The following is a 141,817-nucleotide window of genomic DNA, read 5'->3' on the forward strand; positions in this document are numbered from 1 at the left end:
TTCTTGAATATGGGTCGATTATCTGGAGTCCTTATGAGGTTTCCTATAAGCTTATTTTAGAACGCGTCCAGAAGAAATTTCTTCGATGTCTTTATTTTAAAACATTTAACTATTTTCCTTTCGATAATTCGTCAGATGATTATTTTCCGACTGCCTTTCTACAAGGCATGCTTACTTTTCACTCTCTTGAATCTCGTCGGTCTCTTCTGCTGTTGAAACCCTTTTGCCTGTTATCGCGAGGGATGGTTTCCAATCCTGGTGTCCTAATGAATTTGAATTTCCATGCGCCTGTCAATTACCTACGTGGTCGCAGTCATGATTTATTCTGGATTGGAACCGTTTCCTCGTGTCAAGCCTATCAGGCACAATTAGCGAGCGGTGCAAGACTAGTAAATGCGCTCCCTAAAGACATAGACATTTTCAATGATGTACTTTGCATTTTATTTTTGAAACTGTATTTTTCTGTATAAAATTGTATTTTTTTCGTTCTCAAAAATTATATTTTTCTGTATTAAATTGTACTTAAGTATGTTTTGATTATTTTTTTTTTGTTATTATTATTGTTATTATATATATATTTCTTTTTCTATGTTCTCTTCTCTCTTGTGAGGGTAATGTTTGACTTATAATGTAAATCTCATGTTGTGTACGTCTTGAATTTAGATTTGTTATGTCCACAATGTTTTGTATTCTTAAATAAATAAATAAATATTGCTTTGTATTTACTGTAGGTATATATTCAGAAAAAATGCTGATTGAAGATAATTAATTTTGGTTAGGTACTTACCTAGGTACGAGGGTGGGTCAATAAGTCCTTAGAAAAGCCGACAGGTGGCGCGACTAGTACTGTAAGCGGTTTGTTTTCATGCAGCGGCACTACCGATTCAGTATGCTGCGAAGTTTCAATCAGATTGGTCGGGTTGTTGTGTGTTTCTCGTACATTTAAAAAAAAATTTGCTTGTTTACAAAAAATGGAGAAAATTGAGTTTAGAGCTGTTATTAAACATTTTAATATAAAAGGGTTAACAGCAAAGGAAATAAAAAATGAGTTGGATTTAGTTCACGGCACATCTGCTCCTTCACTTGCAACTATTTATAACTGGTTAAATGAATTTAAACGTGGTCGTACATCAACAAAGGATGAACCACGCTCAGGACGTCCTATAGAGGTGACTACACCAGAAATGATCAATAAAATCCACGATATGGTGTTAAGTGACCGAAGATTAAAGTTGAGTGAGATAATTGAGGTTACAGGGATCTCAAAAGGTAGCGTCATTTCTATTTTACATGACAAATTGGGCATGAAAAAAATTTCTGCAAGATGGGTGCCGCGTTTGCTCACAGTCGACAATAAACGCAATAGGGTGGTGGCCTCTAAAGCCCTGTTGTCGCTCATGCAACGCAATTCGGATGAATTTTTTCGTCGCTTTGTGACTGTAGATGAAACATGGATACACCACTATACTCCCGAGACGAAAGAACAGTCAAAGCAGTGGATTGCGAAAGGCGAACCATGTCCAAAGAAGGCGAAAACCGTAAAATCAGCTGGTAAGGTTATGGCTACTGTATTTTGGGATGCACGTCGAATTATTTTCGTTGACTATTTGGAAAAAGGAAAAACAATAACAGGGGATTATTATGCATCTTTATTGGACCAGCTAAAAAACAAAATTGAAGAAAAACGGCCTCATTTAAACAGGAAAAAAATCCTCTTTCATCAGGACAATGCCTGTGTTCAATTGAAGTTTGAATTGGTCGACCACCCACCGTATTCGCCAGATTTAGCCCCCAGTGACTTTTTCCTTTTCCCAAACTTAAAAAAATGGCTAAGTGGACAACGTTTTTTTTTCAAATGAAGAAGTCATCGATCGGACAAATGCTTATTTTGAGGACCTTCCGAAAACTTATTTTTCTGACGGTTTAAAAAAGATTGAGAAACGTCTAACCAAGTGTATTGAGCTCCAAGGAGATTATGTTGAGAAAAAAAAAAAAAAAAAAAACTGTTTTGATGCTTTTTTCTAAGGAATTATTGACCCACCCTCATACTATTAATCTTTATTAGAAGCCATCATTATAATTTATGCATTTCGTAAGTTTTACGTAGCAACTTATTCTACAAAAAAATATTTATTGTTTGTGTGTATATAAAAAAATGTGTTATTATTTAATTAATTAATTGAATCATCTTTATAATATTGTTAATATTAAAATAATAGTAAAGCCACTGAATTAAAAAATATCATATTTATGGGCGTGTACCAATAATAACAATGCATTACTGGATATTATTTTCATAATCAAAAGGAGGTTTACACACTGAGCAGTTACTAATTACATTATTAATACTTTAAATGTTTAAATCTCACGATGGGTAAAATACTAATTTACCGACTCTTCATTTGCACATATTTTATTCAAGGGGCATGTAAGTAACCAATATTATGGTGTTTTTTATAACATTCAGTAGCTAGTGTTTTTTCAAGAGATTCATTGTTCAATTCATGATATTTTTATTAACTTGTTTAGCTCACAGAAAGAAATATTAATAATGAAGATTAGATTAGAAATGTGAAAGCTAGTCACTATGGTTTATGTTTATAACTTTATGACAAACAGGCCATAAAATCCGATAATTATTGAATGCGTGTTCTTCATGCGTAACAAAGTTTAATGTATATTATTACAATACAAACGTAACTATTGAAAATCACGTATTTTTAAGATTATATCATATTTCTCCACACTCGTGAATCATACCTTCTTAAAGCCCAAGGCTGACTATAATATACAGGCCGTGGCACTGGATTGCGAATTACGATGGCAGTATCAGTTATTGATTGTTTTCGAATGCAATGTGGTGACTTCGCAATAAAAGAAGATTTTCAATTACCTACATATTTTGTTCAAATTATTACCAATTATTTCAATATGCAACAATTAACATTTTCAAGACATTAATTACATTGTACAGCCTATGAACAGGTTGACCCTACTCCTCTAGGAATTCTACGACATTCAAGACATATTGTGGCCACAAGACCCTTGACTCATAAATTGGTGCAACTATCTGTGGGCTATGTTTGCTTTAAGGTGACGCATCAGTGAAACGCCAAATAATTTTCAACTGTACGCGCGACGAAATTTTGGACTCGCTGCCATTCACTGAGAGAATGTTGACCCGGGAACACGTCACTTTGCTGTGTGATGGCGACGGGTCAATTAATTCTAAAATCGTGTAAAGATGACTAAAAACGTTACCCATTTACTTTAAAAAGAAAACATGTCAATGAATATATTATTATTGTTACTAATAGAACAATAAACAGAACATAAAATGGACGTATGTTGGATTTATATGACAATTAATATTTCATTGACAGGCGTCATTTTCACCCGCCACCCGCAATCCGCGCATCGCCTAGCGACGATCTTTTTAGACCGTGCCTCAACTAATGCATGGCCTTAATATTCCGATGCGGCATGTCTAAAAGACAAGACAGCGTGGACAACACAAGCGGGCATTAACGATCCTAATAATTATGACCGTGAAGTCACGCGCATTCCATAACCACTAGTGGGTGCGACACCTCGTAATATCTCGTAGGAGAACACCCTTAGTTAGACTCAAAATGTGGAGTGTCTGGGAATGGGGAATGCATTTGGAAAAAGTGTGATATTACGCGGTTGAATTGACGAGAACCTATGAATATATGTAGTAGGCGTTGTAAATGTGGAAGTCAGTGGCACCTGCAAGATTTTCTTAAGAGTATGTATAAGTGAAACGGTAAATAATTTTCAACAATAGGTGGGACGAAATTTCCCATCGTCGCCGAGCGGCATTCGAGGTAGGAGCACGTCGATTTTTTTTGTGATGGCATTGTAAGAATAAATATTCTTATATTGTGTAAAGATGACAAAAAGCGCTATGCCTGTACTCGAAAAAGCAAACATATCAATGAATATATTATTATTACTAATATAACAATAAACATAACACTAAACGGACGCATGTTGAATTTTAATGACAAATTATTTTCCGTTCGGCACGCGTCATTAGCACAATCAACGCGTCGCATAGTTACGATCTTTTTAGACCATGCCTCAACTGAGGTACCTATATAGCCTTAATCCCGCCCCCTCTCGCCGCCTTAATATAAAATATTATGAACATTTTTTTAAATTGACCCTTCTAAACCATTTTTCTGTGTGCGTAGAGTTCCTTCATCATAACTTTGCACTCCCGGCTCTAGGATGAAATTGATGTAACACAGTGTAAAAATATTTTTTTACATACCTACCTACCTACCTACACCTATTACATAATATCTATTTATTTTCTTATTACTACATATTTATTAATACATTGGACGCTAAAGACGCACCTAGCGCGTAACGATTAGGTGGCCTTTCGATATAATTAGCATGCTATTTAAATGTGGTGATTAAAAGTAATTATCTAGTCAGCAGTCAATGTGTTTACAAATGAATATCATTCGATCTAATTTTATGCGAGAGAATCAGTGTAGTAAAAAGTGTAAAAAAAGCGCAATGTTATGAAACGTATACTCTACCTCTATCTGAAGTTTACATTTTCGTGTCACGACCTGACTATTAGTGGGGCTTGTATAGGTAAATCATTCTACAGTGGCACCATGGGTACGGAAAAAGCGACTTGCGGTTGGGGTGGTATTGTTTCAGGCATTGCAGCAGACAATTTATCCCAATACACATGCGAAACGCCTATGGTGCCACTGTAGAATGATTTACCTATAACAGGCCAGAAAGTACCTAAACCACTGACCATTTCCTTCATTTTTGTGTTCCCTGATTTTTACTTTAATTGTATTAGTTTCAGGAGAATGCAAGCCCGGAGACCACATGACTATGGAAAGGAAACTATACGCCAAGCTCATGTGCAATTATAAAAAAGATGTTAGACCTGTTTTAAAGTATGAAACTTCGGTGAATGTTACCACGGAGATATCGATACTCTCGTTGCAAGCTTCATACGCGGTGAGTGACTGTGTCTCTAAATCATTTTGCCCGAACGTGATCCGAACTAGAGTATGTGATTTCTCGAGATTCTCGAGAAATCGATACAATTATGTTTCTTTTTAATATTATTTTTTTTCGATTTACCTGATAATATACACATACAAAATATTTCTTGCCTAGGAATTTAACTAATTACTGAACATACATAATTAACACTTCTGAGAAAATTTATTACAGCCAATAGAAAAAATCTCTTTGAAAAAAGTAAGACCCCGCAGGAATCGTACCTGCATCTCTCGAGTATCACGCCTACGCAAATTGACCACAACGCTAAAGAATCATACTTAAGGCCATTGGACCCGTTTTTTCCTGTCTTCTCGGAATCGCGGAAATGATAAGCATATTTAAAACGAATTGATACACAATAAACTCTTTATTTATTTAAAATCTAATAAATAGTATTCAACTAAAACGTTCTGGGTCATTAAAATTTTTCGAATCGCTTTACTTTTTAAAATAAATGACAAATAGTAAGTCCTGTTTTCGAAATTGGTCAAAACGACTGTCACGCCACAATGAATGTTGAACTTAATAATAGTTTTGCAGGTATATATTGTATGAGAGAAATGGGTAAAACAATACATTTCATTGATTAACCCACGTACTTTTTTTAATTTCAGAAAAATAAAGATTTTAAAGCCATTTTAGTTTGAGTATACATCAGCCAATTTTGAATGATTTTTTCTCACAAAATAATATATACTGCACAATAAAAATATTTTTTTATTATAATATAACATTTCCGTAATACTATAAATAATAATTTATAATAAAAAAATAAATAAAACCCCATAAATTCGGTACAATTAGTGACGCTATATTACCAAAACACGTCGTACATTTTCATGTATTTATCCTGTTTTCAGACAATTTAGAAATATAATTATTTTGCAACATTAACAAAAAGAGACCATTTGATCGATTAATCTATACAGTTTTTCTAATTTCTTATTTCTAACGTTAGTACGATCTGGAATTTCAACGGGTAAGGACGTCTTTTTTTTCCCCAAAATTTAGTCCGAAGCAATATTATTTGACTCATGGAAAAATGACCTCTACTCTCTTTGCAGTAACAATCAAATTGGCAAGTCGCAATTATTTGTATCGTTCTATTCCTAGCACAGGAAGCATGCCAGGTGCTATAATTTGTGTTGACTAAAATATCAAACATCATATAGTACCACTGATTGTCAAACTGAAAAAAATGTAGTTTTATTATATTTATTATATTATTTACTATCTTGTTATTGAAATGGTTGCAGCATGTGAGATATTGTAAGATAATTGAATCTAATAACCACGATGGCTACAAGGAAGTACTGAAGGTATTCGTTCGGTGACCCATTTATAAAAAAAAAAATATTTTGGTCTTGAGCAGTTTAGATAAAATATAGGTGGACTTTAATTGTTTTGATAAATATGTACCTACTTGGTTAGGCTTTAAGCGATTTGAAAAACATTGCATGTACTTAATACAGTTTTTATGTACCTGGGTGGCCATGTTTTGTTATTTTCAAAGGGACGTACGTATCCAGTTGTATGTTTATTGGCATTATCAAAATGCGTTTTCCGCTGTATCCGCTTTAACCGAACAGTACCGAAAATTTAAAGTAAAATACGTTTTCTAATGCTGTCATCGTAATGGCCACTGAAACATGTGTCACAATTTTATTAATCGTTAAAATAATAATAAAAAAGTCTTTTGGGGCACAAAATCACGTATATGTTTTATGATATATGTATTTTTCAGATGGTTTGTGGTAAAATCTTTTTTTTCATACTGCCACAATTCAACTATTCATAATTAATTGTTTGTTAAATTTTTCATAGTGATCTTTGACTTAATAGGTAGGTGATAAAGTTTTTACCTTACTTTATTGTATTAATTTATTGTTAAGTGAGAATTAGCTGCTTTCGTTGTCAGTGTGTATTTGATGAGTGCGCATAGTGCCTGACGATGTCGAAAGGCGAAACCAGGATCGCATAAAACGACTCAAATGAAATAGTACAAAACTTAAATCCATTAGAATTTAATATATTTAATGCCGAGTTGAATTGAATGGAATCACCTTAGGCATTTATTAGTAATTATTTAACACAAGTAAAAAATATATTGAGGTAAGAACCTAGTTCATTGAATAATAAAAACAATATTACTCGTTACATCACAACTGACAAGATGTATATGAATTGTATATTGCCTGAACTCGTTGATCCTAGACTAACACGGTTGATGGATATAAGAAACCCTCAATATAATAATTATATTAGATGCTATCTAATAAAATCTATAAAAAAAATTTAAAAAATAATAATTTATAATAGTTATTCTAATACATTACATACCGTTAAGCCTGTACACTAATTAAAGAACCAATTATTAATTTTATATACACTAATGTTCCGAAATCCTCCGCGGCGACCAAAACGTACTGCCGTCAAATACACGTTATTATAATAATGGTTTCTTAAATCTTGATTGTTGCGTACTAAATTTAAAAAAAAATTGTGCCTCGACAAATATTCATTGAATTGCTTTCTTTTATGGGTCATGTTTTTGTAATTCAATAAAAACGCAATAATAACAGACATCTTTTATGCCATCTTGTGAATGTTTTAAACTTATAATTTGTAATGTTAGCTCATGAAAAAATGAATAACTTTTGTATTCATACACACCGATATATATAACTAATATACCAATTTGAAACACCTCAGAAACATACATAAGTATTAGATTTTTTTTTGAAAAATATTTGGACTGAATTTGAACCTACAATATGATAGGTTCAAGAAAAGGTGTCACTTCACAAATTCAGCATATCAATAATATGAGGTTCTTATTTGGAGGTCTACTATTTTTATTATTATAATTTATTCTACCTACCACAAAAATGTTTATAAAATATGTTAGAAAAAAAATATTATTAATTCAACACTTTTAAAACCTCTGATTTCGTATCTACTCCCGGAGACGCGGAGCGAAGCGATTTTTGTTTTTTTACTTTGATATGCGCTGAAGCTTATGGCTAATTGTTGAGGCGCTTACGTCAAATTTGATTCTTACGAATGAGCCCATAGGCCTTAATTAGGACAAATTTTAACTAAGTACTTAGTACTTAATGGCTTTTTTGATACTCACTGAAGCGCTTTCTAAATTAAGCTACTATTGGTAATCGGCTTTTTTTTTTTTTTTTAAATCAAAGTAGGTATTACTTTAATTACTAACCGACGTCACGGATCACTTCAAGATTTTTTGCTTTGTTTTCAAAATTATGTATGTTCAATAATAATTAAAATGTTACATTCATAAACCTTGTGAACTATTTGTTGAATAAAACAATAGTTAACTAATTACGTTCAGAATTGACGTCAAAACTTTTATTTTTTCTTACCTCTCCAGATAGGCCGAGGCCGGAAAAAAAATACTGGCGAATTTTTAAAAATAAGTCGAAAGTTGCGATAAAATTTGTGGCATTTTTTCGGCACGTTGAAAGCTGTTCGGAGTATTAGAAACGCCATAATATTCTGGATGCGTTTTTACGAGCTGGTCGATCTGCATTAAATTCCGGTTGTAGTCGGCAGTTTAGCGTAGTGACAATTTTTCGAGATTTTCATTGATGATTTCTCAAGAAATGAGAATAATTTTCGAAATTTATAAAAAACATATTAAAATAAATTAATCACAACCCTAATGCGAACGAATAATGATCAATGTAATTTGATCTCGCACGATATTGGAAAAATATCTGGGGTCTCGTGCTGTAATAATATAGTCCAGACTCCAGACATGAAAGAGTTCAGAGATTTTACTCACTTTTTATAATTATCTATATCACCCACATTGTTTGGTAAGTATCTAGTTGGTTCCGGAATTCACTGTGAGAGCCAAGTCTGAATATAACTAGATGAAGTATAATAGTTTGATTTATAAAACTTTCATTGAATTTCTATTAATTTTGAATTCTTCATATTATTGTCTGCCATGATGCAGCCATGCCTTAAAGTCAAATGTTTATAATGATATGTATACGGACACGTTCGTTGACAGTTCAAAAGATTTCAATGGGTAGTTTGAAACTGATTTGTGGTGTGCCCACTAATGTAAAGGTATTTATTCTCCGTGGTAGGCTCAACCCAGGGCTCGAAATGGAACGGAACGCATCGGAGCGCCGTTCCGGCTCGTGAAATTTGTAAAATTATCGCTCCGTCTCGTGGAAAAAATATGTTGACCGTCTGAGCTAGATAGGTCATAGAATAGAAAATCTGACACATTCATTTTTATAAAATACAGATACGATTTTATGACTATGTAAATATCTTCTGAAAATTTGTCGAGCGCTCCGGTTCGTAAACTTTTACATTTAGAGCGCTGGCTCAACCTGGAGGTCAAACTCGCTGTGTATGGCCAGCCATTCGCACACGACCATGTCCATGTCCGATCTTTTATTAACGGATTTCTGTTTTTACAAAAAAAATGGATGTCAGCCACTTGCTTCTGCGTCCAACGCAACTGATGCGTTGCCCATCATGTGGCCATTAGATATAATTAGCATGTTATTTAAATGTGGTAATTAAATATTAATTAAAAGGTCCGCAGCGAATGGGTTTACCTATTAGGTCCATGCCCTGACTCAAACACAAATTGAAACACAATATGTGTATTTATTTGCCAGACCCACGATTCAAACTTGGGACCCACGATGCTGTAGGTCGACGCTTGCCGCGCGGCCATCGTAGGTGTTAAAATTCTCACACGAATGTGTTTTATCTGTAATATTCCTCTTTTTGCAGAAAACAGATGTCGATACAATAACTCTTCAGACGGTTACAGTATTGGTAAGTTCAATTAAGATCAATTTTCTTAGAAAATAACAGAGTATAAGGAACAGGGCTGCGCAGCACCCGGACGACGGTTCAAGAAGCAGAAAAATACCCGAAAAATATTTTACATAACGCATTCAATTAGTGAAGCCTTGTCCAGATTGCGTGATTTGACTCGCGCGTTCTCCAGGTACAAGTGACCTAATTGAGCAGTCCAGATGCATTCGAGAAGTGATATCTGTCGCGCAACTAGCGCAAGCGAACACGAGACTCTCGACAACGCAACGTTTATAGCCATTCCAAAATGAATTACGACCACCTCGCTCGAGCGCGAGAGTTTTTATGGCTATTCCAAAATAAATAACGTCACCTAGCTTGTTCACTACCAAATGAAACGCGCTATGTGGGCGGAGCACACGGAGCCTTGTCCACATGCCGTATTTTGACTCGCGAAAATTTCAGGTACATGTTACCTCATTGAGCCGCGCACACGCACTCAGGTGACTTCAATAGACAAATTTGCTCTAACAATAAGAAAGACGCCTGCAGCGCTATTTTCCTTAAACAATATCAATATTTCAAAATATGTGGTTGTGCAATATTATAATGATTGATATATTTAAATGATAATGTGTATTTATTTTTAGTATTTTTCCTGGCTCTAATAAAAATGGCTAAATATCCAATACGGCGAGGGGTCGTATGTTACTTAACTACCATAAAATGAGTGAAACTCAAGCAGTGGCGCACCCAGGAGGAGGGCCAAGGGGCCCTGGCACCCCAAACATGAAAATTATCAGAATGATTTTACACATTGAAATTGAAAGCCAATAAACTATAGGTACCTTGGGCTTAGACAAATAACACGGCAAAAAAATGATTTGTAATTCTCCAGCACCCTTTTTAGAAAAATTTCTTAGATTTTAATTTCTAACACAAAAATTTCGAAACACTAATGTCGGGTTTTTTTTAGAAACCCGTTCCTTAATGAACTGTCAAAAAATTCTCGGTGTCCACCTGAATTCCGGAGTGATGTAGGTCATGTCTGGGGGCCCGGGCTGTGGGGGGCCCGGCGTGTCGGGTTGACCAGATTAGTGAGATAAACACACATCATAAATTAGCTTTAATATTAAAAAAAAGTCGCCTGCGGCGCTTACATTTTAAATTATACAATTGTGCAATATATTTTCTGATTATTATGTGTCGATACTTGACAGCTCCATTATAAAAGTAGATGTATTGACAATCGCCAATAATTCACTGTATAAGTACCCTCAATTTGAAAAACGTTAATGTAGTGTTTCACACTGCCTTTATTCAAAACGATAGATAGGGGGCCCGCCAAATACCCTAGCCTGAGGGCCCGTTTCAGGATGTGGGGGGCATGGTGTAGGTACACCGAGTGCAATAGACAAAAGACCGATAAACGAGATATTAGGCTGTGTTGAGTAGGTTTATGTATAAGTTAAATGCAATAATACTTTTTTTTGTCCATTTTCAATTAATATTTTGGAACCTCAATATCTACGATAAACATTCGGCGAAAAGAACGACTACACGCACCACAGTCGGTGGTAGTGTAAATCAAAAGAATATTTTTTTTCGGTGGAATCCGGCATAAATATTGTAGCTTTCTAGACCAGTGTTTCCCAAACTTTCGACATCTGTGTACCCCTTCTATAATTTTCCTAACACTGAGTACCCCTCGTTAAAAAATGCATATAAGTACTTTAATAACAATCAAAATATATTTATATTTTCCTTTTGTAGTACATAAACAAAATAATAAAAAACGAAAAATAAAATTCATTCGTAATAAAATATAAATAAAAGTTATATTATAAAAAATAGCATTCATTATAATCAATGAGAAGGATGAAATTGTTTATGTTGAAACGACAGATCATCGTAATTTGGTTCCCTGGTTATTAATTTTAATCTGAGATGCGGTTCCACCCCCAAAGGCTGTTCCTTTTTTTTGACTTAATAAATGTCTACAAATGCTGAAAAAGCAACTTCACATAGATATGAAGTTGGAAAAGGCAAGATGTATTTCAGGAATTTCTCTGTTAAAACTAGATACACATGTTGCATTTGCAACCTGAATGATGTTAAAGAACACTCCTTATATTTATTTTGCAAGAATCCGTCTGAAGCTAATTCCAACAATTGCTCTTCTTCCGCATGCGATGAACCTTCTAGCATGGATGTTGTATTAATGCTTGTTGCACCAGGCGCAGCCATAGCCCGGTGCAGCGCGTATCCCCACCAAACTCTTCCTGTACCCCAGGGGGTACGCGTACCACACTTTTGGAAAACTGGTAAACACTGGTCTAGACCAAGCGGGTAGCACAGCCGATATTATTTGAGTAATGTTTTAGCATACTAGATGCGCATGTCCAGCATGGTCGCTGATGACACGCTCAACGGTTACCGCCACTATGCCTACAATTTAATAAAAACTAGCAGAAACTGTACAAATATATCGCCGTGTATTGTGAAAATATGTAAAAATAATTATATGAAGAAGAAAAAGAGCCTATGGGACTAATTTACATTCTCCTCCTTGCCCCCCCCCAATATTAAATCCTGGGTGCGTCACTGAACTCAAGTGGATTAATATAAAAATACAAAAAAATCACTAAAATAACTAGGGAACTCAGATGTCCTGTGAAAATAACACTGAATACATGGAATACTCTTAATTATTTTACCTTGCGAAACCTTTGGGTTCCGCAGAATACCATTTGGGAAATGCTGCTGTAAAGCGATTTATCGATAGGTAGGGGGACCGAAAAACATCGTGGCATGGGGGCCCGCTTCAGGATGCGGGGGCCATGCACAACAATATAAAAAGTATTGAATGATATGTCAAATGTTAGCAAGTGGTGACCTCACTCAGCGGACAACTTATACTTATTGTAATAAAAATGTTGATATAACCATCACTTCATGGAGAGCCATATGCTACGCCTAGGAACGAAAATAGTAAATTATGCGGTAAAGACATGAGTACAGATTTCCATTACCTAATCACCCTAATTATGACGCTAGATATAATGTATTGTTAACAAAGATGTTTTCAATTTCAGCGATGGAAAGATGAATTCTTAACATGGGACCCTAAACAATATGGGGGAATAAAAGAGTTGGCTATGGAGAGTACCGGAATATGGACTCCAGAAATATCGGTTATTAATGTGTAAGTTTCTACGTTGTTGTCCTACTTTGATTTTACTTGTCTGTTCAGTCTCGTTCAGGCAGGGCATGCGTTGCATATGGGAGACGCATTATAAAGGGCGGCGAATGAAGTATTGGCTACAATTAATATTAGAACTGTTGGTGGCAGTCGTTTAAAAAATAATTGCAGTATCCTGACAACATAACCAATATCGGATTGTAATAACCATTGTAATTCATAAATTCTAATGGCAGTTTATAGCGCAGGCAAAATTTTCACAAGGGTGCCTCCATAGCTGTAATCGCCACAGACCTCCACGTACTCTTTTTTGAGTAGGTTTCGTGGGAATGCTATAATTTATTTTCAGTGCATAGTGTATTTAAATTTTAAAAATAAAACAGGTTATGAGGTTCCTAACGAATTCCTAACGAATTAAAATTAAACGGGGTTGGCATTCTAACTCTGCCTAAGGACGCCAATTTGCCTAAGGATGTCACCATGTCTGTTTGATTACAATTTAGGCTATTTAGAGTAAGGGTTCTTCTTCTTCTTCGATGGCGCTACAGCTCAAGTCGAGCCCTGGCCTCCTCCACCGCCGTCCTCCAGCCGGAACGGTCCTCCGCACGTCTTTTCCAGTTCTTGATTTTTAGCAGCCTGGTTGGCATAGTAAGGATTCAATAGGTTCGATTAAGTTTCAGTTCATTTCGGCTCGCGACCCACACGTGGATCTAAGCGCGTGGCTCTTCAAAAATATTTAATGTAAAAAACCATATTTATTTTCCAAAACATTTCAGAGTAGGTACCGTTTTATTAAAATCGCTCGATACATCAGTGAAACGGCAAACAATTTTCAACTATAGGCGCGACGAAATTTTGGACTCGCTGGCATTCGGAGAGAGAACGTCGAGCTGGGAACACGTCAATTTGTTTTGTGATGGCGACGGGGGTATTAATTCTTAAATCGTGTAAAGATGACTAAAAACGTTACCCATTTACTTGAAAAAGAAAACATGTCAATGAATATATTATTATTGTTACTAATAGAACACTAAACAGAACATTAAATGGACGCATGTTGGATTTATATGACAAATTATATTTCGTTCGGCATACGTCATTTGCACCCGCGACCCGCAATCCGCGCATCGCCTAGCCACGATCTTATTAGACCGTGCCTCTTTTCAATATGTTGATCATACCGAGCAGACATGCTAAAGCTCTTAGTAATTTAGGATCATGTGCCGTAAAGAACAATAATTTATGGAACGATTATAAATATCCAAAATTCCGATTACATATTCTTTCAAACTATTTTATACGAGGCGAACTTTTTAGGACTGTCAGGTTTATGGGTTTGAATTATTTGGTTTTGGTGGTTGGATTTGGGTCGTTAGGTTAATTCAGGGCTCGAAATGGACCGGAACGCCGTTCCGGTTCATACAATCCCCAAAATTATCGCTCCGTCTCGTGTAAATATTAATTTGACCGTCTGAGCGGGATATGTCATATTATCAAAAAAATCTAACACAATCGTTTTTTAAATACATATAGGTATGTATAGAATTAGATAAGTAACAGTGTTAATATTTTCGTAAAATTATCAAGCGCTCCGGTTCGTAAAATTTTCCATTTCGAGCGCTGAATTATTGCAGAGGTTTGTAATGGACCTTTTTTAGTTGCTCTGTTCCGGGACCTAATAATTGCTCCAGCTCCGCTCCGGGTAAAAAAAATATTATATTATAACGTATACAAATGTTAAAAAATAAAAAAAATAAGTAGTAATAAAATCAGGTTTATTATTCGTGATGTGCTTTATTAAAGTTCAATCATTTGATTTTAGTATGAAATTTTGATAATAATAAGAAAAACATCCGGAGCAGTGGAGCACTACAAATTTTCAGTGCTCATGCTCCGGGTAAAACCGTATTGCTCCACTGCTCCGTGCTCCTGCTCCGAGCTTCGCTTCAACGCTCTGAATTACTGTTTTTTTGAAGTTATACTTCTTTAGTCGCGTTTGGAAAATCAGATCAGAGTGTATTTTTGGCGTGTGACATGTAGCACATAATTAATTTTTTCACACAAAAATAATAGCAACTCAATTGGATTCGAACCACCGATTGTTCGATTATCAGCCGAACGCACTACCATTATGCCACAGTATGATACTCCAATCGTGACGATTATACAGTATAATATTATAGTTTAGAATTATTCCGTTGCCTAGGCAGCGAATTTATTATTGTCGGCCATATGCAATTCCTTACGTAAACAAACTATTAAACGTCATAGTGGCAGTTGTTACTTTAAAAAGAAAAACAACAATAAATAATTATATAATTTAGTAATATAAGTTAAGGTGTATATAAATAAACCAACGACGTTTCAATAAGCGGTTCTTTTTCTTGAATGTGTAATTTAACAAGATAATCAGGGCTCGAAATGGACCGGAGCGTCATTCCTGTTCGTGAAATCGGTATAATTATCGCTGCGTCTCGTGGAAAAAATAATTTGACCGTCTGAGCTAGATAGGCCATATAATAGAAAATCTAACACACTTATTTTTATGAAATACACATAAAATTTGATAACTATGTCTTCTAACTATGATAACTATGTATTGTTCATCAGAAAACTGTTGAGCGCTCCGGTTCGTAAACTTTTCCATTTCGAGTGCTGAAGATAATTAAGAGCTAGTCGAAGAATTTAGGTTATCACAAGTTTTGTATTTGTTTTGTTACGCCAAAGAAGTATAACTTCTAACGCGCGTACATAAGTACACACACCGATTTTTTTTTGTTTATATTAAGTTTATAAATTTAATGAATTGAAAAAATATTTTCTATTTCAGCAATAAACATGATCGGCAGTTTATCACAAAACCGTGCATCGTTTATTCATCAGGTAAGGTTTTCTGTACGGAGAAATTCACTTACAGTACAGTCTGTTCGAAGACGTACAAAGACTGGCCTTACGATAAACATAACTGCACCATGGTGTTTGGAATCTGGATGACAAAGGAACACGCCGATATTCGGTTTATCGATTCGGAGGTTTGTGAAATTATAATCATAAGCAACTGTAGTATCAGACGTTATGACACGAGAAACTCATCGATCACACATCAGCCAAAACATATAGCTGAACGACTAAAGTCCTAAGTTTGTTGTTGAAAATGGTTCTAAATTTGGTTTTCTTGTCTCGTTTTAGATAGGTATTGAATACCCCCAGCCGAACAAGTATTGGAAGATATTGGAAGCCACAATCGAATCGGCAGACGAGACCATTAAAAACCTGAGGCATCCAAGAGTTGCTGTCAAACTGGAGATTGAAAGAAATTCCGTTGTTGTTGAAAACAACTATTTGATACCTGTTGTTGGTAAGTAATTTTTTTATTGGCTCTACATCCGATGTGGATTTTAGCCGCCTCAAGAAGAGGTTTCGTAACATTTTTTTTATGAGAAATGGATGTTTACTTAATGGGTGAAAACTATTAATAGTTGTGATCCCTCTGTGTTGTATTAATCGGTTGTTTTTAAGGAGGCAAGGTGATTAGCCCAGCGCTCCCGAGGCCTGAGTCACAAAGGCCCTGAAAGTCGGGTCGACCGGGTTTTAATTTCGGGGATCTCCTTCCCTTAGCCAGGAGGCCAGTTTAATGGCACCGGTCACTCGGCCTTCGCCCCCTGCTGTTAGCTACAGCTTACGCTGTATTGCTCGGAGGTCGCCGCGAGGAGGCCAGCTTGCCTGTTCTTCAAGCCAACCGGATTCCAGCGTCCTGGAAGGCCGCTAAATATCATCTATAGAGTGTATACAGCGGAGCTACGGAATGCTGGTTTGACCTGGAACGATGCAAGAAGGCTGGCGAGTAACAGGGATTCTTGGAGGCGCCTCGTGGTGTTTGCTCAATTGCTCCAACCAAGGATCGGATATGGCTGAAGAAGAAGAAGAAAGAATATCTCTATGTGATTCACTACATCGCTCATTTCGCATGCGTTTATTCTCCACTCTACTGACGCGTGTCCCCGTATAAAATCAGAGGTTGGAGCGGACTCTTTTTTGAGTTGCTCCGCTCCAGGACCTAACACTTACTCCAGCTCCGCTCCAGAGTGTGCTCCGCTCCTTCTGTCAAAAAAGTTAAAGTTATTTATCGCTCGGCAATGTTGCCGTATTTCAAATAACTCCAGTGTTGCAAAGTGTCAAATAGAATATTAATTGGATTTTAGGACGAAAATTTAATAATAAAAAAACATCCGGAGCAGTGGAGTACTACAAATTGTCTGTGCTCCGGTTCCTCTCTTGCTCCGGGTAAAACCCCATTGTTCCAATGCTCCGTGCTCCTGCTCTGACCTACGCTCCAACGCTCTGTAAAGCCGCATTTAGACCAAGCGAGTGAATGTTTGTTCTTCCCCCACTCCAGCGATATTCTTATGCTCATTCAACAAAAAACGGAGAATTTTGCTGGAGTGGGGGAAGAACAAACATTTGCTCGCTTGGTCTAAATACGGCTTAATAAAATAACCATTGCCCAAACCGTCGCTGCAACGGACACATGGCCTGCGACTTCCTGCAACTTGTTGCAACGTTGTCGTATGTGCGTGACCTTACAGTAATTGTTTAAATACCTGTTTCGTATGATGAGAATAATAATATGCCTGAACAAATAATGGTATTTATTTTTTAGTATTTATCTTTATTAATATGTAACTATTGTTGTTGTAGCAATGATAATTATATCTCTGTCTTCCTTGTGCCTGGACATTAACTCAGCGGAAAGGATGGTGATGATGCTTTACAATATATACCTGCATTTCCGCTACCTGGAGGTTATTGGATACTTTGCTCCCACTGTTGAAAATGATGTTCCACATGCAGGTATGAAAACAATTATTGCTTTACCCCCACTATTATAGTGGTGCCAGTGTCTTACCCGTTAAAATCCTACATCACCGATTTCACATGTAGGTTTTTTAATTTGTTTACAAAATAAAATTTTACAGATTTACAAAAATAACACATTGAGGCATACAAACCAGCCGCTGCCACGCGAATGAATTTGCAGGGTCCAAAACTTGACCAAAGTTAATACTTAGCTACTGAATTCGATTGCAAAACAAGATACACATGAAGGAATTTTTACTATGCATACATTTATTTATCAGAAGCTACCACGTTATAATATGATATACAGATATTATCAATTTTGCGTGAATCAGCAAAAAGATATATTGAAAGGCGTACAATATCATTCAGCTAAAAAGATTAGATTAGACGCCTACGATGGGCGTGCGGCTTAAGCGTCGGCCTATAAAGTCGTCGATCATAGGTTCGAATCCTGGATCTCGCAAGTACACTTATTGTTTTTCAATTAGTGTATGAATCAGAGTATGGACCTAATAGGTTGAGCAAGTGGCTAACATCCATTACTTGTACTTAAAAAAATCTGTTAATACAACATATTCACTTTGTGGAGGCTCATATTATGATCTTATTAGGATCGGACATTTAATATAAAGATTCATAATATTATGACATTTTAAAAGTGGGTTTTTTGGGTTCTCCAATCTGTATAACCTAGGTTTATTTCAAGCGTAAATTCGGCCCTGGTTTTCGGTATAACAAAACGTTGCGAACGTTCGTAGTTTTGTAAGATTTTATATGGATTTATAATATATTGTTCTCAAGCTTTTGGACCTTTACCAAATTTGGATGCCTAACGCTATAGGTCCTTTAGCTCTAATAATAATAATACTGTGTATGTACTGTAATATCTCAAGGTGAGAAGAAGTTGAACCTCTAGCGCAATGGGAAAGCCCGTTGGTGTGACTTTTTGCAAGTCATTTTTCACCATCGGGAATATCGCGTTTCTCACGACGTCCTTTGTGAAACGGAACTTTTGCCTAAATTCGATTGCCCCGTATTTGGAGTACGGGTCCTCCATGTCCCGTATGTATCTTTTTGGCAGTCGCGATCGTCTATTTCTTTCCTCTACTAAATCTACAAAATTAACGAGACTACTTGCAGCAACAAATGTCTGCTGCATAGCTGTTAGCCGGCTCGCATATCACAACTCGCCTTGTGTGCCTGACGGCCATAAATCAAAACTTCTGAGACCGCCGACGAATGTTGCATGCTACAACCTCGCACATCTGCCTAGCGGCAAACGTCAAACGGGAAAAAGGAGAAGTCTCTTGTCTGCCATTTTTATTGTGTTGATTGTATGAACAAACGTCAAACGCGGTGACCAGCGATGAGCGAGCAATGACAGTATAGACAGAGACAGAGACAGAAATGGCCGATGGCCGCAGGCTGTGCGCTTGCGCGGAGCCGACATTTTTCGAGATCGACATGCAGGCTTTGGCCAATGCAACTCGAGGCATGTCGCAGGGTCGCAGAGTCGCAGTTGCATCGGCCAATCTGCTTTTCCATTTCTTGATAACGTTTGTTTCTTGGTTTAAGATGACGTCACATCGACGAATTCGTCGTAAAGCCTCAATTACATTGAGCTTCTTTACGGGCTGTTTGTTGGCGAATTTATAATCTGCCTGTAAAGTCACCCAGTGTAATCATCGATCATGTTAGCTTGTTCGATGATTACACTGGGCGACTTTACAGGCAGATTATAAATTCGCCAACACACGGCTCGTAAAGAAGCTCAATGTAATTGAAGCTTAAGACGCATGCGGCGAGTTCTGATGTGCGAGCCCACTTAATATGCGTGCTTGCTGTATGGAATCCATTATTAAAGTGACAGATAAAGCAGCCGTTGGCAGCCATTTTGAATGTCGCGTGACGTCAGATTGCTTACGTCACAAACAGTGTTGTACGTTATTTGATGGAAAATCGGTTATATAGCTTATAAAGAATTGGGGAATCTCATACATACGGCCCTTAGTGGCTGAGCACACTGCAAGAGGCCGAGTGATGCGCGCAGATATATTCAACTGTGGTTATTAATGTATGTGTGTGTTAATTTTTTATTTTGTTTTATTACAAGTTTAGTGGAGAATCCTGAAATGTAATTTTTGTTTTATTTCAGTGATTTACATCCGGGATTCCTTATTTTTGTCTTGCGGCATTCTGATTATCGGAATGTTATTAGTGAATGTTTCCAAGCAAAGTAGTGTATCGCCGCGATGGGTAAAGTCGATCAATGAAATGATGCAAAGTACAGTTGGAAGGATTATCATGTTCGATGATGAAGAACCCGTAAGTAGACGTCATAATCACAATTAATAAATTCACTCCAAGACTAAAAATTATTATTATTTAGCCACTCCCGCACCGATTTATATACGTATTATTCAGTGACGTCCCTAGACAAAATGCCACCCCTAAGCAGAGCCATAATGCCGCCCCATTTTTGTATACTTACAATATTTTTTATCATCCATGTTAGTGTCGTTTCTAGTCACCAAGGACATCCAGGGGCAACGGAAGTAAACGAGACATCGCAAATCCGACAAAAAAATAGAGTCCTGTTAAACATTTTATGTTAATTAATGCATTTTGTTTCCAACCAGTGAGCTGATTTTTTTAAAGGAAAAATATTTTCGTTATTAAGTATTCAGTTTAGGTAGCTATTTCTATATCTACCAAATGATTCTCCTCGATTTTACGCCCTTCGAGTAGCTGCCGCCCCCAAGCGACGCTCAATCTGCCTACCCCTACGGGACGTCACTGGTATTATTCAATGTAGACTATAACTATAATTAACAATTTCTTTTATTCAACGAATAATTCACAAGCTTTTAATAATGTACCATTCTAATTATTGAACATACATAATTCTGAAAACACTCATAAAAAAATATAGCCGATAGAAAAAATCTTCTTTGAAAAGGTATCATCAAAGGAAAGGCAGGATCAAACTTGCGTCTCTTGGGTATCGCGCCATGTGCATTACCACTATGCTACGACTCCCATGCTTTATTGCGACAAATTTTAACTATTGGCCTTTTTATACCTGCTCATAATTGCAGGCCAATATTTAAAATTTAGTTAATAGTTAAAAAGGCCAATAGTTAAAATTTGTCACAATTATTAAGCATGGCAGTCGTAGTATAGTGGTATTGCACAGGGCGCTATACCCAGGAGACGCAGGTTCGATTCCTGCCGGGTGTCTTACTTTTTTCAAAAAATATTTTTTTCTATTGGCTATATTTTCTCATGAGTGTTTTCAGAATTATGTATAAACTATAACTGTTAGTTATTCATGTACAACATAATGTTTTACCTTTGCCTAGAGTTCTCTAAATCAAATGTAATTCTTGAGAAGTCGAGACTGGTTTCTTGATTTCTCAGGATTTAAAGAATTCACTAGAAAAATGAATTTAAGAAGCGAGAAGATTTTTGTGGTTGACATTTCAGATATAATTTTAGCTCTTCTGGAGAAAAAATCACCCGCTCAATTATTCACTAAATTAACGTCGGAGATTCGACCAAAACTGGCTTCTGACGATTTTATAACAAGGACTTGGCTGAAACTTTGACAAGTATCAATATTATCGCAATAGGACTTGCGCCCCACCAATAAAATCAACGGCCAGGGACAGTGATTTCGCCAACCATCCTAATCTCTTACGAATCTGCAACACTAATGCTTGTATCGATCTTGTTGTAATTAAGTACCTATATTAAAAAAAATTTTCGTCAATTTTAGACATCCTCACCGTCCGCAGAGATGGACGATGACGAGGACGAGGACGCATCCAAAACCGAGCTGAAGTCTCTCGCCGACAAAGAGTGGGATAAGTTTGCACGCATTTTGAATCGGGTGTTCCTCATCTGTGTCATTATGATCTACGTTTTTCTAATCTTAAGATTTTTAATTTGAAACATTTACAATGTATTGTGAATAATGCGGTTTCATTTAAATAAATTCTAACCTAACCTAAAAATGTATTAATTTCAAATGATACCCTATAATAAAATTATTCAACCCATAGACATTGAGAAGATATTATTCAAACAGTCAACAATATACCAGATCGGAGGAGGTCAATGCAGGGCTCGAAATGGATCGGAACGCACCGGAGCGCCGTTCCGGTTCATAAAATTATCGCTCCGTCTCGTGGAACTATTAATTTGACCGTCTAAGCTAGATATTTCATATAATAAAAAATAACACACTTTTTTTTATAAATCACTTTTACAATTAATCTATCGTAAAATTATCGAGCGCTTCGGTTCGTAAAATTTTCCATTTCGAGCGCTGGGTCAATGGTAGTCAGATTGTGCGTTGCTGCTTTTCAGGGGAGCTGCGATGAATACTCAATAATAATACTAAAAGAAAGCAGTTTGAAAATAATTACAAGATAAAAATAACTTTTTATATACTTACAATGTTTTTAAATTTTCTGTTGAATCATATAAACTTGACTTGACTAGCTTAAACGATAAAAAAAATTGTACTTGATAGAAATAATACTGAAATGTCAATTTGACATCTCATATTGATTTCCATAGTAACGCACGTATCTATATATTAATAATTTAGTTGCTAGGACCCCAGACCCCTAGCAACAAATAATAGTGGATTGGATTACAGATTTCTTCCGAAATAACTTTTCATACAAAACAGAATTAACTGAAAATAAATTCAATTCTACTTAAAGATGGCTAGAAGTATTAAAAAAATGCATTGGCATCGTGTTCTGATATATTCGAAAAGTTTCAAATGTCTAGCTAGTCGGGAAGTTAGTTATAAATCGATTGGAAGATTTGTACCGGATAAACAACCACCGGACAAATAATAATACGACCTAATAAAAACATTGTAAAATAACAATTACTTACAGACAATTATTTTAACACGGCGTAAACAATCATACTAACATATCTAATTGTTTTGTAAACCAGTTTGTTACCTCGAGCCCTCCGGTTCATAAACTTTTCTATTTTATTGGCTATACTTTGAATGCAATATCGTATACTGTATGTAGAAAATTATGATTAGGACTCGCCATTTTAAGAATTTATTCCGAAATTTAGAGAAAACATAAGAAATTGTCACAAGAGAAATTGATATATCGTTGATATTGGCTGAAAGAGCTAAAGAAGGTCTTAACGATGAACGGAATTTGTCAAATTTCTCAAGAATCTCCAGAATTCTCGAGAAATCAAAAAGTCAAACGCGAATTCTCGAGAAAACAAATATTCTTGATTTTGAAAAAAAATCGAGACATTACAAGCTTTAAGTGGTGTAATTTTAATACTTAATTCAGTTGGCTATGATCTTTGGCGGGTCCTATACCTAGGCTAGAGCCCTGTCAGACCCTCCGCTTGTAGGAGCCATGGCAGAGAGCCTATGTAAACAGATTCAATTCGACAGATGATTACTGCTGCCCATGTGACGTCAAAGCGTTTCAAACAGTGTAGCATGCCATCAACGACTGCCCAATAGTAGAAAAAGAGCTCTGTGCAAACAACATAATCGTGAAATCGACCTCAACAAACCATAGAAATATTAAACAACAAAATAACACAAGACGAAATATCTAATTCTGGCCATAATAAAAAAGAAATACACGGAGGAACATAAATAAATTTCAAAATGCGCTATAACATTTTCTGAAATAATTGGGCTATATAAATGGATTCGTTTTTAAAATATCTACACGAAAATTGTATCGCCTCTTTCAATGTCATTTTGAAACAAAATCAATGTTTCTATCAATTCCCGCTTTCATTCAATACTTTCAACTATTACTACTTACTATTCAACATTCAATAACCTTTTTAGTTCAAAAAGTTTTTAATGATTTTTTCAAAATAATGAAAAAGTGTTGTAGCGGGTTTTGAAATTTAGCGACACCTAACCACTGACTTTTAAAACTCTAAATCTTTTTATATGTACTTATCATAATCTCTCACAAATGTAAATACGTAATTAACAGTATGTAATTGTGTAACAGTGTGTATTATGATATTATTATACACAGAAGAAGTTTACTTACTTTGATCGTCACTTCCAATTATTAATAACACATAACCACTAAATCAGATGAACTCCAAGGTCTCCAAGATATTACGTTAAAATAATCTGAAAGAAATCTCAAACTAAGAATACTCCGACAAGCGAACACGACAGATGCGTCAGTATGAGCACTCTATATATAATGACAGGCAATGACATCCATAGACAACGGGAGGGGCGAAAAGTAGGACCAGGAGCCTTATGTTAGAACTTGCGAGTTGTAGTCGCCGGGTCGACATGACGTCATATGACATCATTGTGACGTACTACCGGAGTGATAATAGCATTCGAGAATATAACGCTACTAAAATAGTGGCGTTATCCATTGTCCCCATACACAAAAATAGGTGTTTCAGCATAATAATATCTATGGTGAGCCGTGTGCGTTGGACGGCTTGCCTCGAGCGTGTATTGGCTGACGTCACAATTACGTCATGTCGTCGGGTGACTTTATATCACTCAATGACATTAATATGGACGAATCATCTGGGAATAAAAATGACACTTACTTTTTTGTCGGGTCTGCCGAATGGCATAATCTGTTCTAACGCCATTACAATAAAGGTGATATTGCTATAAATTCCCGACGCTTTTTGTCGGGTCTGCCGAACGGTTCGGTTCGAACGGGTTCGCTCAAATGAAAATTGACACTAGAAACACCATTCTAACGCCATTACAATAAAGGTGATTTTGCTATAAATTCCCGATGCGTGATATCGCATAATGGAAATTGCGGGACGTCTACCTAACCATGTGCGAATGTCCCTGTGCATGAATTTAATTGCTAGCTACTGTATTGAGTGCGTTGTCCATTAATAATGTCATTGATATCACTAGTTAGAACATAGGGCTGCAGTCGTGTAATGTATCGGCTTCCTTCTTCAGTGGGCAATGAACGTTTCATTTGCGCACAAATAAATACCTAGCTATTTCCTGAAAATAATACCAGTGCAATTTTTTTTATTATCTTTGACGTGATTATGTACAAAATAATTTTGCATTGAATCAAGAATATCAAATTTATAGGCGTATCCCTCAGTGTTTACGAGATAAACACAGTTCGCGTTTGTTACTGTGTAATGAACATAGTATGTTTAAATATCTAAATGCTTATAGTAAAATGAATTTTCATTTATTTAATATATTTATAGTTTTAGTGAGTACCGCGCAATATGTCAGTAAGTATTTTTTACAACGTTTTTATTAGCTCGTATTCTTGTTTGTCCGGTGGTTGTTTGTCCGTTACAAATCTCGCAATCGATTTTTAACTAACTTCCCGACTAGCTAGACATTTGAAACTTTTAGAATATATCAGAACACGATACACATGCATTCTTTTAATACGTTTAGCCATCTTTAAGCAGAATTGAATTCATTTTCAGTTAATTCTGTTTTGTATGAAAAGTTATTTCGGAAGAAAACCGTAATCCAATCCACTATTATTGGTTGCTAAGTGGGTGGTCCTAGCAACTAAATTATTAATATATACGTGCGTTACTATGGAAATCAAAATGACATTTCAGTATTATATATTTGTTTGTTTGTTTATTTTTTATTTACAAGTACAAGTTTGAGCATATTGAGCATAATAATTCAACAGACAATTTAAAAACGTTGTATATATCTTATAATTATTTTATAATTTTATTACCAATACTAGATATCTATATTTGCGTCCATCACGTAGCAGATGCTACAACACTAACCTCTGTGTAGCTATTCTATACACAAAGCGGCTATCGACGGCTAAAGTGATAAATAGTATCACTTTATCATATTTATGTATTGATGCGGTTAATTGTTACAATTAGCTATCCGTCTAAACTATCAAAACTGTCTATCTCGCTCTAAAAGTTAACACAGCCAATAGAGGATTGTTTATATGATACACTACCATCGATAGCCGCCTTGTGTATAGAATAGCTGCACTGGTCTCGTAGAACGCAGGCTTGAATACTAGTGCACAGTAAAAATTCACTTTCAAGTTATTTTTCAATCGTTCTGTTTTTTTACAAATTGATGAACAACGATAAAGTTTTGTTACTTTGTTTACTAGGTACGTTTGTGTTCCGTTGGAGCGGATACTAGATCGGTTTGGTTTTGCAAGATTTGTCTATGTACTACCTAGTATCCGCGTCAACGCGGCGCGAAGGCGAAAACTTGCTATGACGTGTGTATCAGCCCTTAGACGCGCAGATATATTATGTTATTCCATGCAGCAAATAGAAAAAATATAGGGAATATTGCTGATTGTCTAATTTATTTATGTACTTATATCAGCGGCGATAGGTGGAGGTAGGGTGTTAAAATCCGCCGTAAATAGTGCACATTAAACTTTGTTAGTCATACTTATTTGTTTTTATTGAAATAAGACTACAATTTACAGACGGTGTTGGTTAGTTTTTAAAAATCAATTAAACCCAGTCTAAACCAAATCATAATAGTTTTGGTATACCTTGGGCGATACGTCAAAATTATCCACACTTTTTCATATTATTACACATATTGTTGGTTCATTTTTTTTAAATCCACTAAACCCTGCCTAAGGCAAACTATAATAGATAAAAAAATATTATTCTATCCATAAAATATCCAAATTTATGTAAGATTTATTTGAATATTTTTACATATTTTATAGACAGATGAGTAATTTTTGACTACTATCTATTATGGCTTGTTTTCCAGGGTTTAATTGAATTTTAAAAACTAACCAACACGATCTGTAAATTGTAGTCTTATTTCAATGAAATCTAATACGAATGACTGACAAAGTTTAGGGTGCACAATTTATGGCGGATCTTAACAGCCTACCTTTACCCTTCGCCACTGACTTATATTATATAAACATAACAATATACAAGCTGGTAAAATGCGAATACTAGTCGCCACATACTAATACTTTGACGGTAGTTTTGGTTTATAGCTAAGATCATGTCATAAAATATAATAAATACAAATCTCGCTGTGTCCTTAAATATTACCGATATTGAATGCGCGCTGTGTTTACAATACGAGAGAAATGCGAAGTTCAGTTGCTATCGTAGACTATAATGTGGCTATTAACAAATACTTTAAAGTCGGGTTTGGTTTATGACTTAATAACGGCTAGGCTTTTTCTAAATAAATAAAGATACACAGACGTGAATATTGAAGATAACGTTTGGTTTCAAGTTCTTAACACATGAGTGTCATAATAATACTTTATTACTAGATTTGTATTTTTTTTTTTTTAAATATATTTTGTTTCGTACTGTATACCTACCTAACTATAATATTTTATTATTCTTTTCTTGGGTCTTGAAACCAAAACCAATATCTTAATCTGGGTCGGGGGTTAAAGAGTTTAAGAAAGCTTGCCATAAAGGAACAGGAAAATATTTAAAATCGGTGTTTTTTTGTTTTAGTATCCCAAGAATGTAAGCCAGAAGATAATCAGACGACGGAAAGAAAGCTGATTGCCAAACTGATGTGTAATTATGACAAGAAATTTAGACCAGTCTTGGACCATGAAAGTGTTGTCAATGTGACTACTCAGATGTTGATTGTGTCGGCTGGACTTACTGACGATGTAAGTCAATAATTTCAATTAAGACATTTAATTTAACGCTCGCCGACCGCAAAGGGTATAAGTGGCGCGGATGATGTCATTATTCTCTCCTTATACTTTGAAAGTACTGTCCAAAAAAATCTTCTTGGCTACGTGTTAAAACTGTGAACTAACAAGCTCCTCCTACTTTTAACCGCACTAGCGACTTCCGGTTATTGCCTAGTTCTTCTTGTTGGATAGTACTTAATGCTCGAAGCAGAAATAAAGATTTGTACACTGTTTATTTGACTTTTAATTTAACGCACCACATTTCATGAACTAATTTTAAGTCTAAATATAATAATATATGAAGCTGACACTGAAAAAAAACTAATGATTGAGTGCATGGCCCCACAAGGGGGGGAAGGCTGACAGGGCTCAAGCTTGGGGGCCCGGGCTCTGGGGGGCCCCGCGTGGCGCGTCTACACTATCAAGTGAGATAAACACAAATCACAAATTTGCTCTAAAAACCCAACATTAGTGTTTCGAAATTTTGTGTTCGAAATTAAAATCTAAAAAAAAATTCTAAAAAGGGTGCTCGAGAATTACAAATCATTTTTTATAGTTTATTGGGTTTCAATTTCAATGTCTAAAATCATTCTGATAATTTTTATGTTTGGGGGGTGCCAAAGCCCCTTGCCCCCCCCATGGGTGCGCCACTGAGCATGACCGTCTTTCATCTGTATCACCTATCCACCGCCGAAGTAGATACCTACAAAACTAACAAAATAAAATTAATATCACACAGATAAAAACACAAAACTTACACACAGTGAATAACTGGATAACACGCGGATTTAAAACGTGATTAGCTGCAGGATATTAACATTAACAAGGTGTGATCTATATTGTGCTAACAATATGTGTCGGTTTATCACACACAAACGCAAAATCGACCATATTACCGACCGTATTAGTGACCACACAAAAGTATGAGACAACCATTTTTATAAAATTATTTTTCTATTGGGAGCAGTGTTGCCATCTTTTTCTATGCTGATTATAGTACAAAGGCGTAAAAAATATAGTTTTTCTAGTACAGGAACATTTTTCGTCATGAATTCTTTAAAATTATAGTATTTTGGTATATTTGGCGTAAAATTATAGTATTTTAAATTTTTCGCGGAATTATAATTATAGTATTGTACTATAATTATAGTACGGTTGGCATCACTGATTGGGAGTCTAAATTATGTTTTTCATTTTAGAGTGATTACTGATTACACTACCTTTAAGACGTACCTATAATTAGTTGGATTGCAATAACTTGCGATGTTATTTTTTATCTCCGTAAAATACAGAAATTACATCACCAATTTTGATTAGTTTACTATTCTATGGTAATGACGGTGTTGCATACACAACTTAGCTTGACCGTTGATCGGACCTAATAGGATGGGTGAACGACTAACAACTATTCCTCTTTAAAAGTCTGTATATATAATTTCATTTCTGTTGAGGCCCAATATGTAGGGGTGAAAATGGTAATTTCCATTCTTATATACTCGTAGATGTTTATTTATGTATGTCACCCACCGTTGGCTAATAGAGTGTCTGTCTCTGGTAGGACATGGGTTCGATCCCGTGTCTCCGTAAAATACAGAAATTACATCACCAATTTTGATTAGTTTACTATTCTATGGTAATGACGGTGTTACATACACAACTTAGCTTGACCGTTGATCGGACCTAATAGGATGGGTGAACGACTAACAACTATTCCTCTTTAAAAGTCTGTTTATATAATTTCATTTCTGTTGAGGCCCAATGTGTAGGGATGAAAATGGTAATTTCCATTCTTATATACTCGTAGATGTTTATTTATGTATGTCACCCACCGTTGGCTAATAGAGTGTCTGTCTCTGGTAGGACATGGGTTCGATCCCGTGTCTGATACAGCATTATATTTTTTCAATGTTTGATCCAGTGCAAGGATCTAATGCTAATAGTATCTAATGGCCATTTAAGGGTCTAGGACGATTTGGCACCGGGGCAACTGGACGCCACGGAATTCAAAATAAATAGACGTTAGGTACTTATATATAATTAAAAAAATTAATAATATTATTATTTATATTTAAATGATTATTTATATTATGATTTAATAGTTGGTGACAATGTAGACGTAAATAATGATTTAATCGTGCATATGTTTAAGTTCCAACGAAAAAAGAGTTTTTTATTTTATATAAACCATTAGGCATGGTAATTCTCAATCCGCAATAAAGAATACATTATGTTAGGAGTAACATGAATTAAAACTACTAAGTAGTAGATAGAAACTGATTAAAATACCTCGTCTACGACAGTGCGGCGTCCATTTGCCCGGAGTCCAGTCGTCCCATTCCCCCATCTAATGGCCATTCGCCAGTCGCGTTGTCAGGGCTAAATGAGTTAATATTATCTCTACCCTGTAGCGGTTTCTTAGGAGCGAAAATGGCTTTTTTTAAATTTACTTTTATTTCAATAGAGTTTTGTAGAAATTTTTCTTTCTTGTAAATGGACTTTTTCCGGACCGGTTTTCGAAAAAATATACTCCTCATATACATATGTGGTTGGGCCATTTATGTTCCCATTCCACTCCTTATCTCCTTACCCACCTCCTAATCACCAGTGTTATTGTCACCAGACAATCAATAAGCAAGCGGGTCAGGAGAGACAGTGTTACAAAGAACATTGAGTTTCAATTTTCAATTTATTTATTTTTTTAACATATTGTGGACATGACAAATTATAAGTTTAAGACGTTCACAACATGACATTTAGAAACAGAGATATATAAATATAACAGTATTACATAAAAAAAGAGATAGATGAGTAGATAAATTAGATAGGCACAAGGAAGTACACCGGATGAGTTAAGCAGACTCTATTTTAAGAATTTATAAAACAACGTCCACCCAAACTCAGTCTCACGTAGGTGGAATATATCAACACCCGAAGCAATTTCGTTGAACATAGTTATCGCCCTCCCAAGTGGCATCACCAGTGGCAGGTTGGTTCTGCACCTTGGGAGAATAAACAACCGAGTTGCATCTCGATAGCGGACGTGAGCGGGCTTCTAATGTCTTTCCGTCGCTAGAATATATCATCATCATTCACACACCCTCACACATAATCCATGAAACTGTGTCACAAACTGCGTGAGTGTACGATTCGGGTGACCCAAAACAACAATACCGCGCGAGCAAAAGTTGAAACCAGACCACGGAGCCATCATACATCATCACAAAGGTCAGTGTCTGGCATTCTGTTCCATCGCCCCCATCCCTAGATCCAACCTCCTCATCGTCCCTTTAAATAATTACAGTCCACTTAAAAAGCTCAACCAATATCTATGTACTTACTGTTATTTATTTGTTGAATATTTCTTTTCAGGGTGACGAGATTGACACGTTCGATTTGTCTATAGCAGAGTTGCTGGTAACTATTTAATTTCTTTTATTTTGTTAACTGTCAATTCATGGTGGAACTGCATTGTATTGTTGTTTTTATTTAATAAAACGCAATTTTTTTGTAGTACTTATTCCACTTTTAATCAATAGATTAGGTCCGGTTACGTCCGCCTCAGAGGAAATCAGTTGAAAATGTCCCTCTGAGGCGGACGAAACCGGTCCTAATCTATTGATTAAAAGTGGAATAAGTGCTACAAAAAAATGAGTTTTATTAAATAAAAACAACAGGGTAATTATTTAAACAAAAATATTTTATAATTATTATTCTGAACGACGTATTTGAGGTAAATGTGGACACACCGGTCAAAAGTAGTACCTACTTTTCTACATTTTTGCAAGGATGTTGTTTTTGGCTTCAACGCCTCCAATACTGTGTAGACTGTAGACCAGGGGTAAACAAAGTGTGTCTCGCGTGACATTTTGATGTGTCCTGCGAGATTTATGTTAAATCTGTGTTATTTTTTATTCTTCACATAGAATATAAAAAAATGCGCGAAAAAGAACGTGGAAGCTAAAGCATCTTATCGTGATAAGAATTTAATTGAATTCTACAAAGAACTTACGCTTGAGGTATATCCAAATATAGTTAAACATGCTCATCAAATGGATTCTTTGTTTGGAAACACTTACACCTATATTTGTGGAAAAACATTTTCTACAATGAGCATTAATAAATCAAAATTAACAGACAACCATATTATCGCATCCGTTTTACGTATTCACACTACAAAATTTGAGCCTTGAGAGCAGGATTTAGTTTTAAACAAACAATTCCATATATCACATGTTGAAAAATGGTATAAATATTATTTTTTAGTGTATTAATAGGAGTAACAATAATTCATATTTAGTTAAAAATATAAGTGTACACAGTGAAATATTTTTTGCCTTGTCTTTTTTAAAAACAGAAAATGTTTACAAAATAAAGGGCGGCTCAATATTGTCCCATTAACGAAAAAGTTTGTGAACCCTTGCTGTAGAGTGTAGAGCGTAATGCCAAACCCCACTTATGCGACAGCGATGATTTTTGTTCTTAAAACGATCACGGATTCTAAATTATATTGTGTGCTCAGTGGCGCACCCAGGGGGGGGGGGGAAGGGGCCCTGGCACCCCCCAAAAATGAAAATTATCAGAATGGTTTTAAACATTGAAATTGAAAGCCAATAAACCATACCGTTGGGCTTATACAAATAAAGACACGGCAAAAAAATGATTTGTAATAATTCTCCAGCACCCTTTTTAGAAAAATTTCTAAGATTTTAATTTCTAACACAAAAATTTCGAAACACTAATGTCAGGTTTTTTTAGAAACACAATCCCTAATGGGACTGTCAAAAAAATCTCGGTGTCCACCTGATTTCCGGAGTGGCGTATGTCATGGCTGGGGAGGGCTGACAGAGCTCTAGCCTGGAGGCCCGGGCTGTGGGGGGCCCGGCGTGTCGGGTTTACCAGATAAGTGAGATAAACACACATCATAAATTAGCTTTAATAGTAAAAAAAAGTCGCCTGCGGCGCTATTATACTTCATGGCCATGAACATTTTCAATTACTTATATAATTGTGCAATATACTTTTTGATTATTATGTGTCGATACTCGACAGCTCCATTATTTAAGTAGATGTATTAAAAATCGCCAATAATTTACTGTATAAGTACCCTTAATTTGAACTGAAACACAATTTGAAGAACGTTAATGTAGTGTTTCACACTGCCTTTAATCTTAGCGGTAGGTAGGGGGGGCGCCAAATATCGTAGCCTGAGGGCCCGTTTCAGGATGTAGGGACCATGGTGTACAAAAGACCGATAAACGAGAAATTAGGCTGTGAAGAAGAAAAAGATCCTATGGGACTAATTTACATTCTCCTCCTTGGCCCCCCCCAATATTAAATCCTGGGTGCGCCACTGTGTGTGCTCAACCGTATTTCGACTGCTGTGGGTCTGAGCCAGTGAACTTCTATTCTGTGGTCTGAGCCAAAAACAAATGAGTAATTAGCCAACAACGATGTATCGTAGGAAGGCTCCGAAGCCCATTGATAGCCTTCGCATAAAAAAATGGCTGAAACAAAGAGATTGGACTCCTCCCCTTCCAATCTCTTTGGGCTGAAACAATGAATTTATCATTTATTAATAAAATTGATTATTTACTAGGCATGGAAGGATGAGTTTTTAACTTGGGACCCTGATGATTATGAAGGTATTTCTATGGTATTACTGGGACCTTCACATATGTGGACACCACCTATAATTACATTAGAATCGTAAGTAATTTCATACAATCTTATTTCCGCTACTTTATCAATATATTATATTGCTTTGCGACGATTGTAGCATAATACCCCGTTTACACTGCATGGATTTACTGCTGACAGTATGTATTATCGCGGCCATAACAATAAAATGCACTAGTAAACACGTATTGTCACGTAAGTTGCAAGATTGCATGCATGAATCAAACAGTTCGGAAGTTTCTGAATTTTCATGCGACAGTAGAATGATAGTGGCGAACCTGCCGGCAAAAAAAACAAACTGCACCGCGTAGAGACTCATTTTGAGGTTGCCGATTTTTACGACCCGTCAAATAGTACCATACAATGACAACGTCGCGTCTCGCTTACTCTTCAAGAATGAGATTGGAGAGACAGTCAGCACTTTTATGTATAAACAGTTTGGTTAGTTTAAATATTAATCGCGATAGTTTAAAATTCTCACCATTGCTGAAAATAAATCCATGCACGTGTACATGCGCTATAACATTAGCGGATTGTCTGCCGACGTGTTGCGACTTGTCCGCGGGTGCATTTGTTTTCGGACTTTACAAACATATCACACAAGCATGAAGTTCATGCAATTTTTGATGTGACTCGACAATTCAATATCAATTCAGGTGCATGTATTAAAATAATTACAAGATAAAAAAAAACTTTTTATATACTTACAACGTTTTTAAATTTTCTGTTGAATCATATAAACTTCACTTGACTAGCTTAAACGATCAAAAAAATTTGTACTTGATAGAAATACTGAATAATGAAATGTCATTTCATATTGATTTCCATGGTAACGCACGTACTTATATATTAATAATTTAGTTACTAGGACCCCTAGCAACTAACAATAGTATCGAAATAACTTTTCATACAAAATAGAATTAACTGAAAATGAATTAAATTCTACTTAAAGATGGCTAAAAGTATTAGAAAAAATGCATTGGCACCGTGTTCTGATATATTCTAAAAGTTTCAAATGTCTAGCTAGTCGGGAAGTTAGTTAACAATCGATTGCAAGATTTGTACCGGACTAACAACCACCGGACAAATAAGAATACGAGCTAAGAAAAACGTTGTAAAATCGCTAAAAATATACTAAATACATACTCTAAATTTTACCTCGAACACCATTTGGAAAACGTTACTGTGGAGCGCCATAGTGCCTTTAATATTAGTGATAGGTAGGGGGGCCTACCAAAGATCCTGGCCCGAGGGCCCACTTCCATATCATGACCTCTAAACCTGTTATGAACAACGTTCCCTCTAATTTTTCTATTGTGTGTGCGGATCGCCGTCACCCGGTGCGGTAAATTTACACCCCCCCCCCCCAAACACACACATACAGTTTCTCATTCATTCCATTTCTTTCCAGACGTAAAATCTTTCTTGCATAATAAACACATAGGTGGTCATTGATAAACACTACAATACGTATCTTGTTTTCGTATACTTTGACACGCGATAGAACGGGACGGATACAGTGATCGTGCTAGACGTAAAATTTCATTTGCGTGCTCGTGTTAGTCGTACTTGATCTTCACCTTCCGAGAAATGAGTTGTGTGAGGACTGTGCGGGGGATGAAAACATGTGTGCGGACACATTCAGGGAACGTTGGTTATGAGTGTACGAATCTTACACAGAGATAATACCTACTAGCATGTTCTTAAACACGGGACTATTTCAAGTCATCACAATGCTAACTAAATAAAAAGTTTTTCATTTCAGATTCCTCGATAAATCAAGGGTGTTCAAGAGACCGTGCATTGTGGAATCGTCCGGCATCGTGCACTGTATGAATATATTTACATATTATAGTAAGTGCGCGAAGGACTATTCAAAATGGCCGTTTGACGTCCACAACTGTAGTCTGTCATTAGGAGCTTGGATGGCTAAAAATTCGCATATAAACATCCATTTGAATAGATCAGAGGTATGGTAACAAATACAATGAAATAAAACATACATCATTTTGAAAAGCACTTCTGAGAAAATATTATATTATTAGCAATAGATTTTTTTTTTTTTTGAAAAAAGTAAGACACCCGGCAGGAATCGAACCTGGGTCTCTTGGGTTTACGCCCCGTCCGCGCATTGTCCACTATGCTACTAGGTGACGTCATACTAATTACGACAAATTTTAAGTATTGCCATTTCAAAGCTTTTGTAGAACAAAACTTAAAAACATAAAAATTTGCAGATGGTCCCTTCTGCTATATGACTACCGACTGATTCACTATTAATTGCAATTACAATAATTTTTCTTTTATTTTCTATAAACGTTCAGAATTATCATTGAATATGTTTTTAATTTGTGTTGCACTTTGCACTTTGAATCATATTCAAGATTATCTATAAACTGTTTCGAAATGGACCCCCCAAGCCATTTCTATGTGTGCCCGCTGATGCCCCCCCACAAGGGAGGCTGACAAGGCCCGGCGAGGCGGGTCGACTAGCTAAGTAAGATAAACACATATTACAAATTTGCCTAATAGTAAAAAAATCTCCTGTAGTGTTGTTTTACATCACATATTATATAAACTTAATGTAAGAGAAATTAAAAAAAAAAACAATTAAATTTGGGCACAACGAGTAAAGATCATAAAATAAACCAATGAATAAGGAAGCAGACAAGAGTACGCGAAGTGATAGAGGTCGCTAATTAGATGAAATGGCAATTGGCTGGAATGTTGCTTGGTGAGTGGACAACCGCTGTACAAATGCCGTCATACAGTGATACCTAAGGGGCACTAAACGCCCACAGAGATGCCTTAAAACCCGCTGGATAGACGAATTTATAAAGTTCGGTTGATGTCGTGGCAGATAATAACTAGGGACCGAAGGAATCGGAGTGGAGGGACCTAGGGAAGGCTTTCATCTAGTAGTGGATCCACCCCCAGTTGATGATGTTGATGATGATGATATTAACATTTGAAAATAATATGTGGTTGTGCGATGCAATTTATTATGATTTTGTAATGATTTCTATATACTTAACGGCCCACATGCTCAGCGTACGTCAAAATGGAGCTTTTATGCTATTTTCAAAGCATGATCCTGGACATTCCTTAAACGTTGTAGATAATCTATTTACATAATTTTGAAGCCTTATTATCCTTTATATTTATTTTAAACATTTGATGACTGCATAAAGTATTTTTATTACATAAAATAGTATTCTTTTAAACCTCTCGCTCTAATGTTTTAGAATATAGTCATATTTCAGTACGTCCATGTGTGAAGTGGTGTTAAGATTTTTTATATTTATTAATTTTTATAAGCATTTATAAAACCATTAGTAAAATGTATGTCGACATTATTATGGTCAAAATATTTACAATAAAAAATTATATTGATAATCTCTGTGATCCCAAATTTGACAAGAATTAGGCATTTTATTATTCAAAAAATGGGCAAGATTTACACATTTAAAAATACTTTTAAAGATACTGATTATAAGCTATGTCTTTGACCATTTAAATGTGATAAACATTCTACAAATAATGTTTGCTTTATAATAATCATTGACCTAAGAATAAATTTTTTTGAAATACGCTTAATATATAAGGAATGTCCAGGATCATGCTTTGAAAATAGCATAAAAGCTCCATTTTGATGTACGCTGAGCATGTCCCCGTTGTTGTCACGTGTACGCACAAAATACATCAGCCTCACTTGCCCGACTCTGAATGATGACGGGTCATACATTGCCCAGCAACTGGGAAATAGTTACACCATTTTTTTGGTAATTTTATTGGCTCAATTTTTGATGCTCGTTTACGGGCCCCTTTGGGTTTAACGATGTATACGCATATTGATTGTTTTATTAGTGATAGGGGTTTTTTACAAACACTTGAACTATTCATGATTTGTTAACTTACTAGGCGGGTGATAAAATTTGTACCTACTTTATTGTATTACTTTATTATATAAGTTAGAATTAATTGCATTCGTTGTCAATGTGTATTTTTTTTGATGAGTGCACATAGCACATATAAACGACTCAAACGGGATACATAGTATAAAACTTAAATCCATTTGAATTTAAATTCCAATTACATCAAGTAGGTACCTTCGGTCGATGGTATTAATATTAAAGTAGATTTGTTTCAAAATACAAAAAAATCACTATGAATACACAAAATACCTTTAATTTTACCTGGCGGAACCGTTGGGTTCCATAGAATAACTACTATTATTTTGGGAAACGCTGTAGAGTAACACATTCTCCTTAACCTTAATAATACCTAGCCCCCTGCAACTGTGGGACTGTCTACTTATGTGCCCCGAACGGGCGGAGTTGTTTGCCCGGGTCCGACCCCATTCGGGCCCAATAGGACACGCGGACATGGTGACAACCGAGGCCAATTTTGCGGCCTTTATTAAATTCGCCAGAGCGTACGGGGAGCGGGACACTCTCGACTCCCCTTGCGACTCTTCAAATTAAAGTCACTCTGATAGTTGCCATATAAATTAACATCATGCATTCGCACTTCGGTGCAAGGTTGTATCACCAGTCCCGTGCGGCTCTGCTCGGGACAAAATGAGAGCTTAAATTCTTTGATCTGGCACACGTAAGGGTTATGTTAGCCGGCCGCGTATGACGTGGCTGCATATACATGACGGGTGCGGAGGTGGGAGTTTTACACACCATGTAAGCCCCCCTGCAAATACCGCTGCCTGTGGGCGCGCTTCAGGATGTGGGGGTTATATCAGGGTGACACCAGGCTGAATCGCCATTAGTATCCTAAGTTTGTTTTTCAGGTTGACATATTTTCACCCCCGTTGAATAAAAAATGGGAGGTAATAAATGCAGCTATGGGAGAAACAACGACTTTCGTGAAGGCTGCAGATTTTCCAGCTGTGCGGTTAACATTTCTCATACAGCGCATCTCACACACGGCGATTGTCACATATTTAATGCCATCTGTTGGTAAGTATTACGAGCAATCTATTGTATTGAATACCAATATATAAAATATTGATTTCCGTAGTTGGGGTCACAGCCGTTGGGGTTTCTCGTAGCTGTTGGGGGATTATAAATAATTAAATATAAAGTAATTTTGGTTCGTTTGGAAGCAGCACTCGAAATGGATCGGAACGAACCGGAGCGCAGCTCCTGTTCGTGAAATCCCCAAGATTATTGCTCCGATTCGTGAGTTATTAAAAAATAATAAAATTAATTTAAATAGTTTATATTATGAATCATAGTAAAAATAATATTTATTACGTGATCGTCAGCGGCGCCGACAACATTTTGCCCTAAACTGGCATGCCACAAGTTTAAAAACAATTAGTCTTTGGCTGTCTGAAATTAGCAGGTATATTTATATATAATATCTAAACACAATCTTCCATTTCGAGCGCTGTTTTGAAGCAGCAACACCCCACCTTTAGGGAATCCAATCCCGAGCCAAAATTCTGATCCCGGGATTTCGGGATTACAATTTGACAATCCCGGGATTGGCATTTTTTCCATTGTTAATATAAAACTTTTATATTCACAAATAACATTGATAAAATCGGTCAAAAATAAATCTAGAATAATTTATAGTATTTAAGACATTTATTGTTAATATTGTATATCTACGTTAAATCTTGGAAATACATAAGTTTAATGGAGTAAATAATATTGTAATATAAATAATAATGTGAATTTAATATGAGATTGCTGTTTCTAATAGTAAAGGCTTAATGAATGGATTAGCAAGATTTAAAATAGTTAAGCAAATAATCATGGCGTACTTATGGCCTTTCCGCTTCATAAATCTAATTAGTCAGCAAAATATGAAACTGCCGTAAAACGTATGAGATCATAGTGGAATTACTTTGTTCAAAGTGCGAAGCATTGTCTTTTTAAATCTTTCTCATTTTTAATAATTTATGTGAAAAAATAAAATGAATCGGCAACTTACACATGCGTATAAATCAAACTTCATTCAAACTCAGTTTAGTTCTAATGTAGTAATTTTTTATTATAAGTATTTTTTCCGTTATATTTTTGCTTTTATTTTATATTCCATAAAAATTGATAAAAAAATCAATCCCGAAATCCCGGGATTATGTTTATCAATCCCGAGATTCATAGGTATCGAAAATAGCTCGGGATACTGGGATTGGAATCCCTACCCACGTTGATCGCATTAGCGATGTACTGTCGCTGTTTGCATGAGCGGTCTCCTTTTTCTTTCCATGCTATCAAGTCTAGAACGTTGTGCATTAGTGACTGGATCTCTTTTAAATTGCTTACACTATTTACAGTCTGTTATTTTCTAAAAAAAAACTGATCATTTATGAGGTAAATAAGCCACATAAAAAAATCTAACAAACTTATTTTTATAAAATTTACATAAAATTACATAATTACTATTTTCCTTTCGATAATTCGTCAGATGATTATTTTCCGACTGCCTTTCTACAAGGCATGCTTACTTTTCACTCTCTTGAATCTCGTCGGACTCTTCTGCTCTTGAAACACTTTTGCCTGTTATCGCGAGGGATGGTTTCCAATCCTGGTGTCCTAATGAATTTGAATTTACATGCACCTATCAATTACCTACGTGGTAGCAGCCATGATTTATTCTGGATTGGAACCGTTTCGTCGTGTCAAGCCTATCGGGCACCATTAGCGAACGATGCAAGATTAGTAAATGCGCTCCCTAAAGACATAGACATTTTCAATGACGTACCTACTTGGCATTTTGTTTTTGAAACTGTATTTTTCTGTAAAAAATTGTATGTTTTTGTTTTCAAAAATTATATTATTCTGTATTAAATTGTGTGTTATGTTTTGATTTTTTTTTTTGTTATTATTATTATTGTTATTATATATATATTTTTTTCTATATTCTCTTTTTATCTCTTGTGAGGGTAATGTTTGACTTATAATGTAAATTTCATGCTGTGTACGTCTTGAATTGAGATTTGTTATGTCCACAATGTTTTGTATTCTTAAATAAATAAATAAATAACTACATATGTTAATATGTATCGGAAATTATCAAGGCTAGATATATAAATGGAAGTATTTATTAAAGATGTCATCAATTTTGCTTTGGTTTTGTCTCAGTTTAAATATACCTAGGTAAATATTTAAAAAATCTTTTCCAGGTATGATTATAACTGGTGTGTCATCACTGTGCCTGGACATAGCGTCGCTTGAACGCACTATTGTGGCACTGACGAATATATACATGCACATTGCCTTCAGTATGTTACTTGGGATACTTTTACCGCATGATGAATCTACCACTCCAAACGCAAGTACGTCTAATTATGGTTACATGTATGGTAGTATTTAGTTCCAGGCGCTATATCCATCGACAATAATTGGTTGGTATTATCCGACAACAAGATCTCGTCTCTGTTCTGGCAGAACACACTAACTGGAGAATACTAGTTTTGAGTAATTTGACTTTGAAGTTGTTAAAATGTTTGAAATGGTCTATCATGTGAGTTTATTAAGTAATCGTTAAAAGGATGACTTTAAAATAAAAACTGTTAATTTATTAAGAAGGTTTACAGACGATAAAGTTTGAAATAAGGACCATTTTGGTATAACTAACTCAATATGTCATTTTTTCGAATTAGTGTCTTCTGCCAGAACAGTGACGAGTCTCGTCGATAAAATGAAGTCGCTATAGTCGCGTATAGAAGACTTCTCAGTGACGTACCTGTCATGGCGGCAACGCATGTTCAAATATTATAACGGCTCTCTTTTTAGCAATAAGCCAAAAGTTCACCAATAATAATTCTTATATCACTCCTGATGATTTTAGATATATTTTTGTATTATAAATTACGTAAATCGATAAATCCGTACACCACGGAAGTGTAAAATGAAATGATAAATTTGGGGGTGTTCCTCACTTGAAAACGGAAGTGCGATTAACTGTACAGGAGGTGCTTGTTAGTTTAACACGTGGACAATAAGTTCTTGTTCGATACTAGTGCACTGTTTGAGCCTTATAGGCAACATATCTTAAGGGCTGCTACTATTAGTAGCTTAATTATTACTTCTAGAAGAATGATATATTTTCGCGTGTAGCTCTTCTGATAAAATGTGTCAACCCTGAATTTATTAAGAATATTAGTCTGTGTAAGATAGCCGAGAAGAAATAATGAAATATAATAAATGAAAATTATATGTAGAGTCTGTCTTCTATAAGCTGGCGTGCCGGTCCCCCCCCCCACCGTTTCAGCATACATCTCGTTCCCTCCCATTGAAAACTTGCAACAGTTGAACGCGATGACACAATGATTTTCGTGTGACGTGTACGCCAGCTTTTAGAATACAGACTCTACATACAATTTGATTCTAAAATATACTGGACTTTAATCTGCTTAACGGTGACATTTTACCTAGGGACATTACTGTCTACATCCGTCCCCTTCTAAAATATACTGTCTCCAATTCGGTACCACCTACACAAAACGAGTATCCATACCACTGAGTTCCCTGATCCATATACCTATATGTAGTATCTTGAGCTCCGTGGCCTGTACACCTATTTCAGAGTAATTTCATCTACCAAATTTTAGGGATGACATTAATACCTACACTCATGTGCACCCTATTAAGTATCACGGACTGATAAAAATACTAAATTCCAACGATCCGGTAACGCGAAGGAGAAGAACAAAGCCTGAACAAAAACGATCATAAGTGCGAGTGAGAAAGTATTCGGCACCCTTATAATCTCTGCGACACGCGCAAGAGTAAGATAAAAGGTTTACAGGTGTGTGAGATGATTTGTTGTGTCGCCCGCCAAATCTTAGTTTGTTGCATAGCTAAGCGTCAATAACCTGCGAGCGCGTGTTGCTAAATTTTATATTTTTTGTGTTAAACATAAAGTCAGTGGTAAATATTTTTAGTTAATTAAGTAGAAAAGATGGTTCTGTGTGTTGTATTAAAATGTGGTAGCCGTACTGAAAAGAAGAAGATGACGGTATTACGTTTCATTGCTAAATTGATACATGTTCGTGATAATTTATTTGTATATTATTATATATTTTAATATCAGTGACCTAGTGTTTTTTAAAATAACTTAAATTATGGATATCTTTACCTAATGGTTGCATTTTGACCACTTAAAAATACTATATGACGTAAAAAAATAGAAAATTATATTTTAATTCTGAGAGTCTAGTGCGAGCACTTTGGGCGAGCACTAGCGAAATGGTCTATGGTCTCAAACATTTGTGTACGAATGCGTTCGCTCACAAACCAAACGCACGGCACGCAGCTTCATTTAGCAATGCAATGGGTGGCGTCTAGATGTATCTATAGTCTAAGGAAAAGAATCAGGCAAAAAATGAAGGCAAGATAAATGATTCCTTGGGGTCACTGAATTGTAGAGCGAATGTTATTAGTGTCATAAAATTAAATATATGATTTTTTTCTATATTGAATGATACATACTGGTGGAAAACTATATTGATGCGATGTTTACTCATTTAAATGTAGCTCACTTCATAGTATTACCTATCATTTAAATTCTAATTGGTTAAAGTTTTGTACTGTTCTATTTGAGTCAACTTATTTTTGCTTCTCATCTGATTTTACAACGTTTTTATTAGCTCGTATTCTTGTTTGTTCGGTGGTTGTTTGTCCAGTACAAATCTTGCAATCGATTTTTAACTAACTTTCCGACTAGCGACTAGCTATTCCAACATTTGAATCTTTTAGAATATATCAGAACACGATGCCAATATATTCTTTTAATACTTTTAGCCATCTTTAAGTAGAATTGAATTCATTTTCAGTTAATTCTGTTTTGTATGAAAAGTTATTTCGGAAGAAATCCGTAAAAAGTAAAACACTATTATTGGTTGCTAGGGGTCTGGGGTCTTGGCAACTAAATTATTAATATATACGTGCGTTACTATGGAAATCAATATGAAATGTCAAAATGACATTTCAGTATTCTATATTTATTCTGTATTTCTATCAAGTACAAAAACGGCCCACATGCTCAGCGTACGTCAAAATGGAGCTTTAATGCTATTTTCAAAGCATGATCCTGGACATTCCTTAAACGTTGTATATTATCTATTCACATTCGGCTTCAAAATTATGTAAATAGATTATCTACAACGTTTAAAGAATGTCCAGGATCATGCTTTGAAAATAGCATAAAAGCTCCATTTTGACGTACGCTGAGCATGTCCCCCTTTATGCTAGTCAAGTCAAGTTTATATGATTCAACAGAAAATTTAGAAACGTTGTATAAGAAAAGTTCTTTTTATCTTGTAATTATTTCCACTAATGATCGAACCCAGGTAATATAATATATCGTACAAACCCATCTACTGTTTCTAGGAGTGTGATCTTGGAGTGTTAGTGCTTGCAGTGGATAGAAAGTTAACCCTTACTGATAACCGTTAACTTTTGCTTAATTAATTAGTTAATTCCTATTAATTAAATTAAAATGGATTTAAGTTGTGTACTTATTCTATTTGAGTCATTTTTTGCGAGCCGGGTTTCGTCTTTCGGCATGTTCGGGCACTATGTGGACTCACGAATGGCAAATACACACTGACAATGAACAAAGTTTATTCCTGTTTATATAGTATCCTCATGCAGTAGGTAATAGGGGTTTTACATTTTTATTGTATTCAATTAGTATATAAACAAGAATTAATTGTATTAGTTGTCAGTGTGTATTTGCCATTGGTGAGTGCGCATAAAGCCTGAAGATGCTGAAAGGCGAAACCCGGGTCGCAAAAAAATACTCAAATGGAATAGTATAGAAATTTAATCAATTAGAGTTTAAATTCAAATTACATCAAGAACCCTCAGTCGATAGGTGGTATTCATTTTCTATGTTACCGTTTTAATGTATTTAAGAGTGCTGGTCTGTCACGTTTAATTGTTTTGCAATGTAGATATTTATCTTCCTTGTCGTCTGTGGAATTATTAGAATGGGTCTCCATTAATCTAGATTATAATTTTTTTTTCAGTTGTGTATTTCCGCAGCTCCTGTTTCATGGCAATGGCTATTTTGATTCACAACGTGATATTAAAAAATCTCATCAAGAAGTCGAGACCTATCCCGCTTTGGATTGAAAGCATCATCGGACGAATGACGAACAATAAATTCGGAAAAATCTTAATGTTTAATGAAAATGATCTGGTAAGTTTTAACTATAAAGCTGGTTAAGGGATTGAAATAGGAATGGTTTTTTTTCCCTTTCGAAAAGCAGATACACACAGACGTACTCGATTTTTACATTTTTGGGACGTAATTAAGCTCAAATTACATTGGCAGATTCTTAGGCCAACCGTCTGCCATGATTGCCTCCGATTGTAAAAAGTTACTTCTGAGTCGTGAGCGAATTGGAACAATTCTTATTTTCGGGCACGATCGTGTTGAAGATTACCGAGAACGTACGAAAATATCCGAATTAACCATGCGCTTCCAAGAGTGGCCGCATGTGCGTGTTCTGTCTAACGTTTGACGTAACAACACAAATTTGACGTTTACACAACGAATTGCCTGATTTTATTCATTATTTTAACGGACAAAATACTACAACAGATGCACAACATCCGCCACAGGATCAATAACGCAGACATCTATTCCAAACATAAACTCTGCCATCACTCTTGCCAGGAACATAAAAATATCACACGAACTTACACAGATACTAACAGGACACGGAGCAGTGCGTGCATATCTAAAAAGATTTAAATTGAGAGACGATGACTGTTGACCATGTGACGTCTACACATCTCAGACTGTGTAGCATGTCATCAACGACTGCCGTATCTATAATATAAAAAGAGCGATGGACTCTCAGAACTCCATGTAGACGGCATAACCATGAAATTTATCTCCAAAAACCTTACGAAATACTAAACAACAAAACAACACAACATATTTAATTCTGGCCATAAAATAAATTAAAGATATAAATGGAGAAACATAATTACTGCACATCAATGTTACTAACCACCTTGTATGAAAAAGCAAGGGCATGGTTATTTAAAAAAAAAATACTACAAAACATAAATCATATCCTGGTAAATAGCAACTCGTTACTTGTCTAATCGATTTTTATAAAAATATTAATGTGTATAACTTCTTTTTATTTATATCAAATCAAAATAATAAAATAAAAAAATCAAAAGGATTTCAAGTTATACACATTTACATTTTTATAAATATCGATGTTTTTTAAAATAAATATAAAAAATATTAAAACAATGAATTATTAATTATTAATGAATAAGTCAAATATGTAAATGTCAAAACATAGAAAACGTAATAAACTAAATTTTAATAATGAATATGACCATACAATATAATGTAATAATAACGTAATTCTGGACTTACTATATAACAAATTCAGATTTTTTTTTACAATTGTAAGTGTTTAATTTTTGACTTATTTTTCATTTCTTTTTAGTGTTTTCAGATACATACAGTTGAAATTGTAAATTATCAAAAAAATGTCTCAAATTTCAAGCTTCGTATTTTTCCGCTAGGTGTCTCTGGTAGGTACAAGCCTGAGTAATATGTGTATTTGCCAGACCCAGGATTCGAACCTGGGATCCGCGACATTATAATATCCTCGGACATCGTGGGCGTATTTTACATACAGCGTCTTATCTCTGTTTCAGTTTGCGTTGGCATCAGCAATCGAAGAAAATGCAGATGTCGAGTCCAAGAAAAATAGCAAGGCATCCGCTTCGAGAGAATGGAATCGTCTATCTTTAGTTTTAAATCGAATATTTTTAATATGCATTTGCTTTGCATATTTCGTTTGTGTTTTAAGATTCTTTTTTTAGTCCGTTCATACGTAACGCATACTCCATCGGGTTCCATGTAAATTGTTCGTAAAACATTTCACCGTGGCACAGTTCGCCGTGAGCTTTCTTATCGGAAAGAGATGACCGTATAGTGTATACTATAATATCGTCACTGTTCTGGCAGAAGACACTAATTCAAAAAAATTACATATTGAGTTAGTTATACCAAAATGTTCCTTATTTCAAATTTTACCATCTGGAAACCTTCTTAATAAATAAACAGTCTTTATTTTAAAGTCATCCTTTTTACGATTACTTAATAAACTCACATGATAGACCATTTCAAACATTTTAACAACTTCAAAGTCAAATTACTCAAAACTAGTATTCTCAAGTAAGTGTGTTCTGCCAGAACAGAGACGATATGGTCTCCAATTTTATTAGATTCAATATGAACATTAATTCAATTTTCATAGTTGATTTTGGCAAAACTCAGGAATTCTGGAATGAAAACCTATCCTAACATAACCTAACAAATAATTCAGTACCTATATCGGCTATTTTCAAAGCTTGTTTGCTGCTGCCTTCATATACAGTGTAAACCGACAAGAACCGTATTTTATTTAGACATGAGTTTTATGTCAGTACTATATGCCCCAAAGATGTTGGATGGTCTTTAATAAACGGCTATATATATTTCTGATACAACATTTCACGGTGAAGTGTGATACGGGAACTGCATACGTACAAGTTTCCGGACACGACGCAGAATATCTACCGTCCGCTTTTTGTCTCATTTTTAGTTTGAAATTGTGTGCAAAATTGTTAGGTGAACCTACTTATTTTACTATCATAAATTTGCAAATCCAACAAAATCTTAAAAAAAATATATCAGATGGGTTCATGACCCAGGAAACAATCTCCATCCAGAGAGAATAAAAATCAACCAGTCAGTTACTAAATTTAGTTACTACAGTTATTAAATTATAGCAATATCTTAAAAATATGCGTATTTCTTACAAATTGAGTATAACATATTACACAAAACATGACAAAATCCCTGCAACTTATAACGTCATAATGTCACGACTTATAATGTCATTGATGTGGTTTGAGCCCCTTTTCCTGGACGTAAAATTCACACGCCCATCATTTCCAAAAACTGAAAGCTAAATTTTGATAATAATTCGTCATTTGCAGCTTAAATCCTTTGGGCATACGATGTATTGAGTTGAATACTTTGCTAATAACAAATAAAACCCACATTGCAAAAACTGAGGCTTACGCCCCTCTTCCTTTCCACAGTCGATATGAAAGGGGTGTGCCTATAACATAACCACCCAAACAGATATAACGTACCTACTTGTACACACAAAAATAAACCACTAATATAATAGAGTTTAAAATGGTTGAATTCATTTGAAGCTGTGAATAAAATTCAGTGTAATAAATTAGTCGTCCCATTCCTATATTACGAGGTTTAGATCATTCATACATAGTAGGTACTTATATATATATATTATAATACTTAAGTGATTAAGAAAAAATGTAAATATGCTGAGAGGAAATAAAATAATATTAATTTAAATTGTTGAATTTTATTTCTATAAACTTTTGGTCAGTCTGAACATAAATAAATGTATTATTAATTGAATTGGCGTTTACGTGGTAGAAATCCTTTATAATGGTTTTTAAAACAAAGCATGGTCGACTAAAATAACTTATTATTAAGGGTTTAAAGCCCGCCACAGCTGTCAACGTAAATTACTCAATTAAGGTAATAAATTTGTTTTAAAAACCACCATAACGAATAAATACTTCTGAATTATTAATAAGATAATGATAAAATATGCCAACAGATGTCATGTTATAGCAGAGTTCCATATATATTCGTGTTTACTTCCAATCCAACTTACCAATTTTATTTACGTTGAATGCAACTCGAAAAAACGTAAACGTACTGCTGAAAATATCGATGTTCTGAATCAAATTGTGGATGAAAATACAGAACCAATAATTACACGTCGTTCTCAAGAACTTGGACTTTCTTATACTACATGGATTATTCTTCATAAAGATTTTCATTTGAATGCGTATAAAATACAGTTAACACAAAAACTTAAGCCGAATGACCAATTGGTGTGTCTAAATTTTTCTTTGAAGAGAAAGAGAGAAACTTGAAACAGACACATCATTTCATGAAAAAAATCTGCTTTAAATGGCTTCATAAATAAGCACAATGATTGTCGCATTTGGAGTAATGAAAACACCCATGAATCACCTTTACATCCACAAAAATTAACAGTTTGGTGTGGTTTATGGTCTGGAGGTGTAATCGGATCGTATTTTTTGAAAACTAACAAAAATTTCAATATGTGCTGCAATAATGCTGTCACTGGAGAACGGTACAGATACTTGATTACTGATTTTTTCTCGCATGAATTATATTATTGACACCCCGGAAGTCCGGGTAGGAGGGGAGTCGGGACTGCACAGCCCGATCCGACCTCCGCACTCGACTCTCCGGTCGGCCAGGCGTCAATTACGCCCTGGTAGCGTGCCGTCGGTCGGCACGTGAGAGTCACACGACCAGCTTCCACCCTTCGACTAGCTCAGTAATTGAAATTGTTTAGGGCGGTCAATTGAAGCTGGGTTTTGGTGTTTCGGTAGAGCACGTTCAGTGTAAGGTTAGGTTAGGTAAAGATGCAGGATTGACAGTAATTGATTATGTTGGTTCTTCACAATGAAACACACGTGGCTTGTAGCACAGAGTTTTATATTTAACAGTTAGGTTCACAACAAAAAAACATACACAACACAATATCAATACATAACGAACAATACATGATAACAATACAAAACGATAATATATCGGAAGTTAGGGTAAGGGGAGGTAATTTCGTGATAGATTTTACAAACTACTCAATGTAGCTGTGGACTTATAATATATATATAGATATAATATCCGTGGTCAAAAGGAGAAGTGGTATATGTCACAAAAGTGTTATTTTGCAGGAGAATTATTTTAAACTTAAAAGTTGAATATCAAATCAGTTATTTATATTTTTGATGGAATTTTGGTTTTATACATATTATAAAAAAATAATGTCTTAGTAATCTGCATATTTTTTGCATTTTTATTAGTTATTTGTCTAAAAATTGACATATACCTATTCTCCTGAATGAAATTCGAGCACTTATAGCGGAATGCAGAAACATTTGTCTTAACTAAAGTTTCCTCAGTACAAAACACTATGCAGAAATATCGTCCTAAGATCATGTTGTCTATGGTTCACTTCGTCTTAAAGCTTCGTTCGTTTTTTCTATTGAAAATAATACCATATTTAAAAATTCTCTTTCTAATAATTTGGTATGGACTAGGACTTAAATAAATGTGGAATAGATAGTTTATAAGAAGATAATTATGTATCATTAAAGCTTTAATTTATTCGTGAAGTAACAATGCAATATCTTAAGTAAAACAAACAAGTAAGATTATTACATTGTACAGTTACAGTTTTTATCTGACTAAAAATAATGAAACTTGAAATTATATTTTATATTTTACTGTTTTATACATTTGAAATATTCAGAAGTAATATAAAATTGAATACTATAAAGTACCTACATATCCACTTTATAATATCCATCTGTTTTATCTTAATTTTGTCGTAAAATTAAATCTTATTAATCTAGTGGCTTCTTTTCAAAATCTGGATCGAATATAACTAATTTTTCTAAATACAGTTTCCGTATTCTTAATTGTTTTGAAATAAATCATTCCAAATTCTTTTCTGTATTCAAACACATTTGAAATATTTTACAAGAGCAGTTTTTGAAACATCCTATTTGTGTTATTTATTATTTATATAGACACATTATACATCATTATTTTTGTTATACATCATGATGACAGAAAAAATATCAGTAAATACAAATTTAATGTAGAGGTAGGTATAATACTGTTTAAAAAATGAAACAAACAGATGCAATTTACCCTCCATGTAACTCCATGAATGCCCATCATCACAATCGTAGATGGTTAATTTGAATGTACAAAGTAGGCGTTTATAGAAGGCAACATTAGGCACTGCCGGAGATCTAATGAAAAAACCCATTTGGTTGGATCCAAGTTATCTTCCTCTTTATCTTACTTTTTTTGTATCATAAGCAACTTAAGCGGATTCTTGATGTTTTTTTAATTCTGCTAAAAACGATGATTTTATTTTTACTCTTTTGTATATTAATCATTGCAATGATTTACTATTACAAACATCAATAACATGTCAACGTAAAGTAGAATACACGCTTATTATGATACGTTTTCTGTGTTTAAATTTATCACTCATAACAGTCATAACTTATGATTTTACCGGAAAAACATTGACGTCACAAATAAAAAGAATATGTCCAAGTGTACATAATTTCATTGTAATAGAGTTTTGTTTTACAAAAGTGCATCAGACTTGCATTTTTATGCTTTCTTTATATGCACTGTCCAATCTATTTGGGTATATGTCGCTGATTCAAACAGCACTGCAGTATTAATTCACCCTACAGCAAATTGGGAGTAAAGGTATAAGTCACATAACACTGTTTTCAACAGCTTTCTGTATATTTCTTTACATATGTATACCATATTAAAATATCAAAAAAGGGTACCTACAAGCAATTTTTTTCATGACTTGTGTTTGTTCTCCGGCATAGAATGATCGAAATTTTAGACATCTGCATACTTAACCCATTTTCGGATTTTTGATGACATATACCACTTCTCCCGCTTGCCACGGATATTAAGATTGCAATATGTGAGTTAAATGGTTGAGTTTTACCCAATGACATTATTATGGACGAAGCATCTGGAACAAAATGACACTCACTTTTTTGTCGGGTCTGCCGAATGGCATAATCTGTTCTAACGCCATTACAATAAAGGTGATATTGCTATAAATTCTCGATGCTTCTTGTCGGGTCTGCCGAATGGTTCGGCTCGAACGGGTTCGCTTATACGAACATTGACACTGGAAACACGGTTCTAACGCCATTACAATAAAGGTGATATTGCTATAAATTCCCGATGCGTGATATCGCATAATGGATATTGCGTGACGTCTACCTATGCACGTGCGAATGTTACGTTTGAATTTACTTGCTAGCTACTGTACTGAGTGCGTCGTCCATTAATAATGTCATTGGTTTTACCATTATGATAGGCATTAAACAGGATTTGTAATTTAGCATAATATATTAAAAAAATAAATAATTTTGTTTGAACCCGAGGAGTAAGGTAATATCGTGATAAGAGAAATACCAATAAAATGAGAGAACATATTATTTATTGGTAAATAAAACAGAAGTTAACGTTGATGTTGATATAAACCATTTCTTTTATTCAACGAATAATAAATCACAAAATTTGATAATGTAATATTCCATATATTGAACATACATAACTTGAAAACACCTCAGATAAAGCATATTGGCGCGATACCAGTAGATATCGTCGCCCTCTAGGAAGAACTCACCAACCAACAAAAGTAAAATCCTGAGATAATCGACTTTCAAACTTTTTGAAAAATTTTAAATTGCTCTCATTAGAAAACGAAAATACATAGAAGGAAACGGTTTTTTTGTTTGATTGATTATTTTTGTATTTAGGTACATTACATTTAAAACATGTAACCTTCCTTAGAAAAAAATCTAGAAACACTGTTTTTCGTACTTAGTTAGTTTTTCCATACACATTCAATGTATGACATTATTCAAATGGTGAGTTTTTATCTTGAATGATCATATAAATAAAACACATCAAAAAAGAATAATATACTGTATTTAACTGAAATAATCTTGTCCATTTACATATTATACGTCTTATACATAGACCTCGTCCGAAAAACGGAAAAACGTCCGCAAGGTAGACCTAGAGGCCGCTCGATCGATGAAAAAATAATGATGAAGTTCGGCGGAAGTACGTGGCAACGCGATGCACAGGACCGAGAGAAGTGGAAGCAGCTTGAAGAGGCCTTCATCCAGCAGTGGATAGATTCAGGCTGATGATGATGATGATGACATAGACCTCATTCACATTAACAATTATTCTTTTTCTGATTCGTTTTCATCCATCGGAATATCATTCTGAGAAACATTTCTGGACACTGGTAGTTGTGCATACCAGCCGTGGTATTCCTCTGGAATATTGTTTGAAGTGCAAAGTTTCCAAAGGTCATTTTTTTTCTTCACACTTATGGTCAATATTTTATTATATGCCTTTTTTATGGCTGGTGGTACTTCAAAGTTGCCATGTCCAGATACTTGTAAATTTTTATATTCATTCTGGTGGCCATATCTAAACTGAATAATACCCGGTAGTTTTCGATCAAATCTCATACACTAAATTTTCAACCATTTTATGGTCTCACCATTTTCATCCTTCAATCGATTTTTTATTATCTGATTTGACAACCATTGCAAATCCATCATGTCATCAACTTCATCACTTCAACAAGATATGGCTATCGATCGCTGGTTCTTCCTCTCGCATTTTTTAATTTTTTCAACCAACCACTCATTCCACAGACGGACTTCTTCTTTCTTTCCCGCTCTATTGCAGAATGCATGCTGTGAACAAAAATAGAGCAGCAATATTTTTGTTGCGATTCTGGTGCGGTGGCCACCACATGTATCAGAAAACAGTGAGATTTCTTTGACCTCATCTGGAAGATTTTCCATCCATTTTATCAAAGCAGAGACAATTTCAGAGCTGCCCTTTTTTCCATGCATTTCATTCCAACAATAGCAACCAGCTTTACCTGTAGCTTTATCATAAACAGTCAAATTTTAGACGCATACTTTTCTTGAATAGTAAAATTGCGATACTTCGGACTTCGGAATTTGTAGGACACTTTGAAGGTCGAATGTAGCCATTATGAATGAAGGATCTGATTTGGCTCTCTCTTTGTGAGCTGCTTTCGCTGCATTACAGTCTTCTTTCCGCCTTTGATGCTCTTGATAGTCTTCTTCAAGTTTAGCTATTTTTGATTCATCCGTACCGGACCCTAATAATGTTTGCATAGCTCCACTCTATCTTCAGAGTTGTAATGTTGTTGACATTTTGTAAATACATGCGGAGCAATCTAAGTCTTTGAGTAATTTTGCAATCTTTTTGAGACTCTAAGTTATAATATTTTCGTGACATTCTAGTATTTTAACGATACACAACGCAGGGAAACGTTAACCGCCATAATACACAACGCCAAACTGACAAGTGACTCAGTGAAAGATGTGTCACCAAGTGTTACCAATACGAAAAAATACGCATGTAAGAAGTCACCAAGTACCTTGGTGACTTTTTCCATAACACAAAATATCGGCTTTTGTATTTGGTGAAATATTTTAATTTTATATTTTTTGACTTAAAACGTATAGTTAGAATTTTGGTGATTTTTTCTAAGATAGAGCTAAAAATTACAAGATTGCCAGTATAAATAACTCATTTTGAGCAAAAACTGTATTTGGTGAGTTCTTCCTTGAGGGCGACGATATACAGGTTCAAATCCCGGTTTTACAACGTTTTTATTAGGTCGTATTCTTATTTGTCCGGTGGTTGTTTATCCGGTACAAATCTTGCAATCGATTTTTAACTAACTTCCCGACTAACTAGACATTTGCAACTTTTAGAATGTATCAGAACACGATGCCAATGCATTTTTTTAAATACTTTTAGCCATATTTAAGTAGAATTGAATTCATTTTCAGTTAATTCTGTTTTGTATGAAAAGTTAATTCGAAAGAAATCCGTAATCCAATCCACTATTATTGGTTGCTAGGGGTCTGGGGTCCTGGCAACAAAATTATTAATATATGCGTGCGTTACTATGGAAATCAATATGAATGTAAAAATGACATTTCAGTATTATTTCTATCAAGTTCAATTTTTTTGATCGTTTAAGCTAGTCAAGTCAAGTTTATATGATTCAACAGAAAATTTAAAAACGTTGTATATAAAAAAATATTTTTATTATTTTTAAATGTAATTTATTCTAGTAAGTATATATCTGAGGTGTTTTCAAGTTATGCATGTTTAACATTGATATACTCGTAATATCGAGTCCATTATCGCCTGGTGCGATGTTCGCACGATCGCTGTGCTATGGGGTAGTGCAATATAAACACTGCACCAAGATCCAATCTTCGTTAGTACTACATACATAGTTTAGTTTAGTTAGACATATAGTTTAGGGTTTTGGGACCTTATATTTTGAATTTTAAGGTGAGTTGATGTGGGAGCATTATTGATAATTTCTAAATCATTCAGGAACTTTGATGATGAGTCAGACTTTCTTTTTGCTGCTTTGCTTGGTTTCGTAATTGCTTTCGGAGGTAAAAATTAAATCTTCAACCATATTTTTTTGTTTTATTTTGCAGAATCAGCCATTTCTAAAAAAAATAGTTTACATATATCGTGATAAAAAACAACGAAAACCGGATAAAAAACTATTCATAAATAATATTCTTCACCTTATGTACCTACTTATCGTACATACATTAATATATTGGTAAATACATGATACACCACGTAAACGTCTTAAACAATCACTCCAAAAATCACCTGTTAAGATAGTTCACAAATTTGAAAAATAATCGATGTATACATCGCTGAACTTTTTCAGTTAATAAATCCAAATAAATTAAGGCTATACCTCCTACTAGAGGCAACTAGCGGAAAAATAGGAAGCTTGCAATTTGAGACATTTTTGATAATTTACAATAATTTAATCTGTATTAATTAATAATGTATCTAAAAACATTAAAACATTGACAGTCAAACACTGTCTTGCTCACCGTTTCGCAAATGAAAAGTATTCTACCTCTTCACTCTTTTGGCTAGCTTAGAGGTCGGAAAACTGCGCATGTGGCTCTTTGGGCATTGGCGTGCGGCTCTTTGCCGAATTCCCATTTTTTACAAAAACTTTTGCAAAATTAACAATTTTTAATTTTTGTCATTGATTTTTACATTTATTATATTATATAATGACATTATCGCGAGCCTAATTTTTCTTCTGTGATGGTTGATGCAAAAATGTGTGATTGTTGTTGTTTTAAATCCGCCCATTGCAAAAGTCGACTAATTAAAATTTTCCCCATTTGATAATGACACGAGCACTTTTAAAATACAATTTTGTTGGTGGCTTTAACAAGGAAAGAGTTATAGAGCTCCAAATGTGTAGGTCTAGCATTTAGAGAAGCCAAATAACCGATGAGAATAATTTGGATTCGCGCCTAAAATTAAAAACTACAAGTTACCTAAATACCAAACATACAGAAAATCTCCAAAGAAATGCAAGAAAGGACACTGTTCACATTTGTTTTAAGGGATGCGTGAAAATTGTATGTACTTAATTCATATTCTGTAAAAATAATGTTTATAATTTCAACAATAAAAACCGTATATTTACGTTAGTTTTATTCAGGATTTCTTCATCACTTAATAAATTTAATAAACAATAATTATAAAATGTAATTAATTCATTTAAATAAATCATATTTATAAAAAATATACGTATGGCTCTCGATTTTTTTTTAACCGTTGTGCCACTCATATTTGGCTCCTTTGGTCCAAGAGTTTGCCGACCCCTGGGATAGCCGTATGCACTATTTTACACCCGTTACGTCACATAATCTTGATTTGCAAAAGTATCACGATATTACACCTATATTATGATTAATTATATAATGCCATGTAAAATATTAAATTACTGGGTGTATAACCTTCTGTCATTAATTTTTTATCTGTCATGTATCCAGTTGGACTTGTTACTGTTTTTAATGTAGTTTCAAATATGAAATGATGAGTATTTCATCAAAATTTTATATCTTATTTGTTTTCGTGATCATCCTCAACTATGCTGGTACGTAAAAAACTTTTGATTAACCTTTTCATTGTAGTATTTTTACTGGTTATACTATTGTCATCACGAAGTTACGTACAATAGATAGTGGCACTTCTCCTTGCTGGATCCTGGGTGAGAGGATTGTCAGGGAGTTGTCATTTTGGGTCTGGAATGAGGGAGGCTCAGGAACAAGCGAAACAGATTATAATTATTATGGTAGAACATTTTGATTCATAGATCGTCGTGAGTAATCGTCAACTTTAAATGGCAATCACACGGAATGATTAAGCTACCAACTCAATCGTGTTGACACTATGCAGAACTATTAAATTCTAACTCACATTTCAAATATTTCACAGACGTGTTTTTTGAAACATCATTTTTAAGTTATATACATATTTATGCATCATTATTTTCATCAACAGTCCTACTATTATATTATGTACTTATACATTTATCTATAGGTACAGGTAATAAATAATTTAAGTAAGTTGTTTCAAAGAACTGCCTTCTAAAATATTTCAAATGTGAGTTAGCATAGTACTGCATTCAGCTGACGGCTTGATCTGATAATATACGCTCAGTTGTTGGTGTGAACAATAATTATAAGTTAAGAAAAAAAAAAATGAGACAAGTACAGTAAAAACAAAACAATGATTCGGTTGGTCGATGGTGTAGCTCTACTAGTGTTACTAATTACCTGGCAGTCGGTGTGCCCGTAGCGCTGACAACGGTATACGTATTCGTACGCATACAATCCACGAACCGAATCATTGCTTTGTTTTTACTGTGCATAACGAGTTTGTTACTGATTGTATTCATTTGGATAGTATTTTTGTTTCGGTGCCTCTGTAAGTGCGCACGTCAGAAGTTCATTTCGGTGCTTCACGCTCTACAAGAAGTGGTCAATCTGCATACTAGTGCGTCCATCAGGAGACGTCCACGTGTATTTGTGGATATCTTTGTGGGGAAAAATGGTACCTCCGATGGCAAGCTCGTTCAGAGTGGCGAATTTTTCCAGCATTTTTGATATCAATACTGCCACTCCCTTGCGATGAGAGTAAACAATAGAGTAACCCTCAATCAACTTTCTCCCAGTTCCTTTACAGCGCACTTAATTCAGCCCTAGGATGTCCGTACTGTAGGTGTGCATGATGCGTGTAGCGTGCAGGTCCTTTCCGGGGGTACGCAGGGTGAGAACATTAGGTTATGTACCAATGCGCAAGCTCGAGTTGTTAGAGACCTACCGGTTTCGTTATCCATATAGCTGGGTCGTCGGTTTACAGAGCCAGTTGTCGTCCGAGGCTGCTGTGACGATGTTATATTAATTGGTTGTTTTTAAGGAGGAAATGTGATTAGCCCAGCGCACCCGAGGCCTGAGCCACGTGGGCCGGCTCGACCGGGTTTTTCTGTTAGAAATTTTCCTTCCCTTAGTAAAGAGGCCAGTTTTATGACGCCGGTTGTTCGCCCTTCGCCCTCTGCTGTTAGCAGATGGGACTTGCTGGCAGTTTGGCATTTCCCAACTTTTGCTATGGACCAACGCAATCTTCAGTCGTCTTTGTATGGACACATCTACTGGTGTCAATGTTGCCACTTGGTCATTTTTTATTTTTACTTATTGAATTTGTATCGTAGGGTTAATCGTCGGTAATATTAACTTTGTATTTATTTTATATGTGTCTTCAGTTTCACAGGAATGCAAGGCGGAAACAAAACCAGTCACTATGGAGAAACAATTACATAATAAAATTCTGTGTAATTACAACAAAGACTTAAGACCTGTCAAGAATTACAACAATACTATCAATGCTACTCTTCAAATGGTGGTACAAAACCTTCACAATGCATACCAAGTAGGTATTCAATCTATTCAATACAGTTATCTAGACCGTGTACCTAATCGCTCCTATTCACAATGGTCCAAGTCAGGTAAATGTTGGTGATTGGGGCTGCATACATTAATACCAGTATTTTGATATTTCATATTGAATACCAGTACCATTTTAAAAACGTGTCTAGAATTTTCTTTACGGTGCGCTATTTTTTTCTCAATCCCGTCCACTTTATTTATGAAATAAAAAAAAAATTGTCCAAAACCGAAGTCGAGAATTTTTCCGCCCAAAATGAATGTGTAGTGGATTTTTAGTTATTATTTCACTTTTGTCGGTTGATATAATCATTTTAGATCTCGCTTATTTCAATTCCTCCCCTTTTAAATACTTACCTTTTTTAAATTATTAAAACCGGTATTTTTGTATTGATTAATACTGGGATCCCGGTTTCCAGAATAACGGTATTGCTATCCCTACTTTGTGTTGAACTACCGACACTGTGTCGACAGACGGCAATCATTTTCCGTCCAACGCGTATGTCGCCCTCTACACAATGGTGGACACCATGTAACCACAAATATTTGCCTGATTTAGGAAATTGTGAAGAGTTAGCATAAGGTCATGTTCACAGTGAAGCCCACCATAGAGCAGACGTCAGCACACCCGGGCACACGTGGGTTCGAACCTACGGTCGGCTGTAAAATTCACGCGTTGTTTTATAAATCAACATAATATTATGTTCTACTAAAATATAACTACTTATACCAATAGAGTATAGACGAAGGAGGGGGCCTCCTTAAGGGGACGCTCTACATAATTGCCCTTGAGAATTGAAAATATGATTTTTTTTACATGTGGTCCGGAATTGTTGCTCTACTGGTAATATTCAAAGGTCGCTGACAATGCTTTGGTCTAAAGACTCTAAAGTAAACAATGATCTCTTAATTAAATCTAAATCATAAACACTGTCGACGTGAAGAAAGTATGGGTGACCAAAAAATGATATCTTCTAATATACGTAAACGTTACTAAATTCAATTTGTTGATCAGATGTTTGGTGGGAAGTATTGCAACCAATATGATGGATAGCCACGATATAAACTTAATAATAAGTTAATAATATATTTATAACGTTTTAACCTGAAATTAATTGTCCGAGAACTAAACATACGAAGGGTGTTGAAAAACATATCTACCTACATTTTTATTTCATGTGCTATCCAAAAAACATTATAAATGAATAGTATTTATTTTGAATGTGTAAGACCTATTACATAATTATTAAAAAAAATAGCTACATATTGTTTAATTCTAATGCATATGAAAAAGTGGAATATGGTGATGTCTGTTTATTATAAAAAGAAAGTGACTTTTAAAATGGAATTCTACGAAATGCTAACTCAATTAATGACTTTTTATTACTTACCCCATAAGTTTAAATTTAGTCTGACACTTTTACAAGTTTTACAAGTAACGCAACTTTACTTTTACAACAATAGGTAGGTACAATAATTATTGTATTTTGTTGGTAAGTAAAGCCAATGCAAAAAATAATTTATATGAAAAATGATTATTAACGTGGAGCCACCCACAGATAATTTTTTTTATTAAAAGCTAGCGGGTCGCTGAGAACATAACAAGGGTACCGACAAAAGCGTATGTAATCATGCCAGGGCTGTCGAAGACGTATTAGGTACTTATTCATATGATAAGTTGTTTTTAATTGTGTGCAATTTGGCAGAAAAATATAATATATACAGTTGCTTCATGTCTCGAAATGGACCGGAGCGCACCTGAGCGCCTTTCCGGTTGTGAAATCGGTAAAACTATCGCTCCGTCTTGTGGAAACAATAATTTGACCGTATAAGCTAGATAGGCTATAAAATAAAAAAAAACTAACACACTTATCTTTATAAAATACACATAAAATTTGATAAATATCTTAATTACTTCAGAAAATTGTCGAGCGCTCCGGTTAGTAAATTTTTCCATTTCGAGCGCTGATTGCTTACCACTCGGTTATCCAATGAGCTGGGTTTTGTTTAATCTTCTGCAGACATCCTACAGTTTTATTTTTTATCTTGCCCATCTCGCGTAAGGCTATCTGATATTATAAAAGTCACACAGTACAACAGTGTTTAAATTTAATATGTAATTGCACAGGTTTAATTAAAAACTATAACGAAATTAACATTTTAATGATTTACAGATTTTCCTATGTTACATCAACTTAATAGCAATTTTAATGATACAAGATACATATTACGATATACTCAAAATACACATCACAGATAATATGTTAAATATTTTGATAAGCAAAAAAATAAGAACAATACAAAAATAACATAACATAATGAGCTAGTCTTTTCATACTTATTTTAGATGAATGTTGTATGCCGTTTGACGCTTGGAAATATGTAATTATTCCATCTGTACATTGAAGTTAAAGTCCCTCCACCAAACCCGCCCCGTACCACCCTCGGTCTTAATCGAGAGTATCACGGGACCCATCAATTGGTGATGTGAAGCATCTAAGAATTGGCCTGGGAGTGTCCTGGGAGCCAAGACTTAGATTGCTACGCTCAAAGTGAGCTCTGACTGAGTTTACTGAGTTTACTCTAATGCAAAGTGCCAGGGAGAGAAAAAGCACATGGAAATTACTAAAAAGAAAATGAACCTACTTGTTTATTAAATTAAAGAACGAAGCTAATCATACAGGCAGCAAAATTTATGTGAAGAGATCTTCACGCCCGTAGTAAGACGCCGCAAATTTTTTGAAAGCAAGATAATTGGCCTTAGTAGCAATCAGGTCGGACGGGCCGATGGGTCCAACAGCTGGTTGGACCGACCTGAGCATTTCCTCCCGTTCGGAGCACATACTCAGACACTCCCATAGGATGTGGTTGGCATCCTGTATTTCCCCTCCGCATGGACATGTCGGACGGTTTGCAAGTCCAAGCTCGAAGAGCTTGCCAGCGAATCCACCATGACCAGTCACAAATTGACTGGTGTAATGGTCTGGAGTCAGGTATTTGGTTATCTCCATTCGCCACTGTATATCTGGAAAAAACGTATATGTGTGCCAGCCCTTGGTCGATTCGTTCCACTTTCGCTGCCAGGTCTTAAAGGCCGCATCAAGCGACATGATTCTAATTCTGCGCCTCAATAATGCTACTCCTTCGCCAGCTAGCCGAGGGGGGGGGACGAGGTTAAAATCACCAACGTCGGCCTCCTCGCCCTTGAGGAGCAATATTGAAGCGCCGCTGACCTGAATGTGCAGGTCAAGTGGGAGAATGCCGGCCAGGACCGGGAGCGCGTCAGTTGAGGTAGTACGGTAGGCCTTGGTAATGGACAGGAGCGCGATGCGCTGTCCTCTTAAAAGAGAGATTCTAAGTTTGACACTTTTGGGAATGCGCGGGCACCAAGCACTGGCGGCATAAGCCGCGATTCCCATAAAAATGGCGCCATAGGCGATCTTGAGCGCCCTTACTTTTAAGCCCCATCCTTCACCAGCCATACGGCCGATCCTCTGCAAGGCCACCCCAGCCTTGTGGACTTGGGTTTCTGCATGGTGTAGGAAATTTAACATTGTGTCCATTTTGACGCCTAGATAGGTGACGATCTTCGACACTTTCACTCTCGTGTCACCGAATCGGACTGTGGGTAGTCTCGAACAGCTAAGACGTCTCGGTCCTTTGAGGACAATGGCTTCTGTCTTGGAAGGTGCGAATGATAGTCTAGTTAATCTACCCCAAGCCTCAATTGATGCTAAGGCTTCGCCAACGGTGCTCTCAATCTTCGCCCTGCTGTCGGCCTGGACCAGCAGCAGCGCATCGTCTGCGTAAGCGATGACAGTACAGTCGGTTGGAAGCAGAATTCTAAGGAGATCGTCGAAGAGTACGTTCCAGAGAAGTGGCCCGAGGACTGAGCCCTGGGGACATCCCATGCTGGTGTTCCTCTCTATTGTGGTTGATCCAACTCGAAACTCGATCGATCTATTGGTGAAATAACTTTGAATTGACGCGAACAAATTTCCTGGTAGTCTCTTCAGCCGGAGCTTTTGAAGTATAAGAGGCCAGGATGCACTATCAAACGCACCTGCAATGTCCAGGAAAACTCCTAGGACGTATTTACGGCGGGAATTTTCAGCAATGGCAATCACATTCCTTATGGCGTCGACTGTTGATTTGCCTCTTCTGAATCCAAATTGTTTATCGGAAAGCGGCGAGTGTGTCTCCAGGTGGGCTTCAATCCTGCGGCACAGTAGCTTCTCCAGCACTTTGCCCAGAGCGGGCAGAAGTGTTAGAGGGCGGTAGGCTTTGGGACTAGATGGTTCTCGGCTGCCAGCTTTGGGGATTACCTTAAGTAAGCCCCTCTTCCAGCAGTCGGGGAACGTGCCGCTCCTGATGCAGTCACTGAAGAGGGCTGTAATCTCTGGTGCGGCGATGGCCCATGTGCGTTTGACAAGTAAATTGTCAATGCAGTCCGGGCCTGGGGCTTTGCCAACAATCAACGTGCGTACGATGTGGTTGATCTCCTGTTCGGAAGGCAACGATGAGTGATCCGTGTCGATGGGAAGAGAAGCCTCGAAGCGGGCCATCCTCATGGCGTCATCATCCCTGGATACATCATCCAGGGGGATGAGAGCCTCGAGTAGGACCGCAGCCGTTTCAGACTCAGTACTGGTGAATCCGCCACCCGGTCTCTCGATACCGCACAAGAGGCTCGTCGGTCTGAGTCCCAGCCTCAATGCGCGGTATGGAGGACCCCAGGGGTCCGAACCTCCCTCGACGGTGACGAAGTTACGCCAGTAGTCTTTCTTGGCTTGAGTGATTGCTTTCTTGTATTCCATTCGGGTGGATTTGGCCATGGTTGCAAGGGGATCGATGGAGGCAGGTGATTGCTTGCGCAGGCGTGCACGTTGGTGGGCCTTGCGTGCTTTTCTGAAAAGGTCACGCAGGCGCGAAACATGCTGCGTCCACCACGGCGACTGGCTTGGTGGCTTGGGCTTGCAGCGTCCGAGTGAAGCTTCGGCTGATCCGGTGATGTCTGCAGTCAGTCGTGAGGCGGCCGAGTGTAGGTCCGGAAAACGGGTTCTAGATGTCCTGTCAAGCTTTTTGGAAAGCACCTCTTCAAACTTTTCCCAATTCCCGTCACGCGTTCTAAATCGCGTAGGCGGGGGTGGGGATACGTCAGAGACGCCATTGTGCGAGGAGTCAGCGGCCAGCTCAAAAGTGATCAACCGGTGATCACTCATGGAAGCGCTCTCATGGACTCTCCAGCCGCTGATTCGTCTCGCGACGGACTCAGTGGCCAGGGTGATGTCGATGTGGGTGCTTCCGCGGTTTGCGTGCGACACAAAAGTCGGCATGCTGTTGGGGTCGTTGAGGACGACCAGGTTGTGCTGGTGCACCAGCTCCTCGATGACGTCTGCGTCGCACATGGGGATATCCACGGGCGCCCAGAGGGGGGATTGCGAGTTGGCATCCGCACAGATGATGACATCCCTGTCACCAACTGCGCGTAGAATGCCGTCGAGCACTGATGCCACGTGTTCCTTTGTGCTCTTAAAGCTGAAGTAGGCGGAGTTAACCACCACGCTGCCTCCTCCGGGAAAGCTTATATCCGCGCACGCGACTAGCTCAGTTGACAGGTGCAAGAGCGACAGCACGCCAAGGCGGGGGTCAAGAGCGAATACACAGGCCTTTGGCTCTGCACATCTGGCACTGACGACAAGGCCCGCGCACCCAAGTCCCTTTTCAGTGACTTTGGGGCCCTTTTCAGAGCCCCAGTGGTACGGTTCCTGGACCAGCGCCAGAGACATGCCCGCGGACTGCATAGTCTCAATCAACTCCGCCGAGCCGGCGTCGCTCAGGTTGACGTTCAACTGAGCGAAGGTTATCATCGCGTGGCAGTGTAGTCCACCGTCGCCCTCTCGCGCAGCTCAGCGTGTAGCCTTGCTGGGCACTCGAGACTGCCGGTGGGATGGTCTGACGGCTGCTTATGCTTGTGGCAAGCCACGCATTTTGGTGGGTTTCCTTTATTGGGGCAGTCCTCTCGGTCGTGGCTGGAGACGGCGCAGTGGCTGCATGTCGGGGTCTTGTTCGCACACCCTTTGGCCATGTGTCCGTAGAGGTGGCATATATTACATTTGACTACCCCAACGTAGTCCCTCAGAGGGAAGGATTCCCACCCCATGTACAGCCTGTCTTCTGCCAGGAGAGCAGACCAGATGGCCGCCGGGGCGAAAACCACAAAGTGGCATCTGCCTGTTCTAGGCCCAGCTTTGTGGCTCAGCCATCTCTACAGTAAGCTATTTTTAACTTTAAATTTGTAACTCTTTAAAACGTACCATTAGATTGATATTATTTTGACAGCCCTGTATTCCTTCGGCCGGCATCAGGTTACGTCGCTTACATTTTATGTTTGAAGTTAATTATACTAATAATACTAATAATGATTATTCATTTGAACGAGAATTGTAATTAATAATTATTGCGTTTCTTAAAATAAATCCCCGATGGTTAGAGGTTTTTGAGGTTAGACTGAATTAAAATGACGTCCTTTCAACGCTGAGGCTACTTTCCGACTAAACTATGAATGACCTTGTTCCTGTTCAGCTCAGTCTTAACTTCACTTCAGTGAAACGGCAAATAATTTTCAACTATAGGTGCGACGAAATTTCGGATTCGCTGCCAATCGGAGAGCGAAAGTCGAGCTGTGAACACGTCAATTTGTTTTGTGATGGCATTGGGGGAATGAATTCTTAAATTGTGTAAATATGACTAAAAAACGTTACCCATTTACTTGAAAAAGAAAACATGTCAATGGATATATTATTATTATTACTCATAGAAAATAAACATAACATTAAATAGACGCATGTTGAATTTTTAAGACAAATTATGTTTTATTCTGCGCGCGTCGTTTGCACAATCTTCGCGTCGCGTAGTCACGATCGTTTTAGACCGTGCCCCAGCTGAAGTATAGCCTTAAGAAATGTGAAGATAAGTATTGTTGATTTGGATGGAGCGTTGATGGAGCGCATTTGGGCGTCTGAATAGAATCTTCCTCCAATTGTGTCTTAAGCGTAAAATGCCTATGATGCCTGTGAAACATGGACCCTTAATGTAAATACATGAATGCATGTTTCTTTTTTCAGATGAGCCAAACAAATAGTATACATCTAACACTAGTTTTGACAATGGTAAATATAATACTTTTCTTTCATTTTTTACTGTCAAACTGATCAATAATTTTATTGATTATTATTACAATAATTAATTGGTGACAATTCTTAACCCTTAGAATGCTACGCAACAATATATCGTTGTTTTTGATAATGGCCAGAAATGCTAACAACGATCGTCGTTTTGCTTTTGATGCCTGAAATGTTAAGTTAATTTGGGAACATACTACTGCACCAGTGGTACGAAACATTGTTTATCTATTTAGTTTTATTGTTGTGTAATATAACCCGATTCATATATGTTTTGTGACTGAGTAGGTTTAGAACTTATAACTATTGTATTTCTTTCATGGCATCACCCTTTTTACAATAAAAACAATTCAAAATACAAATTTCAGTTTACCATATAAAAATTTGTTTACAGTCAAATTCTTGGTGGAAGGACAATGTTTTATTTTATTTTATGCATTTGAAATAATGTGAAAGACTTTTACTCAACTCAGTGTTTAAAGTAGAGTGGATTTGTGCTATATAAAAACAGTTTCATTTATAAAAAAATAATGAAATAAAATCATTTGCAATACATATTTTAAATGTTACAATAAACAAACACCATGAAGACCTTTTTCACAAATCACGCATATTGTACGCGATCTTTTAACGAGGCCACCATGCAACATTTTTCTTTTCAGCCGGGTAGTTTCCTAATTCCACTACTTCGTATTATCCCTCGTGTGGCATAACCGATTGTTTCCAATAACTGATAAAAATCAAAACTCTGTGCGCGGATCGTGCATTTCGCTCGCTCTTGCGATTGCCCATATGATAGAGCGAGAAAGAGATATGTCAATTACTTGGCTCGTTATCTATTCAAAACGATAAATTATTTACAAAACGTGTTTTCATAATATTCCGATATTGCAGAATCAATTATAGTGGTAAGGTGTCTAAAAATAATACAATACTTTAATTTATCGACAATTATTGGTAGCATTCCTCGACCGGATTTTGCGCAACATCGTAGCAGCCAAAGGGTTAAGGGATAAAAATGAACACCAGGTAAAACAAAATTATAAACAGTTTCAAATACAGTAACACAAAACACCAGTACAAGTTTCGTTATAAACGAACCGATTAAACGTGTGACCCACTATAAATATAACATGGGTCAATGAGAAATGGGACGAGTCTCAGTGAAAAAAAAACTAAAATTGAGATCGCAAGGAGTGCCTTTCTCAAAATGAGTCGCCTCCTTAGCAATCGAGACCTTAACTTGGGTCTGAAACTACGTGTGGTTTGTTATCAGATATGGACGCCTAACACGGAGATAACACGGAGAGTTGAGGCTTTGGGAGAGATTTGGCTGTATAGATGCATACTCAAAATTACTTAAACTGACCCGGTGACATAATATTATAATGACGTTCTGTGTAGGACAGTTTAAACGGTTAACTTACTGAACAATTAACCGTCTGAATACATATGATAAACTACCGTGGACAGCCACCGATAACTGCCTTGTATTTAGAATAGCTTCGCGGGTATCGATATTTTTAAATTCGATATGATGTCTCTAGTCACGGGTTCGAACTCGTGACTGGCAAAGAATGAATTTTGTTTTATTTTTGTATTTAATCCAGTGCCCAATGGGTTGGGTGTATCTAAGCCGGCTCGCACATCTAAACTTGACATCAACCTTCTAGGAACGTTGCACCGATATTTCATATTGAACCGCGCACATCTGCGCCTCGCAACAGTTGCGTGTAACCTCTCGAAACGTTTAAATACACTATAACTACCGACCGGCGAGGTTGGCGTCTGTATAGAAATATTGTAGACGAGACGAGTTTAGATGTGCGAGCCAGTTAACAATGATTTCCTGTAAGGTGTATGCAAAGTCAGTGAATATAACCACCACCCTATGGAGGTATAAATGATCCATTTAGAAGCAAAAATGCTAATTTACTTTTCAATATCCTTTTTATGGTATCAAATTAATGTAATTGTCACTTTCAGGTGTGGCCTGATGAATTTTTGAGATGGGATCCTAAAGATTACGGAAATATAACAGAACTGTACATGTCGAGCTCAAATATTTGGATTCCGCCATTTTGTGTTTTGAATTCGTACGTATAATACCAATGATAAAACAGCATGAGCAGGCGCGCACACAGAAAAAATGGTTGAAGGGGGGGGGGGGGGGGGTAAAAAGGTTTTGCATTTTTTTTTAATATTCTTAAAAATTCTATGACTAAAACAGTGCACAATTTATTATTTTTTATTTTCTTTACTGGGGGGGATCCGGAGTCCGTACCCAAAATCCTCCACTGTGTGCGCGCCTGAGCAGAAGTCTATTATATTCTGTTTTAATCCCTATCGTAATCATAAAAAAAATACTAAGGTTAAATTATATAAATACATCAGTAGCCTGATGCTGAGTAACTCCGCTACATGGAAGTACATTGGAACCTGTATATGTCTGAGAGCGATTGTTTCTCCTAAAGCCGGGGTACGGACGGCTCTCGAAAAAATTCGATCGTTCGCAGTTAATATTTATACCGTAACATTGTTGCTATTGGCGCGGTGACCGTTGGTGCAAAATCAGGGCGTTCAGCTGCTAACCGAAAGTTATTTTTTCATGTGAAAAAATATCCAAAAATATGCCATAAATAAACCATACACAATTTTAGATATTTTATAGATAGAAGAATATTTTTTATTGACAATTATTGTTTAGTCTAAGCAGGTCTTGATGAATTATATCATTGACATATTAATATTAAAATGTCAAAATATTATTTTGCATATTACAAAAGCGGTCACCCGTCCAAGTACTATCCGTCCGCAATGTCGCTTAACTTCGGTGATCGGACGAGAACCGTCAGCCGCTCGGCTGGTAACATTCTGCGTTACAATTGAATTTTGTGCACAGAATTTTATTTTAATGCCAATGTCACGGCGAGCGGTAAAACATATACATGTTAAAAAATAAAACAATAAATACTTATCCCGGCTTTCAAGTCAACGCGGTTATTGATATCAAATAAATTATTTTTTGGTGTTCCAGAGAAGTAACGACAATGGCCAACTTTGTTACACCGTGTGTGGTGCAATCGTCAGGTTACGTTCACTGCACAGACAAGTTCCTCTATCAGGCCATATGTATGAAAGACTTCACCAAGTGGCCCTATGACAGCAGCAACTGCAGCGTTACTTTTGGAACACTTGTCTACGCCAGAGCACATGTCAACATTCATTTAAACCATTCCAAGGTAAGGTTAGATCAAATTCTACAATTAACAACATTTGAAACTTCCATTCTTAAAACAAACTCCGTTGTCGACTCTTCAAGTAAATTAACTATCTTAATAATAGTAAATAATTAATTATTAACGCAACTTCAATAATGCATTTTGTTATATTGTAAAAGATTTAATGTATTAATGTATAGCTAGGGATTGCAATACCGAATGAAAATGTCAATACCGGTATTTCGGTATTTCTTATTGAATAGGTACCGGTATTTCTTAAACATAAAAAACAGAAGTAGGTACTTATCAATAAATATACCTAGCTATTAAAATCTTTTTAAAATATTATTTTATAGCAAAAACCTACATTCCTACATTTATTATGTTGACATTTAAAAATATGACATATTGATCATAATTGTAGAACTAGTGATTTTTTATGAATAATTTGAATATATTGACAATTTTAACTAAAGCCCTCAAAAGTTCATCAAGTGCAAATAAGTCCCGGCTGCAGGAAAAGCTTCTTAAATTCGACGTTTGTCATCAATAATTATAGAATAATTGAACATTTTTGTCACGGATGTTTTCTATTTCGAAATAATATTATGATAATTCATCAAGACAATTACTAACTTATATTAATATATTTGATGAAATTTGTTTTATTATTTTTTCACCTCTGTTGGATTCACTCAATATATTTACATTTTAGCAGCACATAACTTATAATTCATTTTCAAAAACGTAAACGAGTGTGCTTTCTTAATACCGAAAATTCCAGAATTTTGGATTTTTAAAACCCGTATTTCGGTATTGATAAATACTGAAATACCGGTTTTGAAATACCGGCATTGCAATCCCTATGTATACCCCTTCAGATAATATGCTATCTGTTTCAAAGTTGGTTACCTACCTCCATTTTTTTTTGATTCTGGTTTTTGAAATGTATACTAATAAAAACTACAAAATTCAGCTTCATTTGTGTGTATAATAGTAATTAGTATACCGGATGTGGATTGCAAAGTTGGTTATATAATAATATTCAGTATTTTTTTATATTACTGTGTGCGAAACCCGAGAAATGCAGGTACGATTCCTGCTGGGTGTCATACTTTTTTCAAAAAAGATTTTTTCTATTGGTTATACATATTTAATATTATATTTTCTCAGAAGTGTTTTCAAAATTATGTATGTTCAATAATTAGAATGTTACATTCTTAAATCTTATGAATTATTCGTTGAATCAAAAAATAGTTAATATTTATAATTATTGTTTTTTTCCTCAGTTCGTTTTTTTAATTTATTGATTATGTATTATTTACCAACCCCATAAAATATAATACGTAGGTGTTCCGTTAAAATTTCTGGACTTGCGAAGTGTTTCATCGCAGAAAATTTTTGGAAAACCATGGTTTATACAATGTTTATATTATGGTATTTTTGAAACGTTTTCAGGTAACTATAAACAGACCTCTCGCAAGTAAATTTTGGGACCTAGAATCAGCTGAGTTCATACAAGATGAACGTAATTACCCAATGGCTCGACCAACATTCGACGTACTATTTGTTATTAAAAGAAAAGAAGACCGTCATATCAACGTGCTTTTGTTTCCCTTCATCGGTAAGTCAAACTCATTTTTGTATGGCGTCTAATTATTATTTGATTCACTGGTATAGTAGTTACAGTTTATAGATGACAACCAATGACATTAATATGGACGAATCATCTGGGAATAAAAATGACACTCACTTTTTTGTCGGGTCTGCCGAATGGCATAATCTGTTCTAACGCCATTACAATAAAGGTGACATTGCTATAAATTCCCGATGCTTTTAGTCGGGTCTGCCGAACGGTTCGGTTCGAACGGGTTCGCTCAAATGAACACTTACACTAGAAACACTATTCTAACGCCATTATAATAAAGGTGATATTGCTATAAATTACCGATGCGTGATATCGCATAATGGAAATTGCGTGACGTCTACCTATACATGTGCGAATGTTGCTGTGCGTGAATTTTATTGCTAGCTACTGTATTGAGTGCGTTGTCCATTAATAATGTCATTGATGACAACATAGATATCCACACAGGGCCCCGACAAGAGTGGTTGGCACGAGTGCCAACTAGTGCTCGAAATATAACAGTTTATGAACCGGAGCGTGTGCGAGCTTTTTTGGAACATACCTAAAAGTTCTCACTGAACAGTTATATAATAAATTGATATATAAAAACAAAACTATGCGGATAAATCGATCACATGTTTTTTTTTAATATAATATGTTCAGGGCTCGAAATAGACCGAGCGCACCAGAACGCCGTTCCGGTTCATGAAATCCCTAAAATTATCGATCCGTGTCGTGGAAAAAAATATTTGACCATATGTTCTAAATATGCCATATTATAAAAAAAATCTAACACACTTAATAAAATACACATAAAATTGGATAACTGAGTTAATATTTTCGAAAAATGATTGAGCGCTGAATATGTTTGTTTAATAATTTTAAATTAGGAACATTAATTGAAAAGAATATGACATCACGAAACGTAACACGTATTTTGGTAATACAACGTCACATAATTTACCAAATTAATAGGTTTTATTGTAATAAAAAGATGTTAAATAACAATAAAAAATATTTTCTTTGTGTGGTACAGTGGTGAAGGGTGGAGGTAGGCTGTTGAGATCTGACATGAATAGTGCACACTAAACTTTGTCGGTCAAACGTATTTGTTTTCATTGAACTAAAACTACAATGTGTATATAGTGTTTGTTAGTTTTTAAAATTAAATCAAACCTTGCCTAAGCCAAGTCATTGTACACAATAGTTAATAAATATTCGTTTATCCATAAAATATATAAAATTATGTCATCAAACCATACATAATTTTAAATATTTTATAGATAGAGGAATATTTTTTATCGATTATGGTTTCGTGTGGCAGGTCTTAATGAATTTAAAAAAAATACTAGCACTGTCTGTAATATTATTTCGATGAAATCAGTATGACTGAAAAAGTGTGCACTATTTTGTCAGATCGCCTATAGCAGGGGTCGGCAAACTCTTAAATCAAAAGAGCCAAATATGAGTGCAACAACGATGAAAAAAAAATTCGAGAGCCATACGTGTATTTTTATAAATATGATTTATTTAAAAGAATTAATTACATTTTATAATTGTTTATTTATTAAGTGAAGAAGATTTCCCGAATAAAACTAACGTAAATTCTTAATATTATATGTTTTTATTGTTGACATTATTTATATATTTTTTACAGAATATGAATTACATACAATTTTTACGCATTCCTTAAAACTAATGTGAGCAATGACCTTCCTTGCATTTCTTTGGAGAGTGTGTATGTTTGCTATGTAACTTTTTTTTAATTTCAGACGTGACTCCAAAAATTCTCATCGGTTATTTGGCTTCTCTAAATGCTATTTATATTGTTCATGTTTGAAAATGATTGTTCACATACATATTATTATGTAGACTCGAATATGAGTTCGGAAAGCTGTTCCATAATATGTATTAAAAATTGTAGTATCTACTTTAGGTAGATCTTTTAGAGCGCCCACTTGTGTTGTGAAATTAAATTGCATTTTTCTCTCTCCAAATCCTCAATTTTGGTGGCAAAATCTACAAATTTTGAGCTCCATAACTATTTGCTTGTTAAATCTACCAATAAAATTGAATTTCAAAAGTGCTCATGTCAATATCAAATGGAGAAAAATTTGATTTATCGACTTTTGCAATGGGCGGATTTAAAACAACAACAATCATACCTTTTCGCATCAACCATCACTGAGGAAAAATTAGGCTCTCGATAATGTTATAAATAATATAATATAATAAGTGTACAAATCTATGACAAAAAATAAAAATTGGGAATTTTGTAAAAATTGGGAATTCGGCAAAGAGCCGCACGCCAATTCCCAAAAAGCCACATTCGGCTCGTGAGCCGCGGTTTGCCGACCCCTGGCCTATAGCAAACATAAACGATTATGGTTTAGTTTAGACAGGGTTTAAAAACTAACAAGTACCTATCATTTGCAAAATTGTATTCTTCGTTCAATGAAAACAAATAAGTATGACTGGCAAAGTTAAGTTTAATAGCCTACCTCCACCCCTCGCCACTGGTGTGTAAGTATTATATAATATTTTGTACGACAAAAATCATTCACACTGAAATTAATCAATCAATAGGGATATTATTATTATTATACATTATTCATTCTTTCCATATAAATATCTCTATGAATATTAACCGTCGTGCAAGAGCTGTTTTGACCAAATTTGAAAACAGATCGGTCTTTTTGTCGTGTATTTTATAAAGTTAGGTAATTAAAACAAAACATATAAATACTTTGACGAGGAATGAGCTTAAGTTAATACTGAGGCTGAGAACAGGGCACACAATGGGCAAAAGATGTGATGTCCTCATGGGAAGAAGCGAATCGCAACTCTGCGATGAATGTCATATTTTAGAGGATATTGTAGATATAGCACTACAATGCCCTAAATATGAACTTCACAGAGTACAGATGCGAATTGCGGATATCTATGAGAATGTCGACGAATTGAAGGGTGTCCTGGCGGTGAGTAAGACGGAAGAGCTAGGCAAAATTGTAAAGTTATTTAACAGAATAGGAGTGAGGACCTGATCGACGGATCCCCTTCTAGAAGAGAAGAGGCGATATGACAGCGAGTCGCAGTCAAAGCCTCGGTAAAATCACAAAAAAAAAACATATAAATACGTGCAGAAGAATATTAGGTACGTTGTATAAAGCATTAGAAATATTTTTTTAGTACCTAGTAGGTAACTACAGTTGTATGGAAAATAAATGCTTTTGTTCAGAGGGAGGAAAATACGAACCCAATTATTGCCTTAACCATAATTCCTGAACCCGAGAGTAATTCTTCATTTTTCTTCGAGGCTGGTGGTTGACTCAAGTATTTCACGAACCCGTGCGTTTCAGTTCATTTCGACCGCTGGTGCCAACTTAAAATTGCCGCTCCCCCAAATATAAAAACCCGAACGAGACCCTGAACCATTTCCACCTCCCCCTCCTCCTGTGAGCACATGTAGAAATGGGAATATGAGTATTTGTGTCTAGTTTGATAGCAAGATTTGAGAAACTAAGTGAATAACAGGTACACACATCCCACTAATCGATATGTCACAATGGAGACGGGTATCTTTCCGGAATCTTGAAAGATGTCGAAGGTTACTCCAATCCATAAGAGTGGTCACAAGAGTCATCAGTGGAGAATTACAGGCCGATAGCTGTTCTCTCTGCACCAGTAAAAGTTCATGATCATGCACTAGATGATTTCTCAAAAATTGAGCCATTTATAATAAATGAACAGGATGGATTTAGAGCAGGCCCATCAACTGAATCTAACCTGATGGTATTTACCAATTATGTGTCATCAGGTTGACTGTTCTTACAATGACTTCTCGAAAGCATTTTACAGTCGATCATGACATCCTGATGGAAAAACTCCAACTTATTGGATTGTCGGATCGATTCTTGAAGTTATTCGGGAGTTATTTTAGGAACTGTCAACAATAAGTATCGTATGGGTTCTATCAGTCACGAATATTTAAAATATTTTCTGGTGTCCTTCAGGGCTCAAACTTGGGGGCATTGTTGTTCACGATTTTTATAAATGACATAACAATGGTCATTAAAAATGTTATGTTTTTGTTGTTCGCTGATGACGTGAAACGCTTCATGGAGGTTGTCACCGTGGACGATTGACGTCAACTTCAACTTGATATAGCTAGATAATATATTAGATTGGGGCAGTCGTAACCAACTGGACTTCAACATTGATAGATGCAACATTTTATCGTTTACTAGAGCCTCGCGAGTATTATTTTTTCAATATCAGTTGCATTGCAGAGTTTTTTCGCAAATACCATCTATGAGATAAGGGATATTGGCATTGCGTTTGATAGTAAGGTGACATTTAGTGGCCATATCATTTGTAAAAAGGCACAAGAAATGTTGGGCTTCGTCTTGCGTACTTCCCGGGTCTTTTCGGGTATTACGGTATTAAAAATTCTCCATAACTCCTTAGTTAGAAGCCGGCTTGAGAGTGGGTCGATTGTTTAGGGCCCGCATCGGTTGAAATACCTGATCGAGAGAGTTCAAAATAATTTTTTGAGACTCCTTTACTTAACGTTGTATGGATACTATCCGTGGCTTTATCCAACTAGCTTCCTCTTAGGTATGCTTACATACTCTGTTCAACCAAATCACTTCAGATATTGACATATTCCATCTGCATTAGGTGAGTATAGGTGGGCATTGTTTTATAAATTCTTAATATAGGGTCTGCTTAGCTCATTCGGTGTACTTCCTTGTAGCAAATTTATATTTTTTTGTATATTTACACTGTTTCTACTGTTTAACTACTTTTATATAATACTGTTTTAATAATATTTCTTTGTGTCTAAATGTCATGTTGTGAACGCCTTAAATTAATAATTTGTAATGTTCACTATACGCCGCGTTAAGAAACGATCTTTATATAATTTTATGAAGGATGCCGTAAAAAGAAAAAAAATAATAAAACCACTGACTTGTGAAGTTATGACAATGCTCAGTGACGTCACTAGATAAAATGCCGCTCATAGGCAGCGCCAAAATGCCGCCTCATTTCTTTATACATTATTTTTAACATCCTTTCACGAGTCCAGTATCTGGGAAATGTATTGTATGGATACATTACTAACAAAATATCAGACTAATTATTAACAAATCTGCACGTGTCGTTTCTGGTCACCAAGGACGTCGAAGGGGAACGGAAGTAAACTAGATATCGCGAACTCGATAAAACCAGTGAGCTGATTTTTCAATGGATATTTTTGTTATTAGCTTTTTGAATATACCTATACCAAATGATTATCCTCGATTTGCCGCCCTTCGAGTAACTGCCGCTCCCAAGCGACGCTCAATCTGCCTACCCCTACGGGACGTCACTGAAAATGCTCTTTGTGGAGGATGCCATTTTGAATACAAAGTATGTGTTTTTTGTAGGTATGTTGGCTGTGGGGATCTCATCTGTGTTTCTTGATATAGTATCTTTGAAGCGGACACTCTTCAACCTGTTGAATATCCTTTACCATTTTATCCATATTCAGCACGTTGTGTACCTAATACCCAGCATGAGCGACTCTCTTCCATATGCCGGTAAGTTATATTGAGACACTGCCTCTTTGACCAAAATCTAAAAGGTTACATGTAAGTTATACGCATGCAGTTCATCATGGGACACTTATTCGTGCGCCGCAGTACGTGAAACATGAGTTCGTATAACATTTTATCAAATGACGAGTTCTTCGTTGAACATTTCACCGTGGAATACATTTGTACGTATCTTACAAAATGTGGCGATAGTTTGCAAGTAGTACTGTTCCGATTAGATTAACCCTAACCTAACCTAACCTAGTAAAGACATCTCCACGTGTTGTAGCATACGTAAAAATATACTCCACGGTGAAATGTTCAACGAAGAACTCGTCATTTGATTAAATGTTACACGAACTCATGTTTCACGTACTGCAGCGCACGAATAAATGTCCTGCGGTGAACTGTTTACGTACAAATTTCCGGATACAAATCTAAAAACACTAATGTTGAATCGAGAATTGGTACCCAAGACATTTTTTGTCGAAAACAATAAAATTAGTGACCGCATTCAAAACTGACTTTTTTTGTGACCATGTCCGATCTTAATAAGATCATAATGTGAACCTCCTCGGAGTAGAGGTTTGTATTAACATATTTCTGGCTTTACGAAGGATGAATGTTAACTACTTGCTTATTAATTACTTGATAAAAAAAACTTTATTCATAGAATATTGAGAGCAGTTATGTAGAATTTACAATCCCATACGTATTAAAATTTATAGCGCCTGTATACACTGTGCATGGATATACTGCCAACAATAGCATGTTAATTAAACTACTGTGAAAATGACAAATAAAAATTCTGATTGTCGCGACAATCTCCGTTTTCAAGTGTTCAACAAGTTATTCCGTCCATGTTTTGTGCGGTGGAGTTCGTATGATTTGCCGCCAGGGTCACGACCATCATTCTACCGCTCATGCGCATATTTATGATACGTACGATGCGACTATCGCGTGAATATTTATAAGCCGATAAAGTTTTTTGATCCAAGCATGCACATAAATATGGGATCTTGGACGATTTGGCACCGGGACAACTGGCCGCCACGGAATTCAAAAATAAATAGACGTTAGGTACTTATAAGTACTTTAAAAAAAATATTTAACATTATTATTTATATTTAAATGGTTATATTATGATTTAATAGTTGGTGAGAATGTAAATATCGTCGGTGTTTTGTAAAAAGGGCGAATCAACCATTTTGGCGAAATCGAGATTTTAATGAAAATACAATATGTACCTCACTAGCTTTGTTGTGTAAAAACGGCAAATTTTTATCTCCACAGGAAAGTACTTAAAAACGATAATCGACTAAAATTAAATAAAATAAAATTACGAAATAAAAAGCAAATGTGACATATTAGGCCTTTTAAAATATTATATAATAATACCTATTATAATGACAGTATTCTTTCTAAGCTTTATTATAAACTTGATAGATATTTATAATCATCTACAGGTAAAAAACAAATAAATGTCAAAAGTTAAAAACCCTCATCCTGTAAAGTAGCATTTTGGTTAATTCGCCCTTTTTACAAAACACCGACGATATGCAGACGTAAATAATGATTTAATCGTGCATATGTTTAAGTTCCAACGAAAAAAGAGTTTTTTTATTTTATATAAAGCCTTGGGCATGGTAATTCTCAATCCGCAATAAAAAATACATTATGTTAAGAGTAAAATGAATTAAAACTACTAAGTAGTAGATAGAAACTGATTAAAATACCTCGTCTACGTTCTGTATACGTGTCTACGACAGTGCGGCGTCCAATTGTCCGGAGTCCAGTCGTCCCATTCCCTAAATATGATAACCGCTGTGTAGAGAATAGACCCACAGAGCCTCAATTACTGCAGTTTGTGTACACTGCTAACATTATAATCAGTTAAAATGTAATCAATCTTTGACAGTTGCATACTTTCGTGACTCGTATGTATTATCATGGATATTGCTGATGTTCGACGTATTCACCAGAAATATGGTCAGGAAACGTCAAGAAGTGCCGAAATGGATCGACTCCTTCATCAGACTGATGGACAGTAGAGTTGGACGAGTGATCATGTTCCCTGGACTAAAACCTGTAAGTACATAATAGGTACTAATTATCACTAGCCAATTGGCAGCAGGGGTGCGCAAGCCATGCAGGAACAAAAACATAATATACTGCATTTTTTTAATTTTTAATTTTTAATGAAGCATATGATGCGGTTGGCTCGTTAGAAAATACAGAATCATAAAAAACCTTATCAACATTTAACTCTTAGTATACTTACCTTTATTGCGGTTTACCGTACGGGCAACATTTTCACAATCAGGCTTCCAAACGTGTCAACTCCTCAGACCTACGCGTACCTAAAGCCGGAGCTGATTAAGAGTACGTTTAGGTGATGCTTAGAAAACTTAATAAACTAATTTTTAATAATAAATATGACCATAAAATATATGTAATAATAGGGTGCGGTCCGATTTAACAAATTCATATTTTATTACATTTTTTACAATTGTAAGTTTATCTTTGACTTAAAATAAAAAATATTTTTCTTTTTAATGTTTTCAGATACATATTTATTCATTAATATAGTTGAAATTGTAAATTATCAAAAAAATGTCTCAAATTGCAAGCTTCGTATTTTTCCGCTAGGTGCCTCTTTAAAAAAGGCTCAGTGAAGACTTCGCCTTAAACGTTGTAGATAATCTATTTATATTATTTTAAAGCCTTATTATCCTTTATATTTATTTTAAACATTTGATGACTGCATTAAGTATTTTTATTACATAAAATAGTATTCTTTTAAACCTCTCGCTCTAATATTTTAGAATATAGTCATATTTCAGTACATCCATGTGCAGTGGTGTTAAGATTTTTTAAATTTATTAATTTTTAAACGCATTTACAAAACTATTAGTAAAATTAATGTTAACATTATCTAGTGACATATTCACGATAAAAAATTATATTGATATTCTCTGTGATCCCAAATTTGGCAAGAATTAGGCATTTTATTAGTCAAAAATGGGCTCGATTAACACATTTGAAGATAATTCTAAAGATACTGTTTGAACGTGTACCTAACCGAATTTTTATTATTTTTTTTAAAATGGTACATGTTCAAACACGCGCGTTACCATGATATTACTCCCTACTTCATTTATCGTTTGTCAATTTATGGCTACGGCCGTTTATTGTTGCTTAACTACTGGGAAATGCCAATAGAAATGGCGTATTTCAAAAAAATACTACCTTATTCTTAGGTTTAATTAATTATTATAAAGCAATCATTATTTGTAGGATGTTTATCACATTCGAATGGTCAAATACATAGCTTATAATCAATATCTTTAGAATTATCTTCAAATGTGTTAATCGTGCCCGTTTTTTGAATTATAAATGCCTAATTTTTGTCAAATTTGGGATCACAAAGATTATAAAATATAATTTTTTATCGTAAATATGTCACTATAATAATATAATGTTAATATTAATTTTACTAATGGTTTTGTAAATGCGTTTAAAAAATAATAAATCTAAAAAATCTTAACACCACTGCACATGGATGTACTGAAATATGACTATATTAGAAAACATTAGAGCGAGAGGTTTAAAAGAATAATATTTTATGTAATAAAAATACTTTATGCAGTCATCACTTTCTTTCGAAATAACTTTTCATACAAAACAGAATTAACTGAAAATGAATTCAATTCTACTCAAAGATGGCTAAAAGTATTAAAAGAATGCATTGGCATCGTGTTCTGATATATTCTAAAAGTTTCAAATGTCTAGCTAGTCGGGAAGTTAGTTAAGAATCGATTGCAAGATTTGTACTGGATAAACAACCACCGGAGAAACAAGAATACGAGCTAAGAAAAACGTGGTACTTAATAAAATAGATGGATATCTGACGAATTTGCATAGGATGTGAGACTAAAAATGAAAGGGACGACATTATAAAAGTGTGCTTAAGGGCAACACTTTGAATTGGCACACCACTGCTAATGTGCATCATAGTGCCTTAAGAAGTCGACCAGCATATTCCAGGTCGCAAAAATCACTTAAAATAGAATAGTACAAAACCTAAATCAATCGGAATTTTAAAATGTATTTATCATGACAAATAATATAGAACGCATATTGTCGCAATTTCTTCAAAAATTTGAATAAATTCCAGACTTTTACCGAATGCATATTAAAATTATTGAACTAGCGACTATTTCTACTTAAGGGGGAGAGGCATGCCAGCAGAGGCACCTAGCGGAAAAATACGAAGCTTGCAATTTGAGACATTTTTTTGATAATTTACAATTGCAGCTGCATTAATTAATAAACATGTATCTGAAAACATTAAAAAGATTTTTTTAAGTCAAAGATAAACTTACATAATTGTAAAAAAATGTTATAAAATGTGAATTTGTCACAGGACCACATATTATTATTACCTACATTATTTATTATGAAAATTTAGTGTATTAAGTTTTCTATTTTTTCTCGTGTAGATTTTTGACTAATTCACCGTTTTAATATTTTTTATATTTATTTTAAAACACATCGATTTTTATAAAAATATTAAATGTGTATAACTTGAAATCATTACCCTCGGTCGATAGTATTAATATTAAAATAGCTACATTTAAGAAATCATTAATATTTCTTTTCAACCATTCTGTTGTAAAGTTATAGTAGGATTTTAAGAAATATCTATAAAAAAAAACATTTGTACTAAAGACAAGCGGCGCCAAATTGACACCGATTGGCCAGAATCACTTTATCAACAGCGTTGTCAATTGGTGCCGATCGTCTCCAATGGATTAATCAATCTAATATCGTTTCCAAAGTATAAATAAATCATGATCTTCGTACGTTCTAAATATATGCGTTAAAGAAATCATTAAATAAAATTCGTTCCCCATCACTATGTCGTAAAATTACAGGTAGTACGTAGGTATAGATATATTTTTATTTATGGCAATTATTTTCATTATTTTTCAATTCAAATTACAGGCAACCGTTTATTCGACGTATTCAACAATGGCAGAAACCGACGGAGATTTACCAGCTGACAAAATTGACAGTTCTCCGAATGCAGTTTGGATACGATTCGCCTGGATTTTAAACAGACTGTTTTTAATTATCGTTCTGTTCACTTATGCAATTTTACTTTCTAAGTTTTTAATCGTCAGTGATTAAATAATGATGTTAAATATTTATCAGCTGTAAACAACGGTTAAAGAAAATAAACGGGTGTGGAGAAATTTTAGGTTTACAAAAATGGCTGTTCATCATTTTTATATAAAACTCCCTATATACATTCCGATTTGGTTGTACAACATTATACCCTGTACGCACGTTATTCTGGCAGACTTTGACAAGGGCGCACAGGGTTTGGCCGATATGAGCTGCGGGCTCTGTCCTATATCCCTGCTATATGTCCAATTAATTGTTCTCATATGAGATGGAAAATCTCTCTCTAACTGTAACCATTCCGGCCATACGCGTATAATCATGTATCACAGCTTAATCTGCAAATCAGCTAACTGGACTTTTGACCAAACATGAGATTTTATTTTATTATTAAGCATATTTTCTGTGCTCACACAAAATTTCAAAGTCCTAAACCTATAAATAAATGCGTTATCGTTCTTCACAAAAAACAGTCAACTGCAAGTGCCAAATTTCCAATATCGTAAATGGAACAACTCCGCTCTTTATATATATTTTTTTATATATAAAAAAGGGAATCTAAAATAGTGTATTAATAAAAAGTGAAGCTTATTTGTATATGACGACGAAGCAATGCAGAATTACAATAAATTAATGTACATACTGTCCAAGATCACATCGATAGCTGGAAGTTGCTGTAGTCGACTAAACAGGAGGGGCTCGTTAGTTCGCAGTTTTAACACGTGGACAAGAAGTTTGTTGTCTTATTCGACAGTAGTTTTTGATATTATGTTCGAGTGTGAGAGGGAAATAAAGAGAGGTAAGTCTTACAAATGGCTTGAATATGCCAAATTAACATATTCGTATAATTTACTGCGCCCGAAATAGAATATTTCACAAATCGAAGCGAAGTGTGCTCAATTTTTATCGTGTTTTACAAATCTTATGTATTATACAAAATTTGATTACAATATTGTAAACGTCAGACATGAAGATTATGGTAGACAAAATTTGCAATCGCTGCAGGCGAAGAAATCTCATGTACTGTCAAAAATACATGTGTATTTATTTTTGACTTTATATAGGTACCGCACATAAAGAGTGCATGATCTGTCTATCTCATGGGATATCACTACTTTGATAAGCATATATTTATAATTAAGTCACAAAACAGATATAATATGTGTAAAATAAAAAATAAATATTTCTTATCAAGTCTTGGGGAATTCACGAACCGGAGCGCTCCAGAGCTCTCCAGAGGTGGTTCTGGTGTTTGGAGTAATAGGTTGAGAATAATTGGTTAACATCAATTTTTCGTAAAAACAAAAATCTGTTAATACAAACCTCCACCCCGTGGAGGCCCATATCATCTTAGGATCGAAAATATTTTTAGAGTTTGTATTTTTTCGGTCTGAGGGAGTCCGGACCAGAAAAATGTGCCCCCTCCATCCTACTCCTTTGTGTACATGTCTGAGGTGTGACAAACAGGGCTCGAAATGACTGGAGTGCACCGGAGCGCCGTTCCGGGTCGTAAATTGAGCAACATTGTCGTTCCGCTTCGTGGAAAAAATAATTTTATCATTTGAGGTAGAATGGCCATATAACAAAAAATCTTACTCACTTATTTTTATAAAACACACTTAAACTTAGATAACTATTTTAATATTTTCAGAAAATTAACGAGCGCTCCGGTTTGTGAAATTTTCCATTTCGAGCGCTGGACTGACAAATGGGTGTCAAATTACTGGGCGGATCGTGACTTCAATTTCCAGGGGGTGTATGTAACAAAAAAAATAGTTGTGTTTTAGAATTCGTTCAGGACAGATTTAACTAAATGTATGCAATATGTTTAAATTGCTTGCATGTATTATTTTATTAACAATCTTAAGCCATGTTGGTAAGTCACTGATATCTATTTCTCTTTGATAAAAAAATTTCTATTAAATATGACTGATTTCCCAGAAATAATTCAAGACAGAGCATGGAACTAAATCGAAATCGAACTGAGAATTACTGAGAATATCGTAATTATTTTGAAATTGGAACCATTCTACATTATTTCAGAATATTGATAACTGGATCAGTGATGGATTTATGGCGTGAATGGTCGAGACACTGATCGAAGTCGAGACCCCTCATAGACAACATAAAAATAAAATCAAAACCATAAATTATATAAAATATAGCAATGTATCTTAGGCTTAAAATCACATGCAGTATACAGTGATGACTGGATGAGTGATGACTTATTATAATAATATTAACAGTTCATTTTTTTTGTTTACAAGTAAATTTCTTTCATTGTTTATGATATACGCAGGCCCCTTTGATGTAAGTTGCAGGGATTTTCTTACGCTTTGGGTAATATTTTAGGTTACATGTAAATTATACGTATACAGTTCGCCGTATCATTCACCGTGATCTGTTGTAACGGAAACAACACAAACACGCCCTCCAAACCAAACCCGCCCCGCACGACACTCGGTCTTAATCAAGCATATCACGAAGCACTACGTTTTATGTGAAGCATCTGTACAGTTTTTTACGACTGGTGATGTCCCAGGAGCAGTTACCCGAGACTAAGCTCGCCACGCTCTCAAGTGAGCTTTGACTGAGTTTACTGATTTTACTATAATGCAAAGTGCCGGGGAGAGAAAAGGTACAAGGAAATTAACAAAAAAGAAAGGAATTTAATAAATATAACAAAAAACGAAGCTAATCATACGGATAGCAAAAAATATGTGAAGAGATGTTCACGCCCGCAGTAAGACGCCGCAATTTTTTAAAATGCAAGATAGTTGGCCTTTGTGGCGACCAGGCTGGACGGCCCGATGGGCCCAACGGCTGGTTGGGCCAACTCCAGTAACTCTTTCCTCTCGGAGAACATTTTATAGACTTTAATACAAATGATTTAGGTGAAGAAAATAATACTTCTTCTTCGACACGACCTCATAACTTACTGAAGATAGTGACCCGCATTATTTGGCTGTCCAACAGCTTTTCTCAAAGGTTCCCACCAGTCATCTTTGCATTGTATGGCACGCAAGACTCATAGAGTATAATAATATGCTTCATAACTAACATAGCTCTAGTATGAAAATGATTGAAATGAAATGAAATATTCAAAATTTATTTTTTTACATATATTATGTATCTATTTATCTATTACTACATATATTAATACAAGTAAATAATATTTGATCTAATTTTATGCGAGGTAATCAGGCAAAGAGGCGTATCAGTATAGTAAAGAGTGAAAAAAAGTGCAAAGTTATAAAACTATCAGTCGAAGACCCATGGCATGATTCATGGATTGGTGTAAAAATGAGGAACATTCAATGTTTGCTTTAATATTTTGACACGGCATGTCTAAAAGATAAAACAGTGCGGACGACACAAACGGACACTAATAATTATTATAATCGTTTATCACCCGTAGTTATAGCTGTCCGCCAGGTGTTCATCGCTTGACTTAAAGTGCGAAGAGTCTGGTATGGAGTTACCTGGAAAAATGCGTGGATCCTTGGTGTAAATTTGGAAGTCAATGCTACTAGCTAGATTTAGTATCACCTGCCCCCTCCTTCCTCATAAAAAATCAATATTAAAATATTATTATCGATAATTTTTCGATATGGAACCCTTCCATTCCAGTTCCCGTGCGAGTGCCTGATCGACCAAATCAAAAAATGTAAAAAATCAATACGTGTTTTACTGGTGACGTACAAAAGGGATCCAACAAATATAATTTTTGTTGTTTCAGTTGCAGAGGATTGCAAAACGAACAGTCCGGACAATTTTGAAAGGGCACTGCAGAAGAAATTGCTCTGCGATTATAACAAGACCCTGAGACCTGTCAAAGTGCATTCGACAGCTGTCAATGTTACTATGAAGATGAGTCTGAGAACCATAAAATCTTCATCTAATGTAAGTACCTATGTATATTACTTTTTATCATAAATTGGAAAGTCAAACACATCACCAACGCGACTCAATTAATACCTACATCTGGTAAGAGCTTTCGTGTTAAATCGGTGATTTCGGGCGCACCCAGGACCGAAAAAATACAATTTAACTATATAGATACATCTATACCCACTAGAAAAAAATATATTTGAAGAAAATAGTAATTACGAAACTCGACTGGATTTGAACCCGTATAACCATTAGTGTCGCGCCAATCTGTGCATTAACCAATTATGCTACGAGCCTCCTACCTAATGACGACCATTTAAACTAGTAGGACATACATTAAATGCTTATCAAATGGCGTTATTATTGACTATCGATTTTTGTGTATTAAATCAAGGAATATTAATTACCTTAATTACTAACCGACGCTCTCGCCAAATATTTTTAGTTACCTATAACGTCTACTTGAACTTGTTAACAATATTTTTTAATGCACAAATTGGCGCGACACCAATGGTTATACGGGTTCAAATCCCGTTCAAGTTTCGTATTTTTTTCTAGTGGGTATAATATCTGAGGTGTGTTCAAGTTATGTATGTTCATTATATGGAATGTTACATTCTCAAATTCTTGTGAATTCATTTGAATAAAAGAAATGGTTTATTACAAATTATTTAGGTGAATAGAATATTACATCTTCTTCTTCTACTTCGCTGCGGGTCATGTCCCGAATGATTTGTCTCTCGAATAATCTTCTAAACGGTTGAGCCTTCTCCTATTAGCAATCTACGCCATGCAAGGCCTGTGTCAGAGGAACTCATGAACTGGCATCTGAGCCATCAATGTTTGCTTTAAAATTACCATGGCAAGAGACAAGACAGTTCGGACGACACAAATGGACACTAATGTTATTATGACCGTTAGACGACACGCATACGATAACCGCTTGTGGAGGCGACAGGTTGCAATTACTATTAAAGGCGCTAGGTAAAATAGCAGACTCAAAATGCGGAGTATCTGGATATGGGGAATGCACCCGGAAAATCGTAGGGGGGTTGAAATCGTATCGCGGTTGAAGACATTACGAAGATATATGATAAACTACCGTCGATACCGCCTTGTATATAGAATAGACCCACTGGTGGCGAATGTCGAGTGGCTCTCGTACGGCCAGGCAGATAAATGAGTCAGTCATTCGAATAATGCTTATTTATCTCATTTCCACCAGCAATATTGTACCTATCTCATACGTCATAATGGAAAATAATGTTTTTTCAAATATCCAAATATTAAAAAATATAACTAACCCTATAGGTACAATGTGTGTTTATATTAAAATCCTTAATCACTGTTTCTTAAAGAAAAATCTTTTACATGCAACACTATCAAGCAGTGGCGAAGAGGGGAGGTAGGCTCTTAAGATCCGCCATAAATAGTGCCCAATAAGCTTTGTCAGTCATACGTATTTGTTTTACTTGAAATAATACAACAATTTTATTTACAGATGGTGTTGGTTAGTTTTTAAAATTCAACGCTGCGAAAACCAAGCCATAATAGATAATAGTAAAAAAAAAATACTCCTCTATCTATAAAATATCTAAAGTTATTCAATTAAATCGTACATAATTTTGTATATTTTATAGATATAATAATATTTTTATCTATTATAGGTTGTTTTAGTCAAGGCATAATAAATTCTACATTAGGGTATGTTTAATATCGTAATAATATGTATTCTTAATCTAACGAAAACAAATAAGTATGAATGAAAAAGTATAAGTACACAATTTTGTCGTATCGCCCAAAACTATTATGATTTGGTTTAAGCAGGGTTTAATTGATTTTTAAAAACTAACCAACATCATCGGTAAATAATTATTGTAGTCTTAATTCAATAAAAACAAATACGTATGACTACATAAATATTGTGCACTATTTATGGCGGACCTTAACAGTCTAACTCCATCCCTCGCTACTGGTACCAAGATTATAATAAATCTTTTTTTATTTTCAGAGAGCCGCCATTGATACTTTTGAGGTTGGTTCGTGGCTTTTAATCGTAAGTGAAGATATTTATTTCTATATTGTTTCTACTAAGACTAGTATTAAATTTAAGAATGTTAGAGCGGAATGCACAATCTAAGATTTCGATCCTAAGGATATGTCGCCGACTTAACTATAGACAATCCTGAGTATAGAGTTAAGGAATCCTTAACCATAGACTACTTTTGTTATGAACACGCCCCATTCTGTATTACCATTTACCACTGACAGCTGCTGTCAAAATAAATTCGCATGTCTATAAAACAGTCCATACACTCAAATTCATTTAACAATGTATCTCAATATGGATATTGATAGTGTTGATTTGTTTGGCATGTACTTGCAGAATACTATTTTACTTTTATACGCCAGAAATACAAAATGCCAGGTGAAGAATGACACTTGACGCTAGTGTTACCATGTTAAAAAAATATCTTGCAGTGCCTGTGGAATCACGTATAATGACTTATAACGGAAACGTAAGAGTATTATAATTAAATATTAATATGTATTTATAGTTATTGCATTTATAAAATGCAGTTGTCATATTTTTGTCATCGTTTAACAATTATAAAATAATTTACCTAAACTATAGGAAAGAGAATTTTTAAATATGGTATTATTTTCAATAGAAATGATCTTAACTAAGGACAATGTTTCTGCATAGTGTTTTCTGCTAAGGAAATTTTATTTATGGCAAATGTTTCTGCATTCCGCTCTTAGCTATTTTAGGACAATACATTTGCGTAAATGCAGGCTATATTTTCATAGTCACAGCGTGATATCGATCAAAATGTACTGACAGAAACCATACAAAAAATAGAAAATGGTATATTTTACATCAATAAAGGTGTTAGTACCGAGGTGTTAGTACTAAGTACCTAGGTTCTAGCGTATATCGTCGGATCTTGGAACCATGGGCTGGTGGGCCCGAATGGTTGTTGTACCCATACGCTATGGCGTATGACGCGACGTGGACCTCTTCTTCAAATATAAAGTGGCATAAGCCAGATTTACTTCAGACCATTTGACTTCTCCATGGCCCACACATCCTGAAGCGGGCCCCCTGGCCGGGATCTTTGGCGGGCCCCCTCCCTATTATTAATATTGAAGATAGTGTGACGGTTTACAACGTATTTTAACGATTTTTTGTATTTTAAATTAATCCAGAGTACCGACACACGATAATGAAATTGCAAAACCACGTGTTTTAAAATGTTAAAACGCCATGAGTGAAATAGCACCGCAGGCGACTTTTTTACTATTAGAGCATATTTGTTAAGTGTGTTTATTTCACTTATCTTGCGATGTTTTTGGCTCGTCAAATATCAATGCGCTCCAGTGCATGGCCCCCACAAGGGAGGGGCTGACAGGGCTCTAGCCTGGGGGGCCTGGCTTAAGGGGGGCCTAGCGTGGCGGATCAACCAGCAAAGTGAGATAAACACACATCACAAAATTACTCTAATTGTAAAAAATATCTCCTGCGGCGCTATTTAACTTCAAGCATACTAACATGTCAAAATATGTACTTGTGTGATGCAATTTTCGATTATTGTTTGTCAATATTCGACAACTCCATAGTTCAAGTGGATGTACTAAAAATACAAAAAATCGCAATAAAATACCCAAAATTTTACCTTGTACACTATTTGTATTACACAACTGTAGATCGTCACACTGACTTTAGCCTTAGCGATAGGTAGGGGGGGTGCAAGATTCTAGCCTGGGGGCCCGGTCCAAGATGTGGGGGCTATGCTCCAGTGTGTTCAATCGTTTCAGAGGGAGTGTGGCCTTCAATTAGTGTAAATTTAAATTGTAATACTACATGATTACATAATTATTGTAATATTAATTTAAATAAAGAAGTTAAATAAGTCTACGATGAGACTTTGTAGCTTAATAAAAAAAAGGAAACTGGCCAAATCAGGTAGAGGATGTACCTTTTAAGGAAAAACAAAAAAACGTTTAAAACAAAAGACAACCGTTTATTTTTAAACCATCTACAAATAAGCACATTTAAAATAGCAAGAACTTATGCGTCAACCTAATATAACTAGAAGGTGTAAAACTATAATAATACCTCATGATTGAATTATTTTAGTCATGGAAAGACGAATATTTAACATGGGACCCTGCTCTGTATGGTGGACTAACCGAAACACTGGTTCACAGCACATCTATTTGGATTCCAGACATATCAATATGGAATTCGTGAGTATTAAAATAAAATCAAACTATTGACTTCCTTATACAGCGTATGGAAACGGGTTGTAGGCACCATGGGATATTTTTAAATTTTTAAATTATTGTACAGCCATCTTCCAGGCTTTTGACCTTTGAGAATCGATGTCTCCACCGAATACATTGGTACAACCGCGTTACAAACACTCGAGTTCGTGAGCGGATACAGAGCAGTCTTCAGTGATTGAGGTAATCACGAAGAGACGCTTTACGTGGCTGGGACATGTGTCCGGATGCCGCCAAAGAGTTTGACACTTCGTACCCTTGTGACACAGCCTCAAGAGTTCTGTCGTCGTGGCCGGCCCTCCCTCACCATGCAGTGGTGCTAGAAAAACTATTTACGCGCTGCAGGCGATAGGCGCAGAGTTGGCGATGGATCGAGGGTAGTGGGGCGAACTTGTGCTTGCCCTATGCCCAATGCTGAGTCGTGACAGGGTGAAAGAGAAGAGTAGTTTGTCGTGCATATTATATTTTAGAACGTCTTAGATAGTAGTAAACGAGGTGTTTCCAGTGAGGGTAGGCAGATTGAGCGTCGCTTGGAGGTGGCAGGTACTCGAAGGGTGGCAAATCCAGGAGAATAATTTCGTATATATATATAGAAATAGCTACCAAAACTTCGTAATAACGAAAATATCTTTCCTTTAAAAAAATCAGTTCACTGATTGTAAACAAAATGTATTAATTAATATAAAAGGTTTAACAGGATTGTATTTTTTCGGGTTCGCAATAGGTATGTAAGACCAATGTCAAAAAATCCCAGTTTTAGGGGGAAAAATTATAAATTTAGTTTTGTATGTTTTACTGATACCTACATATTTTGTTAGTAGGTACCTAATGCATGGCCCCCACATCCTAAAGCGGGCCCCCCTACATATCGCCAAGGGCAGTGTGATTTTCTACAGCAGTTTTCCCCAAGTAGTTTCCAGGGAACCCCAGGGTTAAGGGTATTCCGTGTATTTTTAGCGATTTTTAAATAAATCCAGTTGATTTATTGAGTTGTTGGCACTCAGCATAATATTATGAAGCACTAATCGCGACCTCCTTTTATGGTACCCAAGTAATAGGGAACCCTTCACCATAATCGATAAAATTGTTGTAAGCCTAAGTCTGGAAATACACTTAAAATAATTATAAAATAAAATTCAACACGTGAATTATCATTTAATTATATCAATCATCGTGTCACATCAAATTACATATTTTTAAATGTTAATATACATTAAAGACAATAGCGCCTTTTAGCGACTTTTTTTAGTACTTATTAGAAAAAAATTGTGGGGTGTTTTTTCCATTTAACTGATCGACTTGCTATGCCGGGCCCCCAGGCTAGAGCCCTGTCAGCCCCCCTTGTGGGGGCCATGACCTAATGTATCCATACAACACATTTCTTAGATATCGGTGTTATGAAAGGATGATAAAAAATACTGTATCAAAAATGGAGTGGCATTTTGGCGCTGCCTAGGGGACGGAATTTTGTCTAGGGACGTCACTGGGTGTTTCCATTACGATATTTAGAAAGAAACCCTTAAGGCTATAATACCTCAGTTGAGGCATGGTCTAAAAAGATCGTGGCTAGGCGATGCGCGGATGCAAATGACGCATGCCGACCGAAATATAACTTGTCATATAAATCCAACATGCGTCCATTTAATGTTCTGTATATTGTTCTATTAGTAACAATAATAATATATTCATTGACATGTTTTCTTTTTAAAGTAAATGGGTAACGTTTTAAGTAATCTTTACACGATTTAAAAATTAATACCCCCGTCGCCATCACGAAACAAAATGACGTATTGACACCTCGACATTCTCTCTCAGACTGCCAGTGAGTCCAAAATTTCGTCGTGCATATAATTGAAAATTATTTGCCGTTTCACTGAAGTATCGCCATGAACCTTATTATAAATCCAAGCCTGCTAATATTCATTCTTCTTCTTTTAGAGACAAATCCGACATAGTTTCTGTGGACAAACCGTGCGTCGTTACGAACGCAGGAGTGGTGAAGTGTGTGGAGCAGGTGAAACAAACCGCGATGTGTTCAAAGGATTATCAAAGATGGCCATTCGACCGGCATAATTGCTCGTTACTGTACGGCACATGGATGTACGAAGGAGAAAAAGTCAATATATTATCATCAAAAATACCGGTTCGTTTTACTAATTAATATAAGGCTATATGAGATAGACCAGTACTTTTCAAACTGGGAGGTGCCCCCCCCCCACGGGGCCCTGGAGCTCCTGATAGAGAGCCGCGAAATATTTCAGTACCTATTTGAAAAGAATCATAAAAATGTGATCACTGGACGATACATGATACAAATCAGTCAAAATCTCGAGCTCGAATTTTCACGCGATCACAATACTATCACAAATAATTTACTCATCAGCAACATCTTCTTGGTTACGTGTTAAAACTGTGAACTAACATGCTCCGCCCATTTTTAACCTCACTTCCATTATAAACTAACAAGCTCCTACCATTTAGTAGACAACAGCGCCTAGAAGCGTAGCCAAGAAGATGTTGCAGAAGAGTAATAATATTTATAAATTATTTAGATTTTTCAGTTAAACAAATATACAAAATTCATTTTGACCTAATTGCGATAATATACATATGCGAAACAGCATTTTAATCATTACTGGTAATATGAAATAAACACAGGTCGTCCCTTTCAATGGTGACTTTGGAGCAAACCCTGCGAATTATCATTTCAAACGTTGTACCGGATACTGATTTATTATGACGAAATTTTATCTCGAAATCATTCCACTCTTATTAAATTGTGTTTATAGGCTGTTGTAGCTGTAATAAATTTTAAGTTAATTTTTGTGTTTTGTTTTAATTTTGCTTTATAAGCTAGTAAACGAAATGTTCTATTATTTTTAATAAAAATGTACCAATAGTGCGGAGCGATAATTTTACCGATTTCACAAACCGGAACGGCTCTACGGTGCGCTCCAGTTCATTTCGAACCCTAGTTCACATATCTGTTGAGGGGGCCGGTCCTTGCGAGTGGGATGCCACAAATTTTAATTTTTGGGAAGTGTCCCTCTGAGGCGGACAAAACCGGTCCAGTTAATATTTAATAATTACAAGATAAGAACTTTATATACCACGTTTTAATTTTTCTGTTGAATTATATAAACTTGACAATTCTACGTATTAATAAAAACTTTTTATTGTACTTGATAGAAATACTGAATAAATATTATAGAATATTGAAATGTCATTTTGACATTTCATATTGATTTCCATAGTAACGCACGTATATATTAATAATTTAGTTGCTAAGACCCCCTTAGCAACCGACAATAATAACTTTCTATACAAAACAGAATCAACTGAAAATGAATTCAATTCTGCTTAAAAATGGCTAAAAGTATTAAGAGCATTGTCATCGTGTTCTGAAATATTCCAAAGGTTTCAAATGTCTAGCTAGCCGGGAAGTTAGTTAAAAATATTCGATCGTCCAATACAAATCTTGGATAAACAAGAAAAAAAATGTACTGGACACACAAGAAAAAATCTGTACCGGACAAACAAGAACTAATAAAAACGTGGTAATAAAAGTGGAATAATTAGTAGTACTATAAAATAGCGTTATATTTAGATAAATAATACTATTAATTTCCACCATGAATTGACAGTTAATATTATAAAAAAACAGTTACTTACCTAATATCATATTATTGCACTTTTAAGTAAATTTTCATTATACCAAGTTTATTTTTCAATACCAATTTAGAAATCATAGAGTATTGTAAAACGGTAGTTAACATCGTCGCAATTAGATAGGACGCGTATAGCATAATAGGCAGCGCATGGGGGCGCGAATTTCAGGGGCTCCTACTGGAGGGGATTTTAACATGGAAAATGTTTTACCCATGATCTCCGACGCAAAAGTGTTCCGAAAAATAGACGTAGAATAAGACGCGAAGCCCGCGCCCCACCCCGATTACTTACGCGCGCCGATTATTTTCTATTTAAGTTCAGTAGCCTACATCAGCCTACATTCTGTGCGACGTATTGTTCGTCTGTTATTATTAGTTCTTTAGTTTTATTATTGTAATTACGTAATTTTCAGAAAAGTAAAATTGTTTGAATCCTTTGGATTCGGTTACTTTGACAAATAAATATTCTTTTGAATTTAGACAACCAGCATTCAGAGAATCAGTAGGCAAAGCATGTTCCATGTTTAATAATTTTAGCCGACAGTGTTTAAGTAACCATCGCCGAGTTTTCTAGTGGTTATATAATATTTTCTCAGAAGTGTTTTCAAATGAGCTGTTAAAATGTGTCGTGATTTTAGGTTGACACGGAAGATTACAGGGGGAGCAAATATTGGAAACTCCTGTCGGTAAATGTGACTCGAAATCCTGGTAATTATCCTTCCGCCCCCAATTACACGTATCCAAGCCTCAAGTTTACATTTATTTTAAAACGGAATGCAGCCAGCATAGTTGTGGAATATGGGACTCCTATTTTTGGTAAGAAACTGCTAAAACACTTTACGTCACTTTGACATTTGACTGACCCAGTGTTTACATCTTTAAATAATTACAAGATAAAAAGAACTTTTTATAATATACAACGTATTTAAATTTTCTGTTGAATTATTATGCTCAATATGCTTATTTTTGCTTTTTTTTATATTAACTTGTCCTTGATATGAAGTAAATAAAAAACAAACAAATATAGAATACTGAAATGTCATTTTGACATTTCATTTTGATTTCTATAGTAACGCACGTATATATTAATAATTTAGTTGCTAGGACCACCCCCTTAGCAACCAATAATAGCCTTTTACTTTTTACGGATTTTTCTGAAATAACTTTCCATACAAAACAGAATTAACTGAAAATGAATTCAATTCTGCTTAAAAATGGCTAAAAGTATTAAAAGAATGCATTGTTCATATATTCTAAAAGTTTCAAATGTCTAGCTAGTCGGGAAGTTTGTTAAAAATCGATTGCAAGATTTGTAATGGACAAACAACCACCGGACAAACAAGAATACGAGCTAATAAAAACGTTGTCAAAATAGAATGATAGAACATCTATTTCGTTTTATTTTTTTAGTTTTGATGATTTTGACTATGGGGTCATTATGTCTGGGCATTTCATCGCCAGAGAGGATTATTTTGATGGTTCTGAACACTTATCTCCATATAGATTATATTCACTACGTTTCGGACGTAGTTCCTGCTGTAGGAGACGTACCTGATGCAGGTAAGCAACTAACAACTTTAATGTCATCATCATCATTAGCTTGAATCTATCCACTGCTGGATGAAGGCTCTCCTCTTCAAGCTGATTCCACTTCTCTCGGTCCTGTGCGTTGCGTTGCCACGTACTTCCGCAGAAGTTTATCATTTAATCGATCCAGCGGCCTCTAGGTCTACCTTGTGGACGTTTTGTACCTCTTGGATACCACTGGATGACTAAATATGTCCATCGATTGTCCCTTCTTTGATCTATTCATACGCATTACATTTTAATATACGTACGCGATTTATGAGAGTCCCGTGGATGGTCAAAGAGGCAAACGAATGATCTGGGCATTCGTCAGACACTGTTTTCTTATGTTCTCCTCGCCAGCTATATATATATTGGAGAGGAACCCAAAGAAGAAGAGGAAAATATATATAACATTATACCACCGTGCAATTTTGTTCTACTACCTATACCACCGATGGCGAACCTTTTTATACTTACGTGCCAAAATATTCGTAAAAATGAGTGGCGTGCCAATGGCTAATATTGGAGATAAATTATACACTAGGAACTGCAGTATGTGCCTATTAGTAGTATTAATTGATAATTATAATTTTACGGAAATATTTTTTTTATTTCCGCCCTAGCGATTTTTTTTCCGGCCATGTCCGATCCTAATAAGATCATAATGGGCCTTCACAGAGTGGAGGTTTTGTATTAACAGGTTTTCTTTTTACGAGAAATGGGTGTCAGCCACTTGCTCAACCTATTAGGACCATACTTGACTCATACACAAATTGAAAAACTATATATGTACTTACCAGACCCAGGTTTAGAACCCGAGACTCACAACGCTATAGGCCAACGCTTAACCCTTAAAATAATAAAAAAAACTATGTTAAAAGCGATATTTGTTGTTATGCAATAATATGACACATATTGGAGAAACATCAATTAAATGCGATGTTTGTTTTCGAATACGATATTTCTGAATTTACAAGTATAATGCCATGCTGGTGAGAAAACTGATGACAAGCGATTTACATCAAATATTTGTTTAATTAGAAATTGAACAACTTAAAAACGCTTCAGCGAAAATCTTTTTAAATGAGACTCACACATTTACAATACTAGAACCTATGATCACCCAAAAACATTTTCTGGTGACAAATCATTTAAACCAAATGCTTGATCATATTATTACAATGACGACCGTCCGGCCGACTCAAGCGCAATAGGTACTGCAAGTGTGATGAATAATAGCCAATATTCTCTTGTAATAAATGCAAATTTATTTTATATACCTAATTGATTTCATCTAAGATTCTTTCGCGTGCTGGCAAAATTACCGCGCGTGCCATAGGTTCACCACCGCTGACCTATAAGTCATGGTCACTTTAGGCGAAAAGATCACGTGACATATAAAACTCTGCAGAGACTGCGCTGGATAGATACCGGAGGATTTACTAGCAAGGCGGGCTATGTACCAGTGCTCGAAATAGAAAATCTTACGAGCCGGAGCGCTGAATAATCAAAAAATATCAAATTGGGTTAGATATTTTTCGGATATCATAAGGGCGATATGCCTAGTAATCAGGGTTTCATTTACGCTTGAAGGGGCCCTGCGCTAATACACATAACCCCCCCCCCTCAATAACATATTAAATGTAGTTTTTTTTTAAAATACCTACTCAATTTTTGCAAAATCACTTAATTGTCATCAATGTTCTTATAATTGGGCTCTTATCTTCAAAATTCTAGAAGCTCGTACATTTGCGTATTCCTTTGCTGCAAGGGTCTTTTGTGATTTCAAATTATTTTTCTGGTTCCAGAGGCCTACTAAATTAGGGTCCCGGACCTGTAGCCCTTTGGTAAATACAGCCCTGCTTGTAAGGGTAAACAATTGCAAATTTGGGGCACATCTGAAGTCCGAACAGCCTATACTATATTATAGGCCTTTGTAGGACAAATCAAATAATAAATAATATATCGCAGGCGATTTTTTTTCCCACGAAATAGTTCTTCGAAAAATTATAATATCCTCTTTTTATTCATTGTCTGTTTGCCGCTCTTTAACGTATGGAACACCTAAACAGTGCATTACCTACCTACCCTTCAAGACGTGACTGCTCTATGGCATCACTAAAGAAAATATCGCCCCTAGCCAGAGTTCATGGCCATCCCAATTTTTTTGATAATATTTTAAGACCGTCAATCATATTATTCATATCGTCATTTAATTACCAACCCACACAATATAATTTAAATATAAATATCAATATATAATAAAATATAATATAGATACCCACACATATAATTTTATCATAATACCTATGATGTAAAATATCTCTAAATTTTCAATCAGCAATAAAATTATAAACATTTATAAGGCTCTCGTGATGTAGTGCGTAAGGCGCTGGCCTTCCACCCGAGAGTTCTGGGTTTGACCCGGTGAGGACACAATATTAATTTGTTTTTCTCAAAGCCTGGGTGTTTGTGATTGTTCAAAATTACTAAGAACCAACTTGTACGAAAAAGCAAGGACGTTGTTATTAATAATTCTAAAAAAAATATACATAAATAAATGTTTAATCTATATGGCACGCAGCCTCTTTTTTCCAATAGTGTCAATCGTTATTGTACCTACCTAACTATTTCAAATGAAATTGGGACAGTTGGAAGTCCAAGGTATGCTATATGTGAATGCGTCAGAACATCATTCCATCCCTCCAAATTTTTTTTTGATAATGCTTGAACAACTAATACATTTTTTTTCTTTATTTGGAAGCAATTGAGCTCTTCTCTGAATGAAAGGCTATTCTGCTTTACAATGGTTTACAAAAGTATACATACATTTTTTTAACTATAGGCATAAATAGTTACATTATTAATAATACAGAATTACATTTTTGTTACACTATACACTAGACATTTACGTTACATTTTTGGAGAAATTCATTTAGAATTTTCATAACTGAAATATTTACTAATACATTTTAATAGTGCGTTATTTTACACTCATTTTGCAGTAAAAACAATCAACAATAATTACATATTATTGATGATTGAATATTTTGAAAACTCGGTTTCATTGTATTGTTTTATAAAGATGTCGCACTTCTAATATTTTGTTTTAATATACCTACTAGTAATATGAGGAAAATTTAACGTCTCCATATGACATAATATTATGTATTTCCGCCTCACCATTAATTGGTTTGTGTTAATTTTTACTCTCCATTATTCTTCTATCCTCTATAATTCGTGTAATAAATTGTTTTCCTAGTGCATATTTTCATTTTGACTGATATGCACAGATCTAGTTATTATCTCTACTCGATTCGATTGGCATTGGTTTTCCTTGGCTCATTGGGATTCCTAATTAAGCACAAATCTTTTCATATATGGCTATAACGATACTTAATAATTGGACCAGGATCAATTAATACATCATCAAGAATACAAAATACGAATGGTGGTTTCAATAGCATTATCAACTCCAAAACTACCTAGTGAAATATTAAGAACCTGAAGGTAATTCGATAAGTTTTCATTTATAATATGTATGTAAATATGTCTACTTTTTATTTGGAGCGATAAAGAGAACCATTTTTATGAACTATTTACAAAATAAAATACGGAACTCACCACAGGCATAGTAATTTTGCGATTTTTACTGGGTAGGTAACACAAAACTAAACTGCTATAAAATAAAAATATTATAAAAAAAAAATATTTTAGTTCCACTATTGAAGCACTTAATTTCTCTTGTGGTCGGTATATTATAGATACTTAGTAATTATATGACACGACACTAATATTTCACTACACTAAGTAGGTACCGTACAATCTATAATAATTTACACTAAGATAACAGATATTTCTTAATAAACGGATTTGTAGGTAAGTTGATATATAAAATAATAATAAAAAAGTCATGCAAAAAACACGAATATATATCAACGAGAAATAGGTATACGCTTTTAATTTTCAAACGTATCAATATTAATATTGATTTTATCATCAAAAACATTTGGATGATATTTTATTGTCACTTATGTTATAAATATATACGTTAAAAATATTTTGTATTGAGATTGATTATAGGAAATATTAAATTACACTGAATCAAGGAAATAATGCGACCAGTTCAGAGAGAAAGAAGATACGTACTAACTTTGGGACATATGTCATCCTTTAAAAATGACCAAATAAGTGCTTTATTTTTTCAAAATTTTGTAAGTTAAGTACAAAAACTTTATAAACAATGCAAGTAAAATAAATGCAAGCTGTCTGCAATAAATCACTATTGTTTGCCTGGATGACGGGCGGTCAGCGCGCGTTTGCTTTTGTTTTATTGACGCAATAATTTGGACAATATGAGAGACCCTAAAATCCATAAAAAGGGCATAGTTGCTGAACACCAACATCAACAGGTCGACTAATGAACGGCCTCGATTGTCTTGTGATGTATTGTCAAAACTATTAATGCGTCAAACCTACCTATGTAAAGTTAGCTATACTATATCCTATATTTTGCGCAATCGTCAATCGGACAGTTATGATTTTGTTTCTCCCATTCATTTCACTCCATAAAACATTTCACAATCTTACCAGTCTTATCCAAGTCAGTTAAGCTCCGCGTTTGATACCAAAGGGTCGAAAATCCAAGCCTTGGTAGATACCTACACTGAGGTAATTTAATTATTCATAAAACTTTAATTAACAAATTAACTATTTTTTACAATAATGTTATGTAGATATTTCATGTGTTTTAATTGAAAATCAAACCGTACCTACCAGTGTGTATTACAATTATTAGGTAGGTACGTAATAATTGTACGTTATTATCGTTATTAGTAGTAGGTACCCTAAATAAATCATGTATTCTGTGATTTTGTCTTCAAGCAAAAAACAACTTGTTAAATATCACTATAGAATAGAATAATACATATAAGTAGGTACTATTATCTCATATTGTCTTAAAGAAAACGGAAGAGAGCAATAAATGTAAGGGTTCTTTCTTCAATAAAAACTGTATTTTTTATTATCAGACACATGGGTTGTCTAGAAATGCATTGTTAGGAAAAAATATACCTAGATGCCTTTCTAAGAAGAAATTTGACTTACTTTGGCACCAATTTGTATCGACATCTACGAAGTATTAACAGGGGTAGTCAACAAGTAAAATCATTGTTTAATAGAAAGATTTTTGTTAAAATATATTATACTAATTCATATTCCTCAATTTCAACACATTCTGAACCGAAATGCTATATTAAATAGTCTGATGAGGCTCGAAAAAATTTTACGAGACATCTCGCTATCAGGATTCCACGAGAAGGAACGGTAGATTCGAAGATTCCACGAGACGGAACGGAATTGTCGAGGAATTCACGAACCGGAACGGCGCTCCGGGGCGTTCCGCTCCATTCCGAGCGCTGCTATGTACGCAACCCCCTTGTTCAAGAGAAGACCTGGACGGCCGAAATTGAGATGGTTGGATTAAGGAGATTTAAGAATGCTCGGTCAAAGTAATTGGACAGTGCCGGCGTGGGAACGTCCAAGGGTTGTAGTACCATAAATAATAATTCCATGATCCACTACTTTATAAAATTACGTTTTTACTGTTATTATTAGAATTAGTTATACGTTGAAGGTAGGGATTGCAATACCGAATGAAAATATCAATACCGGTTTTTCGGTATTTCTTATTGAATACCGGTATTTTTGAAACATTAAAAAAACAGAAGTAGGTGCTTATCAATAAATATAGTTATTAAAATCCTTTTAAAATATTATTTTATAGCGAAAACCTACACACCTACATTTATTATGTTGACATTTAAAAATATATATTGATCATAATTAATAGTAGAACTAGAGATTTTTTACAAATAATTTGAATATATTAATAATTTTAACTAAAGCCCTCAAAAGTTCATCAAGTGCAAATAAGTCCGACTGCAGGAAAAGCTTTTATAAATGAAACGCTTGTAGAATAATTGAACATTTTTGTCAGGGATGTTTTCTATTTCGAAAAAATATTATGATAATTCATCGCTACAATTAGTTATATACCTAAATATATTTGATGAAAATTGTTTTATTATTTTTTCACCTCCGTTAGATTCACTCAATATATTTGCATTTTAGCAGCACTTAACTTATAATTCATTTTCAAAAACGTAAATGAGTGTGCTTACTTAATGCCGAAAATTCCGGTATTTTGGATTTTTAAAACCGGTATTTCGGTATTGATAAATACTGTAATACCGGTTTTGAAATACCGGTATTGCAATCCCTAGTTGAAGGATAGTAAGTTAGTACTTGCTAAAGTACCTACGCTATTCGAACTCTACCAATGAAAACAAGGCTAATTAATATTCATTAATGTCCACTATCCGTTTGAAAAAACTGCAATGATTAATCCATGCGTACGTTAATTATGTTTACTGTGACACAACAACATTCATGTAAACTTGTTAAGGATATAATAATTACAAGATAAAAAGAACTTTTTATATACAATGTTTTTATATTTTCTGTATTAATAAATAATATAGAAGACTGATATGTCATTTTGACATTTCATATTGATTTCCATAGTAACGCACGTATATATTAATAATTTAGTTGCTAGGACCCCCTTAGCAACGATTTTTTTCCGAAATAACTTTTCATACGAAACAGAATTAACTGAAAATGAATTCAATTCTGTTTAAAGATGGCTAAAAGTATTAAAAGAATGCGTTGTTCATATATTTGTACATATATATTCTAAACGTTTCAAATGTCTAGCTAGTCGGGAAGTTAGTTAAAAATCGATTGCAAGATTGGACAAACAAGAAAAAATTTATACTGGACACATAAGAAAAAATCTGTACCGAACAAACAAGAATACTAGCTAATAAAAACGCGGTAAAAATAGGAATAGGCAACGCTTTCCTTTCAAAATCACATTGAAGTCATATAAAAAATATAATATCTGAATGTGGGTACCTGTGGGTACATTGCTTTACATTTTCGCGATTCATTCAATTCGTGCGATCGTCCCGTTGGACATGCTTTGGAAACCCATATAATCAATCATTGGATAGGTGGTTAGTACCTTTACTGTAATATATTTTCATTTATCTACACAGGGGGTGTAACTCAGTGGTAGAGTGTCTGCTTCGCATGCTGAAAGTCCTGGGTTCAAATCCCAGCTCCTCCAAAAGTATATTTTGAATTAAAACACTTTTTTTTTATTTATTTTTAGTGTTGTATTTTCGAGATGCTCTCATCCTGTCTGCTTTGATTTTAATGCATGGACTGGCGATGAGGTACATAGTGAAAAAGAAATCGACAGTACCGCAATGGGTCATCGCAGTCACCAGTGTAGTTGATACACGGCCGGGGAAAATAATGTTTCACGAATTCGATCCGGTAAGTAGTATTAATAATTCTGGACTCGTATGCAATGTGGGTTAATCTAAAAACGTGACATGTTTAGTAGAATCAGCTGGCCACTGCTTGACTAGTCCGGCGACGTAGCTCACAGAAATCGACGAATTGTGCACTTTTTTATCATCAGCCGGTGTCGATCCACTGCTGGATGAAAGCCTCCCTTAGATCCCTCCTCTTTCCTCAGTCTCTAGTTTTTCGCTGCCATGTGCATTTACCGGCCATTACGAGTTCGTATATCCAGCAGGTTTAGGGCATCCATGTGGGCGTTTAGTTTCCCTTAGCATCTATTATATACGCAAGACTGCTATCGGCAGCCATCGAGGGTAGTTTTTCATATATTTGTATCGAAGTATTATAATTGTTACGATAAGTTAGCCGTCTAAATAGTCAAAACGGTCAAATCTCTTTCTAAAATTTAGCACACCCAAGAGAAGTGCTGTTAAAACATAGCACTTATTGTAACAATTACAACTAACTTATTGTAATTGTAACAATACGTGTTAATACTTTGATATAAACCTACCCTAGATAGCTGCCGTAGCGGCCGAAAGCAGTCTTGTGTATATGTTACGCCGAATGTGCGAAATTGAATATTACATGAAATGGGCAAAATTTTGCCTAAATCATGAAAAATGCAAGCCCGTTGCCTTATTCATGAATTAGACAAAATATCTGGAGAGTGCGTGAAATCGGCAGTAATTTTTCTGCCTACTTCATGTCTTGGACAAATTAGATAGTAGCGCTACGGTGGTATTTTTTGAAACTAAACTAAATGTATCAAATGCTCATGCATTGGTCAAAATGTACATTTATATCATCTATGGTCAAAATAGATGATCGCGCTCCGTGGTGTTTTTTGCAACTAAACAAATGTGTCAAATGTCGTTGATTATAATATAAAAATATAACAATCAAAAACTACAATGACGTTCATATCCATTTACTATGCGCAAAAAAAATCTAGAACTATAATATGATAACGGAAGAATTTTATTGAAAAGTATTTTCGCGATTTGATTCGTGCTTGGGTATCAATTGTGCAATGGTCGATTGAATGTTTGTGATAGTTTGTTGACACTTGATAGCTAACCTCAAAATGGACATTCAGTTGAATAATTTAATTCAGAATTACAAAACCTAACCTAACCTAACCTAACCTAATAATAATAATATTATATTATGTCCAATTATAACTAATAAAACCATCCGTATTAAATTTACTTTTTCTTCTGTCATGTTGACAGTTCAAGAATTCCATACCGTGGCGAATTCATGTACTCAGCAGAAAAATTACCTAATTCATGAATAAGGCAACAGGCTTGACTATTATATGAATTAGCCAAAATTTTGCCCATTTCATGTAATAGTCAATTTCGCACATTCGGTGTAACATATATAATAGATGCGCTTGGGTACTTACCACTGTATGACGGAATTTTTCCAGCGATTGTCCACTCACCGAGCGACATTTCATCTACTTAGCGACATCTATCACTTCGCGAAAATATTATTGTCTGATTTCTTATCGTTTATTTGTGATCTCATACCCAACATGCACCTTTCCATGTCACATTGCGCTACTCGTATTTTTTTTATTTCTCTTAAATTAAGAGTCCATGTTTCACACGCATGCGTGAGAATTGGTAGCATACATTGGTTGAACTCTGACAATTTTGAAAAGAAAATACTGGTATGATAAAGATCGTTGACTTTCAAAAGATGGTAATTTGGGGATGACACGAGGTGGAGTAGAGAAAGTCGTTGATGCTAGTAGGTTTTGAGAAGAGTTTATTTGTCAGTACAAGAATTCAATAATACCTTAATAAAGATGATAACGTGAGAGTATATTCGCGGGTAATGCTGTAACGGTGAGTTCGATGTGATCAAGAGATTGATTATATTAATGAACTGAGAGATTTGATTCGAGTGAAGGACTTGTGACAATAGTAGTGCGTCGCGTGACGGACTCGACAAGTGAGTGAGGATTCATGCATTATCCTTCCAATTTATATAAAATGCAGTATATAATGTATTACAAAAGATATTGTCGCAATTAACAAATCAAAACATGCCCTACTGATCTAGTTATGATTGAGGAAATGCTGACGAATATTATCAGTCTATTCTTTTGTTTTGACAACAAAACAAACATATTAAAGTGTGTCACTCGTTAAAGGCTGAGTGGTATTATGATTACTACAGTCAGTGACGTCCCTAGAGTCCCTAGACAAAATGCCGCCCCATTTTTTTATAAAGTTTTTTTTATCATCCTTTCATGACTCCAATATCTAAGTAATGTGTTGTATGGATACATTACTAACAAAATATATACCACTAAATCTAATTTAAATGCCATCTCTACTTCAATAGACAATATTTTCGTTTAGGTATAGGTTTCAGATACATTTAAAAATACACCTGACACCTTTCAAAACTCGCGAGTGACTGGCAAAAATATTTGTATAAATTAATTAGGTAAGTTTATACCTTGATACCTTGTACCATAATTCAAATATAATTCGCAAATAAACACGTGCCATTAATGGCCATCAAGGACGTCACGTCCAAGGACAACGGAAGTAAACTAGACATCGCAAACCCGACAAAAATACAGTCCTGTTAAACCTTTTATGTTAATATATTTTGTTTCCAACCAGTGAGCTGAATTTTTCAATGCAAAGATATTTCCGTCATTACTAAGTTTAGGTACCTATTTCTATATAAGTATACCTAATGATTCTCCTTGATTTGCCGCCCTTCAAGTAACTGCCGCCCCCAAGCGACGCACAATCTGCCTACCCCCATGGGGCGTCGCTGGCTACAGTAACATGAAAGACGCAGTGGTCTTAATTGATATCATTTTTGTCTTACTGCTTTTCCATTTTTTTCATTTACTTCAGTTACGTTTACTCCCGGAAACACGTAAAGTACAATTAATTACACAATGTTAGGTATAAAAACATGAATTTGTTGATACTCAAATTTTCTTGTTTAGACAGAATTATGGTTAACCAATATTAACATAAAACCGTTATTATAGGAACACAGTTTAAAATACAATACCTGTAATGGGTTTAAGGGCTTGGAGGCCCGATACAATGACTGATTTTGTTCCCTCCCACACGAAAAAAATACACTATACATTCCAACTACCAATATTATACCCGTAAAGTTTTATTTTATTAACACAATTTGTAAAGGCATTTCAGATGTATGGATATTAGCTAATTTCGTATTAATTTTGTTGGACGCAAGTGGCTCAATGGTAAAGCACATTGGTACGGCCCGGTATCGTATTTTTTTTTAAAGATTTTTTCTAATATATTATGTTTTAAGGCCATTGGACCCGTTTTTTCCTGTCTTCTCAGAATCGTGGAAATGGCAAGGACGTTTAACACGAATTGACACATAATAAACACTTTATTTATTTTAAATCTAATAAATAATATTCAAATAACACTTTTTGTGTCATTAAAATTTTCTGATTCGCTTTACTTTTTAAAATAAATGACAAATAGTCGGTCCTGTTTTCGAAATTGGCCAAAACGACTGTCACGCCACAGTGAATTTTTGAACTTAATAATAGTTTTGCAGGTATATATTGTATAAAAGAAATGGGTAAAACAATACATTTCATTGATTAACTCACGTACTTTTTTTAATTTCAGAAAAATAAAGATTTTAAAGCCATTTTAGTTTGAGTATACATCAGCCAATTTTGAATGATTTTTTCTCACAAAATAATATATACTGCACAATAAAAATATTTTTTTATTATAATATAACATTTCCGTAATACTATAAATAATAATTAACAATGAAAAAAATAATAAAACCCTATAAATTCGGTACAATTAGTGACGCTATATTACCAAAACACGTCGTACGTTTTCATGTATTTATCCTATTTTCAGACAATTTAGATATATAATTATTTTGCAAAATTAACAAAAAGAGACCATTTGATCGATTAATCCATATAGTTTTTCTAATTTCTTATTTCTAAACTTAGTAGCCTTCTAAATTTCAACGGGTGAGGACGTCTTTTTTTTCCAAATTTTTATCCGTCGCGAACAGTATTTTAACTCATAGAAAAATGACCTTTACTCGCATTGCAGTAACAATCAAATTGGCAAGACCACATGACGTAGACCAGGTGTTATAATTTGTGTTGACAAATCAAACATCATAAAATACCAGTGAATGTCAAACTGAGAAAAATGTAGTTATATTATTTATTATCTTGTAATACAAATGGTTGCAGCATGTGAGATATTGTAAGATAATTGAATCTTATAACCACGATGGCTACAAAGAAGTCCTAAAGGTATTCGTTCGGTGCAACATTTATAAAAAAAAATATTTTGGACTTGAGCAGTTTAGATAAAATATAGGTGGACTTTAATTATTTTGATAAATACCTACTTGGTTGGGCTTTAAACGATTTGAAAAACTTTGCATGTACTTAATACAGTTTTTATGTACCTGGGTCGCCATGTTTTGTTATTTTCAAAGGGACGTATCCAGGAGTATGTTTATTGGCATTATCAATAGAAACAAAATAATATTATTTTTCAAGGTCTATTTATTATCGATCTTAAGTGGTTTATGTCACAAATAGTAAATTTTTAGAAAATTTAAAGTAAAATACGTTTTCGAATGCTGTCATAGTAATGGCCACTGAAACATGTGTCATAATTTTCCTAATCGTCAAAATAATAATAAAATAAGTGTTTTGGGGCAGAAAATCACGTATATGTTTTATGATGTATGTATTTTTCAGATGGTTTGTGGTAAAATCTTTTTTTTTCATACTGCCACAATTCAACTATTCATAATTAATTGTTTGTTAAATTTTTCATTGTGCACTTTGACTTAATAGGTAGGTGATAAAGTTTTTACCTTACTTTATTGTATTAATTTATTGTTAAGTGAGAATTAGCTGCTTTCGTTGTCAGTGTGTATTTGATGAGTGCGCATAGTGCCTGACGATGTCGAAAGGCGAAACCAGGATCGCATAAAACGACTCAAATGAAATAGTACAAAACTTAAATCCATTAGAATTTAATATATTTAATGCCGAGTTAAATTGAATGGAATCACCTTAGGCATTTATTAGTAATTATTTAACACAAGTAAAAAATATATTGAGGTAAGAACCTAGTTCATTGAATAATAAAAACAATATTACTCTTTACATCACAACTGACAAGATTTATATGAATTGTATATTGCCTGAACTCATTGATCCTAGACTAACACGGTCGATGGATATAAGAAACCCTCAATATCATAATTATATTAGATGCTATCAATAGAAAAGAAAAAAAAATAAAAAATAATAATTTATAATAGTTATTCTAATACATTACATACCGTTAAGCCTGTATACTAATTAAAGAACCAATTATTAATTTTCTATACACACTAATGTTCCGAAATCCTCCGCGGCGACCAAAACGTACTGCCGTCAAATACACGTTATTATAATAATGGTTTCTTAAATCTTGATTGTTGCGTAATAAATTTAAAAAAAATTGTACCTCGACAAATATTCATTGAATTGCTTTCTTTTATGAGTCATGTTTTTATAATTCAATAAAAACGCAATAATAACAGAAATCTTTTATGCATCTTGTGAATGTTTTAAACTTATAATTTGTAATGTGAGCTCATGAAAAAATGAATAACTTTTGTATTCATACACTCCGATATATATAAATAATATACCAATTTGAAACACCTCAGAAACATACATAAGTATTAGATTTTTTTTTGAAAAATATTTGAATTTGAACCCACAATATGATAGGTTCAAGAAAAGGTGTCACTTCACAAATTCAGCATATCAATAATATGAGGTTCTTATTTGGAGGTCTACTATTTTTATTCTTATAATTTATTCTACCTACCACAAAAATGTTTATAAAATTTGTTAGGAAAAAAAATATTATTAATTCAACACTTTTAAAACCTCTGATTTCGTATCTACTCCCAGAGACGCCGAGCGAAGCGTTTTTGTTTTTTTATGCGCGCTCCGCGTATTGCTATTTTGTTGTGGCGCTTACGTCAAATTTGATTCTTACGAATGAACCCATAGGCCTTAAGGTGTTTTCATGGTTCCATGACAAAACAGAACAGTGACAAAACAGAACATGACAAAACAAAACATGACAAAACAAAACATGACAAAAAAGAAAATTACAAAACAGAACATGACAAAACAGAATAACGATAAATATAACTATGACCTTACAAGAAAAATATAAATTTAATATTGCAATTGTCCTATCTCTATTATGTTGATAGATTTTTAATAGCACAGATTTTCAATACGCCATAATAAATCAAATTATATAAGTACCTCATTTCTGCATTCCTAATCGCTAGAAAGCCTCAAATAAACGGGACTTTGCCGGCAAGCTTAGGATATCTCATCTTAATCAATATAATATGTTCAAAATGATTGGTTGACTAGGTACAACAAAATAATGACCTAACCTAACCTAACCTAAAATTAATGTTTCATTTTTCCCCTGGCTGTTCTTTTTTGTCATGTGTTCTGTTTTTTCCGGTTAACGTTTTCATATATGGATGTCTATACCGAGTCAAAATAATATATTCAGTAACATAATATAAACAGTATATAATATACACACTTGTTGTGTACAAGTACGTATCTGAGTGGTTATGTTATAGGCCATTTTGATGTTAATCTCAGTGTTTCTGTTGTAATGCATGTTCATTTGTTCAATAATTTTATGACATGCTTGAACTGTTTCGAGGCCCCCTTTCATTTTTTTTGACGAATCGATCGCGTAACCCGCGTCAACTAAGTCTTCACTGCACAATTTTAATGCGAATAATCGTAGAGATGTAGATGTAGAGCACGTAAGAGATGTCGTGCATGTATGTACCTATATCGGTGTCTGTGGTTTATTGGGTTCTGTATTGTTTTCGACACCCTGCCGTCACCATGAATATAACTGAACCAAAATAGTAATAGATTTTATGTATAAAATTAAATTATTTGAAATTTTGAAGGCTTTGGCGGCGAGTGCAGGGGTGGACAGTGTTGGAAATCTACCCAGTGGCGGCCATCTCGATTTGGCGAACGAAGACTGGAAAAGATTTGCCCTTTTTCTCAATCGAACATTTGTCATTTTTGTCGTTTTGTTTTATTTCTCCATAACAATAAGATATTTGGCGTGAACAATTAATGATAATATAATTTAATTTAATTGTAGTGTACTATTACCACTGCAATAATATATCGGTAGGTAATACATGTGATCTGATGTATTATTGTAATAATGATTTATTGACCAAACCAGAACCATTTTGATTTCTGTTTAAAATTCACGCCTTTTTAGCAAGACGTGCTGCCCTCCGGCGAAAGCGACTAATTCGTATACCTGATAAAGGACCAGTGATCCTTCAATAGTTATCCGATTCAAAATGTAACTTATCCAGACTTGTTTTTCGGGGAGAGAGAACCTGTTGTAATCTCGAGCCCCTGTCAATAAGTAAAAAATCAATTCCATAACCGTGTATCTAAGTAAATTTTCTTTGTAAAATGTATAAATAATTTGAATCGAAATAAATGCGTTTGGTCGGATTCGACTGTAAATCAAGTACTTACCTATTATCAATTACCAACCACTTGAATACGAGTTCTCTGCCAGTCAATATAAAGTACCGTTAGCCCTAGTAGGACAGTCAGTGGTTAATTGAAAAAATATATAAGACTATTCAAAGATATATTTTTTTAATTTCAATGTTATTTTTGTTTGTAATTGTCTCATGTGTAAAATTTGTTGTAGCTGTCGTTTAAAAAAAACATATTTATAAACTAGATAAGGTCCTTTTCTCATATATTTTTTCTATATAATAAAATACATCGTTGTCTTGCAACAAAAAAGCTTTGTTTTATTACAAAACCCTGCGTTTATGAGACCAGTTCATCTATTCTATACACAATACTGCTATCGGCGGCTATCGAAGGCAGTTTTTCGTATTTTTGTATTGGGGTATTATATTAATTGAGTTAGCATTTACTTGGTAGAATTCCATTTTACAAGAAATGAAAATATAATTAATATTAAATTCTACAGGTTTTTGAAAGGTTTGTCGATAGCTATTTCGGTTGTAATATCATTATCAAGACTATGGGATATTATAATTTTTACAATAAGTTAGTTGTAATTGTTATAATTAGTGCTATGTTTTAACAGCGCCTCTCTTGGTTGTGCTAACTTTTAGAGCGAGATAGACAGTTTTGACTGTCTAGTTTAGACGGCTAACTAATTGTAACAATTATAATACCTCAATACATAAATATGATAAACTACCCTTATCGGGGGATATCAAAGGTGCCGATGTTGTCCCCAATGTTAAAGTTATCTTATTTAGAAGGTTGCTTGGTGTGTAATGCGTGACATGGTATGTTTGGGATATAGTTGAATAATACACGGCGTTGGTATTTCTTGGTTTTGAATTATTGATAATAAGTTTTGACAGTAGTTTTTATGTTGAGTTTGAAGGCTTACATTGTGATTTAGAATTGAGGTTGAACGTTATACTTATACGGAGTTGCGCGCATAATGTGACTACACCGTTGTAAGGCCGAAATGCAACTGATTTATTGCGTGTCATTTCCTGTTCGTATTATTGTTTATGTTAATGCTATATAAATGAGCATAGACAATAATGCGTAAGTTTTATGCCAGCGCTCCATTGGCGAGCCAAAAGTCAGAGGACAATAAATCGTCCGATTTGTATATGCTCTGCTACTGATCAACGAACTGTTACGTCCCCAAAAAGCGGAGTAGTTTAAGTAAGATAGTTTATCACTTTCATTAGTTCTTTTAGGTTTCGTAATTACGAATTTAAATAGTCTTTATAATTGTAAAGGTATTATTTGCTATTTTATTATAATACAGAGGACTATGAAAATAGGACTCTGTTAAAGTTTTTTTTGTTTAGTCAGGAATAGCGAAAAGAGAGCGGAAATGTTCACAGGAGATATCAAATTAAAAGAGAAGAACTTTTGATAGATGTTTGATTTATTAAACGGAGAATAATTACAGTAATACAAATATTACAATTGACAGAAAGCCAACTTACAATACAAGAGGTACAATGGTTGACGGAGAACTAACAATTTCATCACGTGCACAATGGTAGATATATGGAAAGAAATAATGTTCTAGAAACTTCTAATTATCAACACAAATAACATTATATTATTGTTTTGTGGTTTTCTGGAATTAATTAGAATAATTGAATCAATATTTAAATTAACAATATTATTGATATCAGAAAGGATGCTATTGTTATCAGAGGAAGTTGCGGTTTCTGTAATTAGAATCTGTTATCTACTTATTGATTTTATGCATAACAGAACGAATAAAAAAGTCGAGCTGTCAAAAGTCAAAAGTTACGATTATCGTAATGTCTTCCGATAATCCTATAATTTTGTGTTATTTATATGTAAACTTGCATAAAATAATATAGCAGTGAAAACAACATAAGTTTTACGTTTTCTTGTATGAATTTCATAATTATAAATAAAAAAATAATTGATAAATCTCTCATTTTCTAATGTATAAATTAACAAATTAATCAATGAAAGTTTTTAAAACAATTACAGATTTTTTTCGGTTCAAATGATTGCGTATTAATGTCGAATCGAATTTGCATAGTGATCGACAGACGAAATCTGGCAACTCGGAGAGTAAAATATCAAATATATTTGAAATCCAACGAGCCTGGTCTACGGATTAAAAAGTCCGCAGATCTGGGGTGCTCCACGCGAAAAAAAGTCCGAAGACTGTAAATCGTCTGACTTGACAATGGAGCGCCGGCAGTAGGGTTGAGTAAACCTCTACACCACCGATAGCGGTCGATAGCAGTCTTGTGTATAGAATAGATGCGCTGATTATTCCACACCCCATGAATGGATTTGAGTCGGTTCCCTATTGGCGGATTGGAACATACCAAAGTAACTTGTTAGAAACCTAACATACGTTTTTTTTTCAAATGAAATTACATGAAGCAAATTTAATATTACAAATTATAAGTTTTTTAAGACGTTCCCGATATGACATGAAATCTTAAAAAAATCGTCTCATCGTTATCCAAGCGAATTTATACGTAGACGTACCTATAAATAAAACAAAATTTGAACAAAACACAACGTATGAAGAAAAATATATACAAAATCATAAGAAAGTATGCTAAATAGGTACACAAAGTATACAGTAAATCACTTTCACGCTAATGGAATATATCCATATTCGAAACAATTTGGTTCAATACAGTTATTGCACTCTCAATAATTATTATTGGCATTGGAACGGTTGAAATACAAAGGAATAGTACTGCATCTTGGGAGAATGGGCAACTTATGCTCCCGATTTCTTAGATCAAGGATGGCAAACCTTTTTACGCACACGTGCGTGTATTTGACTGTCTGATGTGCCGAGCAGTTTTTCCGAGTAGTTCGAACAGTAAAATGAAAAAAAAATATTATAAGAATTCTATTGAAAAAGTTCAAACATTATAAGCAATTGAGTTCTTGAGTATTATTGCTATAATACCTACTTAGTTTGGTTCTGTTCTGTTCTAACTTTTAGACTACAATATATGGTACATAATAATATGTAAGCAATCAGAATTCAGCGCTCGAAATGGACAGGAACGCACCGGAGCGCCGTTGTGGTTCGTGGAATTCCAAAATATACCGTTCCGGCTCGTGGATTCATTTAAAATTGCGTTGCGGTTCGTTAGATTGAGATATTTATGTGTGAATGTATCTTTTAAAGTTTTTCTGAAAATTAAAAATTAACGAAGTTATGTCATGCCGGGCGTGCAAGGGTTAAAAATAAAATTTATGACATCCCTAAATTTCTTTCAATTTTCTTTTTTGTGTCGATACATCCGTGTCTAAATGCATTGTCTAAACACTCAAAATAATTGCATACTTACATAAAAAAAGTAACTACAGCTGCAAGCTACAAAAGAATTGTGCCTTTGCTGACATTGTTTGAAAATCTTTTGTACTTAAATAACTTAAATTCAATTAAAAATAAAGTTGGCACCTACATATTTGTATAATAATTTCTAAAGTATGAAATATCTCAGTACAGTCTCGCTTTTACCTTTGACTGGTATGCATTCCGAATCTACTTACCTACTAATTTATTACTTATATTTTATTGTGAGTGATAAAACTTATTTATTTTCATCGCCATCTAATCGCCGTGTTAATTTTACTCACGTCTATTTTTGCGGGCAAAATTTTCGGTAGTAAAATTAATATGATAAAGTTTGGTAATTTAAATCGTACAATTCCGCTAAAATATACTTATTAGTGATAATCGCTTGTTTTTTAAAACATTTTGTATTATTTAAATTTGTTCTCTTAAAATTTGGTTAAACATCTCAGCAGGCGATACCTTTCTATATATTACATAATATAAGTATATTTTTGTCGTTGGTATCAAAACTGATTTAACATATAATGCTGTTGACCAGTGGCCACAAGCAGAATTTTTTCGTTTTGAAAATGATAAATATGAGTGGATATTTATAAATTTTATAAATTTTATGAAGGTTTAATTAAGTAGTAGGTACTTCGTGTAAATCTGCTAAAACATTAAGAATTCACTCCGATAAGCATTTAAGATCGACAATACAGTTGAAACAGGGTTTTCTGATTCAATGTCATTTCAACAATTAACTCGACGTGTTAAAAAATATTTATGACGTGTCGTAAACCCTTATTTTTACAATGAATAATAAATGAATGCACCATTATGCCATTTTCCTACAAAAATGTTTTTGGTATGAAACTATTGAATAGCCTACCGTAATTAGTTTATTTTTAAGGGACGTTTCTATTGTGTTATAATTACATACGTTGTAACTTGCTACTTTAAAAATAATAGAAATAATAGATACCTACTATGTAGAGAACTTTTAGTTAATTTTTGTTTGTAAATTTGTTTTAAAAAAATAGGAATATCCTCCAATAAAATTTTATTACTATCATAATAATAAATTATTGTTCTGTTTTATCATTATTCATCACCGTGGCAATAATAATGACTATAATAAGACTAGGTAAGGACAAACATCACAAATTGAATCGTTTAGTTTAAAATACACTCAAAAATTAGGTAGGTACGTGTTCAGTGCGGACAACAAATAATAATTTTAGATGGTAGTCATAGATTAAATAAATACGGTGGTAAGTTCTTTAATCTGAGGTGGTAAGTGTACGTATATTACAATAATGGTAACCAAAGCATCATCATTGTAACATATAGGTCATGGTCTCCACAACGAGGGGCTGAGAGGGCTCTAGCCTGGGAGCCCGTGCTCAGGAGGAGCCCGGCGAGGCGAATCGACCAGATAAGTGAGATAAACACACATCACAAATTTGCTTTAATAGTAAAAAAAAGAATTTTCTTACAATAATATTATTTATAGTTATGTGGTTATACGAAACAATTTTTAATTGTGTATCAATACTTGACATCTCCATAATTCGTATGGATGTTTTAAAATATACAATAAAACACTAAATATACAGATTATTGTTACCCCGTACATACTGCCTTTATTCTTAGCGATAAGAAGGGGGCCCCACCAAAGATCCTAGCCTGGGGGCCTGCTTCACGATGTGGGGCCTATGGTATAGGTATATACATACACTACAATGTTAGTCCTTATAATTTTGAATATAGGTAGGTACCTACTGATTAATGACAATTTTATATTATTCTATAGGAATCGTGTTTAGCAACTCGAGTTGCACCTTCCGTCATGTTTTATCTTATATAATTAATGATACTTCTTCTTCTTCTTCTACCCTGTCATGTCCCAATATTGGGGCATAGGGCAAGCATTGGCGCCACTTCCCTCGGTCCATCGCCATGCGCCTCCCGCCATGTCAGACCTGCAGCAAATAGGTAGCACCGCTGCAGGGTGAGGGAGGGGCGGCCACGGCGATGGAACCCTTGAGGCTGTGCCACAAGGGTACGAAGTGCCGCACTCTTTGGCGGCATCCGGAATACGTGTCCCAGCCACGTAAATCGTCTCTTCGTGATAAATTCAATCACCGAAGGCTGTTGTGTCTGCTCACGAACTCGGATATTTGTAACGCGGTCGTACCAATGTACCCCTAAGATTCGGCGGAGACATCAATTCTCAAAGCTCAAAAGCCGATAATGAATGATACACCATTGGTAATTTAAAATGCTATAATTACGTAGTTTGGTGATGATGGCTTGAAGCTTTTCTTAGAAGTAGGTATGGCCTAATGGCCCTTATGGTGGAGAAGGTTCAAAAGAAATCTTTGAGGATCCTTTGTTTGAAGCTGTGTGGATGCCATCCATGGCTTTATCCGATTGATTTATCTTAAGAACGCTTACATACTGTGTTCAACCAAATCGCTTCGGATATTGGTATATTCCTCCTGCGTGAAAACGAGTTTATGTGAACGATTTATAAATTCTTTGTTTTATAACTTCTTAAATAATTAAATGGCGTAGTTAGCTCTATCGGTGTACAGATATGTACTGTATAAATTTTGTATTTACTCGTCTCTGTATAGGTATTTACTATTTTTTCTAATAGTTGCTGCATCTATTTCTTTATTTTTTAAAGACTATTTTAATACTATTTCTTTGATTTTTTTTAAATATTCTGTGCTCGTCTTGAATCTATAATCTGTAAAATTTGCTATATGTAAATTAATTTTTAATTTGAATCTTTATGGTAGGTATGTGGATATGTTGTTTTTTAAGTTTAATTAATTAACAAACTGAACTATCCCAAACGAGACAGTAATATAAGTTATAAGCAGTGACGAGTGGTGGTAGAAGTAACATGCCTGCTGATTATGGGTGGTAGATAAAGTAAGAGTAAAGAATAATACAATTCTTGATGGTATAATTTGTTGAGACGAGGTTCTTTCGCCTGTGGCGCTGACAATCCTTGGCCACCTGTTCAATATACACCCACGTAAGAAGTTCAAAGTCTATTGTTGCATTTATACATCCAACGTACGTACGTATGTAACGAAAAAAATTAAGCATACCTTTTTTTCGGAAAATTATAGAGCGTTCCTGTTCGTGAAATTTTCCATTTCGAGCACTGAATCAGATATTGTCAGATGCGGATGGCAGAATGCAGGAATTGCTGGAGAGATGTAACTAGAACATTTCAAAGGAGTAACAATCTTTGTTAGTGAGGTAAGTAGTGTCAACATAAACTCAAGTACTTATTAGAACACTCAAAATTGTTTTCCAAACCCTCTCCAAAATAATACCGTACTATACGGGGCACAAACAATCGGCCCAATCTCACGTCTGCTTCAAACTAAGGAATTATAAACAACTTTTATAACCACACGACATTCGAAGAGACTTAGAAAATACACCCCAAGACAAAGCCTATTTAAAATACTTTATGTAAAATGTATTAAATTGCATCTTTTGTCGCTAAATGTCTCCAGTCAATCCAAAAAAGCATATCACTCACTTTTAATATTCTTAAGCTCAAATTACATTTTCGATCATTACCTAGAGCCGTGACCCCCCCCCCCCACCATGACCGATCCTAATAAGATCATATGGGCTTCCGCAGAGTGAAGGTTTGTATTATCAGATTTTGTTTTTACGAGAAATGGATGTCAGCCACTTGCTCTACCTATTATGTCCATACTCGGACTCTACACAAATTGAAAAACAATATGTGTACCTGCCAGACCCAGGATTCAAACCTGGAACCCACGACACTATAGGCCGACGCTTAAGCCGCGCGGCCATCGCGGATGTAGAGTCGTGACCAAAATAGAATAATTCATTTTTTCGCAACTAAATCGAAGATCGGTGATGATTTTCGAGAACAATCGATAATCATCGACTCGACTGTCTTGGAAGCAATAGACACGGACGATCGGGAGAATGATCGTCGAGACGATCGGCGTGAGAATCAGCCATGTGTCATTTGGCCTTTAGTTATATTATGATATCAAAAAGTATAAACATGTATTTATTATTTACATAATCATAGAAAGTAGTATACAATAATACATGACTATATAATGGTAATTATCTATCTGTGAGTCTATTTAAGGTACACAAAGGGAGTATCAAATTACTGGGCGTATTGCGATTTCGATTTCTAGAGGGTTAGATATAGACAAAGAATTTAGTTGTGTTTTAGAATTCGTATCATAAAGATTTACTACTTTTATATGTACGCAATATGTTAAAGTTACTTGAGTTTATTATTTTATTAACAATCTTAAGCCATGTTGGTAAGTAACTGGTAAAAGCTATACGTATATACATTTGGCGCGTGATATAGGGTGATTGCTATAGTTATTGGACACTTAATTTGTCAGTGTGTATAAATCAAAAAAAATAAACATACCTACAGTAAACGGTTACATGTAAATTGTACGTATTACATTTCACTGTAGCACAGTTCACCGGAGCTTTCTTTTTGAAACGAGATGACCGTATAGTATCTATAGCACCGAGATGAAAAAGTACGCGTTGTTCGTGGAGCATTGCAATGTTCCAATTTTATTAGATCCTAATCTAACAAATAATCCAGTATATCGGCTGTTATCAAAATTTGTTTGCCGCTATCTCCTTGGAAACCGATAAGAGTCGTGTTTTGCAAGTGTGATACGGCGAACTGCATACGTACAAATTTTCGGACACGACAGTAAACATGTCAGACATGTAGAGAAGCGGGATTAAATGAACCATAAAATCTAATCCATTTTTTATATAATTTTGTTAGTCTGAATAAATAGTTAAAACACAGTTCTTGGACACTTTTTTTCAGTAATTGGACATCCATGATACCGTTATTGGATACTTTACTTTAATCAATTTTATCTAAGTATAGTTCCGAGCAGCACTCGAAATGGAGAATTTTACGAACCGGAACGCTCGGTAATTTTATGAAAATATTAACATACTCGTAGTTATCTAATTTTGTGTGTTTTATAAAAAATAAGTGTGTGATTTTTTGTTATATTATGCCCATTCTAGCTCAAATGGTAAAATTAGTTTTTCCATGAGACGGAACGACAATGTTGCCAATTGTACGACCCGAAACGGCGCTCCGGTGCGTTTCGGTCAATTTCGAGCCCTGATTCCGAATAAAATAGGTTTTGTTAACCTAAAAACGTAGTTAGACTCTTTAAATTCACAAAAAGAAATTTTATAGAGATGCATATAAAATTAAAAAATTATGTTATAGATAGTAATTGGATATACTTATTTCAAAGGTTCGTTTTTGTTCGTGTAAATCTCAATAAACACTGACAATTCGTAGTCCTACACGTTTCACAGAGAAATTTCATCTTAAAACATAGAAAGCTTTCATTTTAAAAATATCAGCAGAAAATCTATTGCTTAGAGTTGCTAATATGAACACGTATTTTTTGAGATTTTTACATGACTTCAAATATAAATAACGTGTTGTGAAAAGTACAACATATTACTAAATATTTAAAACTGCAGTCATATAAAGAAGATAACAGCGGATAGATTTGTCTTTTACACACTAACAGGAATGCTCAGATAGTCTTGTTTTGCAAATTAAAAGGACCCAATAACTATAGACGGTCCAATTACTATAGCACTCACCTTAGTTTCACATATTGTTTTTTGCATCTTATTTGAAAAATCGCCGCCAATTTGTTGATTACTGTGCGAATGAGTCGCATAGTTTTTGAACTTAGGGCCGTATGTATGAGATTACAAAATTCTTTATAAGCTATTTAACCGATTTTCCACCATATAGCGTATTTATAGCACTGCTGACGTCACACGTCATTCAAAATGGCTGCTTCATCTGTCACTTTCAAATGTCATTTTAATAATGCATTCATCACAACAAACGTTTGCTTGAGGCCCTCGTTCATTTTGTAGACTCTGTAAAATATTTGCGAACTTTAAAAACAGTTCCTAGTCGTGCTGTTTACAAAATACGTATAATTTTGATCTATAGTCTATAATCTAGCTAGATAGTAGGTAACTGATACAATGCTCTCGCATTTCGCTTACATCAAAGATAACTGTAATAAACAAAGCAAACGTCTCAAACATCAATAGTGTCATACGGTGATTGGTATAAATGATAATATTATACAGAGATCATTACATATTATTATCTAAATCCATTTTCATTTCTGTCATTTATTTTTATTCCGTTTTGACATCTCATAATAAAAGTGATTGAAATGAAGTTAGTCATAATATAACTGTATGTATTGCCACCAAATGGAAATATTTACTGGGAATACTATATCCTTTCGTACAGTAGAATTATAAAATAAATGTGATAAAATAACTGATAAATTATTTAAAGTTCATAATAATTATTCATTTATACTTAATTATTAAATTTATATGGCACCGTTCGCACACTTTCAGGCATAATTATAAATAATTATAATTATTTATGTTTATTTTCAATTGTGTTTCCCAGAGAAACTATTGTATGTGTGGGACCACTAAAAAATATTATAAGTACTCAAAAGGCGGCACAGGTTAAAAAAAAGTTTAAGGCATAAAGCCCACCAAAAAAGCGTTCGGTGCGCTCACTACTGAGTAGGCTCCCTCCCACCCGCGCATTACCCTTCACCTATGTAATAAGGGGCTCAAGGAGCACAAAATAATTATTATTATCAGCGTCTCTCATAACAAAGCAATAAAAATATTATTAAATTTCTAGGGGCTTGTAAATAATATCGGACACGCAATAACTAAACAAAGAGTTCACTGTTCTTAAATAATGGCTTCTCGCCCGTCTGTCGACGACGCTTTGAGGAGCGTGATTTTGCTTGCCGTGTTCAATGAATGGACTACGTTGTATTTTTGTTAATTCGTATCGCTGAGAAGCGAAAAACGGTGACTCATGGAGCAGGCGGGCACAAGGCGTCGTCAAATCCAGTGTGCGCTGGCGTATTTGATTACGTTGTATTTTCGATGATTCACATAGAAAATGCGCGAGCGCCCCGCAAGCCTGCTTCAGTGGACTTTATGCCTTAGACACACTGATATAGAGCAACGATTTATTATGTCTGAATTTTATAAGCACCTCTCTACATTCAATTAAATGACGGAAACCAAAGAGAAAATATATTTGGTTACCATAGAAACAAATGTATAATACAATTTTTGTCGTTTCAGTTTCAGAGGATTGCAAATTGGAGAATCAAGGAAATGCTGAAAGGGTGCTCCAAAATAAATTGCTTTGCAATTATAACAAAAGTATAAGGCCTGTCAAAGTGCATGCAACAGCTGTCAATGTCACCATGGGAATGAGTCTGAGAACTCTGAGATCGTCATCTACTGTATGTATATCAATTTTACCATAGACAAGGTGTCTGGAAAATTTTCCGAGCAAACGTATTACCAAAGCAACTAAAGGGAATGGGACGATTGGCCTCTGGACAATTGGACGCCGCACTGTCGTAGACACGTGTAGACGAGGTATTTTAATCAGTTTCTATCTACTACTTAGTAGTTTGAATTCATTTTACTCGTAACATAATGTATTCTTTATCGCGGATTGAGAATTACCATGCCTAAGGCTTTATATAAAATAAAAAACTCTTTTTTCGTTGGAACTTAAACATATGCACGATTAAATCATTGTTTTCGTCTGCATATCTACATTCTCACCAACTATTAAATCATAATATAATCATTGAAATATAAATAATAATATTGAATATTTTTTTAAAGTACCTATAAGTACCTAACGTCTATTTATTTTAGAATTCCGTGGCGTCCAGTTGTCCGGTGCTAAATCGTCCTAGACCCCAACTAAAATATCGTGTCGTACCTACCTATTTGTATTTATAGTATGTATATTTAAATCAATTAGGGCAAGACGAAATTTATAATCTCTTTGAAAGACTAGTGAATACAGGACAACGCCAAGGGCTATTGCCGCCCGGATGCCAATCCATAATTGCACCCCTCCAATTCAAATATTTAAAAAGTATGTTTCAACATAATTAGAGGTATCTGTCATACGAAGCAGAAATTAAAATTAGCCCCTTAAAGACTAAATACTTGCTATAATAGCCTTAAAAGCCATAAAACCCATGTGGCCACATCGAAATATGACTATTTGGAATGACTCATTTAAGGCAACCGACCACTTTGACGAGATATTTAATAAAGTAAATTTCAAAATAAGTCACCTCCAAAATATTTTTTTACCGGCAATAGTGCTTATAGAGTGTTTGACATTATGTGATTTTCAGAACTCGCCAAATTCAACATCAAATTGATTAAAAAACAAATATGGGATTAATTTTAAATAGTAGATAACTCCAGTTGGTCTATTTTCAAACAGCGTCAAATCTTTTTCAACCAATCACGTCATTGCAAAGGAAGACGTAGGTACAATGGCATAGGTACATTGTGAATGTGATCAAAGAGAAGGCGTGCTTTCTTACTGGTAAACACAAACGTTTTAAGAAAGAGTAGTGAAAATATCACATTTTCTCACTTTGACAAAATTATTACCTTCTGATTTGAGTTCCATTATCACAGTAAACTGACGACACGAAAACAGAAATCAGAAGCCGAAAAAAGATATCTAACAAGTGTTACTTTGAAATCCATTAACATTAGAAATTCATAGTGCTATCTCAGAACACAGAAATCCAGATAATATTAAAAAATCTCTGCTGAGGCCAGTACCTACTCACATTTTGTTTTAAAACTTGTTGCTTCATCAGCAAGTTTTAAAACGGTTCTCTGGTTTTCGAGTGGAAAATCCTGTGAGCAATATTGGAGCCAATATGAAAACTGTGTGTGGCGCACATGTTACAACCGCGACAGAGACATCAGAATCCAAACCATCAAAAATTCCCAACTAAAATGGGCTTGTCATGTTCAGTCCATAACGTTATGGATACGAAGCCATACGTAGTGTTGTTAGACCCAAATAGCGATGGTTGGATGGAGTAATATGCCAGGATGCACCAGCGATCGAAATTATTAGTAAACTAATTGGAATAATTACCTACACTTATTGTGTTTTATTTTGATTAAATTTAAATATGTTTTCAATACATTGATTATTGTAGATGCAACATTATTTTTTGAATGTTTTTTTATTTCTAGAGAGCCGCCATTGATACTTTTGAAGTTGGTTTATGGATGGTTTTAGTAAGTATATTTCTATATATTGTCAACTATCACTAAGATTAACTCATTGGATGCTAAGCCTGCGACTGGCGCGTATGAGTTACCTGGCCAATCGATATAATTAACGTGTTATTTAAATGTGCTCATTAAAAATTAAATAAAAGCTCAGCAGTGAATGTATTAATTGATTAAGCATGTTAGTTTTTTGCATAACTAGACTAAATTTCAATGGGTGTGTTCAGGAAATACTTTCATAGTTACAATGTAATCGATATGTTACACCGAATGTGCGAAATTGACTATTACATGAAATGGACAAAATTTTGGCTAATTCATGTAATAGTCAAGCCTGTTGCCATATTCATGAATTAGGTAAATTTTCTGCTGAGTACATGAATTCGCCAGGGTATGGAATTCTTGAACTGTCAACATGACAGAAGAAAAAGTAAATTTAATACGGATGGTTTTATTAGTTATAATTGGACACAATATAATATTATTATTATTAGGTTAGGTTGGGTTAGGTTAGGTTAGGTTAGGTTTTGTAATTCTGAATTGAATTATTCAACTGAATGTCCATTTTGAGGTTAGCTATCAAGTGTCAACAAACTATCACAAACATTCAATCGACCATTGCACGATTGATACTTTGAAAATACTTTTCATTAAAATTCTTCCGTTATCATATTATAGTTCTAGATTTTTTTTGCGCATAATAAATGGATATGAACGTCATTGTAGTAACTGATTGGTATATTTTTATATTATAATCAATGACATTTGACACATTTGTTTAGTTTGATTAGTTGCAAAAACACCACCGGAGCGCGATCATCTATTTTGACCATAGATAATATAATTATGTACATTTTGACCAATGCATGAGCAATTGATACATTTAGTTTAGTTGCAAAAAATACCACCGTAGCGGTACTATCTAATTTGTCCAATACATGAACTAGGCAGAAAAATTACTGCCGAATTCACGCACTCTCCAGATATTTTGTCTAATCCATGAATAAGGCAATGGGCTTGCATTTTTCATGATTTAGGCAAAATTTTGCCCATTTCATGTAATATTCAATTTCGCACATTCGGCGTAACAGATACAAATATGTAGCTACTGATAAACACAATAATTACGCTACAAATAAGAAAAGGGTATTTTAGGTAGATATATATATTATATACCTATATATACTGCAAAGAAAATTCCGTATTACAAAAAGTAGAACCGTTAGATCAAGTTGAAAAGTGCATAAATTGGCGGTGCTTTATAGTGGACTGTATTTTGAAATGATTATGGATGTGGATTCTGAGGGATGGTGGCTTAAACGGGAGTCGATGCAGGAATTAACATTGATGTTGTTCAGTTTTACGGATGGAGCTGGTACCGAGTCATGCACTCACGCACTAGTAGACGAATGGTTCTGGTTATCGCTCGCACGGTATACACTTATAAAATATGAATGATGACAAGTTTGGATGAGACACCCTGTGCTAGTAACTCGAATTCAATTATTGCTTGGACGACGGTCACACGGCAGCAAGTAGAGACAGTGGCGGTCTATTAATAACTGCCTTTGTATCAATCACGGGCGACTGATTTCTAATTAACTAGTTAAGCGCCTGGATGACAACAATAAATGAATATATTTGTGCGACTTTAATGATTGGATTAAGATCATAATCAGCCCAACCAATTATAATGGAGCAGCAATGTCATTGTGGAGCAGTGTTTCAAACCTTGCAATATCTCGGACATAGACAACTCGATATACGGAGGAACTATCATAACAGATTCGTACTTCACACTAATCTGGAAGAGATATTGAAATCATAAATGGAAAAAAGAGAGAAATCGGTATTCTGAAGGTCTAATTTAATTGGCAGATTCTCACGCCAGTGATTTGGATCGTTCACTATAATCGTGGCCAAAACAGGACAATAATTACTATTTTTCGCTCACGAGTCAATCGACGATTGGTGGCAGTTGCGTCCAAGTATATTAGTCTATGGTTGCGTTGATGATTCCAGTCATCGCCATCTTTAGATTAATAAAGCCTGAGCATATCTTTTTGCACATGCAACGAGTGGTCTACTGTTCAGCTGTCAAAATCAGATCCCAAATTGCTTGATATATTGATTGAATTATAAAAAATCTCAAATCAAATATATTAACTATCAGTGTTATTTACAAATAATATACATTGCTGTTATTCATCAGCTGTCAAAGTCAGACTAGTCCTTCACACAAAAAAACCGGTGGTAATATCGATTTCCAAAAAATAGGTAACATTGATCTATAATACATTTGTAGAAGGTGTGTTAATGCTAGTGTATTATTTATCATATAACTCATCTATCCAAATAAAACCATTCCCTGTGTGAACACGACAGACGCGTCAGTATGAGCACTCTACAGATAGAACAATGACAGGTCATCCATATACAACAACGGGAGGGGCAGAAAAAATAGGACTAGTCGTTGTGAATGTATCGGCTTTCTACTTGAGTCGGTAATGTTCCAGTACGTTCTCCGTGTCGGTATTCGTCGACCCAACTGTCACCGATTGTCGATGGAGGCATGTACGAAAAATATGAATAATTCTATTTTGGCCACGACGCTAAATGACATTTCACGATCGGGGCAGACGATCGACTTAAAAGTCTAGTATAATTCGTTATAAATAAAAAAAGATTTAGGTATAATGTTTTATACGGATTATTTTTGAAAACACGATTTTCGAAAACTATATTATTATTTTAAAAATTAAAATACTTAACAATAAAATCTATTTAATCTTATTAGATGATTAATAAAATAAAACATAATATTGTGGGGATCTGCCAAAAGTTGGTAAGTCTCGAAATCATATTATTATGGAGTAATTGCAATCTGAAGTTTGACATGGTCTGTAAAATTAGGCACAATGCTAATTTCTTTGTGCTTTATATGCATGTTTTATAATATATCGGATGACTTTGATTTTTTCTCTACCCAATACCTTATACCTAAATTATCGACTTACTAATTTTTGGCAGCAACCCCACAATATTGTGTTTTAGTAGGTACTTAAACACGAATTATTTAAATGTATGCTTGGTCTATTCACTTCTTTCCTGTTGAAACTATGTAACGCATATGTCTATGTCATATAATATTGAATCAATGGTGTAAGACTGAAACAAAAAAATTATCATGATTGAATTATGTATTTTAGTCGTGGAAAGATGAATATTTAACATGGGATCCTGCTCAAAATGGTGGATTGACTAAAACACTTATCCACAGTACTTCTATTTGGATTCCAGACATATCATTATGGAATTCGTGAGTATTGAAAACTAATCATTGAATTAATTATGCAGTGGGTAATTTAAAAGCCGTCTAAACTGTCAAAACTGTCTCGCTCTAAAATTTAACATAGCCAAGGGAGGTTGTACCAAAAACAACTAACTTATTGTAATTATTACAATAGGTACTAATACTTCGATACAAAGAGAATGACTCCTGCCCTCATGGAGTAATAAGAAAAGTCGACATTGATATGGAGCTCCAAGAACTGCAAATGGAAATCAAAAGTGAAGCAAAAGTGACCAACCTTAAGAGGTTGACAAGAAAAAGTGACACAGGAGAGCTTACGAAGACCTCGTCAGTCAGTATTAAATTTGGGGAGAAAATATTGCCGAGAACAATTCATATATATGGCGTCTCGTTTGCTGTAGAACCGTATGTATTCAGGGTAATGCAATGCTACAAATGCTGGCGATATGGGCACATTGCGAACAATTGCGGCAGTAAAGTAGAAACGTCCCCCAAGTGCGGTGAAAACCACAAAACTTGCGAAAAAAAATGAGGAAATTACGTGCAGCAATTGCAAAGGTAACCACGCGGCAAACAGCCAAAATGCCCAAAGTGGCAAGAAGAAAAGAATTGCAAAGAAGCAATGATAAAAATGAACATACCTTTCAAGGAAGCAAAAAAAAAAATATGTTAAGTAACAGCTATGCTGACATATTAAAACAAAAAAAAAATCGTGGGAAGAGATGAAAGCGAAATAATTCAAAAAATAAAGGAAAACAAAAAGAAAGAAGAAGTGGTGGTAGAAGCTGCAGGCTCAACAATAACAGCTACAGGTAGTAGCGTAAAGTCTACAAAAAATAAGAAAATTCAAAGGGGAAGACAGAGGTTAATGCGATGGGAGAAATTATGAAAGTCTTGCTGAAAGGGGGAGACTGGCAGCAGATCATTAAACAACTAATAATTAAAGCAGTGGACTGGGTATGCAAAAACTTCAAGGAAGGAAATTTGGAAGAAATTCTAGGGGAGGTTCTGCAACAAAATGGATAAGAAAAAACATATTTGGATTTTACAATGGAATGCCAGAAGTATGAATCAAAAAAAGAATGATATAGAACTTTACTCAATAAGACAGGAACACTCAATAAGGAAGAGCTAGGCAAAATAATTTAAAGCAATTTAACAGAATAGGAGTGAGGACCTGATCAACGGATCCCCTTCTAGAAGAAAAGAGGCGATATGACAGCGAGTCGCAGTCAAAGCCTCGATAAAATCACAAAACAAAAAAAAATACTTCGATACAAATTAAAAAAAAAAAAACTACCCTCGGTAGCTGCCGATAGCGGCCTATGATAGCAGTCTTGTGTATAGAATAGATGCACAGAGCTCCGTATAGTATTAAGCCGGTTGATTGCAAAGTTGTATAAAGTTTATATTCAGTAAATATACGAGTAACTTTAAACATGATGTTTTATTAATAATTATTATAATGATGTTAAAGACATTTTATTTTGCTACTTGCCGTCCTAAATCAGTCATAATTGCAACATAATAATATTCTATTTGCAATCCTAAATGTATTTGACACAGCGCTCGACAATTTTCTGAGGATATTTACATAGACATAAATTTTATGTGTATTTTATAAAAGTAAGTGTTATATTTTCTATTATATAGCATATTTAGCTCAGACGATCAAAATATTTTTTTCACGAGACGGAGCGATAATTTTATCGATTTCATGAACTGGAACGGCGCTCCGGTGCGTTTCGGTCCATTTAGAGCCCTTGTTTGACAGTTATTTGCGAGTATTTGAACACATCCAAATATGAAGATTACCGACATTCATCCTCACGGGGAAAATACAAATAAAGCGGCTCGCAGTTTGAAGGAAACAATTCTCATGATCCAATTAATACGACAAAATATTCTTCAGAATCACTAACGCTTTGAGCTACAACGATTTTCGCAGGGTTTTACAAGCATATTCTAATCAGCAATAGGTACTCGATAAGGATAGATTAGGGTTGGCGAACTTTTTTACGTAAGCGTGCCAAAATTTCTCAAATATTATTTTTTAGCCGAGCAGTTATGGGAAAAAAATAGTTTTTACAAATTCTATTAAAAATGATGATGTCCTAAATACCACTCACAGAACATAGCACACATAATATAATAGCTTTATCACTTTTTTCAATTACCTACGCCATATATTTCGGTCCATCAGTTTTGAAACTGTCTACCAGAATACTACTACTAGCTTCACCTAGTTTTTGTTTCTTATTTGGTGCAGTCATTTTTTGTGGGTAGAAATGAAATTGTTTGGTAATGTATTAATTAGTTTGGTTATTTATACACTAATTGACAACCGAATTGCTCAGATTAAATGGGGCATTCTCTCGCTACAGTGGTCTCAAACATTATTAGATTCGCCACATCTTGGATAGACGGATGATATCCAATACAGCACTTTTCTCATCTGATACTTTTTAACACGTATATGTTTTACCGCTCGCCGTGACTATTAAAATAAAATTCTGTGCACAAATTTCAAATATAACGTAAAATGTTACCAGCCGAGCGCCTGACGTTTCTCGTCCGATCACTGAAGTTAAGCAACATTGCGCGCGGATACTTGTTGGATTGGCATCACGTCGAGAAGTTGGTGTGAATAGTGAATAGTAGGTATCTATTAAGATAGGCATTTAGAAAAAATCGCTTTGGCCCTATAACAAATCCAAGCCTGCTGATATTGTCAACTTTTCTGCTTTCAGAGACAGTACCGACATACTTGCTGTGGACAAACCCTGCATCGTTACAAGCTCAGGAATCGTGAGGTGTGTTGAGCAAATGAAACAAACCGCGATGTGTGTTAAGGATTATCGAAGATGGCCCTTTGATCGACAGAATTGCTCGTTGCAGTACGGTACATGGGCGTACAACGGAGAACGAGTGAATCTACTAACATCAAAGATACCAGTATGTTTCTTGTATTATGATTTTTCATCAGAATATGTCCACATATGCATTCTTAAGGCCGGTTGGAATAAGTCGAGTGGCGAATGATTTAGCTACCACTAAACGACTTAGTAACTGAAAAGTTTACGAACACAGTACATTAGTGAGTGACGTGTCAAAATGAATAAAGCACAACATAACAAAACAAAGATAAATAAGTTAATAACTTCAGTTGTGATGGCTATATCAAAAGAATTTGAGGAAGAAATTTGCTACAAAGGCACTCATGATTTAAATATTCTGAAACAAATTTATGGGTAGTATCTTCGCTCCAGCGAAATGTCATTTCTACGACAACTAATGAACTTGACTAAAGATAACGTGTTCAGACTTGTCTCGTGGCTTGTTTAGTATTTAGTGGGAGGTAGTGGGGGTGCTACTCGACCGAAAAATTAGAATAACATGGATTGACTCGACTAAATGATTTTACTAAATTACTCGACTAAATTTGTCCGTTCATACGTTAATTACTAAACTACTCGACTAATCCGAACTGGCCTTTATGGTTCGGGCCGTTCTAGCTGCATAAGAACAAATATCGCACTTGAATGATCTTTCAAAACTCCCGGTGTTTTTGGATAATACTTCCAAATTTATTGTGTTTGTTTTATTACATAATATTTGACGTTTATTTTTTACCAATCAACATTTAGAATGTTTTTTATTCCTGTCGCTCGTCACTTGAATAGTTCGACAAAATCGTGCCAAGGTTGGTTGCCGCCCGAGTATCAGGGCTCTAAATGGACCGCAGCAGACCGGAACGTAGCTCCGGTTCGTGAGATTCTCGTAAATCCATCACGAGAAGTAAATAATTAAATCCATATAACTTCCTATATTAAATATTCTTTCTAATTTTAATAACCAAACGCATGGTAGATATAAATAATAAAAATGTTTATTAAATGTAAATAAACAGGAAATGAAATAGTTGACATCATTATTTTATTCTCATCAAAATATTTATGTTACTTATAACAAAAAAAATGTTTACGCTTACAATAATTACAATTACAATGTTTAACAATATGAATGAAAATTGCTCAATTATTTTTACTATCTATTAAACCAATTTATTAGAATAATCCAGAGCGTTGGAGCTGAGCTCGGAACAGGATCACGGAGCAGTGGAGCAATGTGGTTTTATCCGGAGCACAGAAAATTTGTAGTGCTCCACTGCTTCAGATGTTTTTGTTTATTATTAAATTTTCGTCCTAAAATCCAATGAAAACATTATATTTGACACTTTGCAACACTGAAATTATTTGAAATATGGCAACACTGGTGAGTGATAAATAACCTCATTCTTTGACAGAAGAGGCAGATAATGAAAGACGATTTGCTAATTGATTAATAATAAACCTTATTTCAAAACTACTTATTTTTTTTTAACATATGTATACGTATAATACATATTAACACATTTTACCTGAAGCGGAGCTGGAGCAAGTATTATGTCGAAGCAACTCAAAAAGGGGTCCGCTTCAACCTTCTGGAATAATGCCCTTTCAAATATTCGATCTCTTGCACGTGTAAAGCCTATCTATAAATATAATATTACATCAACTTATTTCGGTAAACGTGACTCGCAACCCTGGGATTTATCCACCTACCCCCGAATATACGTATCCGAGCCTCAGATACGTATTTATTTTAAAGCGGAATGCAGCCAGCATTGTTGTTGAATATGGGACTCCTATTTTTGGTGAGACACTGTTGAAACACTTTCAGTCAATTTCACATTTGACAAACCTAGACAATTGAAGGCACTCCCCGAACAACGATAAGCGGCAGATTTTTCACATATTGAGTTAAGTATAGAATAATGACAAGTAGATCCCTGTGAACGTTTTGATGTATCGAAAAGGTTTATCCTTCACTCCTAGACGATGCTGTAAGGTTTTGAAAACTGCTTTATCTAAGATCAACGATAAGCAGAACAATGATGGCGGATGTTAGTGGCGTGAGCCTGTCATCTAGTCAGCGCTCGAAAAGGAGAAATTTACGAACCGGAGCGCTCGACAGTTTTCTGTTATCAAAGTTTTTTCATAAAAATAAGTATGTTAGATTTTCTATTATATGGCATATCCAGTTTCAATATCATATTTCACGAGACGGATCGATAATTTTACCGATTTCACGAACAGGAACGGCGCTTCGGTGCGTTCCGGTCCATTTCGAGCCCTGCATCTAGTGGCATAAATCAATCATAAATCCTAATGTTCTATCATTGCGTCCTCGTAGATGACGGTCCAATGTTGCAGTATTAACATTTGTATCATCGCTTTTCTACGAACGTCTGTAACCGGATATCCGTCATTCCGGCATCCGAGAATTTTCCTGCATCGGAACAACCTCCGAACATTTATCATATAGCGTCATTTATATATGCAACATTTATATACATTCATAGAAATAATTGTACAAAACATGCTACTTTTATGGTACAAAATAACGAATGAATATACCTATGTATAATTAAGGAAAAATGCAAGTGTTCCGAATACTCTAGTGTTCCATAGTAATGATAAATGCTATATTATTTTTATGTCATCATACTATTACTGTAATCGGCACATAAAATATGACAACATTGAAAATATAACACTGAATGGTCTATTTATTCGAATAGCCTAGTATTCACGCATGTTCTTGCTCAACGGTTTCGCTCGATCGAACATGTTGACTTGAAAGCATGCTCGTCGTTGCGTCCACATACTTGGGCAGCTTGACACAAGACGCCCAGTCAAATCGCATACGTTGAGTCATGCTCAAGCGAATTTCTGTCGTGCATCGAGCAACAATTACGGCCCTTAAATGTTTTTCGCATCGAGCCGTTTGCTCGATTTCGAACAAAAAAGCATCGAGCGCGATGGTACACACGTTGAGACATGTTCGAATGAGCGTAAAATCACCGAGAAAGAACGTGCGTGAGTACTGAGCATATGGTTATTCTTTTTCCGATGTCGGTCATTTTCGTAGTGAAAATGCTTTATCCGTTACTGTCTGATAACAATAAATCGGCAATCACAGGAAGTAGCTGTAGTCGAATATAGAAGACTTCTCAGTGACGTACCTACCTGTCATGGCGGCAATGCGTGCTAGAGGCATGTTTAAATAATGTATGCCCTCTCCCTTCCTTCTTCCCAATAAACCAAAAGTTTACTAATAATAATTGTAACATCATTCATGATCATTTTAGACATAAATAAATAAAACATATAAAAAGCTTCAAATTACGTAAATTGATAGACCTGTAGACCACGGGAGCGTACAATGAAAACGGAAGTGCGATTAGCTGTACTGAAGGGGGTTGTTAGTTCACAGTATTAACACGTGAACAAGAAGTTCTTGTTCAACAGTATTTATCCGAATTGAAATGGCCATCATCCGATCTCGGAGTGGACAACGGCGTAACCTGGATAGTCGGATTTAAACGGACACATTTCAGCGATGTCGTCATATAATAATCAATATACGAGTACCATCAGAATATTTATATAATTATAATTATTGAAAAATACAAATTACCTACCTATGTGAAGATTCCGCACTCCACAGAAAAAAAATCGGACTTCATATTTATTATTAAATGAAGTTAATGAAATAAAAAAAAACAATATTGAAGGACCCCCCGAATATCCTCGATCTTGTTGGGGTAGTATCAGTAGGAGGTACTTATTCCGTTTGATTTTTTTTAGTTTTGATGGTGATGACTATGGGATCATTATGTCTGGGCATTTCATCTCCAGAAAGGATGATTTTGATGGTTTTGAATATCTATCTCCATATAGATTACATTCACACCGTTTCGTACGTGGCTCCTGCTATGGGAGACGATGTTCCTGATGCAGGTAAGTCTTTGTTTTAAGCCAGTGAGCTAACCATTTTAATATAGGCAAGTTCGCATGGAGGGTTGTGTCCGGACCCCCCCCCCACAACAGAAACGGTTATATTTACACTAAAAACATAGTTTTTTTTATTTGGAGGGGGTCGCAGTCACTCTTGGCGTGGCCCTGGCGAGACTGGCCTTGACTCTTTTCAACCATGTCTTGACCACCGTGATAGCCAAGGCATTGACTGCAAACATATCATCGATGGTGCAGCTGGTTGGAACGAGCGGTCAGACCATCACAATATGTTCCGCAGTTTCCTCGGCACCATATTATCAGCTTGGAGGATCATCGGAGTATCCTCACTTCTTGGTGCTAGTTATTCCGGTTTGTTTTCGCTTCATTGTCTACCAAACTGCGTAGTCCTGCGTGCCCCCAGGAGGCAGCTTCTCGCATCTCTTGTTGAGTTGGTTGGTATGAATATCTCAATAGAGGAACATCGGTGATAGTGACTTTCTTGTGTCAACTGTATAAAGAGCCTACTGCGCGTCGGTAGCTACCAGGAACTATGGTAATTAATATATTCTCTTTTTCTTTCATTATGCAATAAGAATCAAATTAGGTATATAACGAGGGCACGTGGGCTTCAAAATGGTTAACTTGGGAAAAACTTATTATTGTAAGCTTGTTGAGGAGATAAAAATAGGAATGGCTAAAGCTTTCCTTTCAAAATCACATTGAAATCATATTAAATTATAGACTGCGAATTTTTTAACGTGAGACCTGGCGGCGGTGTATCTTATCTATGGTTTTCGATTTCCAAGTATTGTAAGTACTGAAAAACGACAGGAGGGGATGTAGTTCTCCAAGACGCCGCCTATCACCGTAAAGATTTCACACTGTAATCTCTGAATGTACGTTTTTTTACATTTTCGCGATTCAATTCGTGCGGCATGCTTTGGAAACTTGTTTTCGTAAGCACGTCAATTTTAAAGCTTTCCGTTATGATTTATCTAATTCTATTTAGACCATTGCAACTTTTATGGTACCATCTTTGGAAAGTCGACGTTCTATATCTGATCAATTATCAATAGTTTTGTACCTACTCGGAAGGGTGGGTTTCCATTGTCCATCAAGATTTATTTACGCGAAACCAAACTTTGTACCATATCAGTCGTAGCGGTTCTAAATATGCACAAAACTCTTTTATTCGGCGCTCTTGTTTAAATTATAATGTGTTTCTCCGCCGTTGATCCTTTTAATAATTCACCTGTTTCATTTATTTAAACGCGCTATTTCCAAAATTTTCTATAAGTATGTCACTTTTTTTTGTAAGTATATAATTTAATTATTCATTATAGGTACTTTCTCATTTTTCTCATGTAATTTATGTGATTTCTTTATATTTATGTTATTCTTACTCTCTATCTTGTTATGCTTAACTATATTATAATGTATACATGGAAATTTTGCTAGTTGCAATAACTTTTCATTATTATATTTTAAATAAAAATTAATCATTGGGTAGGTACTTACCTATAGTGTAATCTATTTTCATGTATCTACGCAGGGGGTGTAACTCAGTGGTAGAGTGTCTGCTTCGCATGCTGAAAGTCCTGGGTTCAAATCCCAGCTCCTCCAAAATATATTTTGAATGAAAACACGTTTTTTTTATTTATTTTTAGTGTTGTATTTTCGAGATGCTCTCATCCTGTCTGCTTTGATTTTAATGCATGGACTGGCGATGAGGTACATAGTGAAAATGAAATCGACAGTACCGCAATGGGTCATCGCAGTCACAAGTGTAGTTGATACTCGGCCGGGGAAAATAATGTTCCACGAATTCGATCCGGTAAGTAGAGAGTAGTAGTTCAATTCAATTTATTTATTTTTACATATTGTGGACATTACAAATTATAAGTTTAAGACGTTCACAACATGACATAAAAAAGAGATAGATAGTATGTTATTAAACAGTAGAAATATGTACATACAAAAATATTAATTATATAGGTACATGGAAATACACCGGAGGAGTTAAGCGGACTCTATTTTAAAAATTTATAAAATAACGTCCACCTATACTCATCCTCACGTAGGTGGAATTTAATATCAACACTCGAAGTAATTTCGTTGAACATAGTTATCGCCCTCCCAATTGGCATTACCAGTGGCAGGTTGGTTCTGCACCTTGGGAGAATAAACAACTGATGTTCTCTATTTCTAAGATAGTTATCAGGTACACACAGGTCAACACTGCGCAGAATGGCAGAGTTCTCATTTATACCTCGTATACGTCGAAAAAAAATACGTAGCTAAATAAAGATTTCTTCTAAATTGCAAACTGCAGTATGTAAGCATGCTTAAGAGAAAGTCAGTTGGATAAAGCCACGGATAGTATCCGTACAACCTCAAATAAAGGAGTCTCAAGAATTTCTTCTGAACCCTCTCCACCAGTAGGAGTAGTTTAGTAGTAACAAGGAAATGTGGGTTAATCTGATAACGTAACCTGTTTATCCGAATCAACTATTTACTACCACAATAATGTCGCAGTTTTCTTTGACGAATAGGTACACGAAAAATCTTAAAACTTACATGCACATCTACGGAGAATTGCAACACTAAAGGCTTAATTACATTGGCAGACGCACAGACCCAACCCGATCCAACGATAGACGCCGACCGTCGTCGCCAGCTATTTGCAATCACACGCAACGATTCAATCTCGTTGGTCCTTGATTTGATTGGTTTAAAATAATAATAGTGTTGCTATTATTAAAAATATAGGTTCAGTGAAAACTAGATATTTCTTATGCCAGCGCTCCATTGGCACGCAAGTCAGACGATTTACAGTCTTCGGACTTTTTTTTCGCGTGGAGCACCCCAGATCTGCAGACTTTTTAATCCGCAGACCAGGCTCGCTGGATTTCAAACATGTTTGATATTTTTGCCAGACTTCGTCAGTCGATCACTATGCGAATTCGATTTGTCATTAATACGCAATCATTCGGACCGGAAAAAAATCTGTAATTGTTTTAAACATTTTCATTGATTAATTTGTTAATTTACACATTATAAAATGAGAGATTTACAATTAATTTTTTTATTTGTATTTATGAAATTCATAAAATAAATCGTAAAACTTGTGTTGTTTTCACTGCTATATTATTTTATGCAAGTCTACATATAAATAACACAAAATTATAGGATTATCGGAAGACATTACGAGAATCATAACTTTTCACTTTTGACAGATCGACTTTTTTATTCGTTCGTTGATCAGTAGCAGAGCATAGACAAATCGGACGATTTATTGTCCTCGGACTTTTGGCTCGCCAATGGAGCGCTGGCATTAGATTGGTGGCTAAGCTGAACGCATTCCCGCGCAATTTTACGTCAAAAAAACTGAGCTGTCAGCTGTCAAACCTAGCGAGCATCAGATCTGTTAAAATTTACGCGGCCGTTTGACATTTATAGAAAGTTTGTATACTTATTGTTAATTTACAACATGAATAACTGGGCGAGCTTAAATCTCCAAACCAATTGAGTAATTCGAATATCGAAATCGAATAATCCAAAGACTAATAATTTATTGTAGCGAGTATGGCTAGGTATATTTCAACTGGCTCAGGCGGTCAGGACTCCCCGTAAACGAAAACACTGGGTCAAAAGTTGGCTAACTGAAGAACAGCGTGATCGCCATTGAATATGGCGGGTTTTTTTACGTTCCACACTATATCGTTGGCGTGTATTAATTCGACGAGGACTGTGTCCTCGGTGATACTCCATATATATTTTTTGAGTTTTCGCCATTTTGTAGTTGTTCAGTTGAAATCAACCAGTAGAATGAAATGAACGACCGTTTGCATGACTCGCGAGCAGGCGCATATTCAGCTATTTTCGTACGCTTTCGCCAATCTTCGCTTGATAATGAATGGATCGCACGACGGATAATAGAAAATTTTCCACTTTCGTCCCGATCGCTTACGATCCTTGAAAACCATAGAGAATAGAGTTTGACAGTCGTGGCAGACGATCGGGCCAGACGCAATCTGCCAATGGAATATGGGCTTAACAGTGGTGGTTTTAGGTACGTGGATGTCTGTATTGCTGACAGGCTTAAAGGCATCCTTGTGAAATTATAGCTTCAGCGATAAACTGCAATTATATTATTATGTATTACATTGGGATTGGTTATTATAATACAACAATCATGCTTAATAACTAAGACTTCGGCGGCTCTCGTGGTACAGTGCGTAATGCGCTGGCCTTCCACCCGAGAGTTCTGGGTTCGATCCCGGTGAGGACACAATATTTATGTAATTTTCTCAAAGCCTGGATGTTTTTGATTGATCAAAATTATTAACAACCACCTTGTACGAAAAAGCAAGGACATGGTTATTAATAATTAAAAAAAAAAATAACTAAGATTTCGATTCTTTCTAATGAAGCGAGCGCATTGCCTGCTTTGTGGAGAATAGTCATTGCTCCTCAAAAGTTGTAATATTTATATTCGTTCCTTCATTTTCCGCCCTTTATAACTTGCCACCCCTATACAATGCATAACCTGCCTAACCCCGCGTGACTTTAGAGCGAGTGAAGGATGGTTTCGCTTCGACAGACCGCTCTAAATATTTGCGTTTTTTTTAAATATAATCTTAAGATTTATTTGGTCATTCTGACACAAGATGCGTGAAACCTTATCATTATACCAGATCAGAGGTGTAATCCACTTCTATTGTGGATTACGCCCAGCATTGGAACATAGGGAAAGAACAAGGCTGCACTAATTCCCTTAGTTAGCCCATCGTCATGTGAGAACTGCAGTGCGTAGATTGGTATTGGACCACTGTTACTGGTTGAGGTAGGGTCGACCACAGCGACGGAATCCTTGAGAGATTATCTCCGCAAGGATACGGAGTATCGCACTCTCTGGCGGCATCTGAAACACGTAATGTCAATATAATAACGCCTAGTAAATTTTGTGTCTCTTCGTGTCTACTTCAAAAAATTCAAGTCCCGAGACTTTTGCACCCTGTTATGATGCCATATCTCACGAACGTAAGCCGATTCGCACATCTAAACTCCTTTTGCCAGCAACGTGTCAAATACGTCATCGTTATTCACAAAATACACGTTGCCAAATGGAGCTCAGCAGATTGGTTGAATGCGACTGTTTAGTCTGAAAAAAACATCTGCTGTTGCAATCGACAAGATGCATGCTTCTCGGGCTGCGAGTCGAAGACGCCAGGACACACACAAACACCTACAAATTGGTCATTTCTGTACCGGGTCGCCAATCGCCGCATCCAAATATCTGTAGAACTGCGCGGTCTTTGTCTGCATCACCGGATCGACGTTCTTGGAAGGTTTGATTTATGGCTGTGCGGCAGACGAGGCGAGTTTAGATGTGAGGTCCGGCTCAAGCAGACATATTATAATGCCTCCTTCTTTTATTGTTGTTCACAAAACACACGTTGCCAAATGGAGGTCTGCACATTGGTGGAATGGGACTTTTAAGTTAGAAAAAAACCTCAAGTGCTAACGGTTGAAAAACATCGTCCAATTTCAAAATGCATCTTGTCCGTCTGGTGGCCGTTTTGATATAGTATCTTTTCTATTGTTACAGAATGAGTATTTTGAAACTTTCGCTCAAAATGGGAAAGAACTTATATCATGTTCCGTGTGTTTGATTGTAAAATCTCTGTAGTTATAATAACCAATGAACCAAGAAAAAAATGATTATTTTTCCTATAATATAGAGGTTCCATACATGTTTTTTGTGAATATCTCAAAACAACACAAAATGGACCAGGTGAGTTGTGGAAATGGGCGACTCCTGCACTTGAATAAGATGTAATCACAATGAACATTCAAAAAGTGGCAGCCATTTCTTCAGTTAAAAAATCGGAATGAAAACTGAACGACGTCAAATATCAAATAAAATAAATAGTTGCAAATGTCATAAAACAACAGAAATACCGAATAATATTAAAAATATATTATTATTATGTACAATACAAATTATTTGTGTTAAATTATGTATTTCAAATTTTGAAGGCTTTGGCGGCGAGTGCAGGGGTGGACAGTGTTGGAAACCTACCCAGTGGCGGCCAAGACGATTTGGCAAATGAAGACTGGAAAAGATTTGCCCTTTTTCTCAATCGGACATTTGTCATTTTTGTTGTTTTGTTTTATTTTTCCATAACAATAAGATATTTAATGTGAACAAATTGATATTTAATAAAATCTTTTAAATTTATATTGAATGATTTATAATTATAAGTATTCAAAAAAAGACTTTTTGTATCAAATGTAGGTAATTTATGTTTTAATATTTTTTTGTTAGTTATTGATTATTGTCTTCTGTGTAAAATTTGTTGTCGGTAGATGTCGTTTGATAAAGCATATTTTAAAGAATATTAGGTAGTATTCTCTTATATTTTGTATAAAAATTAAAAAAATACATCATGGTCTAAAACTACTGTTTGTACTAAACCCTTCGATTATAAGACCCGATTGAAAAGGTTCTTTCCGATTGGTTGATTAGGGTGACGAGTATGTACTATATATTTATATTCTTTATCCTTAAAGTAAGAATAGATCAAAATATATCAAAGACGGCAGTCTTGCTAGAAATCTAAAATTGGTTTTTTTTTCAACGAAACTTCAAATGAAGCAAACAGAAAAAAAACAATCATTTATTACGTTATTCAACTCTGAGTGTGAGAGATAAACTGAAGCGCGTAGTTTCAAAAGCCCCTAAAACGGTTTTCATAAAATGTTGAGTTAGATAATATATACCTATTTACAGATATGTTGTTGTCCATTATATATTGGCCAAAGTTATAGTTTCAAAAAAGGCCTAAAACCGTCAATATTTATGATCAACAATTAAGCTTAATTTCAAAACCCCCTAAAACAGTTTGCGTGTGAATTTCAAATCCCCCTAAAATGAATAAACCAATCAGCGGCTGCTCTGATGGTCATGTGATACGGATTTCAATATGTCTGCCTGAACAAAAATTTGAGTGAATTCGTGTTGATCGCTCTGTAGGTTAATAGTATTTTTCAATATTTATAATGAAACGTTCAACTGACAAATGTGCCTAAATGTAAGCCCAATGAGTCAAGACAGCGTTTATGCAGAAAAGAAACATGAAAAGTTAATATCGAACGCCAAAAACGGTAAGTGAATATTGACAATTTCTGCGCGTTATTTTATTATGTTCACGCATTCAATAGATATAACTTTTTCTCAATTTTCTCAAAACTGTCAAAAGTCGCTTTAGAGGCGTTTGAAACTAGAGGCTTCAACTATGGTAAGTCTAAATTTTGTGAAATTGAGTGATTACGATGTTAAAATCTATATTTTCGTACTCTAAATATGCAGTAACTGATGATGTATTTGATAACAATGAAAAATGATCAAATGTCATTGGAGGTGAACATTAAAACTTGTGTAACTCGAAATAACACAAGACAAAAAACACACATGTTCACTTTAAATCGTTTACAAAAGGCTATAAAATCACAAATTATTTATCTCTCCTGTAAAATTGAATAAACAAAATTTTATCAGAAACAGTAGCAAATAATATATTATATACCCACCTACTTATATGCAAAATCATAAAAAGTACACTGAGTGAGCTTAGTACATCGGCATAAACTCATCTCATGCAAGTGGAATATAATATCAATATCGGTGTGGTTTGGTTGGACATAGTCATTGCTTTCTCAATAATTGTTATAACTTATAACATATGGAAAGTTGGTTCTGCATCTTTGGGAGAATAAAAAACTGATGCTCCTGATTTCTTATAGTTATCAAGAATACACAGATCACCCCTAGCAATAATGGCAGAGTTCTCATTTATACCATGCATAGTCGGAAAACATATTATGTATCTAAATATAGATGTCTTCTCACTTTTCACATCAATGACATATAGATTTGATTAACTTTTTACTAAAAACCCACGACCCCCAACTACTCACGATGGCCACGCGGCTTAAGCGTTGGACTATAAAGCCGTGGGTCCCAGGTTCGAATCCTGGGTCTGGCAAGTACACATATTGTTTTTCAATGTGTGTGTGTCAGGGTATGGACCTAATAGGTTGAGCAAATGGCTGACATCCATTTCTCGTAAAAAATAAAATCTGTCAATACAAACCTTCACTCTGTGGAGGCCCATATGATCCTATCAGGATCGGACATGGTCGAGGATTTAAGCATACCTCTAACATAAAATAAATATCGGATAAATCCACGAATAATCAGATGCAACCTGCAGAATAAAGCTGAAGGATCACTGAAGAGACTAGGACAGGGATGGCGAACCTTTTTACGTACGCGTGCCAAAATTTCCCAAATATTATTTTTCGACTGTCTGACGTGCCGAAAAGTTTTTCATAGGGAAAAAATGAAAAAAATATATATTTGACAATAATAATTCTGTTATGTTGGAAAATTACAATTGAGTTCTTGAGATTCTATCCTTCGACGTGTTTCTAGCCTTTTTATATGAATAATTTTTTCCATGTTCAAAGAGATCGTGGAAGCATTTTAACCACGCTTTCTTCATCATATATTCTTCAACTTTTAGCGATATCATAATATTGATAATAAAAACAGCAAATCAGCTGTTTGTATTTGAACGAATATCGATAAATTTCATCAGGTTTGTTGATTGAATATTTTCATTTTTAATTGTCTGATTGGTCTCAGGCATTGCAAATCGATCAAAATCAGAGGTTCACGAGACGGCTTCTCCCGCCGCCTGATAAGGTCAGTGCAATAATATTACGTGTGATGCATAAAGCCTAAGGACTGACCTATAAAATTATATATTTCAATTAATTTTACAAACGTAATGAAAAAACTTGAAATTTGTAGTACCTATTTGCATGCTATTTTGTATACAATGCGATCTGTCATTTACGCATTTCGTTGTTTCCGTTTGCGCATCAATAGGTAAATATTATTTGTAAAAATAATATTAAAAACCGAAGAAAATAGGCATGGCTTGTCGTCATTATTTTTAAATCTATCTGTAAAACTCTTTTGGATTTTTTTTAATGTCTTTTTTTGCTCTTCAAAATAAAACATTGACGTGCCATGCAAAATCATCTCGCGTGCCAATGGTGGCACCGGCACGAGTGCCATAGGTTCGCCATCCCTGGACTAGGACATAGGAGTTTTGATCCTCAACCGTGAAGGACACGAAATATCCGAAAAAGAAAGAAGCCTCAATTTAAATGAGTATTGTCAATCTGTTTTGTTTTGCTTACGGCTATACTTCAGTTGAGACATGGTCTAAAAAGATCGTGGCTAGGCGATGCGCGTATTGTGCATATGACGCGTGCCGAACGAAATATAATTTGTCATAAAAATCCAATATGCGTCCATTTAATGTTATGTTTATTGTTATACTTATTACTAATAATAATAGTATATTCATTGACTTGTTTTCTTTTTTAAGTACATACGTAAAGTTTTTTAGTCATCTTTATACGATTTAAGAATATATTCCTCCAACGCCATCACAAAGCAAATTGATGTGCTTACACCTCGACTGTCGGCCTCCGATTGGCGACGAGTGAAACATTTCGTCCCACCTACTGTTGAAAATTATTTGCCGTTTCACTTATGTATGCTCGCATGTATGACACAGTCGTCGCCAATCGGAGACTGATAGTCGAGGTGTGAGCACGTCAATTTGTTTTGTGATGGCGTATGAGGAACATATTTTTAAATCGTGTAAAGATGACTAAAAAACGTTCCGCATGTACTTGAAAAAAAAACATGTGAATGAATATACCTACTATTATTATTACGAATATAAAAATAAACATGACATTGAAAGGACGGATGATGAATTTTTATGACAAATTATATTCGGCTCGCGTCATTTGCACAATCCGCGCATCGCCTAGCCACAATCTTTTTAGACCATGCATCAACTGAGG

The 141,817-nt window shown here is 35.1% G+C and overlaps 4 protein-coding genes and 2 non-coding genes across 7 annotated transcripts; all 6 read left to right on the forward strand.

The window, feature by feature from the left end:
* The first annotated feature begins 2,296 nt into the window (after positions 1-2,296).
* LOC147074600 (acetylcholine receptor subunit beta-like 2) lies at positions 2,297-21,952 on the forward strand. Its single transcript, XM_085943873.1, has 9 exons — positions 2,297-2,428; positions 4,853-5,016; positions 9,853-9,897; positions 12,975-13,084; positions 15,912-16,113; positions 16,271-16,439; positions 17,780-17,932; positions 20,097-20,266; positions 21,720-21,952. Exons 1-9 carry the CDS (start codon positions 2,371-2,373, stop codon positions 21,891-21,893), a joined length of 1,245 nt encoding a protein of 414 aa, XP_085799999.1. The 5' UTR covers positions 2,297-2,370; the 3' UTR covers positions 21,894-21,952.
* Positions 21,953-25,095: 3,143 nt separating this feature from the next.
* Positions 25,096-47,655, forward strand: LOC147074601 (5-hydroxytryptamine receptor 3A-like). Its single transcript, XM_085943777.1, has 9 exons — positions 25,096-25,213; positions 27,440-27,603; positions 31,000-31,044; positions 33,227-33,336; positions 35,072-35,276; positions 38,108-38,276; positions 40,454-40,606; positions 44,306-44,478; positions 45,969-47,655. Exons 1-9 carry the CDS (start codon positions 25,126-25,128, stop codon positions 46,134-46,136), a joined length of 1,275 nt encoding a protein of 424 aa, XP_085799903.1. The 5' UTR covers positions 25,096-25,125; the 3' UTR covers positions 46,137-47,655.
* An 8,217-nt stretch (positions 47,656-55,872) lies between these two features.
* On the forward strand, positions 55,873-80,732 carry LOC147074602 (neuronal acetylcholine receptor subunit alpha-6-like). The gene is made up of 9 exons (XM_085943867.1): positions 55,873-56,005; positions 57,674-57,840; positions 64,982-65,026; positions 67,025-67,134; positions 68,076-68,280; positions 69,718-69,883; positions 75,316-75,468; positions 77,381-77,550; positions 80,470-80,732. The coding sequence occupies exons 1-9, from the start codon at positions 55,942-55,944 to the stop codon at positions 80,653-80,655; spliced, it is 1,266 nt and encodes a 421-aa protein (XP_085799993.1). The 5' UTR covers positions 55,873-55,941; the 3' UTR covers positions 80,656-80,732.
* Positions 80,733-82,435: 1,703 nt separating this feature from the next.
* On the forward strand, positions 82,436-109,382 carry LOC147074603 (neuronal acetylcholine receptor subunit alpha-2-like). 2 transcript variants are annotated; one of them, XM_085943802.1, is made up of 9 exons: positions 82,436-82,525; positions 84,389-84,552; positions 86,552-86,596; positions 88,682-88,791; positions 90,766-90,970; positions 93,134-93,311; positions 93,906-94,055; positions 101,302-101,468; positions 108,534-109,382. In XM_085943802.1, exons 1-9 carry the CDS (start codon positions 82,474-82,476, stop codon positions 108,699-108,701), a joined length of 1,239 nt encoding a protein of 412 aa, XP_085799928.1. In that variant the 5' UTR covers positions 82,436-82,473; the 3' UTR covers positions 108,702-109,382. The 2 variants fall into 2 exon arrangements, with proteins under 2 accessions (XP_085799928.1, XP_085799929.1); XM_085943803.1 differs by lacking the exon at positions 84,389-84,552 and having other exon boundaries at positions 82,439-82,525.
* On the forward strand, positions 101,185-101,256 carry TRNAA-CGC (transfer RNA alanine (anticodon CGC)). Its single transcript has one exon. It is a non-coding gene; the product is annotated as a tRNA-Ala (tRNA).
* Positions 109,383-133,414: 24,032 nt separating the features above from the next.
* TRNAA-CGC (transfer RNA alanine (anticodon CGC)) lies at positions 133,415-133,486 on the forward strand. Its single transcript has one exon. It is a non-coding gene; the product is annotated as a tRNA-Ala (tRNA).
* The last annotated feature ends 8,331 nt before the right edge of the window (positions 133,487-141,817 follow it).

The sequence above is a fragment of the Rhyacophila brunnea genome, unplaced genomic scaffold, assembly GCF_057557595.1.
Source record: "Rhyacophila brunnea isolate RB1 unplaced genomic scaffold, BYU_Rbru_1.0 scaffold_16, whole genome shotgun sequence".
Lineage (NCBI taxonomy): Eukaryota > Metazoa > Arthropoda > Insecta > Trichoptera > Rhyacophilidae > Rhyacophila > Rhyacophila brunnea.

Bases quoted from the DNA above. Each gene is read 5' to 3' on its own strand.
- LOC147074601 (XM_085943777.1), top strand. From the start codon at position 25,126: ATGTTTAAATATCTAAATGCTTATAGTAAAATGAATTTTCATTTATTT. The intron at 25,214-27,439 runs GTAAGTATTTTT...TTTTTGTTTTAG, and splicing joins GAGTACCGCGCAATATGTCA to TATCCCAAGAATGTAAGCCA. The intron at 35,277-38,107 runs GTATGGTAACAA...TTTGTTTTTCAG, and splicing joins TCCATTTGAATAGATCAGAG to GTTGACATATTTTCACCCCC.
- LOC147074603 (XM_085943802.1), top strand. From the start codon at position 82,474: ATGTTTAAATTGCTTGCATGTATTATTTTATTAACAATCTTAAGCCAT. The intron at 84,553-86,551 runs GTAAGTACCTAT...TTTTATTTTCAG, and splicing joins CCATAAAATCTTCATCTAAT to AGAGCCGCCATTGATACTTT. The intron at 94,056-101,301 runs GTAAGCAACTAA...ATTTATTTTTAG, and splicing joins AGGAGACGTACCTGATGCAG to TGTTGTATTTTCGAGATGCT.
- LOC147074600 (XM_085943873.1), top strand. From the start codon at position 2,371: ATGGGTAAAATACTAATTTACCGACTCTTCATTTGCACATATTTTATT. The intron at 16,114-16,270 runs GTTTGTGAAATT...GTCTCGTTTTAG, and splicing joins TTCGGTTTATCGATTCGGAG to ATAGGTATTGAATACCCCCA. The intron at 16,440-17,779 runs GTAAGTAATTTT...TTGTTGTTGTAG, and splicing joins CTATTTGATACCTGTTGTTG to CAATGATAATTATATCTCTG.
- LOC147074602 (XM_085943867.1), top strand. From the start codon at position 55,942: ATGATGAGTATTTCATCAAAATTTTATATCTTATTTGTTTTCGTGATC. The intron at 56,006-57,673 runs GTACGTAAAAAA...ATGTGTCTTCAG, and splicing joins GATCATCCTCAACTATGCTG to TTTCACAGGAATGCAAGGCG. The intron at 75,469-77,380 runs GTAAGTTATATT...AATCTTTGACAG, and splicing joins CGACTCTCTTCCATATGCCG to TTGCATACTTTCGTGACTCG.